General features: G+C 45.2%; 2 protein-coding genes across 2 annotated transcripts in view; both read right to left on the bottom strand.

Annotated features, from left to right (window-relative positions):
- LOC148529136 (carboxypeptidase A1-like) overlaps positions 1–3124 on the bottom strand; it is a 15022-nt gene extending 11898 nt beyond the window's left edge. The window contains exons 1-3 of the mRNA XM_088468885.1: positions 3060–3124; positions 1277–1358; positions 885–1019 (exon numbers count right to left, since the gene is read on the bottom strand). Coding sequence (XP_088325011.1) covers positions 885–1019; positions 1277–1358; positions 3060–3124 — 282 coding nt within the window. The remainder of the gene's footprint in view (positions 1–884; positions 1020–1276; positions 1359–3059) is intronic.
- Positions 3125–44879: 41755 nt separating this feature from the next.
- Positions 44880–88212, bottom strand: LOC148529135 (carboxypeptidase A1-like). Its single transcript, XM_088468884.1, has 11 exons — positions 88148–88212; positions 86429–86510; positions 83967–84101; positions 74560–74658; positions 73909–74010; positions 73019–73117; positions 72798–72908; positions 58957–59047; positions 48859–49058; positions 47580–47664; positions 44880–45067 (listed from the first exon to the last, which is right to left on the bottom strand). The coding sequence occupies exons 1-11, from the start codon at positions 88210–88212 to the stop codon at positions 44880–44882; spliced, it is 1257 nt and encodes a 418-aa protein (XP_088325010.1).
- Positions 88213–144179: the final 55967 nt, after the last annotated feature.

Below are 144179 nucleotides of genomic sequence, written 5' to 3'. Positions count from 1 at the left end.
CATAATGTGTTATAAGGGGCACTACTACAGTGTAGCATAATATGTATAAGGAGTACTACTGTGTGTGGCATAATGTGAATGGGCTCTGTGTGGCATAACGTACAAACTCTGGCGGCACCATATTCGCAAACTGTGCTCTTGTTCCCAATCCCTCTTAGTTTCCCAGAATACCAGTGGTGCATGATGTCGTCATGCATGGTATTTTGGGAGCGGCTATGGGAGAGGATGGAACAGCAGCTCATCGACATTTTGATGGGCATGCCCCCTACTGCGTTGAATAGAGGGCTTTTTCACAAAGCCACACCCCTTTTTGGGAGTGAGCATGCCTTAGCGCTCGCAGAAGAACGCCTTCTTTAATTTTTGCATGGGTTTGCATGGGTTTTTATTTGTTGTCGGGTGGGGGGCTGAGCCAAAGAGAATTTTTGCCCTGAGCTTCACAAGGTCTAGAACCGGCCCCGACTTTCTATTTTAGAAAATCGGGGCCGGTTTTATACTAAAAAAATTGAAAACAGAGCTATTGCCTAATGGAGCATACACACGGTCAGATTTGTCAGATCTTTCAGATGAACGATTGAACAGCTTGAACGATATTACCAAAGATTTGAACGATTTGAACAATTGAACGATTTTTGACTGCATTAAAATGAATGGAGTCATCCAAGTCTGACTGCAAACACATCAGATGTCAGATATCGTTATCTGACCATCGGGAACGCGCATCGTTCAAATCGTTCATCTGACAGATCTGACAGATATGTCAGATATGTCAGATTTTCCTTCAGATATGAACGATTGAACGATTTTTTAAATCGTTATCGTTCAGATCTGAAGAAAAATCTGACCGTGTGTATGCACCATTAGTCATGCTGGAAAGTGTAATTCACCTGCAAGTCATGGATCATGATGCTGTACTGGATGTTGTTGAACTCCAGATAGATTTTTACATCCTGAAGATTGAAGAATGGCACACGGATGTCAATGAATCTACCTGGTCTTGAGGGTTCCTGCCAGAAATCGAGCTGTAAAACATAAAACAAATTATAAGTCAACTAATTCTGAAGAAATAACAACAACATATGTGAAACCAACATTTCATAATTTCTTCTGAAAAAAAAATAAAAATTCTACAGTACATATTTGCGATAATCTTCATAGTGTTTTTTTCATGTTCTACAAATTCATATTTTTTTCTCAGCAATTTACAATTATAGAGTTGAAATTAAAGGTATATGAGAAAGATAACTGGATAAATGTATTGTACCCGGTGTCATCTTACCTGCAGATTCTCAAAGTTTTCCAGTTCTCGCACCAAGTTCACCTGCTCCTCATTAGTTGGGAGAATTCGCAGGACCTGTTGTCTGTAGAAGCATTAGGGATAATTGTACAATAAATGACCAGTTCATAGTAAGAGCAGCTCTATGCAAAAGACACAGATGGAATTTTATGCAGTTGGAAGTTGAATACTACAACACCTACTGTATATTAACCAGCTAACCACTGAACATCAGAACTATTATTCGTCATTACTGCTGACTAGGTGCCTTAAATCGGGATATCCGGAGGGATATGTGGAAGTGAAGCATTGTTTTCCTAAAAAGGTTCCATAAGTCTGGTGCTTAGTGTATTTGAATTGAAAAAATATTTATAAAAACGCTTTGCATTTGTCCAGCAAAATTACTGCGATTCATGAAAGGACTTCTGAGGACATAATATCATCCTTTAAAGGGAGGATTCCAGTGAGAATACACTAAAGGGGCCCATACATCTGTGATAGATTGCCACAATATCCTGTTCTGCTGACGTTGGGGTTGTGGAACTGGGATATTCAACATGTTGAAAAATCTTGATTCCCCAATCCCGATCCAAAAATTATCAGAATTGGTGAGTTGTGGAATTTTAACATGTTGAATTTTCATGTTCCGCTGATGGATCGCATATCATCCATGTCAGCGAATTGGCGGTTTTGACCAGTATATGGAGTCGACAGAAGGAGGAATCTCGGCTGAGGTGTATGCGGCTCTTAAATTAGTATATTTTATATAAAGTACATTTTGCAACATTGTTTATAATAAGTGTACCTTATACTAAGAATATATTTGATATATTTATTTGTTACAAGCGCAGGTTTTGTCATTTTTATGTAGACTATACAAAATACATTCTGATGCTCAAAGTTCTAGTTTCATAATATTATAACCAGTAATCAGATTCCACTTTTTAAAATTATCTTCAATTACATCCAGTTTCCCTTTTTCTGGCATGGTGACTGCAGTGACATATCATTTAAGTGTAGATTACAGATAAATCCTGTACTACAACAAAGTAATCCCTACAGCGTTTGCATGAAAAGTATACTTGCTATTCAATATGTACAATCACTTTAATTTATCAAGTATTTTCCCTCCTGTAGTTATATCAAGCATTAGGACTAGCAGACATTACGATACATGTTTCCTCAGAATTATATACTTGTGGCGAAAGAGCAAATTTAGGGGTCTATGTACTAAGCCATGGAGAGAGATGAAGTGGACAGAAAAAAAGTACCAACCAATCAGCTCCTGTAACTTTACAGACTGTGTTTGAAAAATGACAGGAACTGATTGGTTGGTACTTTATCTTCGTCCCCTTTTCTCTTTCCAAGGTCTTAGTACATAAACCCCTTAGTTGCGTTGGTGCTCGCCGGGTCTAAAGGCACAGTGGTCAGATAATAAAATATATGAAAGGGATTAGTTATGTGAATGGGAGGACAAACTAAGCAAGGGCAGCATGCATGAGTTATACAGTAATGTCACCCCGTCACCAGCATAACGACATGTCATACGATGTGTAGAGGGGAAGATTGGGAAGCCTCTTTATCATCTATTCGTTAAATAATTTTTTGTGTTCAGTGCGCTGGATTGATGCTCAGATGATGGAATAGCTTTATGGAAAATATATTAATTCATGGTTCAGGCTATTTTGTTAAAACATTAAACTAATATAGAGATTATTTGTAGAAATATTTTTCTTTTAATATAAGGCTTAAACATAAAGCTTTCCCATAAAGATTCAATACTTACCCTGTAAAATCCTTCAAACTGGTGACAGCTGCCACCAAGGCAAGTAATGCCAATACGCCCTTCATCTTGGAATTGGTAGCGTTTTGAACATTCAGGACAATGTGTATATATACTGTTCTGTGTTCAAAGAGTGCAGAATACAACACAGTGATTGGGCAATGCCTCAGGTACATCTGTCTTTCTTCTCATATACAATATACCTGATTAACATACCGGGAACAAACCAGCTGCTAGCCAGGTTACTATATTTAAATGTTGATTTTGTCAGCAGAAATCTTTCCTTGCTATTGTAACTCCATGCAATACTGTGGAGCAGTACTATGAAATTTGATGCTGTCATTTCATGTTTCAATATGGCAAATTACATCTTGACATAATCAACTTTGGCAAAAGTGTAATCCTTACAGAATTCACATAACATGCAACAAGCTGTAGTGAGCAGCAATGTTCCTTCTAATTATTTGTAGGGTGTGTGGGCAAATAAAATACATTTCTGCAGATTTTTGTAATCACAGTTAAAATGGGTGCTCCATGATTGAGCACAGAGTGTAAGTCAAATAATATATTAACAAGAAAAGTAATCATGATAATTATATCGAAACAGATATTCAATATATCTAAAATAGCGTAACTCCATAAAATGTAAACCAGCCAATTCAAACTTACGTCCTCCCTACAGCCATGTTAGGGAACATGAAAAGTTGAATTGGCTAGATTCCTGGCATGGGTGTGATCAGGAAACGTGGTTAGGTAGTGGGCAAAACCGCAATAAGGTTACAGCTATTTTGTTTGTCAAATTTGAAGCCATTTTCTTACCACTCTAATAAAGAGCCTCCCTCTTGTCCCATTAAATGGCATCCCAGGGCCTCCTCGTGCCCCTATATATGCCTCAGAGCCTCCTCATGCCCCTATATATGTCTCAGAGCAGCCTCATGCCCCAATGCCTGCCCAGAGCCCTCTCATGTCCTTATGTCTGCCCAGAGCCCCCTCATGCTCCCTCATGCTCTGTCTGCCCAGAGCCCCTCGTGCCTTTATTTCTGTCAATGCCCCCTCTTATCTTCAGCTTTAGCTGTCCAAGGGGAAACTAAGGTCAACTACACTTGTTTCCACCACCGGTGCCCAGAAGGACCATTAAGGGGTGGTAGCCCAGGGGCAGGCTGGAGGAAGAGCAGCAGAGTGGGCCAGTCCAGTTGGTGATACACTGGCAGTTATGTCACCAGTGCCGCATAGTGGGATTTCCTTTATACTGCCCGTCTGAGTTTCCCAAACCTGGGAATCCCAGACGGGAGGTCAGGGTGTCCCAGGCATTGAGTTTGATGTGTCTGGTGGTGTAAACAGTCTGGTGTTAGAATTTTTTTTCTAAAGCCAGTATTACTGCCAGTATGTGCATTTCCAGGGAGATTGGAAGACAATGCATCTACTAGGTGTATTAAAAGCAAATTGGAAACAAAATAGTGCAAGCTTATCTGTAATGGTGCATACACACACAACGATTTTTTGAACAATTATCGATAACGATATCGTTTATCGTACAATCGTTTGAAAAAATTGTTCACTTTCTGAGTTAAAACGATGAACGACTATCGTTCATGCACATTCACATTTGTAGTTTGTAGTTCAGTCAGACTGACCAACTTAAAGATTTTCGGTAAGGCAATATGCAAAAATCGTTTGTAGTTTAAAAAAATCGTTCATTATATTTAGTAAATGATAAATTTTAGTAAAAGATTTTCGTTTAGTTTTTCCTTTGAAAAAATTAACATAAATCGTTTACTAAAATCGTTCATTTACTAAATCGTTGTGTGTGTATGCAGCCTAATGCTGCATACACACGGTCAGATATGTCAGATGAACGATTGAACGATTTGCAAACGATTGAATGATTTTTGACTGTATTAAAATGAATGGAAATCGTCCAAAACTGACTGCAAACATACCAGATGTCAGATATCGTTATCTGACAATCGGAACGCACATCATTCATCGTTGCACAGATTTTTCTTTCAGATATGAACGTTCAATCGTGTGTATGCACCATAACAGTTTATAACCATGAAATGAGAACATTTTACAGAAATAGTGTATTAGGTAATTTATTTTGGACAAAACAGAAGGTTAAAATGAGTACATTAGAATGAAGATCTGAAAAAAAAACAACTAACAGGCACTCTTTTGAAACTACTTGGTCGAAGATCTCCAGCAATGCCTCAACGCATTTTCTCCTCAGCAGACTTTACCAGGGAAATGCTTTTCAGCACTATTTAATATATTCATTTTACAAATATAAACTGATAGTACTTAAAGTGACTTATGCACTATTTAAATTAAAGCAGGTGAACATTACTCTAAAGAAGTTTGTCACAAAAAAGTGTAGATTCACCCATATGCAGAGCTGATCGCATCTTGAGAAGCGGCAGCATGTATGTGTGTAGTGTATGTACCTAGTTTGCTATTAGTCAGTGTGCACGTGCCCTACAGTATATTAGGTGCAAAAGATCTGTCTCCAAAAAAGGCATATTTTCACATACCTCATAGCATGGAGCCATTTGCATTAAGATGCCCTGACTGAACTTTGCCTACATCAAAATGCTCTATCATAAGTTATAACCTTCCTCCTGGTAAATGTAAATGCAATTGAAATGCATATAACTCTACATTGCCACTACTTGCATACACTCATTCGCAGTGCAAAATTTACACAAGATATTATCCACAAATGGATGTACATTCAACATGTTTTGTATTTTACTAAAAGTGTTAAAAAGCATAAAAAATCATGGCTGTCCCCCACCTCTCCCATGTCACAAATACACAAACAACACACAGACACAAACACAAGCAAACACTTACACAACAGAAACTGAGAGTAACATCTACTATAGAGAAATCTGGCTTCTATTAGACACACATGGGACACACACACACACACACACACACACACACTTACACAACAGACACTGAGAGTTAAATCTACTATGCAGAAATACGGATTCTATTACTGACTCAGTTATACAAGAGCCAGCCATTTTTCTGGAGACCAAAATGAACTGAGACCTATATACTTGTAAATAACTTTGCCACTATTGCTTCAGTACTGGATAAATGTGATTGTGACAACTGGTCTCCAAGCAATGAGCTAGAGTGAGACAAGTTTTGGTACATAACACTCTATACCGACTCACTTAAACTATACATATTTGTGAGGAAATAGGTTACATCAGTGGCTCCTTCCTCAAGACTCCGCACAGGGCTCGTTTTCCAGGTCTCCTAGCAGGAACACATGTGTAATCATTACTCACTGACACATTTTAAAAGATCAACAGGTAAAGCTAATTATTTAATTTGTGATTCTGGGGCCTATTCATCAACACTAAAATAAAGTTTTTAAGGAGCTTTCCTTAAATAACGTTATTTTAGTATTCAAGAAGATACTTAGCACAGGAGATAACACTGATATCTCCTTTCTAAGTCCCCCTGCGTTAATTTCCACACTCTCCATACATTAGTATGGGGATATGGAAATTATGGTATTCATCAAATTCCGAAAATTATGTATTTTCGGAATTTGATGGAGTTACTATTCGCCACTGTGAGGTGGCGTATAGTAGGTAACACTTACCTGTGTCAGCATGGGCAGGTCCCCCGGCATCTCCCACCAGCGCTCTGGTCTCTCCTCTAGCTCCGTCTGCTATGCTGTCATGTGGTCTCCCCAACAGAACACAATAAAGTTTAGAAAAAAAGAAAAATTTTTTTTTTTCTAAACAGTACTGTGTGCTGCTGGGGATACCATATGACAGCATAGCAGACGGAGCCGGAGGTAAGTAAGTGCTGTAAGTAAGGGCAGGTAAGTGCTGGACGGGGGGGAGGTGAGCTGGGGTGGGGAGGAGGGGCAGGTGAGCGGAGGGGGTACACAAACTTACCGCATCTGTAGTCAGTGCTGCACATGCGCTGAATTTACAGATGTAACAGCGCATGCGCAGCACTGCTTCCAGCTGCGGTAAGTTAGAGCAGGCAGGGATAACTATCTATTTCATGAAAAGCTGTCATCGCAAAAATGACAGCTTTTCGGGATAGTTATAGGGAGGAGGAATGATGAATTCCTCCGTTAATTAGGTAGAACTCCATGCGAGTTGTAAACCTAATTACCTCCTGGGAAACTTTAGTTATGATGAATAGGCCCCTCTGTGAGAACTGGAAAAAAAATGTACTGTTTGGGGTCCTGAGGACTGAGGCGGCGACTCAGACCCACTCGCTAGGCTGCGTTTGCTCGCAACTGTCCGATTTTCGCTAACTGAGCATGCGTATGCATCGCAGTGTGCAAACCAGTTACTGCGGTCATGTAGCGATTGCACGCCAGCCTTATTCTGCGCGTTAGTTTGAGTCACAGCTGTTTGTGGGTGGTGACAGTGGCTGGTCCATGAAAATGAGGGAGTGGATGTGCGAACGCAGGCGTGCTTGTGCGTTCTAAGTCTAACGGTGTTTCTTGGGCGTGCATAATTAACATGTAGCGTCATTGTACACATCACCTGGTTGTATTTCACACTGCAGCGATCGCAGTGCTTGCGGGGGGGTAGGGTCAACCTCAAGGGCTGCGAGTAGCTCCAATGGCTCTCGATGTTACTGTTTTAACATACACTTCCTGTAGATGACGTGTGCTGCAAAGGGAAGGGGGCGTCTTTACACTGGCTTGCAATCGCACTGCCGTCGCACACTAAGACATGCCTTGCAATCGCAGCCTATGCATATATTAGCAGCTGAGCGGCTGCGTGCGAACGTATCTAGAGAGCAGGTCTGAATCGAGCCCCGAATTTGAGAACCTGTGTGTTAGATCAATGGAACAACAAGCTCACACTTACCTACAATATCTTGATAGTCCCTGTGAGTGAATGCAGCTAGATGACCTGATATGCAGTACACTCAATGAGCACAGTCAAACACATAGGTTTTGCAGTAGTGTACCTGAATGGTGTGTCTAGAGCACATCAAGATGCAAACCTTGCCTATGTACTTTTTTAGATATATCCACATTTTTTTTAGTGGTTGCTGTAAGACAGCCCTACATGCTCCAGCTCTGCTGGCCTCATTGGCTCTAGGCCACAAGTTCTCAAACTTGGTCCTCAGGACCCCAAACAATGTATGTTTTCCAGATCTCCTCACAGAATCACAAGTGAAATAATTAGCTCCACCAATGGAACTTTTAAAATGTGATAGTGAATAATGAATACACCTGTGCACCTGCTGGGTGACCTGGAAAACATGAACTGTGTGGGGTCCTGAGGATAGAGTTTGAGAACCTCTACTCTAGGCTATTGTCAGTGTTATGCTAATACTCTAGACCAGGCTTGCCTACCCTCCCGATTTGGTTGGGAGCCTCCCGAATATCGGGTGCTGCTCCCGACCCCTCGGAAAGGTAGGCAAGCCTCCCGCCTGCTGCCTACCTGCCGGACTGCCACTAAAAAACCCTGCAGCGGGAGGGCCCGATAACGCGATTCGCACTTAATTGCGTCATCGTGGCTCCGCCCCCTGCTTCACAATGCCCTTTTTCCAGCCCCAAAATGACATCATAGCCCGGCCACGCCCCCCCCCCACAGAATTCAGCTGAATGTCGGCAAGTATGCTCTAGACCCACTGCAATAAAAGAAAATGTAGAATCAGAGTTCCCCCTTTAAAACTTGAGGTATTATTATATCCAGATTTCCACAAAGGAGGAGCCACATCTGTCTCTGGATAAGATACACTAGTTTGCAGGAATCTATGATCTGCAAACTCTCTTAGTTCTAGGGAATGATTGCCACCTAGCAACAGCTTGTGGGTTAGGTGAAAAACCTCCCGACTACACTGAGAAGATAGAGTAAAAGAAAACTTTCACTTACCTTCTCACACATGCCGGTGGAATGTAGCAGCACCGGTACAGTTCGACACTAATGCGCATCACATGCACATGCATAGTAATATAGGCACTAGGCCCCGTCCCCTGAATTAGATTTTTCAGAAGCTTACAGATGGCAATTCTGAGTAGAAAAAGAAAAACCTGAGGTCAACTTAATCCTTTGTATCCTACCAAAAAGAAAGCAGGAAACCATGTAGAAGCATAAAATTAAGTTAACTTGAAACGTTTGTAAATGTAAACATGACATATTTAGGAGACCAACTGGAAATCAGTAGAAGGAGGGATTATAATGCTGCCTCAAACCAGGAACATAACTTAGGCTCCCACGAGCTTGCAGGAACTACCACAGAGAAGGAAAAAGTTATTTCTGTTCTTTAGGTGGTGGGACCTGCTGCTTTTTCTGTTCTCTTGAAGCGCCTGGAGTCAAGGATAGATCAGGTATAATAAATAATTCTGAAGCTTAGAGAACACAACTAACAGACCTAGCAATGTAAAGGGTGGGTGCTCTTGCTAGGTGGCAATCCTATTCCCTAGAACAAAGAGAGTTTGCAGATCATAGACTCCTGCAAACTAGTCTTTGTTCATCGGTAGGCTTGCCACCTAGAAGCTGGTGGGCAGACTACCACATACCTGGTGAGTGCTCTAAGAAATTCTATCATTTGAATGTCCGAAGGCATCCAATAATGTTTAACAACAGTACATCTGGATGACCGACGCACATCCTGCATTATGGACTGCAAAGGTAGACCTCTAGCAGCAGCCAAAGTAACGACTGATCCACGTAGGGGGTGACTCTTGAAGAGAGAAGTGTTTATCCCTGAGCTCTGCATGGCAGAAACTGATCGTAGAAGGCCTAGCCAAACGAAAGGGCTTACAACAAATGATGAAGAGGTTGGAAATGTCGCCTCTAATCGGTCCTGTGAATGTGATGTAAATTGATAGACATTCGACTATGCAGAGGTTAGGATCAGATTGATCTTTCACCAGGTCGAATTCCACAAGGGGGTTTCAAATAAAACTGGCCTTCGTGTGTCCTTTAAGAATGATATGAAAACCCTCCGGGTTGGGGGTCGTCCATGGTTCGGAAGTGTGGATAATTGGCAGCAAAGGCCAAAGCTAGTAGTGAAGCCAGCCTCTGTGAAAGGCAGAAAGAGGAAGGAATAGTAGCTAATAAGTTTAGGAAAGGATTAATGTCCCACATGGAAGAGTTTCAGGTTGCGGCCTAAGATCGACCATTACTCACCTCAGCGTCGGATTCCCCTGATCTCTAGAGCTGTCAGACACCAGATGCAGTGGCGAGTGACGTGCTGAGGATTATACCTGAGGTTGCTAGGACATCCATGTGCTCACTCCGTGATGTGGTTTCTGCGGTTACCACCATGGACGCAGCCATGACAGTCTGTTCTCACCTGACTTACCCTTTACCCAATGATAGTATTGGTTGCTATCAGCTGACAGCATCCACTGCTACCATAGGGTATATACCCAGGCTCTGGACAACAGGAAGTTGCCTGTACAACATCGTTACTTCCAGTGTAAACTTGCTGTTGCAGCGTTCCAGTTTCCAAGTTCCGTTCTCTCTAGTGACTTGTTCCTAGTGTTTTCCACAGTGTGCGTACTCAGAACGTCTTCTGAGTACAATCTGTTAGAGTCATCCTCTGTGCTAGTTCTGCGTCTGAAGCCACAGTGTGCATACTTTGTACATCATTCAAGTACCATCTCGTGATACCATTCTGTGTCAGTGCTGCATCTGAAGCCACAGTGTGCGTACTTAGGGGCTGATTCAGACCTGCTCGCAAGCGCTATGCCCTCGCAAGTGGGTCGATGTTTGCCCCCTGTGCATGCGCCGCCTCCGGCGCTCCATTGCTACTGGTCTTGCACCAAAACGGGACGGCTGTTGATTGTGGTTGACAGCTCGCCCCGTTTTGGAGGCAGGCAGGGGGGTGGCTGGACAAACGGAGGCATTCCTGAAGGAACGCATGCCGTTTGTAGGTGGCGTTACTGACATCATCAGTGATGTCAGTAGTGAGCTTCCGGCTCTATTAGAACCTGTGCTTTAACCTGTGATAGTGTTATTTCATTGTTTCCCACTGGTCCCGGATACCTGACCAAAGGGCTGCGACCTGCTTGCTGGGTGCAGCTTAAACCCAAATCCCGCTTGGAGGGGTCACTGGTGGACACCTCCCAGTAAGTTAGACTCCGCGCCTTTGGTCAGGTCTCACCAATAACCGGTACTGGTGGATGAGGAAGTCACTAATCCAGGCCCATCGCATCCTGTTCCCTCCTCAACCTGGGTCCATGTCTTCTAATCTCGTGGCAGAGAATCACCTTAGCGAGAACCCGACTAAGAGTAGCGTGGGTATGATGGCCTGGAGAAAAAATGCCCTTAAGCAACCTAAGATATAACTTTATATCTTTGTAAATCCAGGGATTAAGAGTGCCAGGGCTGAGCCATATGAGCGTATTGTGGCAGAGGCTAAGCCTGTTTCAACTTTAGTTTTAAGACATTCTATCGCTAAGTTCAGTTCAGAAGGGAAACTAGAGGTTAGTGCATATGAGTTCCGCCAGGAAATAAACTTGTCTATGATGGACGGTATCTAGACCTCATTCTGGGTCTGAGGGAAGCATTTATCAAATCTATTGAAGAGGCTTAGAGGCTCGTGTCAGCAAGCAGCAGAGTAATGTCACTCTCCACATGCATTGTGGAAGTCCTTGTAATAGATCTGAAGTCCTCTGGAAGCAGTCCCTGAACAGTCCTAGGGGAAGTTTGAGTCCTTTTCGAAACTGGGTTATCAAGGGCAACCAGATTCTGGAGGGCCGGACAGGGTATACCAGACTGAGGTGAGACACTTTGCCTTGACTTTGTGGAGCTCCTTCAGCAGCATGGTGGGAGGGGGAAAGGTATATGGAAGGAGAACATCGGACCATGGAAATGACATGGCATCCATATGAAGAGCGCCTTGGGTTCAGATTTTGGACACAAAGGCCCGTATTCAATTAGACGCGAAAAGCCGAGATCCGCTAAAAAGTTTTGCCGATCACAGCTTTTTGCGTGTCGGAAGCTTATCTCCGTATTCAATTCCAAATACTTTTCGCGTCCACGGAAAGTTAATGCAATGTTATAGGCTGAAAAGATTCGCCTCTGAATATCTGGAGAAAAGAAGTGCATTTTTTTTATTTTGGGGTGCAAAGGTGAGGAAAACACTCAGAACCCTTGGGACAGCCCCCCAAAGGACAACTGTGTCAAAAAATCCCTAAAAAAAAACACCCCAAAAAAGTACTTTCATTTTGGGGGTGCAAAAATACAAAGTGGTGGGACAAGCATAAAAACTAGCAAAATAGACTCTTGGGGGGTCTGCAAGGATGGGTCAGGTGTTTTTTTGATTGCAGGTGCTTGCTACAGGTGTGTTTTTCACGATTTTTTAAACTTCACTTTAGAGACTTTAAAATATGCAAGCACCCATTTTCAAGTACCCCAAATTTGACAAGACTACTTATTTTCACCAAAAATACTGCTTTATGCCATTCTTCACCACTTGTGCAAAGACGCTAACAAGAAGCTATTAAAACAACTTAAGTACCCCAAATAGCTTTATTAGGGCTATTCTTTGATATCTACATTGATCCCCAATGTTAGTTCAGGCTGATTTCCTCATTTCTGACAGCACTTTCCGGCTGTTCTGACATCGCGACTTGACGTTTTCACGTGGTTTGGAATTGAATACGGCGAATAACGGGGGCGCACACGATAAGTTTCCACATCCAAAACACGCAATATAGGTGGAAAGTCGGGCAGGCGAAACTTTATCGCTGGTACCTGCGCATTTGATGGAGTTGTAAACAGATCCACATCCGGTTGGCCGAAGGTCTTTACTATGGAAGGTTTCTAGCCTGAGAATTATGCAATCCAAGGCCGGATAGGGAGTCGGCCAGCTCGTTCAGCTCCCCTGGAACATATATGGCAGACAGGAGTATGGATCATTCCACCGCCCAGTTCCAGATGTTTACTGCCTCTTGACAGAGATTGAGAGATCCTTTGCCTTATAATCTGTTGAGGCAAGAGACAGCGCTCCTGTTGTCCAGGTAGAGCTGAACCGAGATCTCCTGAGAATTCAGGGAACTAGAGAGGCTAGTACTTATCTGAAGGCCCTTAACTCCAAGTGGTTGAGGTGGGCTGATGATTCCTGTGCATACCACTTTCCATTACCGTTTGTGTTTTGTGAATGCTCCAACAGCCTGCGAGTCGTCGGAGGTGATAACAATTTCCTGGGGAAGAGGTAAAAGGGGCCTGGGATGAGGTAGCGGAAGGGCTGTCCAGCTGAGAATCTTCCTGTGAACTGTGGGATGTCGTCTGACCAAAAAAAACCTTGTCATAGAAGAGATGAAGGAAGGTTTTGAGAGAAGCGTGGATAAAATCTGGATTCAAAGCACTTATTTTTCCTATGACCTTGGCTAAATCTGTCATGGATAGCTGGCGGTAAAGGAACTGGGATACAAAGTGTCAGGATTCTTCTTGGGATCGGCTGTTACTTACCGCAGAGCCGGCTTTCCCTCATCAGCGATAGCAGTGAGACATCAGATGCAGCGGTGAGTGACTTGCTGAGTATTCTTCCCGGGGCCCAGGTGACTGTCACGCAATTCTCCATATCGGAGATCCTGCTACAATGGTCATGGGCGCAGCCATCTTGGCTGAATCACCTGATAGATCCTTATCTAGTGACTTGCTCATACAATGGACAGCTACCTGGGGGTATAAACAGGACTCCATGTGAACAGGAAATTGCCTGATCAACTTATTATTCCCAGATGGTTGCTGTTTGCTTCGTCCAGGCTTCACATGCAATCTACCAGAGACTCTTCCCAGTGAAATTTCCAGTATATGCTCGGTACATCTCCTATGTACTGAGGGCCTGATTCATAGCCGAATGCTCTGACCAGAGCGCTCGGTCTGAATCAGGGCCCTCCTCCCTCAACTTGGAGCGGCCTCATGGACGCTCGCATAGCTGTGGGTTACCACCCACAGCTTATGCGAGCGTCCATGATGATGGTCGCGATGGTCAAGACCATCGCGACCATCGAACTTGCGACGAGACCCTGCAGTAGGGTCTCGCTGCCGCAAGCCCTGGATTGATTTTGGCTCTATCAGAGCCAAAATCACTCCCACTGACATCACTACTGATGTCAGTGAGGCCGGACTCAGACGGTAGCCGTTCCCATGGGAATGCCTCCGTCTGGCAGCCACGCCCCCGGCACGCCCACCAAAGGGGGCGTGCTGTCAGTCACCATCGACAGCACACCCCCTTTGGTGCGAGACCCCGAGCGACGTATTCCTCGTCGCTCACCGGGTCTCGCGCATGCGCACGACGGAGCTCCCTCCGTCGTGCGCATGCGCATTCGGCCAACATCGACCCGCTTGCGAGAGTCCTAGTATATTATTTACAAAGTGCCATATCCCTGTGCAGCAGTGTGATAGAATAGCTTTTTCCTGTTTGCTATTTACAAGAGCCATATTCTTTACAGCAGTGCTACAGAACACCTTGCCTGTGTGTGCTATTTCAAGTACTTTTGCCTGAGTAATATTTACAAGTGCCTTTGCCTGAGTAATATTTACAAGTATTATATCCTTGTCTTTGTCTGTGTACAACTCCAAGTGCCACCTTTTGATGCCACAGTGCACCAGAATACCTTTTGCCTGTGTACTCGGTACGCACAGTGGTGTACAAAGTACAGATCCTCCTTCTCCTTGAGTCAGCAGCATATACTCATTCTCCAGTGTTAGCTGCAGAACATACTATTCAGTGGATTTCCTTTCTCTGGTCTGCCACAGCACCTTTTCAGGAAACATCTCTATTGTGCTTCTCTGTACTAGTGGTACAGAGATTATATTTCCAGTGGGCCAAAGCGGTGTGTCTTTCCCTATTCACACTCAGATCGGATCCCTGACCTGGGGACCGCAACTTGCTTGCCGGGTGCAGCTGAAACCCATATCCCTCTTGGAGGGGTCACTGGTGAACGCCTTCCGGCAGGTTAGACTCCGCAACCTAGGTCAGGCCTCGCCAACATCCGATGCTTGTGTATGATGAGACTGAACATCCAGGCCCCTCGCTCCTGACTCCTGCATTGACCCGGGACCACAACTTCCAGCCCCTCAGTAGGAGACTCCAGGACGCTAAACGTGACACAAAGTTTGAACATCTCTCTATTTGTCTGGGGGGATGGAAATTGAGAAAGAAGGGGAATCTATGAGAAACCGAGGAAAATGATTTATTGGCAAGGTGTCAATGCAGAGTTGTCTAGGTTCATGGTGAAACCTAATTCTGGAGGAGAGACAAAATGAAGTCCCTGTGAAAAAGAAGGACTTGTCGATCTAAGTGGACAACAAGGAGATCATCCAAATAGATGACACAGCAGACTCTGATGGAGATGTGTCACTACAGCCTTCATGAGATATGTGAACGTGTAAGGGGCGTTGAACAGGCTAAACACCATAACCATCCATTGGTAGAGGACGTCGTTCTAGAGGAATATCAGAAGTCTCCTGTGATTCAGGTGGACTTGAATCATATGAAAGGCTTCTTTGAGATTTATTTCGATATATAAATCGTTCCTGACAAGCAGGAAAGGCACATCTGCTAGGACCTCCATACGGAAGGAACGAGGCTTTATATACTGTTTCAGGGATTTGACATTTAAAATAGGCCTGTAGGAACCGTCCTGTTTCTTCACAGGAAAAAGGTGGCTGACCCAGCCCTTTTTGGATGTGTCTGCTAGCTTGATTTTGCCCTGATGCAGAGCTAGGGATAGGACCCCATCTAGCAGAGTACTGGCATTCTTTGTTAAGGGAAATATTTGGTGTGGAAACCAGAAAAATGGTAGGGACAGACCTTTTTCTATTATCTTTAGCAACCACCTGTCTGTGGTATTCAGCGACTTACTGTATCCTCTGTCTTTCCTCGATGAGTTGGGATTGCCAGACACTGCACCTCTTGCCACTCGTGTCCAAGAGAAGCCTCTTCTTGGTGCTCTGGGGATGCCTTGCTGGTCTCAGGTTGAACTGCTGCCTCTGACAGAATGACAATCCTGACGCCATTTTGGAGGCTAGGTGCCCCGCAGATCTGCAAAGGATTTGCAGGATATATAGTGGACTTTCACCTCATCTATAAAGTCAAGGCCAAATAGTTCAGAGTTTGTGAGGTTGGTAACATGCATAGGCCTGGAAGCAAGATTAGCTAGACCAGCGCTAGCTAACCAGCGTGTTCTGCAGGTATTGAATATAAAATCAAAACTTTGGCCAATCATTAAAGTAACCCAGCTAATAACCTTTAAGAGGGACATTTTGGAAGCTATCAGGGAGTCTAGGAAGCCGCTAGAGACCACTTCTTTCTCCGACTTGTCTAGGACAAACAAAAGTGGGCCAGCGGTGTCTGAGACTTTAAACTGTATTTTTCTCAGCAACTTATCTATAGTGTCACTCTGGGCCTGATCCCGAAGGAGTGAAGCTAAATCCGGATAAATCTCTGGAGCAAACAGGGAAGAAATGTCCGGAATGTCAGTATGGTTATGGAGAACCATCTTGTGCTCTTTAATGAGGGCTGTTCTAATTGGGCAAATTGATACACCTGGGATCGCTCGTTCAGAGCCCAATGAGATGTATATATCTTAGAAGGTGGCATTCTGCCTGCTAAGGCTACCCAGGCTTTCTGCAGGTCACTAAATTAGCCTCTTCAAGAGGACGCACTAGTTCTAGTAACCTCCTCCGACTCCCAGTCCACAAAGGGGTAACTGTTATCCTTATATGAGGGAACTGGGGACAATGAACGCTGTTAACTTATGAGAGCACTGTTGCACATAAAGCCTGTCAGGGGCAGGAAAGGTGTGCCAGCCATGGATAGGAGAAGACAGTCTGCTACGGACCTTAGAGGTATTACATCTATGGGCAATACCTGGGAAAAAGATGTTTTTTCCTGAACAGGCATTTCTTGAAGAAACACCACTTTTGAGTTGCATTTTCTCACCACTCTGTGTAAAAAGGGGGCAGAGAAAGGAAACTCCACAACCTGACTGGCTCCCTCCTGCTCAGAGGTATTCCTGCTGTCCTCCGACCTGACAGGGTTTATTAACTTTCTTCTTTTAAATAAGATTTCCTCATCTGAAGAAGAATCTTCTGCAGCCTGAGACAAGCCCTGAGAGGGCTGTCTCACTCTCTTGCTGAGGGATGGGGACAACCTTAAAGTGTCTGTGTCAGACACAGACCATGTGTCCTCCATCTCCAGCGCTGAGTAAAAGTTTGACTCACGGGGGCGGGGCCTAGGTGCCTATATTACTATGGAAACAAGGTAATACGTGCACATGATGTGCATGTGATGCGTATGTGCGCGCTGGTGATGTGCACTGGTGCTTCCCCACTCCCCCGGCCTGTGTGAGAACAGGAAGGGAAGTGAACATTTTCTTTCAATCTACCATCTCAGTTTAGTCGGGAGGTTTGTACCTAACCCACCGGCTTTTGCTAGGTGGTAAACCTCCCGACGAACAAAAGTGAACTGCTGGGGAGAGGAGGGTTGACATAAAACCAATAAACCATGTGTTTGAATAGCAAACAGAACATGAGGTAGAGAACCAGAGAAGGGGAGAGAAGGTAGTAGAGGAGGAAAGAGAACCAGACAAAGAGGGAGAAGAGGTGGAACAGAGAGGGTGGATTGAGTCAACCAGAAGGGGGTAGGAAGAGAAAGAACAAGAAATAGGTATAACTGAGAGGGGGCGGATGCATCAAGGGGAGAAATACAGTCAAATAACATTTCTCATATTGACCAAGCCTCGGAATGCGATGCACTTGTGTTTGCAAAGCTCACAATAAACTGTTTTGGTACTCTGTGTTTAGGATCCTGGAGATGTACAGTAGTCCACTGCAGCAGCCAGCACTGGGATCAAGTGTTTGATCCCAGTGCCGAAAGTACATCAGCGGGCAGATGAGATGTGTCCCTAGTGCGACAGTGTGTCTGCAGCAGCAGCGCTGGGTAAAACTTGACTCCGGGTACGAGCTGATTGTAGATGATAACAGCAAATAAAAGCGGAAAAGAAGTGCTTAATGGGAAACATTGTTTGACTGGGGAAGGGAAATGTTTTACAAATTGTACAAATAATTTAGTGTCATCGTGGTTGAAAAAACATGGCCTGCAGCCCAGATATCTAGTGTAACCAAAACACAATATCCTGCATGTGGCTTATTTCAGGTGAAGATCTGCCTTTTCAGAGGGTGCCATCTTACATTAGAATTTTAAATAGTTTACTCCTAAACAAGAATAACTGAATAAAATCAACATTATCCAGTTTCAGACTGATATTAGTTCATTATTCATTCAGATGTAAGTTTTTTATTGATGTAAATATTCAATTCCTTGTCATAGTAGCAGTCCGGACATTCATACAATTGATGCTTAGGAGACAGGTGTATGATAAGGTTGCAGGGTGTCACAGTGGCGTAAGTTCATCCTAGATGTCCGGAGGCAAGTTAGATAGATGAAGGCGGCAGCTGATGGTCTGACACGGAGCTCTCCACTAGTGTATGGTGGCTTCTCCGGTGCCGGGAAGGGGTGCCATGTATTGGGTGGCCGTGACAGTACACTCTGGGTACATATTTACAGCAGGGCCGGACTGGGACTAAAATTAGGCCCTGGCATTTAAAGAGCACACAGGCCCACCTTGTGTCAGCATCTGGCTCCTGGCATAGATTCCTCCCCTAACTATTCCTGACCCTCCCACTTCTTAGTCTATGCTCTTACAAATATAATTAATATTAGAACAACAGACAAGTAAACATCGTAATAAATATTAGAACAAGAGACAAGTACACATCATTCTCTATTAAAATACATACAACAGAGCACATCCTGCTGGGAGTCAAACATTTGGTATTGTGTTGGTTCTGTTAAGTTGTGTAGACACCTATAGATCTAGGACAGAAAATCAGGGAATGTATGTGAGCAAGTAGCAATAGCAATTTACTTCAAGATGCTGGAAAATGGACCAGATTTTCTTTCCCACTAGACAGATTGGACATATATCTATAGGTAAAGCTGGCACTTCACTGGTATAGGTCATACACAAAGAAAGGGGAAGGCATTTTCCCAAGCCTAGTTTAGCAGTTGTAGAAGATTAGATAGTGGTCATTATAGGACTTTTTTTTAGGACAGGGGTGCTGAACGCAGAGGACACATCTGTGCACACCAAAGCAGAGCTGTAACTACACATTTTAACAAGAAGAAGGTGTGGTTTTGCTGGGAAGGGGCGTAGCCACCTAATTTTTCATGTTACGTCACACAGTAGTGTCTCTTTTTCACATTATGTCACACACTAGTGTCCCTTTTTTACATTACGTCACACGGTAGTGCCCCATAGTCACACTACAAACACAGTAGTGTCCCTTAATCACACTACACTCCACAGTTACAGTGTGGTGAATATGTTGTGGAAAATTGAGGAGGTGCCCCTTCAGATCTGGAGCCTGGCGGCAGGCGCCTCCATTGTCTCCCATAGTTCTGCCCCTGGGGTGTCAGCTAGGTTTGAAGAAAGCAAGAAAAAAATAGGTGAAAGGCAAAGTGTAAATCAAGACAGGTAAACAATAATAGAGGGGATGTAGCAAGGTGCAGCTCATCCAAACCACAAATTATAATGTCTTTTTGACTGGTTAAAGTTTTAAAACAATTTTAAAACAGTAAAAGCCACACATATTAAGCAGCATTTTTTTAAACAGGCAGATTGCAAACCACAATGCCAGTTTTGTGACCTGGAATTCATAGAAACAATGCAATGTATAAAGGTTTTTCTTTTACCAAAATTGCAAGGAAAACTGTACAGAAAGATGCTTAATTCAGATTTGTGATATCAAAGGAAATCTAATGCATTTTGTGTATTCTTGATTTACAGTAAATCCTTAAAATGCAGATATAAAGCAGCTGTCTGTTATGCATTTACACACAAATCTTATAATATGTACAGTTGCTAATATCAGCTGTGAAATGCAAATGAGTGCAATCTCATTGCGATCACAGCCTAACATAAGGAAACTAGGGGTGTGCACCGGCCACTTTTCGTGTTTTGTGTTTTGGTTTTGGATCTGGATCTTTCTTCGTGTTTTGGATCTGGATTGGTTTTGCCAAAACCACCCTTCCGTGTTTTGGGTTCTGGGTTTTGTGTTTTGGATCTGTATTTTTTTGAAAAAAAGCATAAAAACAGCTAAAATCACAGAATTTGTAGGTTTTTCTGCTCCTATGCTATTATTAACCTCAATAACCTTAATTTCCACTCATTTCCAGTCTATTCTGAACACCTCACACCTCACAATAGTGTTTTTATGTCCAAAAGGTTGCACCGAGGTAGCTGGATGACTATGCTAAGCGACACGAGTGGGCGGCACAAACACGTGACCCATCTAGGCGTGATACTGCAGTGGCAGACAGGATGGCAGTTTGAAAAACTAGGCCCCAAACTGTACATAATGCAAAGAAAACAAAGAGGTGCAAGATGGAATTGTCCTTGGGCCCTCCCACCCACCCTTATGTTGTATAAACAGGACATGCACACTTTAACAAACCAATCATTTCAGCGCCAGGGTCTGCCACACAACTGTGGCTGAAATGATTGGTTCGTTTGGGCCCCCACAAAACAAGCTGGCAATTAATCTGTCCCTGCACAAACTGGCTCTACGGAGGCAAGATGTCATCCTCATCCTCCTCATCCCCCAATTCCTCACCCTCTTCAGTGTGTACATCCTCATCCTCACAAAGTATTAACTCGTCCCCACTTGAATCCACCACCACAGGTCCCTCTGTACGTTCTGGAGGCTGGTCTCCCTGGAAGAGCTGATAATTCATTTTGATGAACATCATCTTCTCCACATTCTGTGGAAGCAACCTCCTACGCCTTTCGCTGACAAGGTTCCCGGCTGCACTAAACACTCTTTCGGAGTACACACTGGAGGGGGGGCAACTCAGGTAAAATAGAGCCAGTTTGTACAGGGGCCTCCAAATTGCCTCTTTTTCCTGCCAGTACAGGTATGGACTGTCTGACATGCCAACTTGGATGCTGTCACCGATGTAATCCTCCACCATTCTGTCAATGGTGACAGTATCATATGCAGTGACAGTAGACATGTCAGAAATTGTTGCCAGGTCCTTCAGTCCGGACCAGATGTCCAAACTTGGTCCTGCCTGTCCTGCATCACCGCCAGCGGGTTGCTTAGGATACCTAAGTTTTTTCCTGGCAGCCCCAGTTGCGGGAGAAAATGAAGAAGGAGCTGTTGACGTGTCACGTTCCGCTTCAGCTGACAGTGTGTTCACCAGCAGGTCTTTGCACCTCTGCAGGCTTGTGTCGGCCGGAAAGAGAGACACCACATAGGCTTTAAACCTAGGATCGAGCACGGTGGCCAAAATGTAGTGGTCTGATTTCAACAGATTGACCACCCTGGAATCCTGGCAAAGTGAATGAAGGGCTTCATCCACAAGTCCCACATGCCGAGCGGAATCGCTCTGTCTTAGCTCCTCCTTCACTTTCTCCAGCTGCTTCTGCAAAAGCCTGATGAGGGGAATGACCTGACTCAAGCTGGCAGTGTCTGAACTGACTTCACGTGTGGCAAGTTCGAAGGGCTGGAGAACCTTGCACAACATGGAAATCATTCTCCACTGCGCTTGAGTCAGGTGCATACCCCCTCCTTTGCCTATGTCATAGGTGGATGTATAGGCTTGAATGGCCTTTTGCTGCTCCTCCATCCTCTGAAGCATATAGAGGGTTGAGTTCCACCGCGTCACAACCTCTTGCATCAGGTGATGGCGGGTCAGGTTCAAGAGTGTTTGCTGGCGCTCCAGTCTTCGGCACGCAGTCGCTGAATGGCGAAAGTGGCCAGAAATTTTTCAGGCCACCCAAAGCGTCTCCTGCACGCCCCTGTCGCTTTTCAGAAAATTCTGCACCACCAAGTTTATTGTGTGAGCAAAACATGGGACGTGCTGTAATTTGCCCAGATGTAATGCCCGCACAATATTGGTGGCGTTGTCAGATATCACAAATCCCCAGGAGAGTCTAAGTGGGGTAAGCCACTGGGCGATGATTTCTCTCAGTTTCTCTAAGAGGTTGTCGGCGGTGTGCCTCTTACTGAAACCGGTGATAAACAGCGTAGCCTGCCTTGGAACGAGCTGGCGTTTCTGAGATGCTGCGACTGGTGATGCTGCTGCTGTTGCTGCGTAAGGTGATACATCTACCCAGTGGGCTGTCACAGTCATATAGTCCTTAGTCTGCCCTGTTCCACTTGTCCACATGTCCGTGGTTAAGTGGACATTGGGTACAACGGCATTTTTCAGGACACTGAGGACACTTTTTCTGACGTTTCTGTACAGTCTCGGTATCGCCTGCCTAGTGAAGTGGAATCTAGACGGGATTTGGAACCGGGGACACACTACCTCCATCAATTGTCTAAATCCCACTGCACTAATGGCGGATACCGGACGCACGTCTAACACCAACATAGCAGTCAAGGCCTCAGTTATACGTTTTGCTTCAGGATGACTGCTGTCGTACTTCATCCTCCTCGCTAAGGACTGTTGGAGGGTCAATTGTTTAGTAAAAGTAGTGGTGTTCCTCCTTCCTCTCTGGGATGATGAACGACTCCCAGCAGCAGCAACAGCAGCAGTGGCAGCAGGAGGCGTAGCAATGCAGGATCCTCCGGAGGAATCCCGGATAGGAGAGTCAGTCATGCCAGTGACATGGCCTGCAGGACTACTTCCGATCCTGACTAAGGAGGAAATTGATGAGGAGGGAGTTGACGGTGTGGTTTGCAGGCGCTTGGATACAACAGGACAACAGGATTTAGGTGTCCCTGGACTGCTTACGGTCTTAGCCAAAGTTTCTGAACTTGACAGTAACTTTTTATGAATGCGCTGCAGGTGCCGTATAAGGGAGGATGTTCCTAGGTGGTTGACGTACATATGGTACATATGGCAAGACAGTTGTTGTCCGGATTTGGATAGAAATATTGCCAGACCAAAGAGGTGGAATGTTTGGTCTTCTGCCCAGGCATGACCATGATGGGCTTTTTCATCCCACGGACAACAACTGTCTCCCCCGGAGCCTGATTTAAACAAACCACATCACCATCAGAATCCTCCTCGCCAACTTCCTCCTCAGCGCCAGCTACACCAGTATCCTCATCCTGTTGTACTTCAACAGTGACATCTTCAATTTGCATATTAGCAAGTGGACTGTGGGTGCTTCTTTCAGCACTTGCAGGGGGCGTGCAAATGGTGGAAAGAGCCACCTCTTCCCGTCCAGTGCTGGGAAGGTCAGGCATCGCAACCACCACCACACTTGGACTCTCCTTGGGGATTTGTGATATCTTCTTAGAAAGCACAGTTCTTCGCTGTGCTTTTGCCAGCTTAACTCTTTTGATTTTTTTAGTGGGAGGAGGGCTTCCATCGTCATGTGAAGCTGAACCACTAGTCATGAACATACTAGGGATCGACCTTAGCCGTTCCTTGCCACTCCGTGTCGTAAATGGCATATTGGCAAGTTTACGTTTCTCTTCAGCTGATTTAAATGTTTTTTTCAAGGTCATTTTCCTGAACTTTGTCATTTGGGATTGTATGTGCCCTCTATTATGACATTGGGCATCGGCCTTGGCAGACGACGTTGATGGCATGTTATCGTCTATGTCATGACTAGTGGCAGCAGCTTCAGCACTAGGAGGAAGTGGTTCTTGATCTTTCTCTATTTAATTTTTATCGGAGAAAGTTTGGTCCTCCATTTATGTTATATCGATTTGATATATACGTGCGGCTAAACACAGAAATTTTTTTTTTATTTTTGCTGGAGAGTAGTGCACTTTAAGGGTTACACCAGCCTTTAAGAAATGAGCCAGCTGGCTCTTTACTTATGGGACACAGGCGCACGCCTGGCACTACTTTGTTGATGCACGTGCGGCTACTGCGCACACAATTCACAAACACAGAAAATAATTTTTTTTTGGTTTGGACTGGAGTGTACTTTAGGGGTTACAGCACCCTTTAACGGTCAAGCCAGCCGGCCCTTTACTTATGACACAGGCGCACGCTTGGCACTACTTTGTTGATGCACGTGCGGCTACTGCGCACACAATTCACAAACACAGAAAATAATTTTTTTTTTGGTTTGGACTGGAGTGTACTTTGCGGGTTACAGCACCCTTTAATGGTCAAGCCAGCCGGCCCTTTACTTATGACACAGGCGCACGCTTGGCACTACTTTGTTGATGCACGTGCGGCTACTGCGCACACAATTCACAAACACAGAAAATAATTTTTTTTTGGTTTGGACTGGAGTGTACTTTGGGGGTTACAGCACCCTTTAACGGTCAAGCCAGCCAGCCCTTTACTTATGACACAGGCGCACGCTTGGCACTACTTTGTTGATGCACGTGCGGCTACTGCGCACACAATTCACAAACACAGAAAATATATATTTTTTTGGTTTGGACTGGAGTGTACTTTGGGGGTTACAGCACCCTTTAACGGTCAAGCCAGCCGGCCCTTTACTTATGACACAGGCGCACGCTTGGCACTACTTTGTTGATGCACGTGCGGCTACTGCGCACACAATTCACAAACACAGAAAATAATTTTTTTTTGGTTTGGACTGGAGTGTACTTTGGGGGTTACAGCACCCTTTAACGGTCAAGCCAGCCGGCCCTTTACTTATGACACAGGCGCACGCTTGGCACTACTTTGTTGATGCACGTGCGGCTACTGCGCACACAATTCACAAACACAGAAAATATATATTTTTTTGGTTTGGACTGGAGTGTACTTTGGGGGTTACAGCACCCTTTAACGGTCAAGCCAGCCGGCCCTTTACTTATGACACAGGCGCACGCCTGGCACTACTTTGTTGATGCACGTGCGGCTACTGCGCACACAATTCACAAACACACAAAAAATATTATTTTTTTAGCACTTGGGGGGAGCACCCCTGATGGACAGAGCACCCCCTGGACAACACTACAGCACCCCTTTAGGACTGGGCCACTGTACAGGACTTTGGAGTGGACACAGCCCCTATGGAGAACTGACTGCACAACACAGTCCAGCCAGCCCCTATGGACTTTGAAGTAGTGGACACAGCCCCTATTAGCAACAGCAGCACAGCACAACACAGCCAGCCCCTATGGACTTTGAAGTAGTGGACAACAGCAGCACAGCGCAGCACAGCACAGCACAGCACTACTCTGCACTACACTACACTACACTACACAGGCCTCAGGCTGCGTATGGCCATGAAGTGGATGGCCAGGCTGCGTATGTCCACGAAGTGGATAATTTATGTACGCCCCTTCAATGCCATTGCAAGGCACTGGCACGCCTGCGTTCGCCCGACCACCCCCATTCACCACTGACAAACGGCACTTCCTGTCAATCACTCTGCTCTGGGTCTGCATACCCTCTGCAATCACAGTTCGGGTCTCAAATGCTAGTTCACGCACGCGCACTGCAATGCATACGCATGCACAGTGCAAATTAATTGACCGATTGCATGCGTACTAGCAACTGCGTTCCTTGCTGAATCAGCCCTTAATGCGATCTACATCTTTGAATGCTGCAAAAAAACTTGGATACGTGTTTGTGAAAATTAATAAGTAACAATAATTGAAAGTGAAAAACAACCTATTAATGGCAGTTCCAAAATTGCATGCACTTCAAGGCACAACCCCTATAGTGACTGTATCATAAATTTATGAGAAAAAAAACAATATGTCCACTCTCTACCTATCTGAGTGCCAGTCAAGGCAGGAATGAGGAAAGGAATAAAAACATAAAATAGTAGTGATATATATATATATATATATATATATAATAATTATATATATATATATATATATATATTAGGGGTGAGCGGGTTCGGATTTCTGAAATCCGAACCCCCCCGAACCCCCCCGATCCGAGTCTGATCCGAGTCAGGCTCGACTTTTCCCGCCTGACTCGGATCTGAAATCGAGGCAAAACGTCATCATCCCGCCTTCCGAGTCTCGCGGGTTTTGGATCCTATATAAGGTACCCGCGTCGGCGCCATTTTCTCACTCGGCTGTGGACAGTGAAGAGGGAGGGTGGGAGTTAGGGCTGTGTAGGTGTAGTGTAGTGTAGTGCTGCTGTTGTCCACTACTTCAAAGTCCATAGGGGCTGGCTGTGTTGTGCTGTGCTGCTGTTGTTAATAGGGGCTGTGTCCACTACTTCAAAGTCCATAGGGGCTGGCTGGACTGTGTTGTGCAGTCAGTTCTCCATAGGGGCTGTGTCCACTCCAAAGTCCTGTGCAGTGTCCCAGTCCTAAAGGAGTGCTGTAGTGTTGTCCAGGGGGTGCTCTGTCCATCAGGGGTGCTCCCCCCAAGTGCTAAAAAAATAATATATTTTCTGTGTTTGTGAATTGTGTGCGCAGTAGCCGCACGTGCATCAACAAAGTAGTGCCAAGCGTGCGCCTGTGTCATAAGTAAAGGGCCGGCTGGCTTGACCGTTAAAGGGTGCTGTAACCCCCGAAAGTACACTCCAGTCCAAACCAAAAAAAAATTATTTTCTGTGTTTGTGAATTGTGTGCGCAGTAGCCGCACGTGCATCAACAAAGTAGTGCCAAGCGTGCGCCTGTGTCATAAGTAAAGGGCCGGCTGGCTTGACCGTTAAGGGTGCTGTAACCCCCGAAAGTACACTCCAGTCCAAACCAAAAAAAAAATTATTTTCTGTGTTTGTGAATTGTGTGCGCAGTAGCCGCACGTGCATCAACAAAGTAGTGCCAAGCGTGCGCCTGTGTCATAAGTAAAGGGCCGGCTGGCTTGACCGTTAAGGGTGCTGTAACCCCCGAAAGTACACTCCAGTCCAAACCAAAAAAAAAATTATTTTCTGTGTTTGTGAATTGTGTGCGCAGTAGCCGCACGTGCATCAACAAAGTAGTGCCAAGCGTGCGCCTGTGTCATAAGTAAAGGGCCGGCTGGCTTGACCGTTAAGGGTGCTGTAACCCCCGAAAGTACACTCCAGTCCAAACCAAAAAAAAAATTATTTTCTGTGTTTGTGAATTGTGTGCGCAGTAGCCGCACGTGCATCAACAAAGTAGTGCCAAGCGTGCGCCTGTGTCATAAGTAAAGGGCCGGCTGGCTTGACCGTTAAAGGGTGCTGTAACCCCCAAAGTACACTCCAGTCCAAACCAAAAAAAAAATTATTTTCTGTGTTTGTGAATTGTGTGCGCAGTAGCCGCACGTGCATCAACAAAGTAGTGCCAAGCGTGCGCCTGTGTCATAAGTAAAGGGCCGGCTGGCTTGACCGTTAAGGGTGCTGTAACCCCCGAAAGTACACTCCAGTCCAAACAAAAAAAAAAATTATTTTCTGTGTTTGTGAATTGTGTGCGCAGTAGCCGCACGTGCATCAACAAAGTAGTGCCAAGCGTGCGCCTGTGTCATAAGTAAAGGGCCGGCTGGCTTGACCGTTAAGGGTGCTGTAACCCCCGAAAGTACACTCCAGTCCAAACCAAAAAAAAAATTATTTTCTGTGTTTGTGAATTGTGTGCGCAGTAGCCGCACGTGCATCAACAAAGTAGTGCCAAGCGTGCGCCTGTGTCATAAGTAAAGGGCCGGCTGGCTTGACCGTTAAAGGGTGCTGTAACCCCCAAAGTACACTCCAGTCCAAACCAAAAAAAAAATTATTTTCTGTGTTTGTGAATTGTGTGCGCAGTAGCCGCACGTGCATCAACAAAGTAGTGCCAAGCGTGCGCCTGTGTCATAAGTAAAGGGCCGGCTGGCTTGACCGTTAAGGGTGCTGTAACCCCCGAAAGTACACTCCAGTCCAAACCAAAAAAAAAATTATTTTCTGTGTTTGTGAATTGTGTGCGCAGTAGCCGCACGTGCATCAACAAAGTAGTGCCAAGAGTGCGCCTGTGTCATAAGTAAAGGGCCGGCTGGCTTGACCGTTAAAGGGTGCTGTAACCCCCAAAGTACACTCCAGTCCAAACCAAAAAAAAAATTATTTTCTGTGTTTGTGAATTGTGTGCGCAGTAGCCGCACGTGCATCAACAAAGTAGTGCCAAGCGTGCGCCTGTGTCATAAGTAAAGGGCCGGCTGGCTTGACCGTTAAAGGGTGCTGTAACCCCCGAAAGTACACTCCAGTCCAAACCAAAAAAAAAATTATTTTCTGTGTTTGTGAATTGTGTGCGCAGTAGCCGCACGTGCATCAACAAAGTAGTGCCAAGAGTGCGTCTGTGTCATAAGTAAAGGGCCGGCTGGCTTGACCGTTAAAGGGTGCTGTAACCCCCAAAGTACACTCCAGTCCAAACCAAAAAAAAAATTATTTTCTGTGTTTGTGAATTGTGTGCGCAGTAGCCGCACGTGCATCAACAAAGTAGTGCCAAGCGTGCGCCTGTGTCATAAGTAAAGGGCCGGCTGGCTTGACCGTTAAAGGGTGCTGTAACCCCTGAAAGTACACTCCAGTCCAAACCAAAAAAAAAATTATTTTCTGGGTTTAGCCGCACGTATATATCAAATCGATATAACATAAATGGAGGACCAAACTTTCTCCGATAAAAATAAAATAGAGAAAGATCAAGAACCACTTCCTCCTAGTGCTGAAGCTGCTGCCACTAGTCATGACATAGACGATAACATGCCATCAACGTCGTCTGCCAAGGCCGATGCCCAATGTCATAGTAGAGGGCACATACAATCCCAAATGGCAAAGTTCAGGAAAATGACCTTGAAAAAGACATTTAAATCAGCTGAAGAGAAACGTAAACTTGCCAATATGCCATTTACGACACGGAGTGGCAAGGAACGGTTAAGGTCGATCCCTAGTATGTTCATGACTAGTGGTTCAGCTTCACATGACGATGGAAGCCCTCCTCCCACTAAAAAAATCAAAAGAGTTAAGCTGGCAAAAGCACAGCGAAGAACTGTGCTTTCTAAGAAGATATCACAAATCCCCAAGGAGAGTCCAAGTGTGGTGGTGGTTGCGATGCCTGACCTTCCCAGCACTGGACGGGAAGAGGTGGCTCTTTCCACCATTTGCACGCCCCCTGCAAGTGCTGAAAGGAGCACCCACAGTCCACTTGCTGATATGCAAATTGAAGATGTCACTGTTGAAGTACAACAGGATGAGGATACTGGTGTAGCTGGCGCTGAGGAGGAAGTTGGCGAGGAGGATTCTGATGGTGATGTGGTTTGTTTAAATCAGGCTCCGGGGGAGACAGTTGTTGTCCGTGGGATGAAAAAGCCCATCACGGTCATGCCTGGGCAGAAGACCAAACATTCCACCTCTTTGGTCTGGCAATATTTCTATCCAAATCCGGACAACAACTGTCTTGCCATATGTACCATATGTAAAGGTGAAATAAGTAGGGGTAGGGACGTCAACCACCTAGGAACATCCTCCCTTATACGGCACCTGCAGCGCGTTCATAAAAAGTTACTGTCAAGTTCAGAAACTTTGGCTAAGACCGTAAGCAGTCCAGGGACACCTAAATCCCGTTGTCCTGTTGTATCCAAGCGCCTGCAAACCACACCGTCAACTCCCTCCTCGTCAATTTCCTCCTTAGTCAGGATCGGAAGTAGTCCTGCAGGCCATGTCACTGGCATGACTGACTCTCCTATCCGGGATTCCTCTGGAGGATCCTGCATTGCTACGCCTACTGCTGCCGCTGCTGCTGTTGCTGCTGCTGGGAGTCGTTCATCATCCCAGAGAGGAAGTAGGAACACCACTACTTTTACTAAACAATTGACCCTCCAACAGTCCTTAGCGAGGAGGATGAAGTACGACAGCAGTCATCCTGAAGCAAAACGTATAACTGAGGCCTTGACTGCTATGTTGGTGTTAGACGTGCGTCCGGTATCCGCCATTAGTGCAGTGGGATTTAGACAATTGATGGAGGTAGTGTGTCCCCGGTTCCAAATCCCGTCTAGATTCCACTTCACTAGGCAGGCGATACCGAGACTGTACAGAAACGTCAGAAAAAGTGTCCTCAGTGTCCTGAAAAATGCCGTTGTACACAATGTCCACTTAACCACGGACATGTGGACAAGTGGAACAGGGCAGACTAAGGACTATATGACTGTGACAGCCCACTGGGTAGATGTATCACCTTACGCAGCAACAGCAGCAGCGTCACCAGTAGCAGCATCTCAGAAACGCCAGCTCGTTACAAGGCAGGCTACGCTGTGTATCACCGGTTTCAGTAAGAGGCACACCGCCGACAACCTCTTAGAGAAACTGAGGGAAATCATCGCCCAGTGGCTTACCCCACTTAGACTCTCCTGGGGATTTGTGATATCTGACAACGCCACCAATATTGTGCGGGCATTACATCTGGGCAAATTCCAGCACGTCCCATGTTTTGCTCACACAATAAACTTGGTGGTGCAGAATTTTCTGAAAAGCGACAGGGGCGTGCAGGAGACGCTTTGGGTGGCCCGAAAAATTTCTGGCCACTTTCGCCATTCAGCGACTGCGTGCCGAAGACTGGAGCGCCAGCAAACACTCTTGAACCTACCCCGCCATCACCTGAAGCAAGAGGTTGTGACGCGGTGGAACTCAACCCTCTATATGCTTCAGAGGATGGAGGAGCAGCAAAAGGCCATACAAGCCTATACATCCACCTATGACATAGGCAAAGGAGGGGGTATGCACCTGACTCAAGCACAGTGGAGAATGATTTCCGTGTTGTGCAAGGTTCTCCAGCCCTTCGAACTTGCCACACGTGAAGTCAGTTCAGACACAGCCAGCTTGAGTCAGGTCATTCCCCTCATCAGGCTTTTGCAGAAGCAGCTGGAGAAAGTGAAGGAGGAGCTAAGACGGAGCGATTCCGCTCGGCATGTGGGACTTGTGGATGAAGCCCTTCATTCGCTTTGCCAGGATTCCAGGGTGGTCAATCTGTTGAAATCAGACCACTACATTTTGGCCACCGTGCTTGATCCTAGGTTTAAAGCCTATGTGGTGTCTCTCTTTCCGGCCGACACAAGCCTGCAGAGGTGCAAAGACCTGCTGGTGAACACACTGTCAGCTGAAGCGGAACGTGACACGTCAACGGCTCCTTCTTCATTTTCTCCTGCAACTGGGGCTGCCAGGAAAAAACTTAGGTATCCTAAGCAACCCGCTGGCGGTGATGCAGGGCAGGCAGGACCAAGTTTGGACATCTGGTCCGGACTGAAGGACCTGGCAACAATTTCTGACATGTCTACTGTCACTGCATATGATACTGTCACCATTGACAGAATGGTGGAGGATTACATCGGTGACAGCATCCAAGTAGGCATGTCAGACAGTCCATACCTGTACTGGCAGGAAAAAGAGGCAATTTGGAGGCCCCTGTACAAGCTGGCTCTATTTTACCTGAGTTGCCCCCCCTCCAGTGTGTATTCCGAAAGAGTGTTTAGTGCAGCCGGGAACCTTGTCAGCGAAAGGCGTAGGAGGTTGCTTCCACAGAATGTGGAGAAGATGATGTTCATCAAAATGAATTATCAGCCCTTCCAGGGAGACCAGCCTCCAGAAGGTACAGAGGGACCTGTGGTGGTGGATTCAAGTGGGGACGAGTTAATACTTTGTGAGGATGAGGATGTACACACTGAAGAGGGTGAGGAATCGGTGGATGAGGAGGATGAGGATGACATCTTGCCTCCGTAGAGCCAGTTTGTGCAGGGACACATTAATTGCCAGCTTGTTTTGTGGGGGCCCAAACGAACCAATCATTTCAGCCACAGTTGTGTGGCAGACCCTGGCGCTGAAATGATTGATTTGTTAAAGTGTGCATGTCCTGTTTATACAACATAAGGGTGGGTGGGAGGGCCCAAGGACAATTCCATCTTGCACTTCTTTTTTTTCTTTGCATTATGTACAGTTTGGGGCCTAGTTTTTCTAACTGCCATCCTGTCTGCCACTGCAGTGTCACTCCTAGATGGGTCACGTGTTTGTGCCGCCCACTCGTGTCGCTTAGCATAGTCATCCAGCTACCTCGGTGCAACCTTTTGGACATGAAAACACTATTGTGAGGTGTGAGGTGTTCAGAATAGACTGGAAATGAGTGGAAATTAAGGTTATTGAGGTTAATAATAGCATAGGAGCAGAGAAACCAACAAATTCTGTGATTTTAGCTGTTTTTATGCTTTTTAAAAAAAAAATACAGATCCAAAACACAAAACCCAGAACCCAAAACACGGAAGGGTGGTTTTGGCAAAACCAATCCAGATCCAAAACACGAAGAAAGATCCAGATCCAAAACCAAAACACAAAACACGAAAAGTGGCCGGTGCACACCCCTAATATATATATATATACACAGTATATATACCAGCTGTAGTCCCTGGCATCGCCTGTGGATTCTTTCACTCTCACCCTGATTCTGACTTTAAAGTAGGGATGTTCCTACCCTGGACAAAAGTCCATGAAAGATGAAGTTTGTCCATGAAAGATGAAGTTTGTCCATGAAAGATGACGTTTTGCCTCTTTCTGAGACCCGATTTTTGGCAGGAGAAATCCGAACTTGGCGGGTAAATTCAAACCTATCCGAGCCTGCACATCCCTACTTTAAAGTAAAGCAAACAAGAGCAAGTATCTGTGTATCTGTGTTCCTGGACAGACCATGTTACAATGCAAGGGGTGCAAATACATGTATTGGGCGGATTGGCCGTATATTTTACCGGGACGTTTCCCGCTGGGCTGAGGGGACTGTGGGGCCGGTCTGACTGTTGCATGGCCCCACCCCCAGTAGCGCATCACCTGTATGTCACGCGGCCGGCCATCCCATGTCAGCGGCCCGACTCGGCCGGCCATTCCGGGTCCTCGGCTCTGAGGCACTTGTGGGTGGCGCTGGAGGAGCCAAAGATACGCTGCGCACCTGTAGTCCCCAGTCCCAGATCACGGAATACGGAAGCAGCAGTGTCCGCAGCTAGCTCAGAGCAGCGATGAAAACTTAGGAGCTGCTCAGGAGGCTGTGGTGGGTGTGCTGGTCCAGGCATGCTGTCGACTCGAACAGGAACAAGTCAAGGTAAGTGCTATCATCCCCCCAAACCCTGTGATCCCCTCTCCCCCAGCCCAGGAAATAATACAGACCCAAGTACGGTTATACATACGCTGCGCCTCTGGACCCAGAGATAGACTTCTGACTAGATATCCTCAGTTCACCCAAAATTCAGCATGAACTGGCAAACCAGTGTTCGGACACATGTATTTATTCCCCCCCAGACTGAAACAGGACAAAGGGAGAACTTCCTGCTGATCTCATTGGTTCCCAGAGGAGAAGCATATGTAACGACACATTTAACAGGTTGTTTCAAATAGACTTTCCCTGCCTCTAACAGCCGGAGTCTTTCTGGTAACGCCTTCTTTAGCATCCTAACAGTTGAATCTAAAATATACATTTTGGTTGCTTGTAGGTTCTGCGGTCCATAACTCGAGAATGCATAATGCGATCTCCTCACCGATAGCACCGGGAAACTGTGGAAAGAGTATGCATCAGAACAACTCCAAGAATGACATGTTTATCTTGTATAATTCCTTAGTTAACAAATATCTTTATTTCTTAGCATTTAAACTAACTGAACCTTCTTGAATCATACATTTTGATGCTTATGGAACCTTATGTGCGAATATGTAGTGTGTGGGTATTCGGGGTTTGGTATAAGGACGCTAGTTATTAATGGGTGAGATTTAAGTGCATAATCTCTCATACACGAAGTGAACATCCAGCAGTGTGGATGGCTGAGGGTTGTAGTTCTACATGCCCTCTGTCAGCAGGCCCCCACCTGTTGTGTGTTCAAAGGAAAACAAAACCTCTTTTGTTCTCACAGACTCTTGTGTGAAATGCAAATGTATTATCACCTCAAACTGTGGGATTTGGGGCCATCCTGTCTAGGATTCAGGCAAATCCAATTGTGTAGATATTATACTACAATTGCCACAACTATACTTTATCTGCATCCAGGGATTCCCAATTTGTATGTAAAAATACCCATTGTCTCTTCTTATTTACTTTTACTCAGAAAGCTGGTTTTTCCCGTTGCCCTTGGTAGGTTAACAAAAACATTGACATCTGTTCTTAGCTCCTGAGTTATAACTTGAATTGGCTGACCACAAAAATGGTGTCTTGCGATCTCATTTCCAAAATGGAGTCTTGCGGCCATTTGCAAGATGGCGTCGCTGCGATTAAATTTTAAACTGAACTTGTCTCACTCAATTATTCAGCTTCGACAACCCCTTCATCTCTGTGTCTCCCACACAGCCAGCTCAGTGTCTCCCCCTTCTCTCCCTAACCAGCCCACTGCCCCCCACATAGGACCACCCCGCCACCCTAGGCACAGTGTCCACCAGTTCAGCTGAGAATCTCCCCCCCTCTCAACCCCATCTCATTGCCCTCCTTTCCATTCAGCCCTCTGCCGGAATTGCACTTTCCTCTCATTCAGCCCAGTATTCCTCTCATATATCACCCCCCCCCATCCTGCTTTCCCACCTCATTCAGCATGCAGTCCAGTATCCACCTTCCCATGTCACTACATCCCTAACTGTGAACAGTGCAGCCACCACTTAACATCCCACATCATCATTAGGGTAGCCCCCACCACTGATAACTTTGGGGGGTGGGCACAGAGGAGAAGTAGATGGGTTCACAGAGGAGATGGCATTGGGGAACACAAGGAAGATGGCACTGGAGAGACACACAGGGGGACTGGGGGCATGGCTATCAGCATGACGAAAATGTGGGGCAGTGGCTTGCGGATATGACATTTGACACGAAGGCCCGCCACTTGCAACAAGGCCACACCCACTTTTTTGCGCACATAGGGCAATTTTTGTGATTTTTTTTCCAGGGCCGCTTTAAATTCCCAATCCGCCCCTGACATGTATTATTTTTGCATGCAGAGTAAATACTGGCTGCTTCTGCATGTGCTGGACAGCTTTATTTTTATGCTGCAATTTAGATTTAAGTTTGGGCACACCCCTCACATATTGCAATTTCTCTGCACATTTTACATCTGCCCCACCTGCAGCACAGCAGAATATAATCCTTTGCAGTCTACTAAACAGACTGCTTATCTATTTAGGGCTTGTTTTCTTGACTCATGCAACAACAAGGACACATGAATAAATGAGCCAAGTGCAAAAATTGTATTTATCAATCTAGTTCCAAAAACGGAAAAATCGCAATGTGCTAGTTTCCCACACTTCAGAGCCTATTCTTGTCTTCACCTGTGGTTATTATAGAACAGTTCTGCCTTCCATAAAAATGAAGCAATGGTATATTTACATTAGAGTTATAGAAGTACAATTTATTTATGCTATAAGTAATAAGTTGTTTCTAACACCTTCACTTGACATCCTGTTCACTAATCCAATACTGTAAAAGAAAAAATTAATTGCTTATACATCCCAGGTGCAGCAGGCAAAAGAGTGCCATGAAAATATTGAGGTAGAGATTTTGGAAGGTGCGCTCGCCCTATGGGTGCGATGATAATGTGGTTATGTGTGGTGATCTGTGTGTGGTTGATGTCGAGTAGGGAGTAATGGAGTGTGGAGGGGGGGTGGGTCGGGTGGAATGGAGGTGTGGGATGAGAAAATGAAGACAGACTGCAAAATGTGTGGCCAAACGGTTTATTGGAATAGTCACAATGCTAATCCTGTTCGGTCCCAGGCAACATAGAGAGGGTTTGCGATGTGGTGGAGGGTGTGGATGGAGACTGGGGAGGTGGGTGGATCCTTTTAGGGGGCTCCTTTCCGTGCAGTTCAGTTGACCAGCACGTTACCCCTGCTGGACCTTTGGTCAACAGTCTAGGACGTCTCGGGTAGTGTGGAGGTGGTAAAGGGGTGGTGATTGGGTCGGCAGCAGGTGTGGCGGTTGTGGATGTGCACCCTGGCGGCGTCCCACGCAGGGGTCAGAGTCTTGAAGTCACTTACCTACCGGTAGGATTTGAGTGGTTGTTTGATGCCTAGGATGCTGGTAGACGGTGCTTGAAGTTTTCTGTTGCAGGGTCGGCAGTGCTTTGAGTTAACTGCTGCAGTGTCAGCGGTAGGTAGATGCTGGTTAAGTGGGATAGCAGGTCTGTTTGGGTTGGCTGCTTGCTGGTGCACTGTGGAGCTCTGTGCACTGTGGTGGTGAGGTTTGCTGCTGCTGCCTGGTGGGTGCCTGCTGGTGGGGAATGTCGCTGGGGGACCCGCTGAGGGTCGAGCGGGTGGTGGTCACTCGCAGGCGGCGGGGGGTGGTTGCCTGGAACCGGCAGGTGGAGCAGCACTCTGGGGGGCTGTGCAGGGCCTTGCCAGGTGTGGTGCCTAGCGCGTCCCTGCGAGTGGTGGGGGGAGATGGGACTGGAGGCAGCAAGGCCCAACAAAAGTCTCCGTGGAAATGAGGAGCTTTGGTGGAGGCAAGCTGTGATGCAGGGATGTAGGGGGTCTCCAACGCGTTGTCGGCAGGGGCTCTGCCTTCTTCAAGGAGGTAAGAAGTGTGGCTCTGCATGTGTGGGGTTTACATGCGGTGTTTCTGGGTTCCACGGTGGTCAGGTGGTTGGAATGGCCAATCATGGCTGGGAAGGGGTGTGGTCCGTGTATGTGATTGGTTGCTTAGTGGTTGTGTCATTGTGTGCCTGTGGGGATTGGTTGTGGGGGAGGTCTTGCAGTGTTGATTGCGGGCCTGCTGTGTTGTGTCGGTGGCGGTCATGTGTTTTGGGCAGCCAATAGTGTGCTGCGCTGGGATGGGTGTGTGTGCTGGGGCTGGTGCGGTGGGTTGTGTTAGCGGCTGCTATTGTGATCGTGTGCGGCCGTGTAGTGTCGGCGGCGGTCACGTGATGCGGGCAGCCAATCTTGTGCTGCGCTGGGATGGGTGTGCGTGCTGGGGTTGATGTGATTGGTGGCACTGGCGGTTGCTATGGTGACCGTGGACGGCCGGGAGAATTGCTGGGTGTCCCTGCGGGGATGTGGAATTGGTGATCGGGCAGGGGCAACGGGGTCAGTGTGTGCGGACACACTGCGTTGTTTGTGGGAATGTTGTTGTGCACACTCGTGGTATGCATGTGAATGTATGTGAGTGGGGAGTGTGTTTGTGTGGTGTTTGTGGTGGTCGCGCGTGTCGGAAGGATTGGTGTTGTGGCTGAAAATGTATTTTAGTATACTTTCATTTTCAGTATCCTGTGTCTCAGGGCTTGATTCAGTAGCGCACGCAAGTGCACAGGAACCATTCTGCGAGTGTACAGACTGGGTCTTGCTCAATCGCACGCAAGCCCTTGAATGCCTCTGCCTAATTGACAGGCAGAGCCATTTAAGGGGTGGCGTGGGGTCGGCCGGCGTTCCCGTAAACGGGGCGTGTCCGCCCATTTTCCAGGAATGGCCAAATGGCCAGCCCACAAACTGCGTAGACGTATGCAGTCTTCTGGGCTCGCAAGCCGGCCAGCCTGAGTAAGCTGAGGCTTAATCAACTGTCTGGCCGCCCGGTGCCATCCACCATCGTGACCACCAATGGTCGCGATGGTGATCCCAGCCTGTGATCACCGTCGCAGTGCTGGGATCGCAAATGCAGCAGGGGGTGCTGCATTTGCATTATTGCAAGGATCGTAATTGCAAAGATGCCTGTGTGCATCTTTGCAATTGCGATCCTTGCTGAATCAGGCCCTTAGTCCTCTGCCTCCTCTATGATGTCAAATGTTTTCACACCCTTTTCACATTATTTTAGTATCACCTAAATGTTCTAAAGGGCAATTGGAGTAGAATTTGAAAATTCTACTCCAAGCTCTAATCATCACATTCTTTTAGTAAGCAGATCACATGTGCTTTTTTTTGTGCAAATAGGATTCTTCTACTTATGTGAAAGCCTGAGAGTAGATGAAGCAAGGAGGAGTGGTAACTCTTTAGCCAACAGTTACATTCTACAGAGTACTGATGTGATAATGCGATTGCTACTGACATATGATATGATGATACAATATGAATGAAATATGAGGTTATTTTAACTGCAGAGTAATTTACTGCATGCAATCAGGTAATTTGTGCTGGGTTAGAGATAGATAGGAGATTAAAAAATAATTCTATCATTTATTTATCCACTTTGTGTTCATAATTTCATCTGAGGTAACTAACTATACATCGCTACAAGTGCTGTATCTGCACTACCCTTATTAACAAACACACGTGCACAGACACTTGTTTGCTCATCTTTAGTGGTACTTAGAAAAAACTGAGGAGAATGAGGGGCCTATTCATCATAACTTAAAATTCGATGGAGGTAATTAGGTTTAGAACTCGCATGGAGTTCTACCTAATTACCGGAGGAATTCATCATTCCTCCTCTTCATAACTATCTATTTAGAAAAGCTGTTATTTTTGCAATGACAGCTTTTCGGGAAATAGATAGTTTTCCCCGTCTACACTAACTTACCGCAGCTGGAATCCATGCTGCGCATGTGCTGTTACATTCGTAAACCAACACATGCGCAGCACTGCCTACAGCTGCGGTAATTTTGTGTGTCCCCCCCAACCCACACCCCCTCTCTGCATACCTCCCCCCTGTTACCTGCCCGCAGCAGCGCCTCCAGCTCCGGTGTCTGCTCTGACACGTGTTCTCCCAACAGACCACAGTACAGATTAGAAAAAAAAAAAGAGGGACCAAAGCGCTGGAGGAAGACCCCGGGGGATCTGCACATGCTGATACAGGTAAGTCTCACCTGCTATTCACCACCTCATGGTGGCGGATAGTAACTCCATCAAATTCCGAAAATACATAATTTTTGGAATTTGATTAATAGCATAATTTCCATATCCCCATACTAATGTATGGGGAGTGTGGAAATGAATGCAGGGGGACTTAACCAGGAGATATCAGTGATATCTCCTGTGTTAAGTCTCTTAATAAATACTAAAACAACGGTAATTAAGGAAAATGTCCTTAAAAACGTTAAGTGTTGATGAATAGGCCCCTGAGACTGTGAAGTAACAGGTGCAGAAGGTTAGGGGTATTGGGCAGAAAGGATGAAAAAGAGGGGGGATAAGAGCGTTGTAGTAGGATAAGGGGGAGAAGAGGAGGGAGGACAGAGGGGCAAGATGTGAGGCCTTGTATTATATATGCAGACATGGGACATATTTAGAGAATGCAAGGAGTTTACAGTACATCTCCTCGCTGTGCATACATGCTGGGCACTAGGACCCAGAGTCTGCAGTGAGGTCCTCCAATCTGCTGTGCTATTGCACGTGACTGCAGCCATCTTTACTGTGTGAGTGTCGCAACTCACGGATGGATAATGGATGCTAACCTGTATTTTGGGATTTGCGAGACCTATTACTGAGTCACAGAGTCTAACGTGCCAGTGGTATTCACCAGGGACCCCCGCAAGGAGGTTTGGACTTAGCAGCGTCCAACATGCAGGTTGCGGCCCCCGGATTAGGTACCCTAATACAGATGCTGGTGTACTCTGGATGGAGCGGAGTATGATGAAGATGTATAGCGTAGTCTTCAAGCCGGGACAGAACCAGACAAGATAATACCAGGGAGCAGACTTCCATATGCATGTCACAGAGGATAGCCAAGGGTCAAAACTGGAATACCAAGTGTGGTACCTGGGAGCAGATGAAGTCACGAACAAGCCAAAGTCAGGAACAAGCAGTAGAATCACAGACAGGAATTCTTGTGTAAGGTTTGGGAGCCTATACTCTGGCACAGGAGTGAGTGCTCCAGGTACTTCTTATATAGGCAGGGCTTTGAATTAGGAACCTCCTGTGACGTCACAATACAAAGTGGTCTGGCTCTTTAAATCTGTTTCAGGTCGATGTGCGTGCCCCCAGGGGAGCCACGACCGCCCGCACCATGCCACAGAGAAGAGGAGGATTACATAGCAGCAGACGCTAGGGACTCCTCCTGAACAGCGCCGCTGGACCCGGTAAGTACATGCCGGTGTCCAGCGCGCTGTGACAGTGAGAGTTACCTAGTGGGAGACAGAAGTCTACTACTTAGCTCTTAAAGAGAACCCTTCAGAACCCTGTACCGCTACCCATTTTCAGCATACACTCACCGCTAAAACTCTGCTCGATCACCAGTGTACATGTAACAGTGAATACAGCTGTACCTGTTATCTATCAATAAATCAACACCACTGGTTAAGTAACTGGGCTGTTCGTAGTTTGAGTCATCTGCTGATGTGTGCCTACATAACTGCAATATCAATATCAACACCTGCACACACATAATTTCTAACAAGGAGGGCATGACCTGAGAGGCGGGCTTGACCTGAAGCAGAATCAAAAAAGTCGGACATTACCTTGTGGTCATTACCACCAGCTCCAAGCAACATGAATACTGCGCAAGTAGTCCTATGCGCAGTATTACTTTGGAGCAGATTGAATCTTCTAAAACACTAGTTACATCCCTCTATGACCTGGTCATGACCCCTCCACCTAAGAAAAAAGAGGATAGTATGCCATTTTATATTCCCATGAACAATGTTCTGCAGAGTATAGTCAGAATAATATGAGATTTCTATATGCTAACAATATCAGTGCAAAAAAGTAAGTAAGGAAGCTCACCCCCACTGTGGTGACAGGGTGCAGCATCCCACTGTCCAGTTGTAGCATTGACTAGATAGCAGGCTGTGGACTTCTCGCTCCTAAATCTTCAGAGCTGATGTCACTTCCATAATCACTGGCAGAGCCTGACCTCCCTGCGATGTGCTGCCTTATTACAGTTACCGGACCTGCCCACTGAGATACAGAGGCTGCAGCCCGGCACTAGATTTGAGATGCACTGTTCTTCCCTCTTATTGTCAATAATCGGACACCGCAGAACAGAGCAAATGTAGCTCAATGTAATGAATAATTAAAAAAAGGTTCACAATGAGTAATTAATCTGGGTAGCAGACTGGCCCCATAGGGGTTGACAGGCTGAGCAAAGTGGTGCTCCCCCCACTCGACCAGCGCTCCTTGGCAAGTGCCATCCTGGCCAACTTATAGTTACGGTCCTGGGTAGAGGTAAAGCCTGACACATGACCACAACCCATTTGAGAAAGCAGGGGATATGAATATTAGTAGTAATTAAAGAACTATATGATCCTATAAATGCACAGAGCTATAGATCAATTACTTTTGCTTAGGTCACACAAATCCGAGGTGACATATAATGATCATAATAATTTACAGTGGGGGAGTGTTTTGCGACACTTATCAGTATAACAAATTCCAAAATGCTGGTCTGCTGGATTGCCCACAAAACACAACAACCTCCTTCTAAATAGCATTGGATCATCAGTTTTGGTCCCCTATGCCATCCTATTCCGTTCCTATACTAACAAGCACCCTTCCTTCCCATAACTTTGAAACATTGAGTACAAAGGTACTGTATTATTATATGTATAATGAGAACAAATATTATGTAATGTAATTAGAAATACTCTTGGTTTACTCTTGCTATATATGGCGATGTTGTTAGATTGCATGCTCATGTAAATTATTCTTGCTAGTTCCCCACCCCAGTCTACACCTTTATCCCATCTGTACCCGGCTTTCCATTATTCATGTGAACATCAATAACATTTATCCACACTTATAACAAAGTTGTAATGGTTGTGTTTGTACATAGAATTTTTTTTGCAGAATTGTACTCCTTGGGACTGTGTATGAACTATGGAGACAAAAATAAATAAAAACAGATTTTTTTATTTCTCTCTGTTCGTTCTGGCATCACGCAAAAACTATGACATGAATTTGGATTGTGTTTTCAATATTGTATAGCTTAGTCACCTAGAAAGAAATTGAGGTATGTATTATCTCTATGTGACATCAGGGAGAGGAGCAATAAAGGAAAAATAAGATGCTTGACACTCAGCGTGTGCAGTGTGCAGGCTCCTCAAGCCAAAAATTACTAGATGTATATAAATATTATTTTTTTGGGACAAATTTTAGGGACTGTTTCAAGAACTATGGAGACAAAAATTTTGTTTATCGGAATAAATACATAGATATATATCTTAAGATATATTTCACAGGAAAATCCAACTGTATATTAAGCACTAATCAGGCAGCTTATCTTAACTCATGAACTTGTGGTATACAATGCAATCCAGTAGATGCCTCACCAAGACAAATACTACATATCATAAAGTCGCTGCTCATGTTACTGCAACCTTTCAGTGATACTGTAGGTTAAGTGGCTTGCTCACGAGTTACTAGCCCCAAGCATCCTTTTGTGTTAGTCCCAGAAGTAGAAACTGCAAATATTGTCTACAATCAGAGGAGTAGTGTGAAGCCATGGCTCCTGGAGCAAATGCATGCCATGGGACTTCCCCACTGGGGGTATCCCCAAAAGTCTCCACGGGATGTATGTACAGGGGACCATAGCAGATATGCAGTTCCCAGTTTTCAATTGCAAGTTTCTATGGGGGATGCTTTACTGACGAATTTACCAAGCTCCAGGATGCAAAACATTCAGGAGTTTGTCCCTGGTAACTAACGCAATTTCCAGATGGCTATTGTACACAGCATTACGGATCACTCCTCGGCATTCTACTCTCGCATATGCGCAGTCAACAGCCAGTGAATTCCCAGAATGGCATTCAGGTCCTGAAGGAGAAATGAAGTGATAGCAGTAGCGATCACTTCACTTCTAAACACACTGCAGGGATGGAGTCCTATTGCAGTCCCTATGCCTGTGTATGATTATTAATACACTTGGCTGTTACTTAATTTATTATTGCCGCAATAACAAGTTATAATTACAGGGTCTAGAACCTGATAAAAAATAAATATGCCCCTATGTCACTGTCTCTCCCTAATCCACCACACTATAGAGCCTATGTACTAATAATTTTGAAACTGCCGCGATTATTAAGGATGCATTTCACAGCGCATATTTTAATTTTTAATGAAAATATCCTCTCTATGTACTAAGGAAAACTTGCAGGGACAGCGATTGCAGTAACCACTGTCCCTGCGAGTTATATACCCGGCATTTTGTAGAAGTTCTCCAGGGAACCTGACACTGTGCATGCGCACATGGTCAGTTTCTGCCGCCATCCAGAGACAGCGGGCCTGAGATCGGAAGATCTCTCTCCTGCTTCTAAGCCTCCATAGGCTTAAAGCAGTTCACACCATCTGAAGATGGTGTAAATTAACGGGGCCAAAAGGGTATTTCGGGGTCAGATCTTAGTTCCCATTGATATTAATGGGAACTGCAATCTGCAGCGCTAATTAGCACTTTGTCAGACATTTCTATGAAATCTCCTTCATTAGGCTATTCGTACATAGTAATAATTCATAAAATTATGCAGAAGCTGCAGTTTCTATGTAATTTTATGAAAAAAAGCTTTATAAATATGCCCCTATAATTATCTCTCTTACAGTTTTTAACCCAAAATTATCTGTCTCCTAATATTATTAACCCATAATACTATGTAATGGTCTTTTTTTTTAGCCTCTTCCTCCAAAATACTATCTGCCTCCTAATACTAACCCACCACTATTACAGTATCTAATGGTCTGTTTCACATCCTCCAAATAACATTTTGTGGTAATGCCTGGTACTACCTCCTTACTTTAAATAGCAAAGTACTAAAACATTTTGTAATCTCATACTTTATAATTGAAGTTACATATAGTTTAAAACTTTACCTCAGATGAGTCACATGTCCATTGAAGCACAATGAATGAATAGAGAAGGCAGAAGGTAAGAATATCACAGAGAAGAGGGGAGAGGTTAGAGCCGATGAGAGAGGGGAGCCTGGGAGGTGAATAAAGCCAACAAAAACGGAGATAGGACAAAGAGCCGATCACAGGATAGAGGGTAGAATCTTAAGAGGAGAGAAATGTATGGAACCAATCCGGGAGGAAACGGGAGGTGAAAGGAGATGATCACAGAGGAGGGCTGGAGTGGAGGCAATCTGGGAAGCTAGAGGGAGCCTGGAAGGTAGAAAGAAACGTATCTCTGATTCTTTATGTAGGATATAGAGCAAACCGTTAAACCAATGGTGCGTACACACGGTATGATACAAATGCACGATATGAACAATGTCGATCATATCGTTATCGTTCATATTGTGCATTTTTCGGTGCCTCCAACCCACCACGCACGGGCATGTATGGGCAATAATGATATATTCTTACCACCGTGCTCACAGGCCAACCTGGCTGATATCGACCAGGTTACTATAGGGACCCGTGATCGTTGGTAGTGTGCTGGATGATCGATAGTGATCACCAGCACTCAGGGAAGGTGAAGGACAATCAGTCAGCAACATCGTTATCGCTGACTGATCGTACCGTGTGTACGCACCTTAAGAGGTGGCCACCATTCAGCACAGCGCCTCACAAATTCCGGCACCCTGGATGGCGCCCCCTGTCCACTCTGGCGCCCGGAGCATATGCTCCACCAGAACCGCCCTCACTACACCCCTCTCTACAATATAAAATATACATCATAATATTAGATGCCACTACTGTCTTGTTCTGTTGAGCAATAACAGACATCCACGCGAGCGAGCTGCGGGCAAACGCTAGTATGAAATAAAACAGATCATTCAGATTGCCTATATTAATGTTAAGGATATATTTCATTGAAGTGTTGTAAAAGCAGGAACAACTGGAATTCATGTGATGGCTTTTATTAATTAACCGAATAGATTATTTAAATTGCGATCTTAAAAATATATGTAACTTGTCTTGAAGGCTTGCAGTTCAAATATATATAGTTAGCCAATAAACACCACTTTCTCCTGGTTTAAATATGAGGTGGACATTTATTTATAGCAATTTAACAATATGTAAATTTCCAAGTTTTGTTATCCGTGTAAGTGGCAAAACATGAATTTCCAATCAATAATACAAAGAAAGACCAATGCAGCATTATACAGTGACAACAAAGCATTTATTTATTTCACTACCAAGGTTTTCTCAAACTGCACATTGTTTGCTTCAATGGAACAAAAGGTTCCCTATAGACTCTCAGTATGGGTTGTCCCTGACATGTTCCATGATTGCCATGAGTGCCAGCCATGTCTCCTCTGCCGTGGGAATGATCTGCTCAGCAGGAAGGATGAAGCCATATTTCCCAGTGTCTCTTAACTCAAAGGTATAGGAAATTTTGATGCCATTATTATAGCCCCAGTCAGTGGTTGTACCATCTGCTTGATCTGCAGTACAGAGCAAACAGTAAGTTAGAAGTATTACTTACAAGTATGCAGATCTATGACCTATGTCAATAAGAATATATGTAAAGTTCAGACACTGCATAAGCACATACAGCCACTTGTTCATTTAGTACAACATCAAAATATATAATGGGGCTCATGTAGGTTTGGATATATTTCTGTTCTTTTGTTCTCTTTTGTGAGAGATGCATATTTCCATTCTGCACATAATGGGCCTGATTCAGACTTGGGAATAGAGAGAGATATCTATCTCAACTGTGAACCTGAACAAACCATATTGCAATGCAATGGGTGTAAATACATACATTTTTTACATGTAGGGTAAATACTGGCTGCTTTTGCATGTAGCCCACAAATACTGCACAGCTTTATTATTACTCTCTAATTTAGATGTCAGTTTGGAAACACTCCTCCAAAATCTAAATCTCCCTGCACATTTTATATCTGCCCCACCTGCAGTGCAGTATGGTTTCACCAAGATGATCAGTTGAGAGAGATATCTTACTCTATTCCCAACTCTGGATCAGGACCAATGTGTACGTTTAGGCCCATATTAAAATGTGGTCAATAGGATAAAGTACTATGGGATATCAAGAGAACAGTAGGGAGTGGAGTTGTGAACCCTACACTACAGAAAATAATTATTATTTTAAAGGGGGCAATATTAATCAAAATAGATATAGATGACACAGTTTATATTTATAAATTATATTTAAGGAGACCTTTTGTTTATTATTATATTGATGGGGACACACATTTAAAAATTAAAAGGGGTACAGCCTATTACACTGTAATGTGAAGTGTGGTGTTTTTTTTATATAAATGTGTGGGAATAATTTAGAAAACAGTATATAGTGTAATATATGACACTGAATAAAAATATTTTTTTTCTTTTACACTCCTCCTACCCCATTACCTTAAATATATTTAATAAATATGTTATCCCTAACCCTTTATATCTGTATTTAATGATTTTGTGCTGTGATGTGAGTAGTGGAGAGAATGTGGGTGAAGCAAAGCCACAGTTTGGAGTTCACAAGTTAGAAGATGACTTCTCCATTGATCTATGATACATTTGTCAACATCCAAAAGAAGGTAAAAATAATAAGAAATAACTCCCCCCACACTATACATTTGTTTTAAATTAAATGGGTATGGGATGACAGCGCTCGGGATCCTAGCAATCAAAATTCTGATGCCGACACCCCAACAGGGTTAGGATACCGACACCTGTCGGTAGGTATCCTAACCCTCCTCTACCCAAACCTTCCCTCCACGGTGCCTGAACCTGACCCCCTCCCTAGTGCCTAAACCTAACCATCCCTGCCCGGACCCTCAATCTAACCCTCCTTCCCTAGTGCCTAACCTAAACATTCCCCCTAATGTCTAACCCTAATGTTCCCCTTCGAGATGCTGGCGGTCGGAATGCTGGCGCCAGGATTGTGACAAGTGTCGGGATCAGGGCCGTAGCTAGGGTAGTGCGGGCGGTGCCATCGCACAGGGCACCACAGGTCAGGGGGCGCTGTTTGGGCCTGTCATATTTCCTGTTTATTATCATTCTTGCTTGTAGCTTCCTCTTATTTCATCCCCAGCATCTCCTGGCCTCCCCTATCTCTTACCTGGTCCTTCCCCATGAAGCCATGGCCCTTTTTTGGGTGCATTATGTCCCTTTGAAAAATGAGGGGGGTGCCAATGCTCTTTCTGGCACAGGGCACCAAAAAGTCTAGTTACGGCTCTGGTCGGGATTCTGGCTCCGGTATTCAAAGCGGCAACATCAACTATGTCGGGATACTGAAGTATCCCGTTTTAAATGAGAAACTTTAAAGCGCTGGCATTTTTTACTGTAAAATGAAATAATGAGCATGAACATATAAAATGTATATTCAATAATACTGCTAGAACTTTTAAAGGTATTATTGGGGAGGGGGTTTGCACTGAAATTATTTTTTTGTCCTAGGCTCCATTTGGTCTAGAACCAGCTCTGATTCTGAGTAAAGAAAGGAATGTTCATGTAACTGAAATTCAAGTGAACGCTGATGCAGATACACCTGTCAGAAATGGGTATCTTCCAGGTGTAGACCCCAGCACCGAAACTAGCGCTCTGGCTCCCTGGTGCCAGACCCACCCCTTTGTGCATGATGTCATGACGTCGTGCATAGGGAGCGGAGCCCCACTGGCACACAGATTTCCAGCAGCAGTGAACAGAGAGCCTTCAAGACTCTCCGGGCAGCGAACAAGGCAGGGTGCCTGTCTATAGCGTCCAAGCCATAAGCAAAGGTTGTGGGGCAGCGACGGTGCCGCCAACAGAGCCATAGCTAGTTATGGCCCAGTACAATAAGATCATAATGACTAATAGATAATGACTAATAGCAGCACTATGTAGCTGATTTTAACATCGCCAATAGTACACAAATATTCAAAAGTATGTGATGTGTGTGCACATTTGTGTATTACACCTGTGCTTACAAATGATTTCATGTAATTTCTTACTTACAGATGGTAGCTATGGTTGATCCATAAGTATACTGCGTTCCATGCAAAGATGATAAAGCTGTTGTAGCTAATTTAGCCAGTTCAGTCTGAAAATATAATAAAAAAATTCTATTTCAGTTATTGTCCTAGACAGATCAACAGTATGTTGAGCTGAAAACACAATTTTCAATTCCTGAACCCCAAAATCTTTTATATTAGTCTTTATCACATTCCCAATTCATATTAATGTTGTTATTTCTATATTTCATTCACTATACAAATATACTAGGGGGCCTATTCATCATCACTTAATTTTTACAAAAGCAGGTGAAATTTACAATTTTCACCTGCAATTGTAAAAATTAACTTATCGGGCCATTCATCAAGAAGGTAAAGCAGGAGATATCACAGATATCTCCTGCTTACCTTCCTCTGGCGGAATGGCCCGCTGTCCCCATACACTAGTATTGGGACAGAATTCATCAAGCTCCAAAAATATTATATTTTCGGAGCTTATGTGCGGCAGCATTCGCCATCTTCAGATGGTGAGTGCTGCCACTGCCTGCTCCTTACCTATGGGAAGGAGTACAAGTTGGAAGCTGCTCAATCACTTCAGTAATATCACTCAGGTGCATGTAAGGGATGGGTTAGTCTATACAAGAAACAACAAAAAGTATTCCTCCAGCACTCAGAATGAAATCAGCAATAAGATTTCAAAAACTACATGGTGGTAGATAATTCAGAGATCTCAGTTGCATATATTTACAAAGATATGGCTAAGCCTCCAGGCCGCGTCACGGCGTCTCTGATACCGGAAGTCCATATCACTTGGTCAGAATCTGGGGTGCAGAACCCCAAAAAAGCCAGCGATAGCCAGCCACCCCAGTGAAGCACACCAGTGAGAGACTAAAGTGTTAGTACAAGATTAAAGCAAAATCTATGTGTTAATAAGTGAAAGGTGTAATTAAAATGAAAGGAAAAGAAAAAAAAAAAATATATATAATATATACAGTTTTTTATTGTGTATATATATATATATATATATATATTTTTTTTTTTCTTAGCATTTTAATTACTTTCGGATCCCTCTGCCCCTCTCCGGCTCCTTCCGCCAGACATCGGGCTCTTGTGCGCATACGTGACCTGTAGGAGCAGTGAAGCGAATCAGGGAGACAGCTGATTTTCGGAAAGGCTGTCTCTGCGACGGTGCTTGCGTCGAGATGGATTGTTAATTATCGGGCGCTGTTCGGACCCCCATAATTAACATAATAAATAGATCCCTAGCTGTTGTTCATTCTTACCAGTTCCTGATGGTCAGGTGCCAGATTACTAGTGTAGCCATACGGAAAGAGGAGCATCTGAGAGTAGCTGTGTATGGTCAGCAGTGCCTTCACATTACCGTGAGCCAGTATAAAGTCCACAACTGAGCTCACTTCCGGCTCAGAGTGGGGATATGCTCCGTGGTATGTCTCATCACATGGATTACTGCTGGAGCCAGGTCCTGCAATGACACAACAACACTGAGAAATATATGTAGACCACACCACTAGAATGAGCCATACTCACTACAGACGCACAGTACAGTATCCAAAGGAGTTACATTTGTATTCCATGTGTGTATTCCAATGACCGTGCCGTATATCAGCAGCAGTGTCTACACACCCAGCAACACACCAGCAATGTACAGCCGCACAATACACACAGAGTATATAATATAATGCAGTGGCTCTCAAACACGGTCCTCACGTTTTCCAGGTCACCACCTAGCAGGTGCACAGGTGTATTCATTACTCACTGACACATTGTTGGCGCCTTATTGCCTGCTTTCTGCTATCCCCTGCTGCTGTGTCTCATCGGTGCAGCCCACTGCTCCAGAAGTCCTGGAGGTGTAGTACTGGTCATTTCCCCCTGTCCTCCACCCAGTGACATATTCTGGACAGGTCTCCTCTTACTGACTCGGTGTGTCCTCTTGTGAAGGGGTGAGTCAGTGTGACAGCGTGGGGTGGTGGGGCTGTTGGAGGGTGAGGCCACTCTGCTGCTGAGCCTTGTACTGTTATATATACAGTATATATATCTATCTTGTAGCCTACACCAATACATACACTATATAAATGTGAGCGGGGTCACCAGTGTAGGGCCTGGTCCGGCCCGAAATCCAGTGCCCACTGGACCGGCAGGCGTCGGCGGTTCGGGCATCGCGGTGCGGCGGCGGGAGACGGGGCTGGACGAGCTTGCATCTGAAAAGATTCAGGCTCGTCCAACCACCAGCGCGGATTTTGAATTTGGCGCCGCTTGCGAGCCAGTAATGGCTCGCAGGCGGACAGCCAATCCGAGTCTGGCATGGCGAGCCAATTGTGGCTCGCAGCGTCATGGCTCCGCCCCCTCGTGGCTCCATATATTAGGCGCTGCTGAGCGGGGCGGGGCGGGTCAGTCCGTCGGCGGAGAGCAAGCCAGGAAGACTGTCTGCGGAGAGGAAGAGTTCCAGAGGCGCCGGAAGACGCCGCGCTCGACCCCAGAAGACGGAAGCGCTGTTGCTGGAGCAGGAAGACGGCGGCGGGCGGCGGGCAGCGGAGCCGAAGCTGAGGACTAGAGAGCTCTGCAGTGGAGGGAAGTTAAAGAGCTTATCGAAGTTCCCCACTGCAGGCTCTCCCAACGGATAGGGTAGGCGGCTGTGGGCCACCTTTACTTATGTTTAAAATAAATCAGGTCATCTGTTGTCGGGCTTAAGGCCCGTGGGTATAATCAGGCACTAGGCCTGTGGCCACGTAGGAGGGGCACAAGGCCCCGGGAATAGCAGGGGGCATTAGGCCCTATAGGGACTCCTTCGCCACCATTGTCAGCAACTTCGGCACTAGGCCCAGGTTGTTTGGGGCTCAAGTAGGCGGGCACCAGGCTTGTGCCACCAGCTAGGCCTAAGGCCTGCATATAAAGTGGTCTGGGCATTAGGCCCAGATCACTAAACGACCCTCAGGCAGCCCTGCATATAAAGTGGTCTGGGCATTAGGCCCAGATCACTAAACCACCCTCAGAGGCAGCCCTGAATATAAAGTGGTCTGGGCATTAGGCCCAGATCACCAAATGACCCTCAGGCAGCCCTGCATATAAAGTGGTCTGGGCATTAGGCCCAGATCACTAAACGACCCCCAGAGGCGGCCCTTATTCAGGTGGTTTAGGCATCAGGCCTAGACCACTAGACTCACCAGAGGCGGCCCAGCTTCATAGGGATTGGCCGCAGGAAGGTGGGTCTGAATTGAAAGGTGTTCTGGCAACCAGCCAGTACAGGAGCGATCATCCTCAGGTCGGTGGGCCTGCGCAGCAACTGGGCATAGGATATTGAGTAAGTTCCCCTCGGGAGTCAGTGCAAGGGGCTGTGCGGCTCCGGTGCTGAACTCTTGTAGAGGGAACTCCGAAGATTCAGCCTAGTGGATCAAGGCAGCGGTGTTTTCATAGAAGGGCACAGACAGGGCCAGCCGGCCGGCCGGCCGGGAAGAGAAAGAGAGGGACAGCCATAACGAGAGTATTTCCGCTAGATGTGTATTGTTCCCAAGCCTAGTTCATTTAGTGTGTAAGAAAATGTTTATTTGTTGGTTGCCCTGAATCTTCTCGTTATTATAGCGGAGAGTTTACGGAGGAAGTTTCTGGAAGTGAAGTTCAGGCTTCCGGGCATACGATCAGGTAACCCAGTTGGTACAACATTGTATGCGTAATTTGTCCGTGGAGGAAGGGGGATTGTTTTGTTTGATTTTCAGGGGCGGCGGACGACTCATCAAGGTGACAAGGGGTCTAATGTGAGTATCTCTCAGTGTCTGTTTGCCTTTCATTTGAGCGTCAGATAGGGGATCTCTTACAACGGTGAGAGATCCAAACATTCTATACTTTCTCTTCCTCTGTCTGTTCTTCCCTTGAGCACCGGTTAGGGGATCTCGCACAACGGTGGGAGATCCAAATTACACCTGAGTGTGTGAGCACTGTATAGGTGAAAACTGGGTAGCTGAGGCCCCGTGCCAATTATGACCATTCACCCAACCGGTGAAGGTCGCGATCATCCCTAGCGGTTATTGTGTCACCAAGCATAGGAGGATTGTTATTGAATGCCCCATTCTCTTACAGCTTCAGGCTGGTTTGAACCTGATACTTAATCGGTGAAGAGGATCCGGATCGTAGCCCAGCTGGCAATTTGGGAACGAAGGCTCTAAGACTCTGCCGCGGGAGAGTGGTGAGTGTTGGATAACGAGTTTTCGCTACTCCTCACATATACACCATATACATCTAATATATACATTGTACACCTAATAAAAACAGGATGCATGGGGGGGCGTGTCCTGACTGAGAAGCGGAGAGGACGTGCTTCACCTCAGCTCCTGAAGGCTACCTATTTTGGGGGTATATCTTGGGGGTTCCCCACACTCAATCCCTGTATAGGGGCCCATAATAGAAGGCTCCCCTTCGTCCACATATACCCACAGGCTCCTAATCAAGGTCAACCGTTTTTTTTTTAGAGGGTTCTGGACAAGGTGGATCTGCTTCAACAGGGAACTCTGGTAGTAGGTGGGGATTTCAACTGGACCTTGGACCACCTCCAGGATACTTCCTCAGGCTCCTCAACGACTCCTGGCTGTATGTCAAGACGGGTGAGACGTTTGCTTCATACTCATCAGCTGTCCGATGTTTGGTGCATATTTCACCCCACAGAGAGAGACTATACCCATTACTCTAGTCCCCATAAATCATATTACAGAATAGACTATATATTGTTAGGACACAGACATCAACACCTAGACCGGGCATCTTCTATAGGATTGACAACTTGGTCAGACCATGCACCTGTTAGTATAGACCTGTCACTTGGGCCTTCTGATCCCACTTATAGAACATGGCGTTTTAATGAGTCCCTATTATCCGACCCTTTCTGTAAATCTCAGGTGGCGGAGGCTCTTGATGTTTACCTAGACTGTAATGTTATTCTTGACGTCTCAAGCCTTTCTGTTTGGTAAGCTCACAAATGCGTTATAAGGGGCAAATGCATCCAATTAGGCTCCTATTTAAAAAAACATAGGGTGAGCCAAATAGAGGGGCTACTGCAGCAGATACAGACCTTGGAGATGGCACACAAATCTTGACTCTCATCTGCTGTCTACGTTGACCTAGTCAAAACTCGAATGACACTAAATAAGCTTCTTTTGGAGAAAGTTAAACACTCATTTAGGAAGTGCCGTAGTCAGTACTATAGGTGGGGTAACAAACCCGGCAAAATGCTGGCTAGATCCCTAAGGATTCACAGAGCTCGTTCTTTTATCTCCTCTATTAAGGATGGGGGGGGGGGGGGTCAGGTCTTCCACGAAACTGATCAGATTGCAGGAGCTTTCTGCTCTTATTACTCCTCACTGTATAATCTTCCATCCCCCTTGACCTCCCCTGACATTAATGAGAAGCAACGAGCCATCGAGGTGTACCTTTCTAGAATCGGGTTCCCTAAACTTGCTGACCTTGCCAGGGAAGAACTAGAAAAGCCTTTCATTCTACTTGAATTGGAGGAGGTAATAAAATCCACCCCATCAGGAAAAAGCCCGGGCCCAGATGGCTTTACTATTAATTATTATTAGGTCTTCAGAGATAAAATAGCTCCTATACTTCTGCAGGCCTTCAATACTGTCTCATCTGAGATCCCCTTTTCTCACCAATCCCTAGAGGCTCACATAAGGGTTATCCCTAAAGATGACAAGGACCCCTCCCTATGCCCCAGCTACCGCCCAATCTCCCTGCTTAACGTCGATGTTAAATTATTTGCCAAGCTTATTGCCAATAGATTGAAACATTTCCTACCTTCTCTAATTCATGATGACCAAGTAGGATTTGGTCCTGGCCATGAAGCTAGGGACAATACCTCCAAAATTATAGCGCTAATTCACCACATCTCAAACACGAATGCCCCAGCTATTTTGCTGTCTACAGATGCTGAGAAGGCGTTTGACAGAATAGACTGGGGCTTCATGACCGGAGTGTTGGGCCATCTGGGACTGGGTACTGTCTGCTTTCAGCGCATTCTTGCCCTATACCACTTCCCCTCTGCTCGGGTCAGAGTCAATGGCTATCTTTCCGACTCTTTTTCTATTAATAATGGAACTAGACAGGGCTGTCCTCTTTCTCCCCTAATTTTCATTCTCTGTATAGTAGCCCTGGCAAGGTCAATCAGGTTGAATCCAGATATATCAGGTTTTCGACTAAGTAATGGCAAATATAAACTAGCTCTCTTCGCCGATGATTTATTGGCCACAATTACAAATCCTGTTATCTCGCTACCAAACTTAGTTGATGAATTTAAGATTTTTGGAAACCTCTCTAATTTTAAGGTCAACTACTCTAAGTCGGTTGCCTTGAATATTACGGCACCCCCTTAGATGGTAGCAGGCCTTAAATCGGCGTTTCCATTTGCCTGGCATACTTCTCAATTGAAATATCTAGGTGTCGTCATTACTAGGGACTTTTCTTGCTTATTTGAGACCAACTTCACTCCCCTTTTAAATAAAATACGTTCTGATCTATATTCGTGGAGGTCCAGGCCCTTCTCGTGGTTCGGGAGGTTAGGGGTTCTAAAAATGAACTCTCTCCCCAGGATTCTGTACCTGTTGCAGACCCTACCTATTAAGCTACCATCTAGTTGGTTTCTAGAGGTCTAAACGCTGATTAGGCAATTTGTTTGGGGAGGTAGTAGGCCTCGTTTGAAATTGGACATCCTGTTCCGTCATTAAGACAGAGGAGGTCTACGTCTCCCTAATATTCGAGGTTACTACCGGGCCTGTCTTCTGCATAGAATTTTGGAGTGGTCCAGGACAGACTCCACTAAGCAATGTGTGCAAATGCGTTAGGGGTTCCTATATCAATAGCTCCATTGCTTCCCTCCCACCCCAGTTCTTCCCATCCTACTATTGGTCCCACTCTAAATTGCTGGAAAACTTTGAGACGTTCTCCCTCGATTTCATCACCTCATTCTCCATTCATGTCATTTCTATTTAACGAACAATTCCCCCCTGGTACTGATGGTAAAACCTTTCATTTATGGTTTGAGGTGGGACTCTTTAGATTCGGACAGCTGATGAGGGGTGGCAGTTTTATTCCCTTTGATGAAATACGGGAGAAATGGAACCTCCCATTACGGGAACATTGGCGCTATCTTCAGGCGCACCATTTTATAGGCTCGCTTGCTCCTTTTTCAGTTTTTCGCCTACCTCTTACTCCCTTTGAACGGCTTTGTGCTGGCTCAGCCCCCCCAACACATACTATTTCTCTAATATATAACTTTCTATCAGCAGACTCTAGTTTGCCCTTACCTAATTTCACAAAAGTCTGGGACCGTGAAATTGGAGAGGATGTAGGCGAAGCTAAATGGGAACAAATATTTAAATTAGCCCATGCATGTTCTCCCAATGTTAGTGTTGTAGAGACCCAATACAAGCTTCTTTCCCATTGGTACAGATGTCCGGACACACTCTCTAAGATGGGAATAGGTGTGCCTAATGTCTGTTGGAGGTGCTCCGGTGCCCCAGGCAACCCTCTCCATATTTGGTGGCAATGCCCCACTCTACAACCTTCAACCTTTTTGGAAGGATGTTCTTACTCTTTCTGCCAAAATTTTGGAAGAAGCAGTCCCTACAGACCCCTTGTTTTGGTTGTTCCATTTGTCGTCCAGACCCCTCTCAAGATATAAGAAATCTCTGCTGTGTCATTTGAATAATGCTGCGAAAGCAGTTATCCCAGTAAGATGGCGTTCCTCCTCTCCTCCAGCGGTGATGGATTGGTTCAACAGGATAGATTTCTATATGGATATGGATGACATTTTGATGTCTGCTGACGGGGGTTATGAGTCCTTTAGAGACACCTGGTGTCGTTGGTTAGATTTTAAGGATTCTGCAACCTTTAAGGCTATTCTTTCCTGTTCTCCCTCCTAGATTTTATGGATATATTTTTCAGTGTGTCGGATTATGGCCTTTGATGGCTACTCTTTTGGCTGTTCTGTAATTTCACTCTATATCTATTTGAGGTTTAATAGGTTTATGTAAATATGAATTTACACCATTGGATCGAAAGTGAGTACTTATCCCCTCTTCTTTTCTTCCCCTTCCCTTAACTTTGCTTCCTTTCTTCCTATGTCCTGATGTCTTTGTGTCTTTTTGTTTGTTTTTTTATTTTCCTCATAATGAGTTGGAAAGTACTATTGTTTTTGTATGTATGTTTTTTGTGGTCTATCATCTACCGAAAATAGGTAATATGTTAGATCGTTTGCAGATCCACTGGAAAAAACGTCTGAGTTTCTCCCCTCTTTCTTATCTAGTGATAGATTTGCCACTTTTTTGAAAGTCTGTATTATCTATATTTTGTTGAATTTAATAAAAACAATTTGCACTAAAAACAGGCAAAAAGGCAGCCATGTTTGTTCACCCAAGTGAAGCCACTGTACACCTACTGAGCATGCGCAGCAAGTTGAAGTACCCTATCTTTAGAAAGGGGCATATTTTGGCCAATTGTTAAAAAACTGTAACTTTCACAATTAACCTGAACCACAAAAGCCCCTAAACTGGAACAAGAGCTACCTAACAAAATAAACATCAGTTCTACCCGTCCATGCCAAATTTTAGCTCAGTCCAATAGCTTTTGAGATGTAGCCCCTCAAACACTATGCCCGCATCTCAGGAATTCCATTTATTCGATTGAGCCTTAATATAAGGGCACGATCATGCCCTTATAATAAAGCACTTTTCAATTTTCTGTTGACTTTCCTCCTCTGAATAAATTAGTGACGTCATGATCACGTGCTGTATCAGACTCCTCTGGCACCGCTCGAATCAAAGGATTAAACTCATTAATGTGAGCAGTGCCAGGGCTTATTACTGTGATAATGTGCCCACACCAAACCCAAAACACCCCCTTCCCCACAACAATGTATGTTATTCCCCTCCAGTTTACCTAATAAAAACGGGATGTGGGCTAAAAGGCAGCCATGTTTGTGCACCCAAGTGAAGCCACTGTACACCCCGTGCAGGAGGCCACCAACTGACATTGCTCAGCAAGTTGAAACTCCCTATCTGTATAAAGGGGCATTTGTGAGGTAATAGTTTTAATAAAACAAACCCCAAGTATAAATTTGGCCCCTACCCTGAGTTATGCCTTCCCAAATATCCCCCATAGAGAACAGCAGAAAAGTGTCAGAAAAAACTGACAGTTCAAACATTAGATTACTCCCAAATCCTCATTTTTTATTTTTTTGCCCTGAAATTTGGAATGCAACACCGAGCGACAGTTCTACTTACCCATGCCACATTTCAGCTTTGTACCTCTAATAGATTTTCAGGTGTAGCCCCTTAAACACCATGCCCCCTCCCCTCATGAATTCTTTATGGGAAAATTCCATTTCTTTCGATTCAGCCTGAATATAAGGGCATGACTGTGCCCTTATAATAATTAATGTGACACAATGCCCACTGCCAACATGTGGAGTTAGCATACTGCTGTGATACCCCACCAAAGGATCATCTACATTTATATAAATGGTGGTATCATACTCAGACTGTGAAGGAACTCATGTGGCTCCGCTGTGTTTATACATCTTCTGTTTTGGGCAAACTGTTGTGTGTGGGCTGCATTGGGGACATGGTGCTGTGAGATACTCTGCAGGGATTTCCCCCCCTTCTCCCCTGACACACCGCAGCTGGAGCTGTTGACAGTTGGGCTGAGAAAGAATTTAAAGCTGCATGTGCTGCAGGCGGGAAACATCCTGGCACCTAGCCAGAGGCTACATATAGCAGCTCCCTCTGACCCAGAGGAGAGTTCTGAGGTGACCGCTGAGGGAGAGCTGACTGCGCTGCTGAAGGGACTTATGGCGGTGCATGTCTGTGAAATCTGCATCCTGGCAGGCAGCAGTTCTGTGGGGGTGAATCAGAGGCAGTGCCCTTAGTAAGAGGAGGCGGTTTGGAGGCGTAGCTGTCACTGAATAGACAGCTCCAGGCTCTCTTTCCCAGAGTGCGACAGCCATCAAGGTGGGCCTGGAGAAGCAGCTGTCAGTGCCCAGCTGATCTGAGGCACCAGAGGAAGAGAGACCTGATCACAGCCTCTGAATAAAGGAGATGAATTGTCAGCATCATCTGGAACAGGTCTGTGTAATCATGAGCACCTCTCTACACCAGTGATTGGCAGTCTGCTGCCGTTCCTGGGCGGGGAGGGGGTGGCAAAGAAACGTAGGCATGTCCTGAGGTGGCCCAGGCCCCATAGCAGCCGCACCCCCTGCACCTACGATACTTACGCCAGTGCCCATATTGTATACTGCTCAGAGATACTGCTCAGAGATCACTCTGCATTTACCAGCCAAATATTACACAGAGATTACCCTGTAATTATCAGCCATATATTACAGAGATCACCCTGCAAATGCCAGCCATACATTAATATACAGAGAACACCATGCAATTACCAGTCATACATAACACTGCTCAGAGATCACCCTGGTAGCACAGATAATGTAATGGTTAGCAATACTGCATCAAAGCATTAAGGTCTTTCTGTGGAGTTTGTATATTCTTTCCATGCTTGTGTGGGTGTTATCTGGTTTCCTCCCAAACTCAAAAAATATACTAGTATGATAAATGGCTCCAAACAAAAATGAACCCTAGTGTCTATGTATGGGTACATGTGGTAGGGAATATAGGCCCTCATTCAGAGCCGCTCGCTATTTGCGGTCGTTCGTTCTAAAACAAGGGGTGGCTATTCAAATGAACCGTTTGCTAATTGCGGTCTGTTCACGCCTCTAAGTCTGAACGAGCGAGCAAAACTTGCGGTTGTAATTTTGAAAAATACGCCCCCTTGCCGCTTGCACCATACGTCATGTCCGCTATTTATTAGATTAATCGAGTACATCGAACAGTGTATGAACTGCTCGCTATTCTTGTGGCTGGTTTTTTCTTGTGGCTATTTTGCGAGCAGTTCTGAGTAAAAAAAAAACAAGTGACGTGGTCAATGACGCTGCTGTATTAATTATGCACTCCCTTAAAATGCCCGTTTTGACCTTTAAGCACGCCTGCGTTCGAATTCCACACCCCCGTTTTCAAGCACCTTCCCCTGTTACCACCCACATACGCCTCCTTCTGTCACTCAAAATAGCAGGCATTCGCTATATAGCGAACAAACGATTTTCGGCCACACTGACTGGTTCGCGCATGCGTATTAAAATCCATACGCATGCGCAGATGTGCGAACATCGGTCAGAACGAACGAGCGGCCGCTTACGAGCGGCTCTGAATCAGGGCCATAGAGTGTAAGCTCCCCTGAGGCAGGGACTAATGTGAATGGCCAATATTCTCTGTAAAGCGCTACAAATATGTGTGTGATATATAAATAGTCCATCTTTATACCTCCAAAACCAGCATCCCAGTTCCTGTTGGGGTCCACACCAATGCAGGAAGAACCAACATTAACAGACCTCGTCTTTCTCCACATGCGATTCTAAAAAATAGTAACACAAAACAGACATGCAATTAAAGCAGCAAACCTGCATAGAATATATTTTTTTCTTTAAATAGCAAATTAAGTGCCTCTTAAACATGCATCTGGTAGCCATTTGTCTTAGCTATTCTTCTACAAATCAATGTCTCCATTTCAAATCTCTCTGGAGGGAAAACAAGTATGGATGCCAGGATGCCAGATACATTCAGCTGTAGAGCTTGGTGTAAAGCTTGATTATATAGTGTGCATTACACATGTAAATATGTAATACTAGCTGGGAGTACTAGACCCTGAAGTACACCTGCAGCCCTTATTTGTTTACATTGTTCTATAACCCCATTCCATTGATCCTGAAAATGACCCAACTGTTTGGTAAAATGCATGCAAACAATGGCATAACTACCCTCCTCCTCAATGCTAGCGGGCACGCCTCTGTTTCGGGGAACGGAGGGCATCGCTGCCCCCTCCCTGCCCACAAATGGCAGCAGACTGTCAATCACTGACAGTCTGCTGCTAGTCTGCGAACAGAATCGCATACCCGTTCTCCACATGCGCAGAACGGGTCATGCGCCTGCGCAGATTCCCGAACATTGGGGTGGTAATGGGAAGTGGTCACAAATACGCAGGCGTGCCTGTCCATTTAAACGCTATTACATGGGCGTGCATAAATTAGACACTACGATTGCATACGCAGCCCTGCATGTCAGAAGAGGTCCCATGGCTGCAGCAGGTCAGGCCTACTGCAAGGGTAAGATGGGTGCCAATGTACTTGGATGTTACCGATGTTTACGTAGGTATGCGTGCTCACACGCAGGTGAGAAGGCAGCAGTAGGCATCTTGATGCTTAGGTGATCTTTGCTGACATTAGCATATATTTTCGGAACTATGTTGCATTACGGGAAAGCAGTTGCGTTCACATTAGCGTCCAGCTCTTAATCAGGCCCATGATGCCCTAACTCTGGATTTAATATGAACTTGCATGAGTCATAAAGTTTGAGACCTGCTCAGTCTGTAAGGTTAAAAGGATGCTTTTGTAGCTTTCACATAGGTTTTTGGCAGACTGGCAATTTACCATTTGAGCCCGACCTGGGGGTATATTTACTATTGGTTGCTATGGGCAATATCTCCACTTCTAAAAACCTGCACTTTAGTAAATATACCCCCTGGAATCTGTAATTTAAGAGTGTCCTCATTTTTTTTAGAGATTGTGTGACGAAGTTCAAACCTAGGTAAAAACCTAATCCTGGTCAAACTATACCACCATGCCAAATTTGGTGGAGCTATATCCAACACTCTGGCCATGCATAAAGGAGAAACAGACAGACATACAGACACGCTTTCTTGCTTATTATATAGTATCAGATTTCATTATTATATTCTTGTTCAGTGTGGTTTTTATTGATTGATATACAACAAAGCTCAAGTAATTTAAAATATATGGTTTAAAAACAGATGGAATTAATTGGTGATTAATATCAATTAATGAGCAGGAGTGTACAGAGAGCCGGATTCAGCAAGGAATGCACAGGAGAGAACGCATGCACTTGGCCGATGGTTTTGTACTGCTCATGCGTTTGCTTCGCACTGCGCATGTGTGAACTAGCCAGTGCGATGGGGTCAGCGTACGCAGATTACACACAGCGTGTACGCAGACCCCTTCAGATAATGATTGATAGGAAGTGCCGTTTGTGGGTGGTGACAGGGAGTGGTCGGGCAAATGCAGGCGTGCCTGTGCGTTGGAACACTGTTTTAGGGGCGTCCATAATTAAGCCAGTGCGGCGACGGATGCAGTGATGAGACTCCGTGCACACAGGAAGTTGCCAAGATCCTGCCCTCACTGACAGTATGCTCACCATGTCCAAACCCGGAAGTGATGTGATAGTGGCAACTTCCAAGCATTTGCCGTGACATGTTTTTTTCTGAAGCTCTGCCCAGCCATATTTAATGCATGTCGTAATTATCATTACTACATTGCAAGATATGGAGTAATTATCTTGTCACACCCGATTGGAGATAACTATGGCCCTCATTCAGACCCACTCGCAAGCGGGCGCACGTACGTTAGGCGTACGTACAAAAATATTTAAATTCAATGGCTCGCTCGTATTTTCGTTCGCATCTAAAATTCCTCCCAAAACTCTGACGACCCCTCCTCTAACTAACGAGCGTACGAAATAGCGAGCGTACATCCCCGAAATGGCTTGAAAGGAACGCACGCACAAGTATAAACAGGAAGTGGCCTTGTCAGATGTCGATTACCTGCTCCTTTATTCTGCCTACCTCCATCAATCGTATCATGCCAATCAATGTATCAATTAGCTTAATTGTTTGTTTTTTTCAACACAATGCAAGAAACTTTACTCTTGTCCGTGTTTGTGTTTACCCGCAGAATACGTACGGATGAAACATTCGCTTTTATTGTTCAAAAAACATGTGAACCACAATTAAACAATTGTACTATTGCTGTGGATCCCCGCATGTTTCCCTGGGTTCATTTCTTTATTTAAATTTGCTTACGCATGTCACTGCATCAAGCCTATCATAACTCTCCAGAGATTTCTGGCCCTGTCGAACACATGACTCATACACTAACCAATAAAATTGCTCCTGTTAATTTCCAAAATACATTAGCCAATCAGAAAATTTTTACACACTTTATCAAAAATGATTTTTAAGAAAAACACCATTGCCATCATGAGAGCCTCCGCATTCACCAGGCGCGAGCTGCTGGTGCTTACGGAGGTCATGGATCGCCGGATCACCAGCCAACCTCAACCCATGACCAACCGGCAGAAGCGCTCCGCGTATGCGGAGGCACGGTCCCGCCTGCGGTCCTTCGGCTCACGCCGCAACATCGGGCAGCTGGAGCGCAGGTGGTCCGACCTGCAACGGCGAACGCCCCGCTTGCTGGCATGCTTTCGCATGCAGATCCTGGCAAGTAAGTGTTATGTATTGTGGTTTTAATGTTTGTGTTTGTGGGGCAAACTGCGTGTGCATGTTTTCCTGTCTGTTCTATTTATTATTTGTACTCATATCTGCGTGTGCATGTTTTCCTGTCTGTTCTATTTATTATTTGTACTCATATCTGCGTGTGCATGTTTTCCTGTCTGTTCTATTTATTATTTGTACTCATATCTGCGTGTGCATGTTTTCCTGTCTGTTCTATTTATTATTTGTACTCATATCTGCGTGTGCATGTTTTCCTGTCTGTCCTATTTATTATTTGTACTCATATCTGCGTGTGCATGTTTTCCTGTCTGTCCTATTTATTATTTGTACTCATATCTGCGTGTGCATGTTTCCCCTCTATTTCTGATTTATTCATTCTACTGCTATTTGGCTTATTTGTTGTTTTTTTTTTTTTTTTTAGTTTGGTTGCCCGGATTTGTCCATAAACTAACCGCAATTTCTTTGTCATATTTTAGGGGGACAGCCAAGACTCCGCCGTCACCGTCCGTCCAGACGGCGTTCCCGGCCACTATCCCCAACCCCCAGCCAACACTCCACCCCAAATCTTTCCCCTATTCCCCACTCCTCCCCATCCTTCCCAGACCCTCTCCCGGAAATGTCGGGCCTCCTTCCCCTCCGTCCCACTTCCCCCTCTCCTCCACCCACCCCTCTTCCAATTACCCCCTCCCCGGAGTCCATCATAACTCCTCCCCATTCTTTGGGTAATGACGGATCCTCCGAGGAGGATCATGGAGGTATTTCCGGAGCTCCCGTTTTGTCTCCCGGTATGTTTTTTTTTTTTTAAAGCACAAACTGTTTGTATGTAATCATGTGTCGTGCCTTTCTTCGTGTTTTTGTGGCTTGACTTTTGGTGATTTTGAAGGTTTGCCTTTACCTCTTCCTGGTGATTTCAACATACACATATCATACCTGTGGGAATTTGTACCTAGGCCTTGTATTTTTGCCAGCCCCCCCTTTTTTTTTTTTGGTTTGGGTTTAGGAGTGATTTGGTTGTGTTTTTTTTTTTTAATGTGGATTCCCTATTGTTGTATTAACCCACACACTTTTCTCACCCACAGAGGTACAGAGGCGTCGGCAAGAGGTGGCGGATTGTGTGGGGCAGATGCGCCAACATGTCATCGGCATTCTGGTGGCCCTCGACCGGCTGTCTGGCCTCCTTCGGCAGTAGTTTTTTTATTTTTGTTATATTTTCAAAATAAATTTATTAAGACAAATATACGTTGTGGCTCATTTTTAAAAACCAAAACCAAGATAGTTTAGCATGACATAAGTAGACTGTTCCTGCAAGGATTTCCCTTTTTTAAAAGTTAGATTGTGTTTTGTCTTTGTATGTCAAACAGACACAAGAAACACATAACAGTAACAATGTCATTTCCCTTTTTGGGTGTAGTGTCAATTACATATTTCTACATTTTCCAGGTTCCTACTTGGTGCGCAAGCTGCTTAGGCCAATCTTACAAATCCCAAGGTTGGGCCAGGCTTCCTTTTGGTGTGGATTGGGAAGCTGAAAACATATTTCAGTTTAGCTCAACTGGCGTCAGTACTGGTTTACCCCTTAGTCAAATGTAACTTGTGTTAACCTGGTTACACTTGCTGTTAACGTCCCAAAAAAGGAAGACCATTTCACTCTCCAAACATTTATTCACAACATAACAGAGAAAACAAAGTGGTCACTCCCAAAAAAAGAACACAGTGATAAATTCAAATACAACACATACCAAGAAATAATTAAATAAAAACAAAAAATCAAGAACTGGTTGACGAAGGACCATGCCAACATGATTCCACAAACATGGCGTTGCGATATGGGTTCCAGAATATATGCCCAAAAGGACCAGATCCAGGTTTGGTAAGGGTAGCAGGAAGTAGTGAGCGTTGGAGTGGCAAAGATTATGTGAACAAACAGAAGATGGTGAGAAAAAAAAAAAAAAATTAGATGTTCGCAAACAAACACAAACACATTAGGTATAAACACTGGAGTTTTGTTCAAACTTACCTAAAAAATCTGGCCACCACATCATCGCGTATGGCCCCCCCACATACTGACCTTCGACCAACCTCGGGGGGGCCATCCTCAGGTAAGGCATCCTCTGGCTGCATTGGGACACCACTCCTTATGGCAATGTTGTGAAATATCCCACACAGGACCACAATTTTAGACACCATATCCGGCACATACATGAGCTCGCCACCAGAGCGGTGGAGGCATCTGAATCGGCCTTTTAAAAGGCCGATACAGCGCTCCACCACTTGCCTGGTGGCTGTAAGTGCGGAATTATACGCACTTTGTGGCCCTGGTGTGGGAGCCAAATAAGGAGTGAGCAGCCAGGACATGCAAGGGTATCCACTGTCTCCTGTGAACAAAAATAGACCACATCAGGGACACTGTGTATCAAGCTTAACATTGTTATGTACTAAAGGTCTCCACTTACCCAGAAGCCACGCATCACCAGCTTGTAGGTTGGTTAATTTCTGCCATATCCCTGATTGCCGGATGACGAAGGAGTCATGAGCACTTCCGGGTAATTTAGCATTCAGGGACAGGATCTGGAGGGAGGCATCACATACCACCATTACATTCAGGGAGTGATAGTGTTTATGGTTTCTAAATATTGCCTCCAGCCGTGCTGGAGGCTGAAGTGGTATGTGAGTACCATCCACAACCCCTATGATGTGTGGGAAGCCAGCTATTTGGTAAAAATTGGCCTTGGCCACACTAAGGGCACCCATATCCAAAGGCATTTTAATAAAATGATGGAGGTGCTTGAAAAGTGCCTCCATCACTGCCCTCAGGATCCGGGAAAAGGAGGATTGGGAGATGCCCGCCACTATTCCCACCGTTGTTTGAAACGATCCTGAGGCACAGAAATGTAACACCGCCATAAATTGCGTCAGTGGTGGTATTGCTGTTGGACTGTCAATTTGCCGCTCAAGATCACTTTCTATTAATGAGAGAGTGTCTATGATGATTTTGGGAGGTAGACGGTAGCGTCTTAAAACCTCATCATCGGGCATTCCAAAAAGGGTGACACGTGTTCGAAATATCTGGGGCCTTGCATGCCTACGATGCCTACGCCTGGGACGAGTTTGAGGTTGGTCGTCTTCCAGGAGCAGGGCCAGAACAATTCGCCCCAGATCTACCTGAAATTCAAAGTTTACAATGTAAGGCTTTTGAGCCACCCCAAAAGTAACAAAAAACAACTTAGCTTTCTGATACCATCCATAGCTGCTTACATGCCGGGGTATTGTCATGATATGTATAAACTGTAAAAAAGCCAAAAATGAGACATCAAAAATTTAGAGGGTGAATTTTTGTTTTTCAAATTGTTGCAAGCCAACACATAAAATAGGCGAAACACACATTTGGCCATCGATGAAAACGACATTGCACACCGTACGTCAAATAGGGTTCAAATGGACCCCAAAAATGGAAAAGGGAAAAGCAAAACTGGTTTACATGATGAATAAGCCGCCAAAAATGCGTTAATTAGTTCGCAAATGCAAGTCACTACACCAACAGTCAAAAATGCGTTAATTAGTTCGCAAATGCAAGTCACTACACCAACAGTAAAAAATGCGGTAATTAATTCGCAAATGCAAGTCACTACACCAACAGTCAAAAATGCGGTAATTAGTTCGCAAATGCAAGAAAAAAAATGGACTTACCCAACTCGAATATATAAGATTTCCAAAAAAAAGGTCTTTGGGTCCGAAAGCCAAAACAAACTAAAAAAGATGAAATTAGTGTTAAAAAAAAATAGCTAACCAAAAAACAGAAGTAGACACCAATTGGCCACAAATTAGACTGCACAAAACTTACCAAATCAGGAAAGGATGTGGAAAAAAGCAAAAAAATGCGAACGGAAAACCAAAACAACTGTAGCAAAACCAAACAAAAAACCAACTCTGCCAAATCCTCCAACCGCAAACAACCAAATCCAAACAACTTAACCGCCAACAATCCAACAACCCAACCTCGACTCCACACACACCAAGCCATAAATAGTGTTTATTTTCCCGCACAAATTAAGGATGAATCATAGGGACGCACAATCAATGATGCGGCCGCAAACAAAGGACGCATGTATAAATACGTCACGAAATCACATTGAATTTCTGGTTGATTTCATTCTGGAAGCAGAGACATGGCTTCAGACCAGGGAAACAATGGGCAAAAATCCGGCGGTAAGGCCTTCATGCATTTTGTCTCAATTATTATTTAAAAACAAATATATTGGTCAAGTTGTGAAGTGGCTAAATCTGCATATTTACCCAAATAGGTGAGGAGGATGACATGGAAAAGACTGCTGGCCCCAGTCAACCCGCCAAAGCTGCCAAAAAAAAAAGGCAGCCACATTTCACAAGCAAGGAGATGGAGGTTTTGATCCAGAAGTGCGTTGACATCCTGCCCCAGGCAGCCAGGAATATGAGCCAAAGCCAGAAGTGGAGAATGTGGGAGGAGGTCGCCGTTGCTGTCAATAGGGTGGGTGATTATGTCCGTCTAGCCCGGGATGTCAAACGGCGGTAAGTAAACACTTTCCCATCCTATAAACAAACCCCATTGTAAAAAAAAGGATAATGGGTCCAATTTCATTCCACAGATGGGCAGACTTCAAATATCGTCTCAAGCAAAAACTTGCCGACAGGGCTAGGCATGCAAGGGGGACAGGTGGGGGTCCCACACCTGTGTCATTGGAGTTGACAGACTTAGAAGAGCTGGCACAGGGGTGTGTGCAGGCTGTGGAGGTGTTTGGCGTGTCCAACATGGATACGGACATGCCAGACTTTGCGGCTCCTCATGTTGGCCAAGGTAAGTCTTGTGATGTCACCAACTCTGAAATGCTATTGTGCCAATATGTAGATTCTAATGTGAGTCTTTTCGCAATTTTCCTAACAGAGACAGAGGCGGATGAGTCTGCTCCAGAGGGGAGCCTTGGCCGCAGAATTTCTGCTGGCTCTGCAGGGGAGGAACCAGTACATCCGGCTGAGGACCCTGCAGAAGCCAGTCCAGGGCGTGCCCCCTCGCAGGCAGTGGGCCTCCTCACAGAACTCAATTTTAAATCGGATTGCCATACGGAGATTCTGCAGAGGATGGACGCCAGTCTGATACGGGTGGCTGAGGCCCTGGAGCAAAATGCTGCGGCCAACGTGACCATTGGTCAGGCCCTGGCGGAAAATACCAGGGCCAACATCCGCATCGCCGATGCCCTGGAGCAGCTCGTTCGCCAGCACATGGTGGAGCCGACCTCCCTTCCTGCCGGAACATCCGGATCCTACACCTCTGGCGCACATCAGCCAATCCTCCAAATGTGCCTAGCCCTGTGCCTAGTCCAGAGGCCACAACATCTGCCTCTGGACAGGCCAGCCCGATGGCATCCCGGACCCGGTCTGGCGCCCACCCTCACCCAGCCAAACGGGCGAGAAAACGGTGACAGCAATGGCGACTTTTCCCACACTCCTTCTGTGCTTGGCTCATATTCCTTTCTGGTCAAAACTTCCCTCTCCTTTCTTGTGAAATGTTTTTAAATTTTGTATTTACGCTTATGTTAGCAGTTATGGTTTTATTTTTTTTTTTAACAAATATCTTTGCCACAAAAAAAGGCAACAAAATATTAGGGCAATTTGTTTGTGTTTAAACAATAAATTTAAAACAAAAAAATGAGATTGTATTGTGACATTATTGTACAAATGGGTTACATTTAATCCTGGCCCTAAAGGCAAAAACTGACCCTCTTAAAAAAAAAAAAAGGCCTCTTTAAGGAACGTTTAAAAAATCACATAGCGATGCAAATTCCACAGTAAACCAAAAAAAAGGGGAGCTAATTAAAACATGATGACATTATTGTTACAATAGGCCATAACCAACAAATTGTGGCCAAAATAAAACACCAAAAATGTACGCTAATTGATTGTGTAATCATGACATTAGCAGCTCTGATTTCCACCTGCGTACGCTTTTGTGCTATCCCAATAAACTGCTTTCCAAACACATACCAAGCCGGTTTTCAATCCAACACTAATTACTTTACTGACCAGCCGCGATTAATCGCAGCACCATCGTTGAGTCCCGGGACGGAGGAGAAGGCCATCGCCAATGTGGTCGAGTAATCCTGACCCTAAGCTGTGCGAGCATTTTGAAGGGAAAGCGGATGTTCCAGTGACGTATGAGACGGTCCGAACACATTTGACATTCGCATCTGCTAATGTATGTACGCCCCAAAAACGCCTCGCCACGCCTGCGTTTTTTCATCTCCACGGCCGTCAACACCCAAAAACGCCCTGTTCTGTCAATCACATTTGACATGTCACTTCCTGTACGCTATTTTAGGAACGAGAGAAAAAAAACTCGCAATCTGCCGTACGCACATGCGCAGTGTAACACCGACGCATGCGCGGTTAGTCAACATCGGAACGCAACGAGCGTACTGTTGTTAACGTGCGGCTCTGAATGAGGGCCTATGACCCTAAATATTTTAATACATTGATAAGGTTTGAACTGCACTATATTGCTACTCAGTGTGAAATACCTGAGATCTACGGTACTTTGGTATCTTAGGGCCTGATTCAGCACAGGATGGAATTGCATAGCCTCATACAAGCAGCTTTGCAATTCCGTCCTCCTGCATGCATTAATGATCTGAGCTGTGTCCATGGACGCTGCATCACATCATCTGTGTGATCCTCGGCCGGCTGAGTGACCATGGGGTCACGCAGGCCGACCACTGCAGTTCAGGAAAAGAGGCCAAGAAATCTCCATCAGCCGACGGAGATCCTGTCCTCCTCCCACCCCCCAACGGAGGGGACACGCCTCTGTTTTAGGAAACAGAGGCCGTCGCCACCCCCTCCCCGTCCAGAAATGGCAGCAGACTGTCAACCACTGACAGCCTGCTGCCGAACTGTGTACGATCACACAGACCCGTACTGCACAATCACCTACACAGTACGGGGGGGGGCGCATGTGCAGATTCCTGACCATCGAGAATCTGCGATCAGCAGCTGCACCTGCGTGCGCTGCTGAATCAGCCCCTTAATCTGTTCCTTTAACATAGGATCCCTTATTATTAACCAGCTAGTTCTTTTTTTTTGTCATCGGGACAATTTATGTAATTGAAATCTGGTTGCCCCACGTCGAAGCACTCTCTTCAGACAGCAACTGTGAAATGGCTTCTCTTTATTGCAATGTATGTGCATAGTATGAGTGTCGTAAAAGGCTTACAAGACTGTCACATTCACAGAATATATATATATATACACTGCTAAATACGTCATGACAGTACAATACGGGCCAAATGTAATAGGGTGAGAGGTTAGAAAATGTGAGAGTTTAGCAGTAATCTGTCACACTTTTTAAACTCGGCCAATGTAATAGAGTCCGAGAACATATAAACTTGCATGTTTTTAAACTAAAAAAACTCATGATTAAAACTCTCATCCAGATGTTTTCCCATTTTGAAGTTAAAACTCAACCTATGTGAGAGATTACTGCTAAACTCTCACATTTTCTAAATTCTCACCCTTTTATATTTGGCCCCACGTCTTTGAAAATATACCGAATGACATGAATATAAATAACAAATTTAAAAACACAAGAAAGGGGACTGATTGTTTTAAATACTTGGGTGTCTGGGTATCGTGTACGCTCAAAACTATGGGCCAGATTCAGAGATGTACGCTAATGCAACGTCAACTGTGTCGCCTTACGCAACGCAGTTGCAATAATATGCTAATGTTAGCAAAGATAACCCGCGCATAAAGACATCTCAGATGGCATCTCACCTGCGTACAACAACGCATACCTACTTAAGCATCAGTACCATCGAAGTACATCGGCGGGCATTTTATCCTTGCAGAAGGTCTGACCACGGGCAGGCCAAGGAGCTCTTCTGCCACGCAGAGCTGTGTATGCAACTGTAGTGGCTAATTTATGCACGCCCACGTAAAGGCGTTCAAACGGCCAGGCACGCCTGCATTTCGCAAACCACCCCATGTCTCCTCCCCCAAGCGGTCACTTCCTGTCAATCAATCTGCAATGGGCCTCCGTGGTCTGCGTGAAACGTACAGCGGATGCACTGCTGCCTTCGCGCACTGCGATGCATACGCAATGGCAAATAATCGCTCGGTCTGCGGGCAAATTGCAAATCAAACATTCCCTAATATATATCCCCAAAACACGTGTTTCAGGTAATTAATGCCCTTTTCTCTTCCTTTGTTTCGGGTGACAGGAGGGCTAGAATTAAACTCTCTACTCTATGTAGGCCCAATGGAAGTGGCGGTCTGGCCTTGCCTGATCTCCGCTTGTACTATCTGGTGGCTCAGCTGGCCCATTTAGTCGCATGGGTTAACTATATCAGTGGGGGGTCTCTCCCGGGTTTCCTGAGTGAGCAAACTGCGACTGCACTAACCCTGTTACAGTTTCTCCTGGTTGGGAAATGTAAAAGGACATATGCCCCTATTCTTAAGCAGGCGATTGAGGTTTGGAGGGCTGCAAATATGTTGTTTGGTCCTCAGGCGTGCCTTCCCTAGGTCACATATATCAAGATGCCTTGCTTAAAACCCTTGATCAGATTAAATCTGAATTTTGTGTGCCTAATTCTGCACTTTTTCATTACCTGCAGTTACATCATGCCTTGGGTGCCCAGTTCGGGGACTCCCCTCCGTCCATTCTAGGTTGTCCTGTTAAAAAATACTGCTCTCTGTGGTTGCCTGTAGTGTGGTATCTGCTATTTACTCTACTTTAAATGCACATTCTACTAATGGCCTTGAGCAGTCTCTAAGACCTAGGTGGAAAGCTGACTTGAGGACTCTTTCAGACGAACAGTGGACACTTATGCTTGGTGGTACTCGGGATGCTACTGCCTGTGTTCGCTACCAGCAGATACATTTTTTATTTTTCACAGAATATACTTTACTCCGTTTAGTCTCTTTAATATGGGAATTCGGGCAGATTCCAGATGTTGTAGATGTGGGTCAGCTGAGGTGACTTTTTGGCACCTCCTTTGGCAGTGCCAGGCTGTGCACCTTTTTTGGAACCAGGTGTGGGACTGCATCCATACTACTTTATCTGCTTTGCCTCTCCTTGACCCACTTATATGTCTTTTTTCGTTTCTCCCTTGGAGAATTGTTTAATGTCATAATCTATAAGTATGTTTTTAAGTTGTTATCCCTGGCCAAGGTTATTATAGCACAGGCATGGCTCGGGGTTGATCCTCCTCTTTTTCACAGTTGGGTCTCCTTAGTTAATAAAACTGTTAACCACGAAAGATTTTTGTATACAGCTAGAGGAACTTTTCCCAAATTTCCTAAATTATGGTCACCATGGTACACATCTCACTATGGTCTAAGGGGTAGCGCCTTCTCCCCGCCTGACACTGGTTGATTTGGGGGGGCTGCCAGCACTTGCTGTTGTACTACTTTATTTGCTGCCACACAGTTTTAATATTTTGTTTAATACAATGTTCTGCACATATATTTATATATGCTGCATAATCGCATGTTAATGTGATTCTTTTTATTGTTCATTCTGTGACCGTTTGAACAATACTCTTTGTACTGCTATTTTTTGTTTTCTATAGTTTGTTTTTGTTTTATTGAAAATCAATAAAATACACTTAAATAAAAAAAAAAGACAAGGAAGGAGTCCTAGCTCCTAAAGTCAAACTTGTCATTTTATCACATAAGGGGAAGAAGGAAGTCACAGTATAAACACAGCTCAGATGGGTATTCCAAAGCCTTCTTGATTACCATAACAAGTGTCATGTGACTGTGGTTGCCATGGAAGTGCATGACATTGTATAGAATTATAAGTCATTAATAACAACCTGAATATAAACATTTTTTCATGGGATTGTTGCCTTAAACGGAGTATATTTTGACCATTTAAAAGACATAATTAATTTCTTAATATGCCAACCCTTTTTGTCCTGCCCCTACCATATAACTGAGTCACTGCATAGAATAAAGCAGGCACATGGGTGGATGGGGAGAATTTTATCTTCTGACTTGCAGCTGTCATAGGCAAGTAATTGTGATTTTGTCATTGGGACCCAAATCAAGTAGAGTTTGCTCCAATAACCATAGGTGGATTTTAAAGTCTAACATGAGCAAGATAATTAGATTTTAGGCTTAATCCATTTCCTGCGTTTACGAGACTGTGAGATAAGAAACTGTCATTATCTGACTTTACTGATATCTATACTGGTATTGCTCAGTAGACATGAAGACAGTGAGTGTACATCCTGCATACAAGTAAAAATGTGCATTTACAAAGGGTCCCACTTAGCTACACCCATGGTACTGATGATCATATACATTTCATAGTTTTTTTTTTCTTGTTGAAATTGGCCAGTAGAAGAAATCTACGCTTCCCATGATGTCATGGTATGGCCTCACCAACAAGTGCTTCACATCATTTTTAACAGGCAGCTATTAAATGTGTTCTTTGGTCACAAATACCATCAGATTTCTGTATAAATTAAATTTACAGTATTTAACTGTCACACATCAATGGACAGCATTACTGTGTGGACATTCCTTCTTTTCTACCTGTACCTGATGCATCTGAATACAATGGCCACCCCTGTAAAGGCAGCAGTAATATACCACCCAAATCTGAGTGCAAGAGTTTTCAGTCACATGATCCTGATGGACCCAAAATTTCCAGGGAGAGGTATCTGAGCAGATACTGTATATCATTACAAGTAGAGAAGCTGAACTAGTTTGTCACGGTTATGCATGCTACAAGGTTCTTTGTATCAACTGTGCTTGTCGGAGACAGTCTTACCGTACTATGGGTGTATGCATAACCATCTGGGTTGGTGACAATTTCCAGGAAGATGTCCATTTTGTCCAGAAGACCAGTAAGTGATGCATCAACCCCATAATTGCTTGCAATCTATAAATACAAGGAGATAACAACAATATACAGAAGCTAACATATAAATGGACATGGTAATTAAAGTATATCAGATATGTAGCACTGAAGGTATGCTCGTTGACTATAACCTTTTTAGCAGTCCATACACCGGTGGCCTGGGTAATCCACTCTCGAGAATGAATTCCAGTGTCAATCCAGATTGCTGGTTTGTTGCCCCCAGTACTGAACTGCAACAGATACAAAGAGGATTCAGTCAATTCCTGCTCCATTCCTGTACATTTCATTTTACATAAATTGAAACTGTGGTGAGCAATAAATACACTTCCTGATGCATTCCCTAACATATGACAATGCAAAAGTCTCCATGCATATATAAACTTCATATCATGTTTATAATGTAGTCACCGTTCTACATCCCAGTAACCGCATGCGCCATGACAGCTGACATATCTTCATATTATGGGTAAGACTGCGTCCTAAATCCTACTATTTTCCTAGGGCAAGATACATTTGCTGTCATATAACAGTATACATTTCTGGTGTAAATCTATTTGTAATGAACATAATTGCCATATTTGGTAAAGAATGGAAATTTGTTCTATTTAATAAAAATATATTTTAACAGCAACATTATTTACTCTCACTTTGCATTTTTTAACAAATATAGTCAAAGTATTGAGCACCATATTACATCTTACTAAATAAGTATCAGAGAGCTCACCGGCTGCTAATTGTTTTCCTAAATGTTAAATAAGGACATACAAGGGAACACAATACAACATTAAAATCACAACTGGCTACACATGCTTTGAGATTGCCAATATTGTCAGAAAGCTCCCCATAATGACCCATGCATGGCCGCATTAGAAACTGCGGCTGCTGCGTCCTTGGCGTAAGTGGCAGAATCGTCCATTGTATATACAATATAAAGCTGTCCATTTTCTGTGCATACATATTGCTATTAGTGTTTTACTAGAAAGAGGCAAGTAAGATGGTATTAATGTCCTTGTGCCTTCACCTTTAAAGCATATATTGGAAGACCTTCATAGCTCTGACCAATATCAATTTTGCTGACCAGTTTTGGGTATTCCATCACCAGACTGTCAATCCAGCTGTAAATCTGAAAGTAAATAAATAAATAAACCACTATAGTTATGCTCTGTTCTTCATATGCCTTTAGTAGAAAGGTTTTAACAGTGGGCTGTGTGTGCAGAAGTATTTGTCCTGCATGCCACGACGTTTGCATGTTCACTAATGTAAAGAAAATTAGATTTTTAGTCTGTTTACTTGCAAAATGATGTGCTTGCCATTATAACCATTTTCCATAGGTTCTCCACTGCTCTTTCCCAATATCATGCCATTAAATGGAAAAGTCACAAGATTTTAATGTTGAAAATGCAACGTACTGTATGGAAAGCACTTGGAAGAAAAGTTAAATACTCATCAGTGAAATGTGTTGAAATTGTCAGTTTTTATGTACTTCTACCAATGTTCCTAATGCATATGTATATGTTACACTGACTGGGCTCAGGTATGAGCTGAAGCTCTGGCATAACAGCTACTTTAGTTTATTCACCATTGTTGTGTTTCACTCTATTGTGTACTTCCAGCACCAAATGTTTGTGTGATATTATTTTCTACAATGTTAATTATAAAAATGTGCATTGACCTCGTCTAGTGTGTGGTATGTGGAATAGCTGAAGCTGTTAATGCTTCTCTCACGGAACGTTGAAGCCTCCATTTTCTGCTGCTCCTGGTCCAGCAATTCCTTAAGAGAAAGAGAAAAAAGTGGATCAGGTTAAGGCACAGCCTATTACATGATACATGAAGGAATTGTATTCTCAGCGCCATTTGCTTTAATTGAACGATATTAGATTACCATGTATGGTGTATGCAAGTGTAAAATATACAGTCATTACATTTAGTTTTATGAGATTGCATTTATGTATACCCAGTGTGCATATACTGTAGAAGCACATTCCACTTTTGGGCACTACCCCAGAAATTGGGGACTTTGCAATATTATATATCCACACGAAAAGGACGTACATGCAAAAAAGTCGTTTCAGGGTCCTACGCACTACTACTTTATTAAATTAAACTTATATTTTTCGTTTAAGTTATTGCTTACATTTTTTCAGTATAATTTGTCCTAAATAAATCATGAAGGTGAGGGGGAACTGTTATGTCCTTGCAGTTATTAGGGGGCCACAATTGTGCTCTAAAATGCAGGCCCAATTTGCCTTTGCTAATAAAGCCATATATGCAGAAAGTAGGGATGTGCAGGCTCGGATAGGTTCGAGTTTGCACGTGGAGTTCGGATTTTTCCCTCCAAAAAAACGGAACTCAGAAAGAGGCAAAACGTCATCTTGCACGGACGAACATCATCATTCCTGGACTTTTGTCCAGGAATGATGATGTTCGTCCATGCAAGATGACGTTTTGCCTCTTTCTGAGTTCCGTTTTTTTGGAGGGAAAAATCCGAACTCCATGTGCAAACTCGAACCTATCCGAGCCTGCACATCCCTAGCAGAAAGTCAAGTAGTGCAAAATGTGTAAGGACGAGCAAGAAAAACATATGTATCTGACACTTATTCAGGCCCGCATTTATAACCATTTCTTTCATTGTGCAATAAAAGTATATTTTAATTAGATTTCAATTAGTTTTAGTTACTACAGAAACAATTTGCTTAGGAACGCACCTCAAAGCATAACACACCCTTACTGTACTTGTCTTACATCAGAACGCTTCCATCCTTTCTAGATGCCACAAGTGGCAGAATCAGGCATATTTGTATGGGCGAATGAGCATGACCTACAATTCTGGATATAAGCAAAGTCTTTTCATGCTATTCCAACTAGTGTAGTACTCTCTGTCAGGAAGCGGCCTGGGTTCAGCCGTTACTCACCTCCGCGCCGGCGTCCTTGGGCTTAGGTGTTCAGTCACTGGCAGTGGAGGTGAGTGGTGACTGAGTATTCTCCCAGGGGTCTGCTAGGGCTTCCGTGCGTGCATCCAGGTTCCCGTGGTAGCGTGCATGGGTGCAGCCATGTTGGTCCATATCACCTGACTTGTCTCTCCCAATGATAGTCCTGCAGTCACTCAGCTGATCCTCTGATCCAATGGCCAACTGCCTAGGGGTATTTAGGTCTGACTCCAGGAATATTGCCTGATCAACTTAATTTCCTCATTTACTTCAAGTCTTCAGTGTTCCAGTGACTGATTAATTTTACTTCACTCCAGACTCCCTGTTGTTTTTCAACTTCCAGTGAATTCCAGTGATTCTCTCTCCAGTGTGCAGTTCAGTTTTTCTTGCTGAATCCCAGTGTAAACTGGATTTGCTCTCATGCTAAAATCAGGTGTGCTGTCCAGCTCTCTAACTATTACATGTTTCAGCTGTTAAGCTGATTACCAGTGTTCTGAGTTTCCCTTCTCATGCTGATTTTGTTGTGTTACATGTCCAGCTCTTTTCCTGTGTTTCTCATACCCCTTTTACACCAGAGCTAAAACCCGGGTTTTTGAAGGGTTAACCCGGGCAGCTCCCTGGTGTAAAAGGACAGAGGGTTGGATCGCCGGGTCGAGTGACCCGGCAATCCAACCCAGGTAACTAGCAGGGTTTAACACGGGCGTAGCCCGTGAAACCCTGCTATGGGAACAGCGCACTCCGGGTCACGATGACCTGGAGTGCGCTGCTAGCCGGCCGATTGGTCCGGCTTCAGTGGCGCTTGGAGATGACGTCATCTCCAAGCGTCCACTTTCACTCCGCAAAAGCCGGGTCTATGCAGACCCGACTGCGGTGTGAGCGGCGCTGACTCGGGAATATAACTTTGTTCCAACTCCGGGTCAGACCCGGAATTTAGGTGGAAAAGGGGTATTAGAGTAAGTCAGCATTTGGATCTCTAGCAATCCTCAGTATACTCCTGTGTCCACATCTATGTTCTTCTTTAGAGTAATTCAGCGTTTAGATTCTCAGTGCAGGTACTCGTGACGGAACAATATCTGGATCCCCGATGTTGCTTTCAGCATTCAGTGTTTTTACATACTTTGCATTCATCATTACAGCAAGTCAGTCTCAGAATCTCCCGTGTCTCCCAGAGCAAGCCTGCGTCTGGTTCATTTCCAGCATTTCCAGTACCACTCCATTTCCAGTATTTCCCAGTGCCATCCCATTTCTATTAATTCCAAGTTTTTTCTCATTGCCAGTAATCTCCAGTGTTACAACAGCTTTTAGTAACTTTCAATGTTATTACATTTTCCAATAATTCACAGTGTTATTTTCTAGTATTATATCCCTGTCTTCTGCCACCCCCAGGTACCTGTCCAGAGGGCCGCGTCCTGCTAACTGGGTGCGGCGAAACCCAAAACCCAATAGGAGGGGTCACTGGTGAAGATCACCACGCCTCTGGGCAGGTCTAGCCAAACCTGGGTTTGGCCGCAATAAGAAGACATTTTCAATGTTACTCCCATCTGCTGCTGCTCTACCACCCTAACCCCCTGGTTCTTGGCCTCAACAGAGGTGTCCCTAGTGCTCAGTTGTGACACTCTCTCTGCATCAGTACCTATATGTATTACATTGTATATTTCAAAGTGAATATAAGTTGTGTACAGAGCCATCAAAAGGGGGCGTTACCTAATATGGGAGGCTTGGCCATGCCACTCCCAAAAAAAGTACGAAAGTACTATGTGCCAAATGCTCAGCACAGGGGGGCAGCTCCAGTGGAGGGAGGTGATCAGTGCAATTGTCCCCACCTCTAACATTTCTCCTCTCTGTCCACTACTTCTGGCCACGCAGCAGTCCCCTCTCTCTTATTGCCCGATGTGCCACTGCAGCTTTGCTAATATACAGCCATGGCCCAGTAGTGGGCATAGCGTTGGTGGCGATCGCTGACCCAGGCCCCTCCAACTAGCCCAGACTTGGGCAAATAGTACCTGCTCCTTCCTTTTGATGCTCCTGGCTGTGTATTTGTAAAAATATAAATGAGCCGTCAAAATAAAAATGAGTTCTGTATACTTGTATCTCCTGAGTAACCAGGACAAAATTGTCTTTTTGTAGTTTGAACTATCTTGCCTGCTAGAACTGAACTTCCCAATTATTTAAAAAAGGAAAAAGAGGCCCCTGCCTTACATTTTGAAAGTTGAGCTTACTAGCTTACTCGGGCCAGGTACTCCAGGGCAGGGGTGTTTTAAGAGAGGAGGGGGCCCGTGTGCAGCCTCCGTTTGGGCCCCCTCCTCTCTGTTAGCAGCTCAGTGGCACTGAGCGCTGTAGATTCTGACTTTATGCCAGAATCTACAGCGCATGCGCGAGTCTCCGGGAAAATGGTGCTCGCGCCTACTTTCCTGGGTATATCTTTTCTGCGCATGCGCAGATCACTGGGAAAATGGCTGCCACCATTTTCCCAGGGAGTGTTTGCTGCTCTGCAGCAGAGAGGTAAGAAAGAGATCGGCAGAGAGGTAAGTATAATAACCTGTGGGTGCAGGGTGTGCGGTGTGCACCACACACCTTGCACCCATTTAAAGATGCCTATGCTCCAGGGCAAGGCCAAAAAAAGCTCTATCACTGGCCATCAGGTACAGATGTAATAAAGAATTTATGTTTGCATAACGAAGTGCTCCCATATTTACTAAGAAAATAGTGCACTCGTCATGAATAACGAAAAACCCTCAAATTAAATATTTAATAGCACCATAATTCATATTTGTTACCCCATAAATATTTGCTAAATGCTGCCCCCATACTAAGCACATACTGTACCTAAAATAAGGCCACGGTCCACCATTCTCCGGCCACAATGCAAAAACATACTGGTAGGTTAACTGACTTCCGACAAAAATTAAAACTAGAGTTTGTGTCTGTTCATGTGGTAGGGAATAAAGATTATAAACTCCAATGGGGCAGGGACTTCTGTAAATAACTACATTTAATCTGTGAAGGGGTGTGTAAAATGTGTGCACTATATATATGTTAATACAGAGGTTCCCAAACGCGGTCCTCAAGACTCTCCAACAGTTCATATTTTTGAGATATCCTGTCAGAACTGCGACTATTTTTGTACATAAAGATAGACTACTTTTACCAAAGTTCCATTGTGGTCATTGGAGGAGCTATCCTGCTGGCATGCTTCTCATTCAGGGGATAGAGTGTTAAAGTGATCATCTGTTTCCCAAGGATCATCAGGTTGTGGGATTCTTAATCAATTTCATGACAGCTTGCCTAAAGTACTACCCATAACAACTGCTCGAGGTGTGGAGTTTGAGATCGATAAGATTCTGGATTCACGTAAGCATCAAAATCAATTGCAATATCTTGTAGACTGGAAGGGTTATGGCCTGGAGGAGAGATCTTGGATTAAAGACACCGATGTCCATGCTCCTAAGTTGATACGTAATTTTCATGCTAAATTCCCTTTAAAACCTGGTGGGTGTTCGGAGACCACCCAAAAAGGGGGGGTACTGTCAGGACTGTGACTATTTCAGTAGATAAAGGTAGACTACTTTTACCAAATTCCATTGTGGTCATTGGAGGAGCTATCCTGCTTGCTGGCATTCTTCTCATTCAGGGGATAGAGTGTTAAAGTGATCATCTGTTTCCCAGGTGTCATCAGGTTGTGGGATTCCTAGATTGCTCATTATTTCAAGCCTGATTCCATTTGGGTCACATGTTCTGAAACTTCCTATGGATCACAGACTTCTAGTATAAGCCTGTTACTAACTGTGTCTCAGTGTCTGTGCAACGTTGCTTTCAGGTCTTTTCTTGGACTCCTGCCAAATCCCCGCTGTGCCTGTGGATTGCTGTGGACTTTGTTATATTCCAGATGAACTTCTGATGCCAGTTATCTGCTGCACTATAGAGCCCAGCATTCCTATTGTCTAAGTATTGCTTTTGCTCCATCATTGTGCCTTCATCATTTTGCTGCACTTTACCTGTTGTCTTTTCATTCCTGTGGATATGGAACTCATCCATGTTACAGTTGTCAACTGCACCATTATAGTGTCATCGCCGCATCACGGGGCTCAACCCCGCTCCATACTCTAGCCACACCACAGGGCTCAACCCTGCTACAATCTTCTCCGCATCTCGGGGCTCAATCCCGCTCCGAACCCTAGTCACACCATAGAGCTCAACTCTGCTACAATCTTCTCCGCATCACGGGGCTCAACCCCGCTCAGTACTCTAGCCACACCACAGGGCTCAACCCTGCTACAATCTTCTCCGCATCTCAGGGCTCAACCCCGCTCCAAACCCTAACCACACCACAGTGCTCAACTCTGTTACAATCTTCTCCGCATCACGGGGCTCAACCCCGCTTCGTACTCTAGCGACGTTGCAGGGCTCAAACCTGTTCCAGAATCCTATCGCATCACAGGGTTCAACCCTGCTTCAATCTTCTCTGCATTACGGGGCTCAACCCCGCTATGAACTGTAGCCACGCCACAGGGCTCAACCCTGTTCTGGAATCTCATCACCTTACAGGACTTAACCCTGCTCCGTCTTCACTATACCACAAGGCTCAAGTTTGCTTCATCTCTCACTGCACTATAGGGCTCGGCCCTTTCCTGGAACTATACTATTCTGCAGGGTCCGTTCTGCTTCGGATTTCCATTACTACAGGGTTCTACCCTGGCAAAGGTCCTTAATGTCATACTGAGGTTTTAGCCTCATTCTGGACTCGGGGTTCCCTACCACATTAGTTCTTATATGCTAAAGACTGCTTATATATATTTGGGGATTCTCTCCTATACTTATTGTTGCATATATGAATCTCTGTGCTGTTTGAGACTTTATATGAGACCTTCCTGATTATAATTCTTTTGTGAATAAATTCTATTTTACTTTTATCCTGTGCTACTGAGTTTCATGGAAAGGTCATTCCCACAGACCATCCCAGTTCATTGTGCCTAGTAGGCCTGCCTCCCTCCAGGAGTCTCAAGTGTTGGCAGCCGTGTGTCAGGGCTCAGATGGGAATCGGCCCTCACTTACCGTCCCGCCGGCTTCCTCTGACATCCTGGGCGGTCGAGTGACTGGCGCAGCGGCGGGGGAGAAGCTGAGTATTCTCCCCGCATACAGTGGTCTGCGGGTGGTTTGGTGTCGGGGATCGCAATTCCTGACATGGGCGCCGCCATGACAGTCGGCCCATGTGACAGCATCTTCGTCCCTGGATAGGTGAATGGTCAGCTGATGCTGTGCACCTATCACAGGGATCCCCTGGGTATATAATTATCCCACAGGTTACAGGAAGTTGCCTGAACAACGGTAGTCTCCTAGTGCCTTAGTTGAGTTCCTGGTCCAGGTTCTTGATCCATCGTGTCAGCAGCAGCAGTGTGTTACCATCTCTACCTGTGTGCCTCCCGTCTCTGGTGATTCTCCGTGCAGCAGTGTGTTACCACCTCCACCTGTGTGCCGAACGACTCTGGTGAATTCTCTGTGCAGCAGTGTGTTACCACCTCCACCTGTGTGCTCGAACGTCTCTGGTGAACCACCGTGCAACCGTGAGTTACATCTCTACCTGTGTGTCACGATTGGTCTCAGCGAGTTACCTGTCTCAGGTGGTGATCGGGATTCAACGGAGACCGACATGACTGGAACCACAGATGACGTAAATAGCTCTATGTGCAAGATTTGTGTAGCAGTGAAAACTGCCTTTGATGATAGATGACAGGAACGTGGAGGAACTGGACTGGGACCGGCAGGAGGACTTGTTGAGTTGAACTGATGAACTAGGAACTTTACTCTGGACTGGAACTACATGGCTTGAACTGATGAGCTTGGAACTTGACTCTGGACTGGAACAACGTGGATAAAACTGATATGACAGGAACTTGACTCTGGACTGGAATAATGTGACAGTGGCTGAAGGGAAATCGGGTAATGCTGAGACGAGGGTTAAACAGGGTGATCCGGAAATGCTGTGACAAAGGCTGGAATTCAGGTGCAGGCTGGATTGGGTAATTGGGAATAACAGGTTCAGGAAGGAATGGGTAGGTCTGGGAATTTTAAGGGCTAAACAGGGTAAACCGGAAATGCTGTGACAAAGGCTGGAACTCAGGTGCAGGCTGGATTGGGTTCAGGAAGGAATGGGTAGGTCTGGGAATTTTAGGTTCAGGGAGGGAGTAGGTAGGTAAAAAGAGCAGGAGTTGATCCACAGCAGGAAGCAAGGCAGGGTGACACAATGCAGGTTTACAGGGTGCCAGGGACCAACCAGGAGTAGAGCTAGCAGCAGAGCACAGGCCAGGTATTGCTTGAACAGGGCATCTGGATGCCAGGTATTGCTGTAGCAGGTTTTCGGGATGCACCAGGGGTTGCTGTCAGCAGGTTTACTGGATTGCCAGCTATAGCTGTAGCAGGTTTTCTGGATGCACCGGGGGGTTGCTGCCAGCAGGTTTTACTGGCTTGTCAGGTATAGCTGTAACAGGTTTTCTGGATGCGCCAGGGGTTGCTGTCAGCAGGAATCAGGGATATATTTGTATACCGAAGCAGCATGAACCATACACCACGGAAGTAACGAGATGTTCAGGTCCAGAATGCTATCAGGAGAGGATATATATACCCTGGGTCTGGCTGCATTTGGTGGATATGGACAGGTGGTCTGGTAGTAGCATTCTGAGTGGTGGAAGGCACAACATGCAGAGGCAGTATTCATCTCTGCAGCACTGGTCAAAGGACCGTGACCTGCTCACAGGGTGCAGCTAAGCCCAAATCCCGCATGGAGGGGTCACTGGCGAACACCATCCTGTGGGTTAGACTCCGCACCTTTGCCCAGGTCTCGCCAACACCCAAGATCTGTGGATGAGGAGAACATATATCCAGGTCCCCCGACTCCGCTTCTTTCCACAACTAAGACCCACAGCGTCCCATACATCAGCTACAGACGTGACACCGTGACATATCCATGGTTGAGCACAGGTGACTTAATTAGTACCTCAGTCAATTTGATTTAACCACCTGTACTCAACCATGGATATCTCTAAAACCTGAACTATTGGGGAGTCTTGAGGACCGTGTTTAGGAACCTCGGTGTTAATAAATGTATATCTGTTAGAAATTGCTTTCTAAGGCCCTCATTCAGAGCCGTACGCTCTGAGCAGAGCGCACGCTCTGAATGAGGGCCGGGCTCCATTTTCATGGAGCGTCCTCCTGGACGCTCGTATAGCTGTGGGTCACCACCCACAGGCTATACGAGCGTGCTTTGTGATGGCCGCGATGGTCGAGACCATCGCGACCATCGAAATTGCGAGCCGGAGCCTGCGGTTGAGGTTTTCAACCGCAAGCTCCGGAGTGATTTTGGCTCTATCAGAGCCAAAATCACTCCCACTGACATCACTAGTGATGTCAGTGGGCCGGCTTCTGACGGGAGGCGTTCCCGTGGGAACGCCCCCGTCAGGGAGGCACGCCCCCGGCACGCCCACCAAAGGGGGCGTGCTGTCAATCAACATTGACAGCACGCCCCCTTTGATCGGACACAACGAGCGAAGGACTTTCCTTCGCTCGTCGCGTCTGGCGCATGCGCACGACAGAGCTCCCTCCGTCGTGCGCATGCTCAGTGCATAACATCGACCCACTTGCGAGCGGACAGCCGCTCGCGAGTGGGTCTGAATCAGGCCCTAAGTTTCTTAACCACAAACTATAAGAAAGACCAAAACTAACATAACCCAGGCAGAACCTAGACTAATTGTATATGATATAACTTATAATTGGGTACAAAAATACCTCCAGATTAAAGGCATAAAGGCAACAATGTTCAAAATCATGCTTTTAGTAGTATTTTTAAATATTATATTTTCATTGGGGGGAGGGGGAATGGGGAGAGGTGTGAGCTCATTTGTTTGGGTAACTTATTTTTTTTAGTTTGTATTTCCGCTCATATCTCCACTAAACCCTGTTTCTTGTAAATAATGCTTGTTTACATTGGTTAGGTACACTGTAGTAGTATGTGAGTGTCCTAGTATGTGTGAGATGCTGCAAGTGTATTGCATAATGGTAAATAAATCAAGGGCAATATTAGTTATATAGCCACATTCTTAAAGATAATTAATTAAAAAGATAAAATAACATATATTTCAAAGATATATACATCTGGTACCTGGACGTCTTCTATCATTACAGAATAGTCTATGTTGTTAGATTCCAAAAACACTTTCAAACGCTGTAAAGTGGTGAATGGGACTCTCATGTCCACAGGAAGCTCTGGCCTAGCAGGACTGCGCCAGAAATCAATCTGAATGATAAGAGTTATACACTGGGATTACTTTATGTCAGTGTCATTAAAGCATTTATTTACATAATTAATTGAGTTCAGGTATATAGTTTACCCATTGGCTAATTAATCTTTCTCTTTAATTTTCTTTTTTTTGTATTCTTCCTGTTACCAACCTTGTTACCCATTAAAGGTTACGGTGCGTACACACGGTACGATAAAAATGCACGATATGAACGATAACGATATCGACCATGTCGTTATCGTTCATATTGTGCATTTTATGGTGCCTACCAATCCACCAATGCTCTCTGATGCGCGCTCACGTATGGATGATAACAATATCTTCCATTGGCCGTGCATGCAGGCCAACCTGGTCGATATCGACCAGCTCACTATAGGGACCCGCGATCAGTGATCGCAGGTAGCTGGCCCATTGTTGATGGGTTGGTAGTGTGCTGGATGATCGATATTGATCATCAAGCACACCGGGAAGGTACAGGGAGATCGTTCAGCGATATCGCTATCGCTGATGATCGTCCCTTGTGTATGCACCATTAGAGTCAGCAACACTGTTTGTAATTCCAGGTGGAGCAAAATTAAGTCATACTTTTAACTGTTATGTTTTGCTCTTACATTTTTTACCCCTCCTGTCCAAATTAAAATGTTGCTTTGGTAGACTTCCGATTGCTATAACTAATTTTTGTTGTATAGTACAATGCTAAATTGAACTGTATTTAATGACTGAAACCTGAAATATTGGCATCATCCAACCATGATTACCATGATTATCCCATCATCAGGCTTCCTCCTGAGCAGGACAAATGGGGATTATTCATGTTATTGGCATACCACATCCCCTGAGGGGTGCTTAGTGATGCAAAAGCAGTGCAGACCATGGTGAGCGGGCACATACCTACTAACTTCTTGAGATTTAGGACAAATATGCCAACTGTTAGACTATCTCCTCAAATCAGGTAGGAGATATGCTTTAATTATAGAATTGTAATAGGGAGTAAATATTCTACAATGACATTGAAAGAATTGTTACAAACCGCTATTAAAATCCCAATGACCCTGGCATTAAGTTCAGATTGTTTACTTACAGGAGAGGGAAACTTTGCCAGCAGAGTTCTGTGTGACTATAAATAGTCATAATTTTATTATTTGTAACCATAAGGTTTTGATGTATAAGGATTGTGTTACTAAATTGCAAACAAACACAACATTATCCTTATACCAGCATACAATATTTCCCTATAGATTGTAATCTTGCAAGCAGGGCCCTCTTACCTCTATGTTTGTCTGTTATTACCCTGTTTTGTTCTATAAATGTTTCCAATTGTAAAGCGCAATGGAATATGCTGCACTATATAAGAAACTGTTAATAAATAAAATAAATAATAAACAATAGCGCAATTGCAGAGCTCTGAACTGCCATCTGCTGACCACAATCGGTATTGCAGCAGAAGCGCATATACCAACATCCCAGACAGTTCATATTTGCTGGGAGGGGCTTTGTATAACCATGTATATGTTATTAGATACAAAATTTTTTTACATCGCCTGAATTTACCTGAATGTCATGGTACACATAAATCATAATGTATCTCCATATGCCATTTTTCCTGATCAAATCATTATATTTCTCTACATGTTATAGGGGAAGTAGTAATGAGAACGGCGGCCGCATGGCCGCCAGTCTCAATCCCGACAGTGTCATCCCGGCAAGGTATTTAGCATAGGTGTCGAAATACCGACGCCTATGTTAATCCCAACGCCAGAACGCCGAAGGACACCAAACCAATCGTCCTCCTGCCGGGTAAGTATGCATTTAGCCCGGGGATGGGGGGGTTAGGTTTAGGGAACCCCGGGGGGACTTAGGGATAGACACCCCCCTGGGGAAAGTTAGGGTTATGCTAGGGAAAGGGTGGGTTAGGGTTAGGCACTAGGGGGGAGGTTAGGGTGCGGGGAGGGGGGGTTAGGTTTAGCCACCCCTGGGGGGAGGTTAGGGTTAGGCATCCCTAAGGGAGGGTTTAGTGTTAGAGGGGGAGAGGGGAGGGTTAGTATACTTATGGGCGCCCGTTGGGATCTTCTGCCGTCGGTCTTTCACTGTCGGGATTAGAACCGCCGGCTATTAAGCCGTCGGTATTTCAATCCCATTCCATGTTATACTGCAGAATTAGCCCGGACACAGTATTTTGGACTGGTAAAGTAATGTACAGTTGTATGTACTGTATGTGCTAGTGCATGCCTGCCAATAGTCTTAATTCCAAAAAATTAAATGAGGGTTTTATTGTATGTAAGCATTGATTAGAATGATTACAGCACATCAGGTTGTTATATACCTGTAAATGTTTCATGGCTTCCAGCTCTCTCAGTATGTCCAGCTGTGCAACGCCTTTGGCCTGAACTCGCAGAACCTGATCTCTACAAAAAGAAAAACTTACGTTACATTATATATTTTTTTTATTGAAGATAGACACAGTATTGAATAGATAGATAGATAGATAGATAGATAGATAGATAGATATAGATAATTACCAATTTGTTTTGCTTTCCGGATCATTGTAAAGTTGGGTCATTCAGAATATAATGTCTTATGGTTATAAACACATGTTGTGAAATGGCCAACAATTACCCATCTAAAGAGTATGGCTGACAACTGGCATAATTACATCCTCTACTCAGGGGGTGATGAAGAACCTAAAGTCATAGCTTGTCCTTCCCACATGTTCAAAAATTGTGTAGAGAAAAGTTTTTTCCACTTATGTTAATCAGGTACAGTGTATGCATGACACAACTGTTCTTCAACACAATCTACCCGAACATCAGACCGGAGCGGACCGGTAACCAGGGGAGTGGGTCCTTCCCGTGGGTGGGGGTGTCATTCGGGAGGCAAACCCATTGGGGGGGGTTCCAGTTGCCTGCAAACCCCTCTTTCCAGCCCACACCATGACCACAATAGAAATAGTAATATAATAGAATTTTAGTAATTCTGCATGTTCTTCTCAGTATCACAAATGAAATAATTAGCACCACCTGTGGATCTTTTAACATGTGTCAACCTGTAGTAAATACACCTGTGCATCAATTAAGAGATCTGGAAAATATGCACTGTTAGGGGTGCGCTGCTACAGACCATCAATAGGGTTAATTATTAATACCATATAATAATACACTATCCAGTGCATAACGAGACCAATATGTACTTATATGTTCAGGGAAGTGCTAGGTTCTTCTGCTGCTCCCCCAGACTCCTGGACTTGCTCCCATACTCTGAAATGGTGCCCACATCTGAAACAAAAACATTCAGCTCAGGCAGGATGGCCCTACTGATGCATCTAATGGTTTTGTGTGATCACTGATCCTGTATATGCTGGATTTATGACACTCAAAAGTTCAATACACTTTGTGTGATGCATATTAAAGCTGGATAAATGCTAATTATGCCCTCTTCATGGACTAGCCACACACGTAAAATCAAGCATTTGGAAACCCCTCTCTAGAAATCCTGCGTTTGCCACTAGTCACCAGGGAGGGAGAGATTACAGCCTCCCCGTATGAAGCGGTCTGTAAAATTTATATCTATAATCTCTCCCTCCCTGGTGACAGTTGTCACAGATAGCTTCTGGCTGACACACAATCACCCTGCTGGAAACAGAAAGACCCGGGTTACCCGTTTACACTGAGCCTGACCAGGGTTTTACCCGGGTTGACATGGCAAAAACCTGGTTATTTTGGTCAGTGGAAAAGGGGTATGAGTTCCAAAAATGTATCTCACAGCTCAGGACAACCAAAATAGGCAATATGTTAAAGAAATCTAAGAAATTGCAATATTCTGGTAAAAATATATATATATATATTTTCCCATTGTACATAGTGTACATATGAAAAAAACTTATATAAAGCATGTATCTATCCAATAATTAATATAATTTTTTTGAGACAATAAAGTCAGCCCTAAGCATCCAAAAGTATTGTAATAAAAATTATTCTACTGGGTTACATGATACTATTATTGTTATTATACACTTCTCTCAGGTGCTAAATGAATGGCCACTCACCCAATAAAAGTCTTTCGGCTACACACAGCCACTGAGAAAATGCTGAAAACAAGCAGGATCCTCATTTCTGCTATTGTCTGACTATAGTGAACTTGGTGATACAGTTGCTATTTATTTATAATGGTTCATTTGAACCTCTATCAAGGTCTTTTTATATCAGAGTCCATTACTCATTTTCAGATAACAGTCTTACTACACATGATAGATAATGCTCAAAAAAGTTTTTTCTTTCCATATGAATTGTAATTGGTATTACAGGTTGAGTCTCCGATATCCAAATATTTCGAAATACAGATTTTTTTGGCCTGATTGAGATAATGAAACCTTTGATTTTTGATGGTTCAATGTACACAAACTTTGTCTAAGGCACAAATTATTAAAATATTGTATAAAATTGCCTTCAGGCTGTGTGTATAATGTGTATATGATGAAACATAACTGAATTTTATGTATGTACACAAACTTTGTTTGAGCCACAAAATTATTGAAAATATTGTATAAAATTACCTGCAGGCTGTGTGTATAAGGTGTATATAACAATTAAATGTATTCTGTGTGTATATTTGGGTCCCATTCCCAAGATATTTCATTATGATATGCAAATATTCCAAAATACGGAATATTCCGTTATCCAAAATACCCCTGGTCTCAAGCATTCTGGATATCGGAGACTCAACCTGTATTCATATATTTCTTTAATTATAATTGTTGTTTTGGTCCTATGATTAATAAATCAAGTACAATTAGTTAGCCCCCACTGGTTTGTACCTTGACAGTGGTTGTTCATTTCAGTTATAAACCGATATACAATAGTCCCAGATTTGGAGAAAGGCCAGATACGGTCGGAACTAGTGTGGCCATGGCACGGCAGGTTGTCTCTTGTTTCATCATGTTCCCCTATTTGTGTCTTATGTAAGGCTAATGTGTGGTACACACTTTGCCGATGGCGCCACCAACTATGTGAACGATTTTGGTAAGCATATACACTTACCAATCGGCCGCATCATAACTAGGAAGCCATTTAAATTTGAGATGAGTGGTTCCGTTTCCCTAGAAATCAAAGACACCTGACCGTAACAGTTTCAAGTCCCAGTTTCGAATCACTCTGGGTATCTGAGTAGAACAGAGTCCTGACTCGGGTCTTGCAATTCGGAGCTCAGATTTAAAAAACGGATCTAATGTGTTTTGGATTGCATTTAAGTCCCACACTCCTGATCTCAGGTGCAGTGATGAATATTATTTATGTTAATAATACTAAACGAACAAAATACGTCCAATTTAAATGACTTTAGTTGTTTTTATAAAATTTTCAAAGATCCAATACCAAAACCAGATCTGAACCAAACACTTGAGGGTTGTTTTGCCAAAACCAATATACGATGATGATTTACAATCAAAACCAAAACTCAGGGGTCTGTGCACATCTCTAAATTAAATATACGTGCCCAGCTATGCTGTCACTGGTTCCTATGGCCAGTATATGGATCGGTCTGTCATGTGTACACACACGCAGATATGAACGATATATCTTTCAGATATATTGCATCTGCCACACAGCACGATCAACACAATATATCTGTGGATGACAGTTTTCACAGATACAGTATACGTATATATCATTCATTGACTGTACAAATGGTATATCTTTCAGTGTGTACCTAGCAAAAGAGCTCCTAAAGGTTTTATTGATGCATCTAAATCTAATGCTGTTTATTTAATTTACTCCTACTCCCAGGAGATTATATATTTCTCTTATTATAATTGTTCTTATTTTCTTTTATGTACAGTATTTTCCGTATTTTTATTAAATTCTATATCATACATACAGGTCTTTTATACCTTACACCTTGATATGGGCAATATCTCCACTTCTAAAAACTCTCAAATTCACCCCAAAGCATTGAAAAGCTATCATATCAATGAACCTTTACAGAAAATAATGTTGATTTTGAAATGTATAAATGCTTTATAAGGTTAGAGGATATGATGAAGTGAGTCTTGCCATTGATATGACCACCTTTCAGAAAAAACATTGAACAAGGTCTTATGTCTAGAGGACAGTCTTTAAGGCATTTACATTTGGTGATAACAATGGTGTCCCTCCCCACGATGTCACCCGGGGCGGGGAGGGACGCTGTGCATGTTGCTTAGCCGCGCAATGCCGAATATGGGGCGTGGTCTAATGGAAAGGCGTGGCCCCACATGACTGGGGCGTGGCCTCGCGTCCCGAACCCCCGTGGTCCCATTGTTCTTACTGGTGGGGGAAGTCAGGGGTGCAGGTGGGCAGGTGCGGACTGCCTTGTGGTTGCAGTGCAGGCTCCCTCACAATATCAGGAGCCGAGTGCTGCACTTAATACTACAGTGCAGCTCCTGTCACCTTGGTGTCAACCTTTGGTGGGTGACAACCGAGTGCGGGTTGCACCCCCCGCACACCCCTTGTGACACCATTGGGTGATAACGCTATACTTTTAGAGAAATAGAATAAGATACTTGACCAATGTTCATTTTTACTCAAGCAACTGTTGATTTATTAAAGAGAGACAAAGGTGAAAGCATTGAAAGCAGAAATTACTTAACAAACTCAAATAGAGAAATACAAATTAGATGAACCCCAAAAAGAAAGAGAATCATTAACTAATAAACGTAGGAAACAATATGAACAAGAGATTATTAAAACTAAAGAAAGGAGATTTCTAAAGGGATCTTGATGACTATAATGGTGACAAAGTTAGAACATATAAGCATCATAGAATTAGACAACATACAGAGGATGTGAATGAAACGTTTTCTAACGCTGCACGTAGCACCTTCCGCACAATAGGTTCTACTAGTAACTAATCGTTTAGAAAATACAACATACAAAAATGCTGAGGTTTATATTACATCTAACCAAATGAAATTAGGAGCTATCCCTAACATAATATACATAAATCCACACAAAAAGATTTGGCTCAAAAAATAATTTTTCTCTTCACCCATTAATAAAAGATAGATACCTCCCTCCTCTTTTTTAGGGAGAGGAAGGTCTCAGAGAAGGGAAGGGGCTGGAGCAGAGATCGACTGAATCCCTACCACATACACAATGCATATGCTCCACTATACCAAAACTCATCAAAAGGGCCAGAGACTATGAGTCAGAGATAGAAGAGGAGAAAGAAATAAGAAAAGGGAAAATTCAAGACTTTACTAAAACTAAAAGGAGTATTAAACTTCTCGACAAAACGGCTAACTGTTTCCCAAATGAAATTACTTTCAAAAGGTCATAACTTTGCTCCCTCTTCAAAATCTAACCATTTTGAGCTACTGATTACATTGAACCACTATATAAGAGCTCTGTGCAGGAAATGCTACTTTTGCTAGGAAATTAATAAAAATATGTTATATTAATGGTGAGATCATAATGTCAGATAACAAGAACCAAGTTGGCTTAGACTGTTTAACCATTCAAAAGGCTAATATTTTTTTCCAAAACTATCCCCATAATTGTCTAATTTTTTAAATTATCAAATTCTGTAAATAATAACTATTTAAATCTGATCCAGTATAATTTTTCTTTTAAAACAATCAACAAATATTTTATACAGTTAAAAAGCTTTACTGTTTTACATATATGTCGGGAAGCTGAAGCTTACATTACTGGCACCAGCATCCCGACCGCCGGGATGCCGAAGATAAGTATGAGGGTTAGGGTTAGAGGTTAAGGTTAGGCACTAGGGGTGGGTTAGGTTTAGGGTGTGGGGAGGTTAGGTTCAGGCACTAGGGAGGGTTAGGGTTAGGCACCAAAGAGGGAGGGTTAAGGTTATGGTAGGGAGCGGAGGAGGGTTAGCATACCGAACAACAAGTGTCGATATGTTAACCCTGTCGGGATCCCGTCATCCGGATTCTGACCGCCAGGGGCGTATCTATAATGGCCCCACACCGCGCACCCGTAGCATACTTACCTCTATGGAGTCCCACGTCGGAGCTGGGGTCCGGCGCTCTAAAAACGACTGGAAATGGCCGCTCGCCCATTTTCCAGGTGACCCGTGCATACTCTATAGACTCTGGGTGCACTCTAGACTCTGGGCAATAGAGTGCGCCCAGAGGCTATAATTCCGGCGCTGGCCGCGCACAGCTCAGTGCGCTGCCGGCCACCGGACAGAGAGCAGGGGGCCTGTGTCGGAGACTGCACACGGGCCCCCTCCTCTGTAAAAAACGCCCATGCTGACTGCCATCAGTAAAGTGGCCTGACAGCTGTATCGGTGCCCGCAGGCATAACCTCTGGAGGGCCGTGCAGCCTATTGCTATAAAGCACAGCCCCTGATCATCAGAGGCGCCTTTTAAATGTTTGGGGGGGAGCTGCCCCTCTATTCTGACGCCATGCATCGATATGACACAATATATAGTGATATTTTTCAATAGCCAGTTCATGTTTGTACAGTAGTAGATCTACTCTTATGTTCGGCAACTATGCAACCATTCGACGCACAATCTGTGGGACTTGCACAACCAGCCTAGCTGCAACACGTTATCCAACAGCGGTTATACACTCCTGACTTCAGCTCCACCGCCCCAGTCTATCTACTGACTAAAATACATGGGGTCGGAAGATCAGCGAGACCTGTCCAAGCACAGTCAGTGGGACTTCCACAATCAGCCCTTTGGCAATACACTATCCAACAGTGGTGATACACTCCTGGCTTTAGCTCCACCAGCCTGTTAATCTAGCAGTTTAAAGTTGTGGGCTCAGTATATCAGCATGCACATACTACTAAAAGCAGCGAGAAAAATTTGCTTACAATAGCAGTGAAAATATTCACACTTTTGAACATTCGCATTTCTATTACCCGTCTGTCTTTGACTTAATTCAGGAGGGTTTATAGTCCCCTATTATACTGGAACTGGCAATATGACTATTACATTTTGGGAATATTGTATTATTATTTTTTTCTTTGCTATTACAGATGCAATTTAAGGCTAAGAGCTCCTTAAGGTTTTTATTGATATGTTATTGTAATGCTGTTTAATTTACTCCTATTCCCAGGAGATTGTAATAATTTTCTCTTTATTTATTATAGTTCTTATGTATTTTTTAAATTCTTTATTATACATACTGTTTTATACCTTTATTTTTTTCCTCCTTTAAGCTGTATACACATGGTACGATCTGTACCACCACTTACTTGAAATATCTCTTTCAAAGATCTCTTTCAGTGAAATCATTCTGCCACATCTCTTAACAGGCAAAGGCCCTCATTCAGAGCCACTCGCTAGCGGCAGTACGCTCGTTCCGAGCGATGTTCGCACATCTGCGCATGCGTACGGTTTTTAGTACGCATGCGCGAACCAGTCAGTGCGGCCGAAAATCGTTGGTACGCAATATAGCGAGGGCCTGCTATTTTGAGTGACAGAATGAGGCGTATGTGGGCGGTAACAGGGGAAGGTGCTTGAAAACGGGGAGTGGAGATCCGAACGCAGGCGTGCTTAAAGGTCAAAACGGGCGTTTTAAGGGAGTGCATAATTAATACAGCAGCGTCATTGACCACGTCACTTGGTTTTTTTTAACTCAGAACTGCTCGCAAAATAGCGGTTGAAAACACCAACCACAAGAATAGCGAGCAGTTCATATGCTGTACGATGTACTCGATTAATCTAATAAATAGCGGACATGACGTATGGTGCGTGCGGCCAGGGGGCGTTATTATCAAATAAACGAGCGTATGTTTTGCTCGCTCGTTCAGACTTAGAGGTGGGAACAGACTGCAATTTGCGAACGGATCATTTGAATAGCCACCCCTTGTTTTTGAACGAACGACCACAAATAGCGAACGGCTCTGAATCAGGCCCAAAGTTGACAATATTGTGCAAGTTGGCTTGCATGTATGGACGATCATAGATATCATTATCGTTCATGCGGGAACGCGCATCGTTTGTCATCCACTGCATAAAAATGAACGATATATTGTTGAACAATATCATTATCGTTCATATCATTCATAGACATCGTACCGCTTGTACGCACCTATACACTTATGTACAGCTACTTAATAAAGCTGCATTTTTCTTCTCTGTACTTGTGGGGTTTTTTTGGGAAGTGCACAACACTTCTGCTAGCTGCTTTTTGTGGTAATATTTTGCTAGTGCTCAAATATATTTGTTTACTAACTGTGGGCCTGATTCAGAGCCGGACGCTCTGAACGAGCGCCCACTCTGAATCAGGGCGTGTTTTTTTTTTTAACAAAGCAGCCTTTTGGACGCTCGCATAGCTGTGGGTTACCACCCACAGCTTATGCGAGCGTCCATGATGATGGTTGCGATGGTCAAGACCATCGCGACCATCGGGCTTGCGACGAGACCCTGCGGTAGGGTCTCGCTGCCGCAAGCCCAAGAGTGCTTTTGGCTCTATCAGAGCGCTCAGCGCTCGCGAGCAGGTCAGAATCAGGCCCTGTGTCCTTTTGTATGTCAGAATGAACAGAATGATATACAGGGGGTCATTCAGACCCGGTCGTTAGCGCCGATGCACTCGGACCGGGTCGATGGCCCCCCACAGAGCATGCGCACGACGGCGCCGGCGCCGTCGTGCGCATGCGTGAGACCCGCTACGACCGACAGCGCTGGTCGTATCGGGTTTCGATCCAAAGGGGGTGAGCTGTCGATGTTGATTGACAGCTTGCCCCGTTTGGAAGGCGGGCCGGTGGGGTGGCAGCCCAAACAGAGGCGTTCCCATGGGAACGCCTACCATTTGGGGGTGGCCCCACTGACATCACTAGTGATGTCAGTGGAGAGCTTCCGGCTCTGACAGAGCCAGAAGCTCTCCGGGGCTTACGACAAGGGAGACCCTACCCTAGGGTCTCGTCATAAGCCCCGATGGTCGCGATGGTCTCATCACCGGAGCGGTCATTAGAGCTGTAGGTGTTAACCCACAGCCTAACGACCGCAACAGAGGCGGGCGGTCAGAATGCAAGTGGCCGCCCAGTTTCTGAGCGACCGCTTGCATCCTCCGACCGCCTCTGAATGAGGCCCACAGTACTATAATAACATGCTTCATAATTGGGCTATATATATATATATATATATATATATATATATATATATATTTATTAGGGATGTGCGCTAGACCATTTTTGCCAGATTTGGATTTGGTTCTAATTCGTCGTCCGGCTTTAGATTTGGATTTGCCAAACTGCGGTGACTGGATTTGGATTTGGATTTTTTTACAAAAATTAACAAAAAAAAGGCTAAAATCACATAAATTGGGCTTTTTTTTCTTCCTAGAGTATTATTAACCTCAATAACCTTAATTTACAGTCATTTACAATCAATTTAGACCACCTCACAGTTTAATTATAGTTTTCACCATTATTGGCCAAAGGTTGGAGTGAGCTGACTGGTTACCAAGCAACAAAGCAGCGTCACAGACACCACAGTTTAAAGCACATCAATGACACATTGCCACACAGCAGTGGCAGAAATTGAAAGTAGTGCACCCACCCAGTGGGGTACGGCCAGCAGAATCACAGTACTTGTTTACAAAGTGGGCTACCGCCCTAGGAGTCACAGCGCACAATCTTATTTACATAGCACATAGTGTCCCTGATTCACATTATACCATAAAGTAGTGTCTCTTATTTATGTTACGACACACAGTAGCGCCCCTTTTAAACAATGCCCACAGTAGTGCCCCTTTTACACAATGCCCACAGTAGTGACCCTTATGCACAAAGCCTACAGTAGTAATGCCCCTTATACAATGCCCACAGTAGTAGTGTTACTTATACAATGCCCCCAGTAGTGGTGCCCCCTATGCAGTCCCCTTAGTAGTAGGGCCCCCTATGCAGTGCCCCCAGTAGTAGTATGCCACCCCAGTGGTATGCCCCCAGTAGCAGTGCCCCCATTAGCATGCCCCCCAGTAGCAGTGACCCCCAGTAGTAGTGCCCCCACTAGCATGCCCCCAGTAGCAATGCCCCCAGTAGTAGTGCCCCCCAGTAGCAGTGCCCCCAGTAGCAGTGCCCCCATTAGTATGCCCCGCAGTCAGGGCTGCCATCAGAAATTGTGGGCCCGGGACAGAAGAAACAGGCAGGCCCCCTGAGGAGGGGGGGAGGGGGGGCAAAGGTACACATGACGAGGCCGAGGGATACTTGGGGAGGGGGAGGGGGGGCAAAGGCAACTTGAGGAAGGATGCAGTGGTACACTTTGTAGAAGCCCCGTGTGAGGTCGTGGGAAGCTGTGTAGAGGCACTATGTGGAATCACCTCATTACAATAGGTGGTATCCAGGTACCATTGGGCACAGTGGCTTAATAGGAACATAGCATTTAGGGGCTCTCCTTTGTATCACTAGTAAGGGTAATTAGGGCCTCCTCTCAGGGTAAGTTTGTGGTTATATCCTGTTATCCATTTATATACAGTGTCTGTGTGCAACTGCTCAGTGCTTGACGCTGCTATTACACAAAGCCCCGCCCCCTACACACACAGCGCTGTGTAGTAGTATATAGTAATATATAGAGTCCCCTCCCTGCCATATTTTAGTAATAAGCTGCGTGTACAGGCTCAGTTAGTGATACACACTGAGGGTTGATCCAGAGCGACAGGTGTCTGACAGTTGTAGGTCTGTCTCAGGTGTCCCTCTCCCCTCCATGTTCCCTGCTGGGAGGAGCTGCACACACTGAGGACCTCATTTAGAGGCGGTCGCATAGAGCGTGCGGTCGGTCTGAATGAGGGGAGGACGTCTTCAATTTTCAAGACGTCCTCCTTTGCGGTGGTAAGGCTGTGGGTTAACACCCACAGCCTTACGAACGCCTAAGGTGATGGTCACGATGGTCAAGACCATCACGACCATTGGGGCTTACGACGAGACCCTAGAGTAGGGTCTCCCTTGTCATAAGCCCCGGAGAGCTTTCGGCTCTGTCTGAGCCGGAAGCTCTCCACTGACATCACTAGTGATGTCAGTGGGGCCGCCCCAAAATGGTAGGCATTCCCATGGGAACGCCTCCGTTTGGGCTGCCACCCCCCCGGCCCACCTTCCAAATGGGGCAAGCTGTCAATCAACATTGACAGCTCGCCCCCTTTGGATCGAGACCCGCTACGACCGGCGCCATCGTGCGCATGCTCTGTGGGGGGCCATCGACCCGGTCCGAGCTCATCGGCGCTAACGACCGGGTCTGAATGACCCCCTGAGACCCTGCTCCCTCCTAACGTCTGTACAATGTGCATTGATGGATGAGAAGTGGGTGTTATAGTTGTGAGGAGTGGGTAAGTAACAACACTTACTGAAACCGCGGAGACCGGACCCGAGCTTCCCATAGAACGGGGAGGAGGAGAGTTTGGTGTGGGGGAATAGGAGGAGTCTGCCATAACGTCAGCCAAGCCGAGATAACAGCCTATTGGTGGTTACTTAGAGTCGCCCAGGCACGCAACTCCTGTGCTCCAATATAAGCTGGGTAAGCCATTTCTGCCCTGAGCGTCTGAGTAACAAGGGGCCCGCAGCGCTGCTTATGCAGGAAAGTTGTTCTTACCCAGGAGTTTGCAGTATAGTCATAAAGTTTGCGCTGTGCGGGCCCCCCTTGAGCCCGGTACATTAGTACCTACTGTCCCCCCCTGTTGACGGCCCTGCCCGCAGTAGTATGCCCCCCAGTAGCAGTGCCCCCAGTAGTATGTCCCCCAGTAGCAGTGCCCCCATTAGCATGCGCCCAGTAGTATGCCCCCCAGTAGTAGTGCCCCTATTAGCATGCCCCCATTAGCATGCCCCCCAGTGGCAGTGCCCCCATTAGCATGCCCCCCAGTAGCAGTGCCCCCATTAGCATGCGCCCCAGTAGTATGGCTCCCAATAGCAGTGTCCCCATTAGCATGCACCCTTTAGTATGCCCCCCAGTAGTAGTGCCCCCATTAGCAAGCCCCCAGTAGCAGTGCCCCCATTAGCATGCCCCCCAGTAGTATGCCCCTCGGTAGCAGTGCCCCCATTAGTATGCCCCCCAGTAGCAGTGCCCCATTAGCATGCCCCCCATTAGTATGCCCCCAAGTAGCAGTGCCCCCATTAGCATGCCCCCCAGTAGTGCCCCCTTAAAAACACACACACATACATAAAGAAAAAAAAAACTTACCTGAATCCCCGCTCCTATCACCCTCCGTCCCGCTCTGCTGCTCAATTACGCGCGGAGGGAGCCGGAAGACGGAGCTCATGAGTGAACTCCAACTGGCTCCCTCCATGCAGCAGCCAATTCTGCCCTACACTAGAGGAGCCCTGACATCGGATTCTCTCGCGAGAATCCGACATCAGGAGGCTGCCGTTCGGCCCCGAACGGGGATCCGAGTCAGGCGGGGAACACCCGAATCCCCTATGTTTGGAGCGGTTCGGATTCCACAGAATCCAAACCGCTCATCTCTTAAGGTGCATACACACTAGACGATATGCTCCCTGAGCGATATCGTCTAGTGTGTCCCCGGCAGGCTGTGCTCAATGTCGTTTATGACATTGAGCACAGCCGCTGAACGATATCATTTACGATATCGTTCAGAGCCGGGCTCTCTCCCCCATTCTCTGACATGCAGCAACCTGACGAGATCGTCAGGTTGGCCAGCATGTCAGCCCGATGAACGATGATGACGAACGACCCGCGGGAACGCGCGTCGTCGTTATCGTTCATCTTTTTGGGCTTAAAAATGGACGATAAAGTGGACGACTGAACGATAACGATATCGTTATCGTTCAGTCGTCCACTTTATCGCCCAGTGTGTACGCACCTTAAGATATATATACAGTATATATATATATATATCTTACCCATTTGTTGTATTACTTCCCTTTGCTACATTACCTTAAAACTAAACCTAGAAATAAACACTCGGAGATATATATGGAATTAAAAGAGGTCACAGACAGAATTTATTAATCAAATTGAAATCTATGAACTGGTGGCAGGAAGAAAGCAGCGCTACGAGGCCACAGCCCGATGACCACTAATAGCTTGAAATAATAGGGGGCGGGTCCTCGCTCTATGCAGATCAACCTGAGGCAGTACTATCCCCTCTTAATTGGCACAACCTTGGCCCCTCTCCAAGATGGAGACCAGATCCCACCCTTAGGCTGGACCTCTACCTGTCAGAAGGAAAAACATGTAAAAATTGTCAATCCAACGAAATTAAAAAATTATACAAACCACCTTAGTCGGGTTGGTGGATGGGATTGAATAAACTGGAAAGAGGAAGATGGCTCCTCTCACCAGGCTATTTATGTGACTTCCCTATTTGGCTATGATAGGCTGCAACAAACATAACCTCGCCCCCTCAGCCCTTAATGAATCTAACAAAACTCCATAAACAAACAGAGTGCTTATCTACCCTCAAATTTATTCAAGTATTTAGTTGCTTTTATATATATATATATATATATATATATATATATATATATATATATATATATGTGTGTGTGTGTTTAGGATATAGCAATCATCATTTAATACATCTTAATAATTCTGTCTACTATACTAGGTAACATAACTACTAATCACATATTCCAGATTAGTGGTTTCTGCACACACCATAATCACAGTTGGGTGAACAATGGACGATATATTGGTCGATTTGTCATTTTGAGGAAAATCGGAATGACTATCGTCCACATCGTCAAGTGTTTGTGCACTATTGCACACTCCTGTGCAGGGGCGGATTGGGCCGCCGGGACGTATCACGCTGAGCCGGACCCTTTTTATGCCTTTTAGGGGCCGGCGGTCGCCCTTCCCTCACCCACCCTACTGCCGGCCCAGCTGAGCATTGTCGGCAGCCGCCCTTCCCTCAACCACCCCTCAGCTTGCCTACCGCTGAGCTCCGATCGGGCAGTGTTTGACCTTAACAAAAATGGCCGACGGAAGAGATCCCCCATAAGCCTTTGCGGAGCCTGTCAGTAATTACTGGCAGCTCCACCCACAGCCTGTCTGCGGCCCGCCTGGGCGCCTCCAGGACCATCGTGCGCGGGCAGCACTGAACGCTGTCTGCATCAAGCAGCAGACATATAGTACTCTACACAGAGGTACAGCAGCAGCCAGCACAGAGGAGCCGGCAGCCTACAAACTCTGGTAGTCAGTAAGTAAACTATATTATAATTTATTTGTACCCAACGTATGTCTGCCTGCCTGAGTGTATATATATATATATATATATATATATATACACTGTGCATGTATATATACTGTATCTATCTATATTTCTATATATCTTTATATACATACACTGTGTGTATATATATGTATATATATATATATATATATACTATGTATGTGTATAATATATATGTACAGATACAGTACATCTAAAGTCCCGTCCATCCACTTGCTATACAGTACATATACTCTGTGTGTATGTATGTGTATGTTTTATATATATATATATATATACTGTGTGTGTATATATATATATATATACACACATACATACATACATACATATGATGTGTGTGTATGTATATATATATATATATAAATACATATATCTATATATACATACTGTATGTGTGTGTGTGTGTATATGTATATATGTATATATACTGTGTGTACATGAGATATATATATATATATTAGGGGTGAGTGGGTTCGGATTTCTGAAATCCGAACCCCCCTGAGCCCCCCCGATCCGAGTCAGGCTCGACTTTTCCCGCCTGACTCGGATCTGAAATCGAGGCAAAACATCATCATCCCGCCTTCCGGGTCACGCGGGTTTTGGATTCTATATAAGGTACCCGCGTCGGCGCCATTTTCTCACTCGGCTGTGGACAGTGAAGAGGGAGGGTGGGAGTTAGGGCTGGCTGGGCTGTGTAGTGTAGTGTAGTGCAGTGTAGTGTCGTGCTGTGCTGTGCTGCTGTTGTCCATAGGGGCTGTGTCCACTCCTCCAAAGTCCATAGGGGCTGGCTGTGTTGTGCTGTGCTGCTGTTGTCCATAGGGGCTGTGTCCACTCCTCCAAAGTCCATAGGGGCTGGCTGTGTTGTGCTGTGCTGCTGTTGTCCATAGGGGCTGTGTCCACTCCTCCAAAGTCCATAGGGGCAGGGTGTGTTGTGCTGTGCTGCTGTTGTCCATAGGGGCTGTGTCCACTCCTCCAAAGTCCATAGGGGCTGGCTGGACTGTGTTGTGCAGTCAGTTGTCCATAGGGGCTTTGTCCACTCCGAAGTCCTGTGCAGTGTCCCAGTTCTAAAGGGGTGCTGTAGTGTTGTCCAGGGGGTGCTCTGTCCATCAGGGGTGCTCCCCCAAGTGCAAAAAAATAAATATTTTTTTTGTGTTTGTGAATTGTGTGCGCAGTAGCCGCACGTGCATCAACGAAGTAGCGTCAAGCATGCGCCTGTGTCATAAGTAAAGGGCCGGCTGGCTTGACCGTTAAAAGGTGCTGTAACCCCCAAAGTGCACTCCAAACAAAATAAAAAATTATTTTCTGTATTTGTGAATTGTGTGCACTGTGGCCGCACAGTTAACAACAAAGTAGCGCCAAACATGCGCCTGTGTCATACGTAAAGGGCCGGCTGGCTTGACCGTTAAAGGGTGCTGTAACCCCCAAAGTGCACTCCAAACAAAAAAAATATACATTTTTATTTTTATATTTCTGAAATCCGAACCCCCCTGAGCCCCCCCGATCCGAGTCAGGCTCGACTTTTCCCGCCTGACTCGGATCTGAAGTGGAGGCAAAACGTCATCATCCCGCCTTCCGGGTCTCGCGGGTTTTGGATTCTATATAAGGTACCCGCGTCGGCGCCATTTTCTCACTCGGCTGTGGACAGTGAAGAGGGAGGGTGGGAGTTAGGGCTGGCTGGGCTGTGTAGTGTAGTGTAGTGTAGTGCAGTGTAGTGTCGTGCTGTGCTGTGCTGCTGTTGTCCATAGGGGCTGTGTCCACTCCTCCAAAGTCCATAGGGGCTGGCTGTGTTGTGCTGTGCTGCTGTTGTCCATAGGGGCTGTGTCCACTCCTCCAAAGTCCATAGGGGCTGGCTGTGTTGTGCTGTGCTGCTGTTGTCCATAGGGGCTGTGTCCACTCCTCCAAAGTCCATAGGGGCTGGGTGTGTTGTGCTGTGCTGCTGTTGTCCATAGGGGCTGTGTCCACTCCTCCAAAGTCCATAGGGGCTGGCTGGACTGTGTTGTGCAGTCAGTTGTCCATAGGGGCTTTGTCCACTCCAAAGTCCTGTGCAGTGTCCCAGTCCTAAAGGGGTGCTGTAGTGTTGTCCAGGGGGTGCTCTGTCCATCAGGGGTGCTCCCCCAAGTGCAAAAAAATAAATATTTATTTTGTGTTTGTGAATTGTGTGTGCAGTAGCCGCACGTGCATCAACGAAGTAGCGTCAAGCATGCGCCTGTGTCATAAGTAAAGGGCCGGCTGGCTTGACCGTTAAAAGGTGCTGTAACCCCCAAAGTGCACTCCAAACAAAATAAAAATTTATTTTCTGTATTTGTGAATTGTGTGCACTGTGGCCGCACAGTTATCAACAAAGTAGCACCAAGCATGCGCCTGTGTCATACGTAAAGGGCCGGCTGGCTTGACCGTTAAAGGGTGCTGTAACCCCCAAAGTGCACTCCAAACAAAAAAAATATATATTTTCTGTGTTTGTGAATTGTGTGCACTGTGGCTGCACGGTGCATCAACAAAGGAGCAGCGCCAAGTGTGCGCCTGTGTCCCATAAGTAAAGGGCCGGCTGGCTTGTCCATTAAAGGGTGCTGTAACCCCCAAAGTGCACTCCAAAAAAAATAAAAAAAAATTTGTGTTTGTGAATTGTGTGCGCAGAAGCCGCACGTGCATCAACAAAGTAGCGCCAAGCGTGCGCCTGTGTCATAAGTAAAGGGCCGGCTGGCTCGTCTGTTAAATGGTGGTGTAACTCCCAAAGTGCACTCCAAACAAAATAAAAAAATATTTTCTGTGTTTGAGAATTGTGTGCACTGTACGGACATCCTCAAAGCAGCAGCGCCAAGCGTGCGTCTGTCTGTTAAAGGGTGGTGTTACCCCCAAAGTGCACTCCAACAAAAATAAAACATTTTCTTCTGTGTTTGTGAATTGTGTGCACTGTACGTGCATCCTCAAAGCAGCAGCGCCAAGCGTGCGTCTGTGTGTTAAAGGGTGGTGTAACCCTCAAAGTGCGCTCCACAAAAAATAAAAAATTCTTCTTTTTTTCTGTCTTTGTGAATTGTGTGCACTGTAGCTGCACGTGCATCAACAAAGGAGCAGCGCCAAGCGTGCGCGGTGTCCCATAAGTAAAGAGCCGGCTGGCTCATTTCTTAAAGGGTGGTGTAACCCACAAAGTGCACTAGTCTCCAACAAAAATAAAAAATAATTTTCTATGTTTGTGTGCACCTTAGCCGCATGTATATATCAATATAACATAAATGGAGGACCAAACTTTCTCCGATAAAAATAAAATAGGGGAAGATCAAGAACCTCTTCCTCCTAGTGCTGAAGCTGCTGCCACTAGTCATGACATAGACGATAACATGCCATCAACGTTGTCTGCCAAGGCCGATGCCCAATGTCATAGTAGAGGGCACATACAATCCCAAATGACAAAGTTCAGGAAAATGACCTTAAAAAAAACATTTAAATCATCTGAGGAGAAACGTAAACTTGCCAATATGCCATTTACGACACGGAGTGGCAAGGAACGGCTAAGGTCTTTCCCTATGTTCATGACTAGTGGTTCAGCTTCACATGACGATGGAAGCCCTCCTCCCACTAAAAAAATCAAATGAGTTAAGCTGGCAAAAGCACAGCGAAGAACTGTGCTTTCTAAGAAGATATCACAAATCCCCAAGGAGAGTCCAAGTGTGGTGGCGGTTGCGATGCCTGACCTTCCCAGCACTGGACGGGAAGAGGTGGCTCTTTCCACCATTTGCACGCCCCCTGCAAGTGCTGAAAGGAGCATCCACAGTCCACTTGCTGATATGCAAATTGAAGATGTCACTGTTGAAGTACAACAGGATGAGGATACTGGTGTAGCTGGCGCTGAGGAGGAAGTTGGTGAGGAGGATTCTGATGGTGATGTGGTTTGTTTAAATCAGGCCCCGGGGGAGACAGTTGTTGTCCATGGGATGAAAAAGCCCATCATGGTCATGCCTGGGCAGAAGACCAAACATTCCACCTCTTTGGTCTGGCAATATTTCTATCCAAATCCGGACAACAACTGTCTTGCCATATGCACCATATGTAAAGGTGAAATAAGTAGGGGTAGGGACGTTAACCACCTAGGAACATCCTCCCTTATACGGCACCTGCAGCGCGTTCATAAAAAGTTACTGTCAAGTTCAGAAACTTTGGCTAAGACCGTAAGCAGTCCAGGGACACCTAAATCCCGTTGTCCTGTTGTATCCAAGCGCCTGCAAACCACACCGTCAACTCCCTCCTCATCAATTTCCTCCTTAGTCAGGACCAGAAGTAGTCCTGCAGGCTATGTCACTGGCATGACTGACTCTCCTATCCGGGATTCCTCCGGAGGATCCTGCATTGCTACGCCTACTGCTGCCGCTGCTGCTGTTACTGCTGCTGGGAGTCATTCATCATCCCAGAGAGGAAGTAGGAACACCACTACTTTTACTAAACAATTGACCCTCCAACAGTCCTTAGCGAGGAGGATGGAGTATGACAGCAGTCATCCCGAAGCAAAACGTATAACTCAGGCCTTGACTGCTATGTTGGTGTTAGACATGCGTCCGGTATCTGCCATTAGTGCAGTGGGTTTTAGACAATTGATGGAGGTAGTGTGTCCCCGGTTCCAAATCCCATCTAGATTCCACTTCACTAGGCAGGCGATACCGAGACTGTACAGAAACGTCAGAAAAAGTGTCCTCAGTGTCCTGAAAAATGCCGTTGTACCCAATGTCCACTTAACCACGGACATGTGGACAAGTGGAACAGGGCAGACTAAGGACTATATGACTGTGACAGCCCACTGGGTAGATGTATCACCTTACGCAGCAACAACAGCAGCGTCACCAGTAGCAGCATCTCAGAAACGCCAGCTCATTCCAAGGCAGGCTACGCTTTGTGTATCACTGGTTTCAGTAAGAGGCACACCGCCGACAACCTCTTAGAGAAACTGAGGGAAATCATCGCCCAGTGGCTTACCCCACTTAGACTCTCCTGGGGATTTGTGATATCTAACAACGCCAACAATATTGTGCAGGCATTACATCTGGGAAAATTCCAGCATGTCCCATGTTTTGCTCACACAATAAACTTGGTGGTGCAGAATTTTCTGAAAAGCGACAGGAGCGTGCAGGAAACACTTTGGGTGACCTGAAAAATTTCTGGCCACTTTCGCCATTCAGCGACTGCGTGCCGAAGACTGGAGCACCAGCAAACACTCTTGAACCTGCCCCGCCATCACCTGAAGCAAGAGGTTGTGACGCGGTGGAACTCAACCCTCTATATGCTTCAGAGGATGGAGGAGCAGCAAAAGGCCATTCAAGCCTATACATCCACCTATGACATAGGCAAAAGAGGGTGTATGCACCTGACTCAAGCGCAGTGGAGAATGATTTCCGTGTTGTGCAAAGTTCTCCAGCCCTTCGAACTTGCCACACGTGAAGTCAGTTCAGACACTGCCAGTTTGAGTCAGGTCATTCCCCTCATCAGGCTTTTGCAGAAGCAGCTGGAGAAAGTGAAGGAGGAGCTAAGACGGAGCGATTCCGCTCGGCATGTGGGACTTGTGGATGAAGCCCTTCATTCGCTTTGCCAGGATTCCAGGGTGGTTAATCTGTTAAAATCAGACCACTATATTTTGGCCACCGTGCTCGATCCTAGGTTTAAAGCCTATGTGGTGTCTCTCTTTCCGGCTGACACAAGCCTGCAGAGGTGCAAAGACCGGCTGGTGAAAACACTGTCAGCTGAAGCGGAACGTGACACGTCAACAGCTCCTTCTTCATTTTCTCCCGCAACTGGGGCTGCCAGGAAAAAACTTAGGTATCCTAAGCAACTCGCTGGCGGTGATGCAGGGCAGGCAGGACCAAGTTTGGACATCTGGTCCGGACTGAAGGACCTGGCAACAATTTCTGACATGTCTACTGTCACTGCATATGATACTGTCACCATTGACAGAATGGTGGAGGATTACATCTGTGACAGCATCCAAGTAGGCATGTCAGACAGTCCGTACCTGTACTGGCAGGAAAAAGAGGCAATTTGGAGACCCCTGTACAAACTGGCTCTATTTTACCTGAGTTGCCCGCCCTCCAGTGTGTACTCCGAAAGAGTGTTTAGTGCAGTCGGGAACCTTGTCAGCGAAAGGCGTAGGAGGTTGCTTCCACAAAATGTGGAGAAGATGATGTTCATAAAAATGAATTATCAACTCTTCCAGGGAGACCAGCCTCCAGAACGTACAGAGGGACCTATGGTGGTGGATTCCAGCGGGGACGAATTAATACTCTGTGAGGATGAGGATGTACACAACACTGAAGAGGGTGAGGAATCAGTGGATGAGGAGGATGAGGACGACATCTTGCCTCCGTAGAGCCAGTTTGTGCAGGGACAGATTAATTGCCAGCTTGTTTTGTGGGGGCCCAAACGAAGCAATCATTTCAGCCACAGTCGTGTGGCAGACCCTGGCGTTGAAATGATTGGTTTGTTAAAGTGTACATGTCCTGTTTATTCAACATAAGGGTGAGTGGGAGGGCCCAAGGACAATTCCATCTTGCACCTCTATTTTTTCTTTGCATTATGTACTGTTTGGGGCCTAGTTTTTCAAACTGCCATCCTGTCTGCCACTGCAGTGTCACTCCTAGATGGGCCATGTGTTTGTGCCGCCCACTCGAGTTGCTTAGCATAGTCATCCAGCTACCTCGGTGCAACCTTTTGGACATAAAAACACTATTGTGAGGTGTGAGGAGTTCAGAATAGACTGGAAATGAGTGGAAATTAAGGTTATTGAGGTTAATAAAAGCATAGGAGCAGAAAAACCCACAAATTCTGTGATTTTAGCTGTTTTTATGCTTTTTTTCAAAAAAATACAGATCCAAAACACAAAACCCAGAACCCAAAACACGGAAGGGTGGTTTTGGCAAAACCAATCCAGATCCAAAACACGAAGAAAGATCCAGATCCAAAACCAAAACACAAAACACGAAAAGTGGTTGGTGCACACCCCTAATACATATATATATATATATATATATATATATACAGATACATACACGAATGTGCACCTTGCAATGGGTTAGTAGTAGCCGCGACTGCGTGCAACTTAGGGGGGTATTCAGTTAGGCGGCGAAAAGTCGGAATCGTCATTTTTGCCTATTTTAATTATCCCCGTATTCAATTTCAAAGACTTGTCGCAAGTTCGAAAAGTCTTTGAAAAAAAATAGGGATAACTTTTCACCTTGTGGAGTTTAGGGGTGCAGGCTTTAAAAAAATAGCCTGCACCCTTGAGAATATCCCCTAAAAACGAACTGTGTCAAAAAAGTAAAAAAAAAAAATAGGGACACCCCAAAAAAATTATTTAAGTTTGGGGTAAAAAAAAAATGGGGAACAGTGTTTAAAATAGTGAAATAGGTTCAGGGGTATTCTGTAAATATACGGCAGGTGTTTTCTAGAATAGGCTATTAGCTGCAGGTGGATTTTTGCTGAATTTTGTAAAAATTAGTTTAGGGACTTAAAAATATGCTAGTACCCATTTTCATGTACCCCAAATTTGATGGGACCACTTAAAAAAACGAAAAAATAAGCCTAAGTGCTCTTCTGCATCACTTGTTCTAATGTGGGGAAAAAACACCTGCCGTGGCTATTTAAAAATGCAGAACACATTCTGCAGGGCTAAACGGGAGTACCCAGAGTGAACCCCCATGTCTGGACATCTTTAGGGGGGTCTTAGGAACAAAACCTAAAAATTCCCTAATTTTTTGCGATACTTACCTTTCCGCAGGCTCCCGTTTTTCGCTGCATCCTAATGGAATACGGGGATAAACTGGGCTCGCGCCCGATACTTTATGCCCGGAAAGCTGCGATGTGGAGCGAAAAGTCCAGCACAGACTTTTCGCTCCCTTATTGACTACGGCTTTTAGAATCAGGCTCTATAAGGAGGGAGTATCCCATTCCCTCAGCAGGACCCCGCCCTCTCAACAGGGCACGCCCCCATCAGGGCTGCTTTAAAAAATTTCCCGGGCTGGTTTTCGATCCCAATCCGCCCCTGTTCCTGTGCATCGTTTGTCGCAACTTTAGGTCTGCATGGAGTGCTGGTCAATCTGAAAATTCGGCTACAGACACCATGCGTCTGTGACAGGGGAATGACATATCAGGCAGTCATATACCAGATCGTGCAGTGTATATTGACCATCCAATATATCGTGCTGTCGCATTTGCCATCGCTGGGTACATACATTGTCTAGTGTGGGAGGCCAAACTTATGATCGAGATCAGCGGGATCCTGGGATTCTGGCCTAAAATTGGCAGGATTTTAATCCCGGGATTGGTGCCTCCATACCTGGGATTTTAGGACTAGTGATCGCATTCATTGTTTAGTTGTTTTTTTTTTATGCCAGGCAGCGCTGAGCACCTGCAGCACTTGCTCAGGCGCTGCTGGGCTGCCCCGGCTCCAATCTGTGCGCAGCGTGCTGTGATGTTAGAGCAGTGGCTTAACTCCCGGAGACAATGGAGTCATTTGCCGCCGGGCACCAGCCCTGAAGGGGGCACCTGGCTCCATTGTCCCCCCAGCCATTCCGGGCACTGCATGGAGAAGGAGCGCCGCTGATCAGCGCTCCACCTCCAGTGGCATAACTACGGGCGGTGCAGGGGGTGCGATCGCACCATCCATTTGCCGGGTGCCTGCTGAGTGTGTTACCAGTGGGCGCCCGCTCATTCTTCCCTCCCTCCCCCTGGCGCCAGCGGCAACCGAAGCTCACTCCTGAGCTCCGGCTTCCGGGCCCCGCAATACACTATGGGAGTGACATTATGACGTCAGTCCCATAGTTTCGAGGACCGAGCGCCAGGGCGGACGGCAGCAGCACTGGAGCGAGGATTAAGGTAAGTGTTTTGTTTTTATTTTTTTTTGTGTGTGTGTGCACGCGCGCGGGGGGTGCTCACTACTGGGGTCCTACAGGGGGCATTACGGTTGTCACTTCAGGGGGCTTACTACTGGGGGCCTACAAGGAGCTTACTACAGGGGGCATTACTGGGGTCACTACAGGGGGATTACTACAGGGGCATTACTGGGGTCACTACAGGGGCTTACTACTGGGGGCATTACAGGGGGCTTACTACTGGGGGCATTACAGGGGGCTTACTACTGGAGTAACTACAGGGGCTCACTACTGGGGGCATTACAGGGGGCTTACTACTGAGGGCATTACAGGGGGCTTACTACAGGGGGCATTACTGGGTCACTACAGGGGGTTTACTACTGGGGGCCTACAGGGGGCTTACTACAGGGGGCATTACTGGGGTCACTACATAGGGCTTACTACTGGGGGCCTACAGGGGGCATTACTGGGGTCACTACAGGGGGCTTACTACTGGGGGCCTACAGGGGGATTACTACAGGGGGCATTACTGGGGTCACTACAGGGGGCTTACTACTGCGGGCACAACGGGGGCTTGCTACTGGGGGCATTACAGGGGGCTTACTACTGGGGGCATTACAGGGGGCTTACTACTGGGGCACTGCAGGGGGCTTACTACTGGGGGCTTACTACTGGGGGCACACATTCTTGGGGTCACTACAGGGGCTTACTACTGGGGGCACTACAGGGGGCTTACTACTGGGGGCATTACAGGGGGCTTTCTACTGTGGGAATTACTGGGGGCACTGCAGGGGCCTTACTACTGGGGGCACTGTTGGGAGCACTACAACTAGGGGCACTACAGGGTCCCTTACTACTGTAGGCACTTCAAGGGGCATTACAACTGGGGGCACTACAGGGGCCCTTACTACCGGGGGCACTGCATAGGGGGACAACTACTGGGGGTCCTGCATAGGGGGACCATTATTGGGGGGCACTACATAGGCGGGCACTGCATAGGGGGACCTCTACAGAGGGCACTGCACAGGGGGACCACTACTGGGGGAACTGCATTGGGAGCGGCGGCAGCTGGGGCTGGCATAGGTGCTGGGAGGGTGGTTAATTTTAATTTGGGGGATGCACCAACATTTATCTTGCCTCCGGGCACCTGGGATAAAGTTACGCCACGGTGTCAGATGTCATGCTGCGCAGCCCCACGTTGGCCCACCCCTTCAGACGCGCCTGCCCGTCCTATTGACTAACTCAATCCCGGGTGTCCCGGGATCGAGCTTTTTTTAATACTGAATCACGGGATTGGAAAAACGAACCGGGATTGGCCTCCCTAGTACCCAGCTTAACTAATTTGCCCTATTTTGTTATGCATCACCATTATTTATCCAAGATCATCTATGTGTGAATGATTTATCTGACTACAGTTTGACTGACATGATTGAATACTGGATCATTTACAGATGGTGCATTATTCACTGTTTCCTATTTCTTTCTGAGAAGCTGTAAAATCTCCAACAGCTGTTCACTTCAAACACAAAGATAATACTGTACTTTTTGTATTCACTTGTGGGAACCTGACTTCATAATGTGTTTGCTATTAAAGGATACTAATAATAAAGATTAAATAAATAATATATTGAAGTTAACTAGCTGCAAAAAAGCTAGTTGAGAGCAAGGGGTAAATTTACTAAAGTGAGAGTTTTTAGAAGTGGAGATGTTGCCCATAGCAACCAATCAGATTCTAGCTATTATCTTCTAGAAGGTAATCTTCTATCTTCTAGAAGGAGCTAATTAATTAATTCATTCATTGATGTTAAGTAGAATCTGATTGGTTGCTATGGGCAACATCTCGACTTCTAAAAACTCTCACTTTAATAAATATACTCCCAAGACTCTTATAAGAAGGCTGGCTTAAATAGCCAACCTTATATTTTACAGTATTACAATTAACACTTTGGAAACCATATCTATGTATAATTCTTAAGATGATAGGCCAAATGTAATGGGGTTCGAATTTTTTGTGCAAAACAAACTTGCACATTTAGAATGTGTGAGTTTGTCCCTCAACCCGCAAATATAATAGGGTGCAAGTTTTAAGGTTCCATTTTGACTCGCATGCTAGTGCATGCTAGATAATACTGAAGGAACACTCGCACCTTGTAATGCGACTTTCATTACAAGGTAAGAATTACACATCCGCAAGATCAATGCATGCTTCTGTGTTAATAAACTTAATGAAATTGTAAAGTAAAAAAAAAGAAAATTATGTGGGGTATCCCCCTAAAGCACAACCAGCACCGGGCTTCTCTGAGCCAGTCCTGGTTGTGGAATTACGGGGGGGAAAAGACGTAGGGTTCCCCCATAATTTTATCAACCACCACCAGGCACAGTGAGCCAGTCCTGGTTGTAGAAATTCGGAGGACAAAATGAGTAGGGGTCCCCCATATTATACACAACCAGCACCAAACTCTTTCTAGCGGGGGTGTAATGCCACAGCTATGGGACCCGCTTCACAGGGTCCCATAGCCAAAGCATTATCACCCCACATTAGTCAGCCTAGGCCAGGGAATCAGGTGTCCCCTCCCTCCAGGGCACCCCAGCCCTGGGGTGATAGTCTGGGGCTATTCCGAGAACACCTGGGTGGTGGGCGCTGGGCTGATTGTGTCAATAAATAGATAAAATATAGTCTTTTACAGGAGAACTAGAGGTCCCAGCAAGCCTCCCCCACATGCTGGTACTTGGTAAACAAGTACCAGCATGTGGGGCATTAAGGGCCCACTGGTACCTCTAGTTCCCCTGTAAAATAAATATTAGATATATTAAATATACCACAGGACACACACCAAAGGTTTAAATATTTATTACACATATACTCACTCATTCATTCACTCACTCAAACTCGAAAGAACAGAAAAATTTCAGGCGCATGAAAAGAAAAAGAATAAATCTAAATATAGTGTCTATACATAAGCTGCTCCTAAAAGGTAGTACCTGTAAACACACCTATAACCAGCCAGAAAATGTAAATCTGGATAGCGTCACTAGATAAATGTTGAATAATAAACCTAATGGTGTAATATGACTGTGATTGAATCCAGACAAAGAGCGCTAAATATACAATTTATTACATAATGCATAAAAGACAAAAATATAAAATATCTAAAAATCACACACAATACAAAACAATAACATACAGACTGGTTCAGTGTAATTATAAAAAAAAGGCACAACAGATAACCCCTGCAGAAGGTATCTCTGGTGTCTTGTATTGAATGTAACACTTTTCCAATATAATTATCGGCCTCCAAACAAATAGTTAATACAAATCGCCCGTTGTTTCAAGACTCCTTAGCACATGTATATGCAGGTTTATATCAATCCCCGCTCCATTTGACCAAAGATGGTCTCCACTCTTATTTTAGCTCAGAGTCACACACTGACGTAATCTCACCAAAATGAGTAGTTTGTGCTGATATACTCAATTAGCACCGGATGGAGAAGCACTGGTATGTTGAATACATTTGAAAGTATTTTGAACACTGGTTCATTAATAAGGACTCACAGTCCTAATAATAGCAACAGAACTGTCCATGTACACAAAGGTGGGAGAATGATAGAGACTACCTGACATAAGTAGATCTCAATAATGATACATTACCACCGGCCGGCTTGTGATGGTAAATATACTGATCTGTCAGGTATAAAGAAATGTCCCGGACCTTACTCCCACAGGTGTTTTGGCTCTGCTGGCTGATATTGATCTCATGCATGCACTCCCGATGCTGTAACTGAACCGCTCATCAGTCTTAAGGTCGTTCGTTCTTTCAGTCTTTTAAGAACCAGCTGATGGTGAATAGGGGATCCCTTACGCGTTTCTCCGCTGTAAGTCCTTGCAGTTTCGTCAGACGAAACCGCAAGGACTTACAGCGGAGAAACGCGTAAGGGATCCCCTATTCACCATCAGCTGGTTATTAAAAAACTGAAAGAACGAACGGCCTTAAGACTGATGAGCGGTTCAGTTACAGCATCGGGAGTGCATGCATGAGATCAATATCAGCCAGCAGAGCCAAAACACCTGTGGGAGTAAGGTCCGGGACATTTCTTTATACCTGACAGATCAGTATATTTACCATCACAAGCCGGCCGGCGGTAATGTATCATTATTGAGATCTACTTATGTCAGTTAGTCTCTATCATTCTCCCACCTTTGTGTACATGGACAGTGCTGTTGCTATTATTAGGACTGTGAGTCCTTATTAATGAACCAGTGTCCAAAAGACTTTCAAATGTATTCAACATACCAGTGCTTCTCCATCCAGTGCTAATTGAGTATATCAGCACAAAATACTCATTTTGGTGAGATTACGTCAGTGTGTGACTCTGAGCTAAAATAAGAGTGGAGACCATCTTTGGTCAAATGGAGCGGGGATTGATATAAACCTGCATATACATGTGCTAAGGAGTCTTGAAACAACGGGCGATTTGTATTAACTATTTGTTTGGAGGCCGATAATTATATTGGAAAAGTGTTACATTCAACACAAGACACCAGAGATACCTTCTGCAGGGGTTATCTGTTGTGCCTTTTTTTTATAATTACACTGAACCAGTCTGTATGTTATTGTTTTGTATTGTGTGTGATTTTTAGATATTTTATATTTTTGTCTTTTATGCATTATGTAATAAATTGTATATTTAGCGCTCTTTGTCTGGATTCAGTCACAGTCATATTACACCATTAGGTTTATTATTCAACATTTATCTAGTGACGCTATCCAGATTTACATTTTCTCACTCAAACTCACCTGCATTCACACTACATACTTACATTGTCCCTAGCACTGATCTGTCTCCCTCTCCAGTAGAATCCTGTGATCAGGACTTGTAAATAAAAAAATAATCCATACTTGCCTACCCCTGTGTCGTGTCCTCTTCTTTTCATGTAGGCTTCCACCAACTTCTGGAATCAAAAAAACAAAGACTCGGACCCACAGACATAAGTACCATCCTCTAAGGATGGTGCTTCCCGAATGATGGATTAGCCACTGCATTTCACATAGAAATGCATTGGCTGAACGTTCATTGGCTGAGAGAGGCGAGCCTCCACCTCTCTCAGCCCATTAACAGTTCCCACTATTGACTTCAATGGTGGGAACCGTTAGGTTATTAAACGTTACCTAGCAGTTCCCACCATTGAAATCAATTGTCCCTATTCTTGGGTTAACTTTGGAAAACATTAGCATATTTTTGCTAATGCGATCCATTGGAGAATCAGCTGTAAGTGTAATAGGAGCTCACCCTGACACATACCATCAACCGATATCAACCTGTGAACTTCCATATTCAACAGATTAAAGCAAATAGCTAGAGGTATTGTATAACTTAACGGCCTGCAAGTAAATAGATAAAACCCGTCTGGCAGAACAATTATCAGCACAGAGTAGGATCCAGCTTCTGGTAAACAGGTGAATGAAACGTCGGGTGACAGACCATTGAACAGCACACAAGTGAGTGCAAGTTAAAAGTCTCACCTCCCTCTATATGTTAGGATACATCTGAATCAATTACATAAACCCTCTAGACCACAACACAGAGGTCTTCTGCCTATAACAACTGCCTTTTTCTATAGAGAGAGATGGGTTTTGGATTGTATAAAAGTCCCTCTCGCACGGTAATCACTGCCATTTGCTTGCTGAGTCCCGGGCTGTCAGGGCTGTGCTTCATCCAAGTAGGGCTGCTGTGTCCATCCAGGGGTTGCTGTTGCTGTGTCCATCCAGGGGCAGTGGCTGTTGTGTCCATCCATGGGTTGCTGTTGCTGTGTCCATCCAGGGGCAGTGGCTGATGTGTCCACCCAGGGGTTGCTGTTGCTGTGTCCATCCAGGGGCAGTAGCTACTTTGTACATCCAGGGGCTACTGTGTCCATCCATGGGTTGTTGTGTCCATTTAGGGCAGGGACTTCTGTCTACCCTGGGTCTGCTTTGTCCATATCTCCTGTGGCCATCCATGGGTTGCTGTTGCTGTGTCCATTCAGGGGCAGTGGCTGCTGTGTACATCCAGGAACTGCTGTGTCTATACGGGGGTTGTGTCCATCAGGGGCTGCTGTGTCTATCCTGGGTCTGCTGTGTCCATCTCTGCTGTGTCCATCCAGGGGTTGCTGTTGTTGTGTCCATCCAGGGGCAGTGGCTGCTGTGTCCATTCAGGGGCTGCTGTGTCCATCCAGGGGTTGTTGTGTCCGTCTAGGGCAGGGGCTGCTGTGTCCATCCAGGGGTTTCTGACTGTGTCCATCCAGGGGTGTATTTGTAAAAATTATTGACACTGTTAGTGGAAATGCATTGTATTCATACAAATATTGTCACACTGTAAGTGGAAAAGGCAGTGTATTTGTAAAAATGATTGTCACACTGTAAGTGGAAAACGCAGTGTATTCGTAAAAAATATCGACACTGTTAGTGGAAACGCATTGTATTTGTAAAAAATATTGTCACACTAAGTGGAAAAGGCAGTGTATTCATAAAAAATATTGTCACACTGTAAGTGGAAAACGCAGTGTATTCGTAAAAAATATCGACACTGTTAGTGGAAACGCATTGTATTTGTAAAAAATATTGTCACACTAAGTGGAAAAGGCAGTGTATTCATAAAAAATATTGTCACACTGTAAGTGGAAACAGCAGTGTAGTCATAAAAAAAATTGTCACACTGTAAGTGGAAAAGGCAGTGTATTCGTAAAAAATCTTGACACTATCAGTGGAAACGCAGTGTGTTCGTAAAATTTTTTGTCACACTGTTAGTGGAAACGCAGTGTATTCGTTAAAAAAAATATTGTCACACTGCTAGTGCAAACGCAGTGTATTTGGAAAAACTATTGTCACACTGTAAGTGGAAAACACAGTGTATTTATAAAAAATATTGTCACAATGTAAGTGGAAAACGCAGTGTATTCGTAAAAAATATTGTCACACTGTAAGTGGAAAACGCAGTGTATTCGTAAAAACCATTGTCACATTGTAAGTGGAAAAGGCAGGGTATTCATAAAAAATATTGACACACTGTAAGTGGAAAACGCAGTGTATTCGTAAAAAATATTGTCACACTGTTAGTGGAAAACACAGTGTATTCATAAAAAATATTGTCACACTGTAAGTGAAAAAGGCAGTGTAATCGTTAAAAATATTGTCACACTATAAGTAATGGAAACGGCAGTGTATTCATAAAAACAATTGTCACAATGTAAGTGGAAAAGGCAGTGTATTCGTAAAAAACATTGTCACACTGTAAGTGGAAAACGCAGTGTATTCGTAAAAAATATGGACACAGTGGAAACGCAGTGTATTCTTAAAAATATTGTCACACTGTAAGGGGAAAACGCAGTGTATTCGTAAAAAATATTGACACTGTTAGTGGAAACGCAGTGTATTTGTAAAAAATATTGTCACACTAAGTGGAAAAGGCAGTGTATTCGTAAAAAAATTATCACACTGTAAGTGGAAAAGGCAGTGTATTCATAAAAAATATTGTCACACTGTAAGTGGAAAATGCAGCGTATTCATAAAAAATATTGTCACACTGTAAGTGGAAAAGGCAGTGTATTCATAAAAAATATTGTCACACTGTAAGTCATTGATACCGCAGTGTAATATTTAAAATTGGCACAATTTGACATGTGTGCCATTCCCCACTTCATTCGTGTTTGTTAATATGGAGAACGATCAGTTGAGACTGAAGGAACCACATACTAGTGGAGGAGCTGCTGCCAGTGCCAACAGTCATGACGATACTAGTCCATTTACATCATCTACTAAAGCCGATGCCCAAGGGCATACAGGGCTTAAGTCAAGGCATCTAAAATCAAGCAAGCAAAGTTTTAAAGTGTTAAAGAAAAAAAAAATTAAAAGCTAAGTTAGCTGCAGAGAAACTAAAAAGTGGCAATATGCCATTTACTACACAAAATGGCATGCAAAGGATAATTTTTGACTGGTGGTTCTGCATCTAATGATGATGTAAGCCCTCTACCTGTAGAAGATTTTTAAAAAAATTTAATCGCTAAGGTACATGAACAAACTGTGTGCTCAGAAAAGTCACAGATCCCGAGGAGAGTCCAATTGTTTCTGCGGTTACCATGTGTGAGTCCGACCTTTCTAATTCTGTACTTGAATAGGATCCTCCTTTCACCATTTGTGTGCCCTCTGCAAATGTGGGGACACATGCTGACGTAAAAATCAAGGATGCTTCTGTGGAATTGCACTAGGTGGATGAGGAGGATATTTCTGTAGTTGGCGCTAACAAGGATGATGAGGATGTTGATGATGATGAGGATGTTGATGTCGAGGATGTTTGTGTAAAAAATTTAAATCAGGTAACAGTTGTTGCCCATGGTAGGAAAAAGGCGATTGTTGTCATGCATGGGCAAAGGACCAAAAAATTCACTTGTGTGGAATCATTTCTACCCAAATCTGGACAACAGTTGTCAAGCCATCTGTAACATGTGTAATGTGAGTAGAGGTAAGGACCTTAACCATCTAGGAACCTCCTCCCTGTTACGTCACTTGCAGCGCATTCAACAATTTGATAAGAGTTTTACAAATTTAGAAACTTTGGCTAAAAAAAAGTAACAACAATCAGTCCAGTGTCACCTAGCTGCTCCTTTCTGTCTGGATCCAAGTGCCTGCACTCTCCACCACCAACACCTGCATCATCATCAACATCCTCAATCGTGATCGGAAGTAGTCATGCATCCAATTTCATAAGAATGACTGACTTCTCTCCTACCCGTGGTTCCTTAGAAGGATCCTTGAGTGCTACGCAATGCTGCTGCTGCTGCTGTGAGTGGATCTTCAACCCAGAAGGTCACCAGGAAGAAGACTACTTTTAGTAGTTTAACCAAACAATTGACTGTCAAACAATCCTTTGCAATGGAAAACAAGTATGACAGCAGACACCCAGTTGCACAGTGGATTACTGATGCCATAACAGCTATGCTGGTATTAGATGTGCGTCCAGTATCTGCCATTAATGCCGTGGGTTTTAGACAGTTAATTGAGGTCCTGTGTCCCCGCTAGATTTTACTTCTCTAGAATAGAAATTACCAGTCTGTACAAGGACATTAAAAAAAACCTTATTAATGTCCTCAGAAATGCCATTGTGCCCACTGTCCACTTAACCACAGATATATGGACAAGTGGGACAGGGCAAACTAAAGATTACATGACTGTGACAGCCAACTTGGTAGGTGTATTGCCTCCAACAGACCAAACAGCAGCAGCAGCATCTAACAAATGCCAGCTCATTCAGAGGCAGGCTACTCTGTGTAACACCAGTTTCACTAAGAGGCATACCGCTGAGAACCTCTTAGAAAAACTCATGGAAATCATTACAAAATGGCTTATCCCACTTGGACTCCCCTCGGGATTTGTGATTTCTGACAATGCCACCCATATTGTGCGAGCATTACATTTGTGCGAATTCGAACACATCCCATGTTCTGTTCACACAATTAATTTGGTGGTGCAACATTTATTAAAAAATTACAGGGCATGCAGGAGATGTTCTCGGTGTCCCGAAAGATTTCAGGACATTTTCGATATTCAGCAACTGCGTGTCGAAGATTGCAGAACCAGCAAATACTATTGAATTTGCCCTGCCATCAGGTAGTAACTAGGTGGAATTCTATCCTCTATAACAGTGATTCCCAACCTCGGTCCTGAAGGCACTCCAACAGTCCTGGTTTTAGTGATATCCATGCTTAAGCACAAATGGTTAATTCAAAATAACAAAATAACTGACGTACAAATCAAGTCACCTGCACTCAAGTATGGCTATCCTTTAAACCTGGACTGTTAGTGTGCCTTGAGGACCGTGGTTGGGAACGCCTGCTCTATATGCTTCAATGGATGGAGGAGCAGAAAAAGGCCATCCAAGGCTATACTATGGCCTATGACGTAGGGAAAGGAGCGGGAATGCACCTCAGACAAGAGCAGTGGAGAATAATTTCTGTGTTGTGCAAGGTTCTCAAATCCTTTGAAATTTCCACATGTTAAGTTAGTTAAGACACTGCCAGCTTGAGTCAGGTCATTCCCCTAATCAGACTTTTGAAAAAGCAGCTGGAGAAACTGAAGGAGCAGCTGAAATGGAGTGATTCTGCTAAGTATGTCAAACTTGTAGATCAAGCCTTTCATTCGCTGCACCAGGATCCAAGAGTCGTCAATATCTTGAAATCATATCGCTATATTTTGGGGATCATACTTGTTCCTAGGTTTAAGTCATACCTTGTGTCTTTCTTTCCGATGAACATACTGTAAATCTGAAAAGATGCAAAAAGCTGTCGGTGAAGAAATTGTCAGCTCAAGCGTCACGTGACACGGCAGCATCTCTTCCTTCAGCTTCTGTGGCTGCCAGGAAAAAACTAATTTTCCTAAGAGACCCACTGCTGGTGGTAATGCAGATCAGTCAGCAAAACTTAATGACATCTGGCTGGGTCTGAAAGAACTGCCTACAATGAGTGACATGTCTACTGTGACGTTTTCTGATATGGTCACCATTCAGAGTATGGTGGATAATTATTTTAGGGATAGCATCCAAATAGGCATGTCACACAGTAGTTTCACTACTGGCAGGAAAAAGAGGCAATTTGGAGTCCCTTACACAAACTGGCTTTGCTTTACTTAAGTTGCCCCCCCTCCAGTGTGTACTCTGAAAGAGTTTTCAGCGCAGTCAGGAACCTTGGTAGTGATCGTCGTAGGAGGTTACTTCCCCAAAATGTGGAAAAGATTATGTTCAGCAAAATAAATTACAAATTCCACGAGGAAAACCTTTACCAGCAATTAAGTAAAGAATATACAGAGACGCCTGTAATGGTGGATTCCATCGGGGACAAATCAATATTGTGTGAAGAAGAGGATGTACACACTGATGGGGATGATGATGATGATGATGATGATGACATTTAATCTAATGTATTGTAAAGCCAGTTTGTGTCTGGAATCATTGCCACAATGTCCACTGCGCATTGGCAGCTTTTTGGGGGGGTCCAAACAAACCAATAATTTCAGCCACAAGTGGCAGTCCCTGTCACTGAAGTGATTGGTTTGTTAATCTGTGAATGTCAATACAACATAAGAGTGGGTGGGAGGGCCCAAGGACAATTCCATCTTGCACATCTTTTCTTTGCATTATGTGCTGTTTGGGGCATTGCTGCCTGACATTTTTTATGTTATGGTTTATGAATGTCCAGAAATTGTAATGGCCACAGACTGCATCTCTTGCATGCCCTTTTCATTTTTTGAAAGAAAATTTGGAATCACCAAATTGATGGGGTGGGCAAATATGAGCAGCAGCTGCACATAGCATCTTCCTGCCAGGATGTGTGCAATAAAGTGCAAATACGATTAATACAAAAATTAGTTGTGTATATTGGTCACATACAAACATATTTACATGGTACATACAGTGTGTAAAGCAAGCTGAGGTAACCTGATGCACGCCACCTGTTGTTGACAAATAACTTCCAGTAGGCCCAGCAAACATCACAGATGCTGGGAGTTCTAATTCAGCCTGAGAACTACAGGTTGCTTTTCTCTAATGTAAACAGCAAGTCTTTGTCCCATTATCCCTAACAACCTCCCTGAGTACAAACTAGTAAATGTCTGTTAGTGTTTATAGTTTGTTCTAGCAGCACCTCCGCAAGCAAGGCCACCTCATTTTTTTTTTATTAGATAATGTTTAGAAAATTAAAAAACCTCCTCCAGATCAAAGATGTCTTTTAGGAACTGAAGAACTTGATCCTAGATTGATCTTCCTCATAATTTTTTTTAAGAATCAAAATATTAAATTAAACAGATTAAAAACGAATTAATCCTTCCATTCTTTCCCTGTCTTCAATCCATAAACATTCCAACTCCGTTGGGCCTCTGACCTAGTTAAGGAAAACATTCTTGGTTTTTAAAATTCCTAGGGGTCGTATAGTTTATTAAACTGCCATCCTGTCTACCACTGCAATGCCACTATGTGCCATGTTCGAAGCTGAACTGCCACATGTTAGTGCCGCCCACTGCTGTTGCTTAGCTTAGTCAGCCAGCTAGCTGGATGTAACCTTTGCGCCCTTAACTAGATTTAAAAAAAATCAATATTGCGAGCTGTGAGGTGGTCAAAATTGACTGGAAATGAGTGGAAATAAATGTTATTGAGGTTAATAATACTGTAGGAACAAAAACAGGCCCAAATTATGTGATTTTAGCTGTTTTTAGGATCTCTTTATAAAAAATAGAGAAGCAAAAAATAAAACATGCAAGGGCGGTTTTGGCAAAACCAATCCAGATCCAAAACAAGAGGAGATACAGGGCCCAATTCAGACCCACTCGCTAAGCTGTGTTCGCACACAGCCGTCAGGGGCCGAGTATGCAAATCCCGCGGTCATACAGCAAAACAACAGGACGCCCACTATGTCTTAGCATGCAGCGGCAATGCGATCGCAAGCCAATCTAATGATGACCACTTGCCCTTTGCAGCAAAAGTCATCTCCAGGAAATGTATTTAACGATCGGTAACATCAAGAACCATCGGAGGCATATGCAGTGCTTGTGGTTGACCTTACCGTACCGCAAGCACTGCGAGTGCTGCTGTGTTTAAACATGCCAGGTGACGTGTACAATGACACTCCACTTTAATTATGCACGCCCAAAGAATGCCATTTTAATGCTCAGGCACGCCTGCGTTCGCACCACAACTCCTCCGTTTTCAAGGATCTTCCCCTGTCACCACCCACAAATGGCACATTCTGTCACTCAAACTAGTGGGCCGTCTGTGTGTTCTGGGCGATCACTTCCCGATCGCAATAACTGGCTCGCGCACGTGCACTGCGATGCATACACATGTGCAGATAGCGAAAATCGACCAGCAGCATGTGAACGCTGCCTTGCGAACGGGTCTGAATTGACCCCACAGGGCCTGATTCCAACCCACTCACTAAGCTAAGTTTGCACGCAGCCATCAGAGGGCCGAGAATGCAAATCCTGCAATTGCACAGCAAACAACAGGACGCCCACTATGTCTTAGCGTGCGGCGGCAATGTGATCGCAAGCCAGTCTAATGATGTCCACTTGCCCTTCGCAGCACACGTCATCTCCAGGAAGTGTATTTAACAATTGGTAACATCGAGAACCATCGGAGGCATATGCAGCGCTTGTGGTTGACCATACCCTACCGCAAGCACTACGAGTGCTGCTGTGTTTGTATATGCAGGTGACATGTACAATGACGCTCCACTTTGATTAATGTGCCCAAAGAACACCGTTTTAACACTCAGGCACGCCTGCTTTCGCACCACCACTCCCCCATTTTCAAGGACCTTCCCCTGTCACCAACTATAAACGGCACATTCTATTACTCAAAGTAGCGGGCCGTCTGTGTGTTCTGGGTGATCGCTTCCCGATCGCAATGACTGGCTCGCACACGCACACTGCGATGCATGCGCAGATAGCAAAAATCTATCAGCAGCGTGCGAACGCAACCTTGCGAACGGGTCTGAATTGGGCCCACAGATCCAAAACCAAAACACAGGGGTCATTGCACATCTCTAGTTATACAATAATTATGTAATCACAGGGTTAATGTTGGATTAGTAGAATAATATATGTGATTACAATGAGACTACAATAAAAGTTGTGGTTTTTGACAATAACAGCAGCAGTTGTAACAACAGGTAGATTGATAATGGTTACTGCAAACAAATGGCACTTTTTCAATATTAAGTAAAATGATACTAAACAACAGGTGAAGCAGGGAGCAGGAAATGATGGAACAAACTGGGAAGCACACAGAGATTCAGGATACCAGCAGTACAGAGTATTCACCAGGCACTCAGATCATTATTGTCACAACTCTTGGGTGGATAGTGGATGCTAGCCTGTACTTCAAGATTGGCGAGACCCAGTACTGAGGCGTGGAGTCTAAAGTGCCGGCGGTATTCACCAGGGACCCCGCAAGGACGTTTAAACTTAGTTGTGTCGCAGGTCACGGCCCTCAGACTAGGTTCCCTAGTACAAGTGCTGGTGTACCCTGGATTGGGACGGAGAACTATGAAGGGGCACAAACGTGGTCGACAAGCCATGTCAAAACCAAACGTACAAGATGGTACCAGGGATCAGGCAATATTGGGTCAGGAACAGAGCCAAGATCAAACTGGAATATCAAGCACAGTACCAGGGAGAAGACAGAATCAAGTCACAAACAAGCCAAAGGTTAGAAATGAGCAGACTGAATCACCGAGGTATGAATGCTGGAGAAAGATTTGGGAGCCTACATGAGTGCTCCCAGGGACCTCCTTATATAGGTAGGGTTTGAATTGTGCACTTACAGTGACGTCACACTGGGTGAGGTCTGGACCTTTAAATTTCATTTAGGTAAGCGCACGTGCCCTATGGGGATGCCATTCAGTGCAGTGAGATGGCTGGGGACAGCCCAGCTGCCAATGGAGTGCTGGGCTCACCCCAGCCTGATGTAGAACAAGGGTGTGTCATATGGGCACGCCCCAAATAATGTAATCTAGGTAGGTCTATGGAAGTTAGACCACGCCCCCTTTCGGACGTGATCTCTGAGATGGTTTTAGCACTGCTACACCTGTCCCCCCCCCAATTAGGATCACTTAACAATATATGTGGATAGTACTGACTACTTTCAGGTAGATTGCTGGCGGGATGCATCAATAAGTAATATACCTGATGTATTGGTTGTTTTAAGATCTCATGAGCAGGACCTTCTCTCATTTTGTTTTGCCTGCGTAATTATGTAATTTGCAGGTTATAATTATGTAATCATGTATATAGGTTTATTAGTAAATCTGTAACTGTCTAGATTGTTCCCTTGTATCTCTGTAATCTTCTATTCTTATGTACTGCCTATAAGACCTTTGTGGCACATATTTTTTAATTGTTAAAATAAAGATCCAATTCTGAGATTTGTAATTTCAACCATAAGTGAGCCACAGACAAAACTGGTGCTACTATTAGGTAAACCTAAGCATTTGACTAAGACGCCAATGGTTGGAAGTCGCCTGAAATACTGTACATGGAGCCCTGGAGGAGAAGCAGTTTGTAGTTTCTTACCTGTAAAGCTGCCAGCTGCTGCTCCTAAATGTCTGATATGGGCTGGGGGTGTGGTGTTTGCATATGATGTCAAGCCAGGTAAATTTACTAAGAATCATGTCTGGCCAAGATTGCATCCCCTTGATTGAGTTTTTCCTTGATTTTGCAAATCGGTGTTAGGAGGAGAAGGCAAGTCAGGCAGGCAAAAGTCTGATGACAGCCTTGAGGGCTGATTTGCATTGACTAGTTGTGGCCAACAGGTTAAGGGTGTGATGCAGCCTTTTGGCTGTTGAGGCAGCCTCGGGGGATGGTTTGCCTTTACTAGTTGTGGAATGTGGGCTGAAAGTAAGATGCAGCCTTTGGGCTGGTGAAACAGCCTTGAGGGCTGGTTGGCCTTGGCTAGTTGTGGCCTGAGGGCCGGAGGTGAGATGCATCCTTTAGGCTGGTGAAGCAGCCTTGAAGGCTGGTTGGCCTTGGCTAGTTGTGGCCTGAGGACCGAAGGTGAGATGCAGCCTTTGGGCTTCTGAAGCAGCCTTGAGGGCTGATGAGTCTCTGGTGGAGTGTGCACAAAGACATGGAGTTGTTACCAATGTCGCTGGGTTGACACTGGCGGTGGTGCGTCAGATGATGCACTTTGGACGCTGAGTAGCTACCAGTGCTGCCGGGTTGACACTAGCGGTGGTGCGCCGGATGACGCACTTAGGACGCTGAGTTGCTACCAGTGCCGCCGGGTTGACACTAGCGGTGGTGCACCAGATGACGCACTTAGGACCCTGAGTTGCTACCAGTGCCGCCGGGTTGACGCTGGCATAGGTGCACCAAATTGCGCACTAGAGACGATGGGATGCGACTAGTGCTGCCGGGTTGACACTGGCATTGATGAGCTGGGTTGCACACTGGGGATGCAGGAATGCAACCAATGTTGCTGGGTTGACCCAAGCCTCCATACGCTGACCTGCACTCGGGATGGTAGTGCACTCCGAACCGCTGAGATGACACATGGCTGCAGCTGGGATGCACACTGTGCTGCCTCAATGTCTCAAGCCGCACACGGCAGATGGAATGCGGACCGTGCCGCCTGGATGGAGCAAATAGAGAAATAACAGAACTTTGGAACTCGAATGAACAACAGGAGACTGGAACAACCGGAAGCACGAGAAACTTATGAATAGTCTTAAATTGCTAGAGAGAAATAATTGCTGTCCAGACAATAATTGTGTTTCCAACGCACAAAAAGTTCTTATTGTAATAAAAGAAAGTTACATGCTTTCATCTAGTACAATTAGCACAAAGACAATGAAATACAGAATACGATACAGCCCAATACATACGCGTGCGCAATGGTCCCAGCATACAGTCATCAGTCCAGAAGCCTGTGGTCATCCAACAAAGAATGGATGTATACTAGAACCAGCATGTAAGCTATATACCCTCCCAGAACAAAGAAACTAGTTAACGGGTTTCCATTGGATCTTGCTCGTGGACATTCTGGTACGATGCAGGTCATTGGACAGTTCATATAGCATCACTAGGGATATGTCCCAGTTCCTCAGATGTTGCTTTGTGTGGTTTTCCCGCCGAAGAACTGGTTTAAACTAGTAAAAAACACCATACATTTTCACATTCTAACCACTATTTTCATATTGTTCATATCTTGCGAACGCATGATGTGAACCGGAAATCTGCAAAGAAACAGTGATTTAGAATGGTACCAAACATGATATGTCTACTAGCTTAAGTACCTTAAATATCGTATACATTACATTTCACAACATAAGTATTCGCTAATAAAACCTCTAATATAAAGCTTTTAATGCGGAGGAACCTATTTATAAGTTTGGTATGTGTAAGTGTGGGAATATTGCATACGGTCGATAATATACGTGGTGCATTTATGTGTTTAGTGCTCTGATAAACAGCGCAACTGTGCGCTGTGCATTCTTATTATGTTATATGTTTTATTTAATGTGCGTATGGGTTTTGGTAGGACTTTCAACAATATGCGGTAGCAATGCAGACGCACGATGCTAATAATCGCACCACAAGATGGCGTCATCAGGGGCGACATAAAATGTCGTCGCCCGATATTAATTTTAAGATTTAGTCTCAGCCAATCATCCCGATTCGACAGTCTACCCTTTCATAGCAACCAAAACGCTATCACACTCTGGTCTTAACCTTTTCTAGTCATGCATAATAATGTATTATTCAAGGTTATAAACGGTGCGACACAAGTAGGTCACTGAACTGTTAATAATGCATTTCAAGAGGGTAGAACAACCCTTATACGCCATCTGCGGAGGGATCATTGGTGGGATGTGGGATCTCATCGAACCAATAAAGGAAGTTTGGGGGCTTAAGACTACATTATCTAGGATGTTTAAATATAACATTAGTAATACATCTGTGCATGACCACATAATTCTATATTCCATCATCTGATGGTACACTCTAATTCAGGGTTGTAATACAGGATCTCATTCAGACCCGGTCGCAAGCACTGCGCGCTCACAACCAGGTCGATGTTTTGGTCCTGCGCAGCGGCCACACTGCATGTGCACAAGCCCAAGAGCGAGAGAGAAACTCTCTCGCTCCGGAGCTCACTACAAAAAGGCCGGTTGTCGATGTTGATCGACAGCTCGGCCCGTTTTGTAGGCGGGGTGGGGGGATGGTTTCACAAATGGAGGTGTTCCTTAAGGAACACCTACCGTTTTGTTGGCGGCCGCACTGACATCAGCAGTGATGTCAGTGGGGAGCTTCCTGCTCGATCAGAGCAGGAAGCTCCCTGGGGCTTGCGGTTGCCGAGACCCAACCTTAGGGTCTCGTCGCAAGCCCTGATGGACCATCAACCTAGTTGGTCGCTAAGCTGTGGGTGGTAACCCACAGCTAAGCTAGCGACCAGGAGGCCGCACTAGAAAAAGCAAGTGACCGCCCTCATTCAGAGCGAGCGGTCGCTTCTTTGCAGCCGCCTCTGAATGAGGGCCACAGTTCTTCCTTGACCTTGGTATCCATAATATCATTGCTTACCACCATCTCTGTTTCTCTGTTCGCCCTTGTACCTTTTCCGCACTTCAATACATTAGGAACACACCTGACACATAAGCCAATTACTAAGATGACAATAAGTATGAGGATCAGGAGCTTACCCACAATAGCAACCAGTTCCTGCACCCACTCTTCTAGACCGGAGAACCATTTCACAGGGTTCAACCAAGAGAACCACTCTTCTACCTTTTCCTCTACTTCAGTCGATGAAGCATTATGGTCCTTTCGAAATTCCCATTTCAGCTGCAGAATTTCATCCATCTTCCAGTCTATCACCTCCTTGGGGTCACTAGTGTTATTGGTGATGTACGTGCAGCACTTGACACCAAATTGGGTGGCTAGAGTCACACAGTACCCGCCAGTGACAGCTGTTAAATAATTTAACACTAGTCAATGTTGCACAAGTTCTTTCTTATAAGCCTGTAGCTCTTCACCTGTATATCTGAATGTGTCATCATACATCTCGGTGATATTATCTATTAATTTAGCTAGGTCTTGGATGTATCTAAAATTTAAAGTACCCCGAGCGATCCTGGTGGGATCTAGTGCTACCAAAATTTGGATACCAGTTGTTTCACTAATCAACTGTGTAGCTGCATGTATGTCACCAGGTATCATGTTTCTTTTGTCATGGTGTTCATAATGCGTATGAAGATATGATTTCATCATGTGTAAGGGTCATAACCTCTGGAAGTACCCTTCCCAGATAACATAAACCTTCAGAATTCGGAGAGAGCCACTTATATGCTTTCCTTCCACATATAAAATACACATCGTCTGGGAGTACATAAGGAATAGAATGCATCATTATCATTGGGCACAATTCTCTGACAAATAATCCTACACCAGATTTTCCCATGTGAGTGATACATGTTTTAGGTTGTACAATAACTGCACAGTACCCTTCTGCCAACCATTACCTTGGTGGAACTAAGTGTATATTTATACCGGAAGTGTCTTCCACTGGTAATGTTGCGTATAAGTCCACCATCTACTGGTGCATTATCAGCTCTGTGTGAGAAGGTCATTGTCTGATTATTCCCGGACACCTCCCAATTTCCTGGTTTATTGGAATTGGTGATGTTTATACATAACAGGGATCTATCCACCTGGTACTGATGGAGCTTAAAATTTGGAGGCTTGGACATAATACATTTACCGTCCAGCATCTTCCCCTTATGTAATTCAAAGACCTCAGAGACATTTAATGGGAGTGGTACTAATTCTTCATTATGTTGTCCCTGAGGCACTTGTGAGCATACCCAACTTCAGTCTGGTTTAAGACTTTGCCCACCAAGGCATGATAACCCTCTAAAGGATACCCACCCCAATACTGGTTATACTTGGGCTGGCATCGTTGGAGGCATCTCTCATTGATTAGGGACCCACAATACTCACAAATACAGTATTCCTCAGACAATTACCCTTCACACTGTCTCCGAGTCTCTAAAATAACAGATCTCCTAGCAATTACAGTACTGAGTTTGTTCAGATACTGCCATAATGGAAAAGTTGCTCCTCCTCCTGATCCCATTCCATCGACATCGCCATCAGCTCCCCTCTCCATCATCTGTCCTCTGTGACAGAAACCAGAAATCTCGAAACAAACTAGGATGATGAAAACTCTGGAAGAAGACACAAATGTAACCCCAGCACACCACTCCATTGCTGGAACGGTGATCTACAAATTTCTCTAGTTCAGGTGTCTTACTGCAACCTTTAACTCTCCTGAAACAAGCTTGCAATTGACAGGTCTACGTTATCTGCCTCGACTCCGCCTTGTATCTCCACTGGTTGGTTGACCTTTCTGCAGTAAGTGGAATGGACCCAGGTATCTCTCTCTGCCATTTTCAAAGATGTTGTACTTGTCAGCAACACTTGATACGGACCTTCCCACTGATCTGTCAGACAACCTGAATGTAAGAAATTTCTGATCATAACAAATTCTACAGGTTCAACATCATGACAGTTTGTTTCTGGCATATCAGGTGGCAACAATTTCAATTTCTGCTGCTGGTGTTTCAACTGTTTACTCATTGTTATAAGATACTTTACAGTAACCTCGTTGTTACTATTCAAATCTTCCTGTGGACTTACAATCAGATGAGGTTGTCTCCCAAACAGTATCTCAAAAGGGAACAAATTAAGAGGGGGTCTAGGAGTTGTCCTGATGCTACGAAGGAGTAGCGGTAAAGCTTCTGGCCATCCTAATCCAGTTTCAGCCATGATCTTACTTTATTCTTAGTAGCACCATTTACCCTTTCCACCTTGGCGCTGGCTTGCAGTTAGTAAGGGGTGTGAAGTCTACTATTAATACCCATCAACTTACACATGTTCTGCAAGACATCACCTGTGAAATGAGTACCCCTATCACTTTCTATAATTCTAGGGATACCGTACCTGCATACAAACTCGTGAACAATCTTTTTAGCAGTAAACACAGCAGTATTAGTGGCAGCTGGATATGCCTCAACCCAATTAGAAAACACATCTGTACAAACTAATACATACTTGAGATTCCTGCAGGGTGGTAAATGGATTAAATCAATTTGTATTACCTGAAAGGGTCCATCTGTCGGAGGGATGTGGGGTGGCTCGGTTGTTATTGTTTTTCCAACGTTCTTCCTCAAGCATGTTCAAGCAGAACATTGCCCTCTTTTCGGCTTGGGAAGAGAAACCTGCTGCACACCAATATGCCCTGACCAACTTGCACATACCTTGATTTCCCAGGTGAGTCAGACCGTGCGCTGCCTCAGCCAAGCTTGGGTAGTATGCCTTGGGTGACACCGGCTTACCTTGTCCATCTTTCCAGAGTCCAGAGGACTTCTGTCCACATCCCTTTGATCTCCAGACTGCCTTTTCCTGAATGGAACACAAATTTTGCATCTCAATTAACTTCTGCGTATCAATTGCCTGAAAAACCATCATTTGACTAACCGGCATGTCAATTCTTAACCCTGCTGCCCATTTGGCAGCTTCGTCTGCTCTGTTATTGTCCAGTGACACCGGGTCTTCTTCACATGTATGGGCTTTACATTTGATGACGGCTACTTCTTTTGGTAGCTGAATTGCTGTCAACAGTCCTTTTATGTGGTGTGAGTGTGCAACTGGTGTGCCTGCTGCTGTCATAAAATTTTGAAGACGCCAAAGAGCACCAAAATCGTGGACTATCCCGAAGGCATACCTAGAGTCAATGTAGATATTTGATGACTTACCTTCTGCCAGTTCACACGCTCTCCTTAATGCCACCAGTTCAGCCACCTGTGCTGAATGAGGTGGACCAAGTGGTTCGGCTTCTACAACATCATACTCATTTACAACGGCATAACCTGTGCATAATTCTCCAGTGTCAGTTTGTCTATGACAACTCCCATCCATGTAAAATGTCACATCTACATTTTCTAAAGGTGTATCCCGTATGTCAGGTAGTCTTGCAGTAAAGGTTTGATTCAGATATTCCATACAATCATGTGCATCAATATACCTGCAGAACTCAGCTTTCACCAGCGACTCACTTCTCTCCACCCTTTGTGCATCATGTTGCACATATGGTAAATCTGTTGCTGGATTTAACGTACTGCACCATTTGATGGTGATGTTTGCAGGTGCTATTAGGGCTAGTTCCCATTTTGTGAATCTAGCTGAGGAGACATGTCTGGTTTGGGCAGAGTTTAGCAAATCAGATACAGCATGGGGAGTATAGACAATCATATCATGGCCTAATACCACATCCTCACTCTTACTGACCAATAGAGCAGTTGCTGCTACACTTCTTGCCACAGTGTCCAATTGTGCACGGTAGTATGCTACGGGTCTACTGGCATCACCATGTTTTTGTGTGAGGACACCTGCTGCGCAACCATTAGCCTCCGTACAATATAACTCAAAAGATTTTTCATAATCTGGAATCCCCAGGGCAGGTGCTCTTGTCAGACTATCCTTAAGGTTAAGGAAAGCCTGCTCTGTTTTCTCAGTATGTGTGACATGGTCAGGTTTTAAGGATGACACCAATTCCTGCAATGGTAATGCCAAAATAGAAAAACCTGGGATCCATGATCTACAGTATCCACACATGCCCAAGAAGGTATGGATTTGCCGCTGGTTCTGCGGCAGTGTCATGGTCTGTATGGCTTGGATTCTGTCAGGAGTCAGATGTTGTAGCTCCTGGGTTAGGCAGTGTCCCAAGTATTTAACCTTAGTCTGGCATGGCTGTAATTTGTCCTTAGCAACCTTGTGTCCTGTCTGTGAGAGATGAAGCAACAGTAGTTTAGTATCATTCAAACATCACATACCACATATTCAGCAAACCTTCAAATCATACATGCAAACAGGGCCGGATTAAGGTCTGTGGGGGCCCCTGGGCAACAAACATGTGGGGGCCCCAATTAAATGTGACAAACTGGGGGTATGCACAATGGGGACCTTTTGCAGAGCCCCCAGTAGTGTCAGTGTCCACAGTGGTAGTGCCCCGTATGCAGTGCACCCAGTAGTAGTGCCCCTTATGCAGTGCCCCCTATGCAATACTCCCATTAGTAGTGCCCTCTGTATAAATGCCCCCAGTAGTAATACCCCCGTAGTTGTGTCCCAAATAGTAAAGCCCCCCCAGTAGTATTTGGGCCTGTGCCCAATAGTAATGCCCTAGTAGTAATGCCCCCTGTATAAATCCCCCAGTAGTAATACCCATGTAGTTGTGCCCCCAATAGTAATGCCCCCAGTAGTCATTCCCCCTTTAGTAGAGCCCTCTGTAGAAATGCCCCCAGTAGTAATGCCCCTCTATTAGTGCCCCCAATACTAATGCTCCCTCTCTAGTAGAGCCCCCAATAGTAATGCCCCCTGATTAATGCCCCCAGTAGCAATGCCTCCCCCTCTGAGTAATGCCTCCCCCAGAGTAATGCCCCCAGTAGTAATTCCCCCCCAGTAATGCCCTCAGTAGTAATGCCCCCAGTAGTAATGCCTCCCCCCTCCCCGAGTAATGCCCCCTGTAGTAATGCCCCCCGCCAGTAATGCCCCCAGTAGGTCGCTTGCACTAAAAAAAATAAAATAAAGCTCATACTTACCGTAAGCTAAGCCCCGCGCCCGCTGCAGTCTGCTCGGCTGCTCCTCTGCACTATGGCAGAGACGTCATGACGTCTCTGCCATAGTGCACTGCGTGAGCTGGAAGCTAGAGCTCACGTGAGCTCAAGCCTCCGACTCCGACTCAAGCTGCCGCTGCGGGGAGGAAGCCGGGCACCTGCTGGTTACAGCGGGCACCTGGTAAATGGAGCCTCCCTGCGGCGCCGGGGTTAGGTTGGCCAGAGGAGGCGGAACTGGTTCCGTCTCCTCCGGTCCACTTTAACCCCGATGGGTGTGGGGGCCCTTAAGGTGTGGGGGCCCAGTTACGATGGCCCCTGTCGCCCCCCCCCGTTAATCCGGCCCTGCATGCAAAACTCCAGACAGAAAATTCTCATATGCAGTATGTACAAACTTATACATAGAGAATCTTCATATTTGGGTTTGCTGTGATTAATTATGAATTTTCCAGTGCTTTAAAAATATGCCCTGTATAGTTTCACTGCAGATATACTGCAGGGGTTAGTGTGCTTCAGTTCTAAATCTCATTGTTTACTGTAAACAAGGACACTTGATTTTACCAAAATGCACAATGACTTAAGGCTTAAGATTTAAGGCTTACACACACTTATTACATTTCCTTAGAAGTGCAATGTCCTAGAGGTGATTATTTTTTTTATTGCTGGACTTACTCTTTCACGCTCTCCACTACTCTCACCAGTTTTTAACTGCTGCCCCTGCTGGTTGCAAATTAACAGCTTGGGCAATGGCTGAATTTATGGTGGATTCATCATCATCTATAATTAAATTTTCCTGTAGGTGACTTAAATCAGGGTATAAGTTACTTGTTACATTTTTATCATTTTTGGTATGGGCTGTATCTTCACCTCCCAATGCGTAGGGCAGTGGAGGTGCACCTGCGCTACTAAATGTACTTTCGTCAATGCTACCATGCCGTACGTACGCACTCCCTTGTGGTGCGCGCACAACGCTATTTTTCGCTGCGCGCACAACGCTACGCTACATGTTTCCCTCATGCTGCCACAGTTTCAAGCAATCGTTATATTCTACTCTTTTCTTCAGAGATTTCACCACACAGAAGCTATCTCTAACATTGTTCAATATTTCCTCATCAAAACTGCCAATCTTTGGAAAAGGTTTCATACACTTCCTCGTCATTCTAATCCATACATTACAGTGCGTAGTTGCGTACGCTCCGTACTTCGTATGCATTATATGCCATGCCGATCCTGTCGGCCCTTCCAAAAACAGCACATCGTCCACCATAACCAGCGTTAGCCTGGCACCCATCTGGGAAAATGCTAAGCACTTTTCTCTAGTATGTGGACTGGTGGACGAATTCACAAGCTGTGTCTACTCACCTTTACCCGCTGTGTACAACCAACTCGCTAATCATTACAGTCAACCTACACAACAAGCAGCAGAATGCCGCCTATACAATATCCTGCCTTTCAGATAGGGAACACACAGTACCCCTAACCAGTGGGAACACACAGTCCCCACACCAACGGGAACACACAGTACCCTGTACGAACACAGAAAAAGCAAATCCCTTTTCGAGTACTCTCCACTGCTATCAGTGATTTCCTCTACCACAACTCAGTTCACAATCACGGTCTGTCCCAACTGTGTGGTTCAATCACAATGCCCAAAGAACCTAACTGATCGATCACACTGAGAGCCGATTTTGCCTCTAGGGAACACACAGTACCCCTATCAGTAGGAAACACACAGTACTCCTTTATGCAATACACCTGCTTTTGTGTACCCTAGGAAACACACGGTACTCCTAGGTCTAGGGAACACACAGTACCCCTAGTAAATAGGGAACACACAGTACCCCTATTCTCACCATACATATATGTCTATCATGCACCTTTTCTGCGCAGAAAAGAAATTAAACTTTTTCTCAGATATGGCAGTATGAGTAAGAGACTTAAAACAATGTAATCATGCTATCAATACAACAGTGCAATCTTAAACAATTTGTTTGAACACGTGGCAGCAATACCGGAAACACGTATATGCTATTGTGCGCTTAGTCGCATACACAATAATGCGACTGATACACAAAAGCGCGGAAATAAAAATTACACTATTTTGCGACTAGTCGCATACACAATAATGTGACTAACACACAAAACACGGACAGACAATAAAAGAAATAAACCTTTCTCTCTTGTCCCCAAGTTCCTAATCAGCGCCCCTTAAGATCACACAATAAAGTACATCGATTCCACAACACTGAATGGTAGCAGGGTTTCAAACACTGGGGGTCATTCAGACCCCCTCGCGAGCAAAGGTCACTCGCTAGCGGGTCGATGTTACCCCAATGCGCATGCGCACGATGGAGGGAGCTCCGTCGTGCGCATGTGCAAGTCCCGGACTGCGACAGCCAAGCTGTCGCTCCGGGTCTCACACCAAAGGGGGCGTGCTGTGTGTGGATGGTGACTGACAGCACGCCCCCTTTGGTGGGCGTGCCGGGACGTGGCTGCCAGACGGAGGCATTCCCATGGTCTTTGACCATCGCGACCATCTTTTTGGCCGCTTGCATATGCTGTGGGTGGTCACCCACAGCTATGCGAGCGGCCAGGAGGCCGCTCCATTTTCAGGTAGGAGGGCACTGATTCAGAGCGAGCGCTCTGGTCAGAGCGTTCAGCTCTGAATCAGGCCCACAGTGCGTTCTTGCCTGCTTATGGCTTCTTCCACCCGGTGTTGTGGAATTGAGGTACGTTTGCTATTGTGTGAACCACGGTGGTGTGATTTCAACTCCAAGCCCCCATCTATGAATACCCTTAAATTGCTAGAGAGAAATAATCGCTGTGCAGACAATAATTGTGTTTCCAACGCACAAAAAGTTCTTATTGTAATAAAAGGAAGTTACACGCTTTCATCTAGCACAATTAGCGCAAAGACAATGAAATACAGAATACGATACAGCCCAATACATACGCGTGCGCACTGGTCCCAGCATACAGTCATCAGTCCAGAAGCCTGTGGTCATCCAAGAAAGAATGGCTGTATACTAGAACCAGCATGCAAGCTATATACCCTCCCAGAACAAAGAAACTAGTTAACGGGTTTCCATTGAATCTTGCTCGTGGACATTCTGGTGCGATGCAGGTCATTGGACAGTTCATATAGCATCACTAGGGGTTAGGGATGTGCAGGCTCGGTTTTACTCGGATTTACTCAGTTCCTCAGATGTTGCTTTGTGTGGTTTTCCTGCCGAAGAACTGGTTTAAAAAACTAGTAAAAAACACTTCATACATTTTCACATTCTAAGTTTCTAACCACTATTTTCATATTGTTCATATCTTGCGAACGCATGATGCGATTTCCTTGCGGGTCGAACCGGAAATCTGTAAAGAAACAATGATGAATGGTACCAAACATGATATGTCTACTAGCTTAAGTACCTTAAATTTCGTATACATTACATTTCACAACATAAGTATTCGCTAATAAAACCTCTAATATAAAGCTTTGTGGGCCTGATTCAGAGCTGAATGCTCTGACCAGAGCACTCGCTCTGAATCAGGGCCCTCCTCCCTGAAAATGGAGCATCCTCTTGGACGCTCGCATAGCTGTGGGTGACCACCCACAGCATATGCGAGCGTCCATGATGATGGTCGCGATGGTCTTGACCATCGCGACCATCGGGCTTGCGACAAAGACCCTGCGGTAGGGTCTCGCTGCCGCAAGCCCAGGAGCCAAAATCACTCCCATTGACATCACTAGTGATGTCAGTGGGGCCGGCTCCAGACGGTAGGCGTTCCCATGGGAACGCCTCCGTCTGGCAGGCACGCCCCCGGCACGCCCACCAAAGGGGGCGTGCTGTCAATCAACATCGACAGCACGCCCCCTTTGGTGCGAGACCCGGAGCGACAGCTTGGCTGTCGCAGTCCGGGTCTCACGCATGCGCACGACGGAGCTCCCTCCGTCGTGCGCATGCGCAGTGGGGGAACATCGACCCGTTTGCGAGCGTCCTTTGCTCGTGAACAGGTCTGAATGACCCCCTTAATGCGGAGGAACCTATTTATAAGTTTGGTATGTGTAAGTGTGGGAATATTGCATAAGGTCGCTAATATACATGGTGCATTTATGTGTTTAGTGCTCTGATAAACAGCGCAACTTATTATTTTATATGTTTTATTTAATGTGCGTATGGGTTATGGTAGGACTTTCAACAATATGCAGTAGCAAAGCAGACGCACGACGCTAATAATCGCAGCAACAAGATGGCATCGTCAGGGGCGACACAGAATGGCGTCGCCCGATATTAATTTTAAGATTTGGTCTCAGCCAATCATCCGGCTTCAACAAACTCAACATCAACATCAGAGCAGCGCTGACAGCAGCAGGATATGGATTCCAGAGCAAATCCAGAGCAGCCCCAGAATGACAGACGGGAGGTAGGAGGACACTCAATGAGCACTAGCCCGGTGTTCGGCTTGCACAGCATTGTCCATGCGGCGGCTTGTGACACACGAGTGCAAAAGCACGATCCTGCACAGAAATTGACGACCAAACACGCAAATAGAAAAAAAGACCATCGAACCAACACGCAAATCTTTCAATAGACAGGAATACAACTAACTGATTTACTAAGAATCATGCTTCAAAACACGATAGAACATGGAGCAGAATAGAACAAAGACTTAGAAGTGCCTGTGAGTTGCATGTTCTGCCGCAACACTGCATAGATCAGTCAGATGTGTGCAGTGTTTTTGTGTATGATTGTTTGAAAGGATAACATTTTAAAAATAATCGGCATGAGATCCCCCCCACCAAAAGCATGACCAGCCCTTGACGTCTGAACCAGTTATGGTTCTGGAAATTCAGGGGAAAAATTAAACTCTCCAGTTCAAACAGCGGGTTTGAACTGTCCACGGACAATGAAAGTGGGCGTCTCAGGGCTTGCAATGTCTGGTGCTAAAGGGAAGGTTTGTAGTCAAAAGGTCAACAATCACAATGTTGACTCATAATGTTGACACCACATTGTCGACTGTTATGTCAACACTTTAACAATGTGTCAAAATTCTCAGAATGTCAACATGTGAAATATCGACATTGTCAGAATGTTGACATTAGGGATAAGCTACTGGCGGGAGGGTTAAGCTGTGTACACACTTAGACGATGTCGGCATGATATGTAGTTTATGGCCGAATCGGAATGACATATTAGCCGCAACTCTCAGTGTGTACAGCCAATATGCACGCTTTCGCGGCTGCTTGCGATATCGTCAGGTCGGCCATGCTGCACGTCCAACCGGATGATATCGCAAGCGGCCCCATTACAGGTAACGAAGGACGGGATGAGGTATAATTCAGTCGTTCCTTACCTGGTTTGATGTGTACTCAGAATCCGATTTGTCGGCCCGCTCAGAATGAACCCAGCTTAAGGGTTGGGCTGCAGGAGGGGGTTATGGTTAGGCTGTCAGGAAGGTTATAGTTAAGCTGTGGGAGGATGGAGGATAGGGTTAGGCTGTGGGGGCGGTTAGGTTTAGGCTGTGGGCGGAGGTTAGAGTTAGGCTACAGGAGGGGGGAGGTTAGGTTAGGCTGTGGGGGGAGGTTAGGTTTAGGCTGCGAGGGTGAAGGAGGTCAGGGTAAGACACTAGAGAAAGGGTTAGGACTCGGAGTAGGGATTAGGGATAGGGGGAGAATTACTTACTGGAATGCCAGAGGAACACACAGTTACATGAGCTGCTGCATCCGACATGAGAAGGTAGATCACCACTGGGCTACCGGGTATTATATATGGACAATCTAACATGTTGACTAGGAATCAGTATGACATACCGCCGGACCTAAGCCCAGCGGATGAAATACCGACTCCGGCAGTCCGGCAGATGAAGATCCCGACGGCGCCTGGTAAGTATGCTAATCCTCCCCTCTCCTCCCCCTAACCCTCCCTTAGGGGTGCCTAACCCTATTCCCCTCTAGTGCCTAACCCTAACTTCCCCCCAGGGGTGCCTAAACCTAACCCCCCCCCTCCGCACTCTAAACCTAACCCTCCCTGGGGGGTGCCTAACCTCCCTGGGGGTGCCTGACCTTAACCCCCCTTCCCCTAGCCTAACCCTAACCCTCCCAGGGGGGATGTCTGACCCTAAGTCCCACCGATAGTCCCTAAACCTAACCCCCTCCCCCTCCGCGCAGCTAACAGGTCCCGACGCCTGGCTTACCAATGTTCTGTATGCCGTGCGTCGGGATTTCGGCATGGGGCTGATGAGAGGCGTCAGTATTTAGACTCCTATCATTAGTCCCATGTTGTGATTTCACAGTCGGGAAGCCAGCAGTCGGCATTTCGACCACCGGCTTCCTGACTACATACCATTGACTGTCAACATGATGAATGTGCATGTTATCTACAGCAGCCTAAGGGCTGCAGTGCTGACTTGCCGGATTTCACAGGTCATTGCCAGTACACTTGCCCTACGTTCTTCGCTTTGGGGGCTATAGATTGTAAGGACTTAACTGCTGTGTTTATGTATTGTGGTAAGTACAGTATTCTCGTGTATTGTGCTGTGCCAATAAAACCTGTTTTAATTTATTCAGTAACTATATATGCCATAATTCTTATCTGTGGCGGAATCAGTTGATATTGAGAATGGTTTTAAGTGTGTAGCGGGACGGCCATTGAAAGTCACACAATTAGTGGTCTCCATCTATGGGTCATCAGAACTGTACATCGAAGGCAAAAAATGAATGGCACAAAACAGTCGATTGTTTGAATCATTGTTGAGCATTGAAACTGTGGATCTTGTGAATGTGGCTGGTTTTAAAACCAGCACTGGACTCAAACTACTACAACCAGGGGATCCTTTCACTGGGTCACCCGGGTGAAATCATTAACACCCCAAGCTAGTCAGTCTTGGCCTGGGGCTCTTCCCTGCACCCCTGGCTGGTGGGTGCAGGGGTAATCGTGGGAATTTAGATGTCTACTATTGTTTTTTACAGTAGGACTACAGGAACCAGCGTGACTGCTTTTTGGCACTTGTGGACTTACAAGTGCCAGCAGGCGGATGGCACCTGTACCCCCACTGTAAAGAAAATAGTAAAAAAAACACCATACACACCAGTAATGTGCGGTGAGGTCAATGGCTGGGGAGGCACACATGGAGATGGGTCTGAGTGCTGGGAGCCTGTATCACCCCCTACTCACTGTAACTCTCCCCTCACTACACTAAGCTTCAGTGTCCATTGATTCTCCTACTTGCATCCCTATGTCTTTTCTAGCTGCTGATCTCCGATCTCTAAACACTGCAGTGCACTACCTGGTCACATGATACATCCAAAGTGTTTATCAGTGCTCAAGGCATACCCCCCATATTCAGAGGCATTCCTCTATTAGCTCTTTACTGCCCGTTGTGTGGCCCCGCCTCCAGCTCTGCAAGCAGTGTCTGACTATACAGAAGCGAGGCTGAGCTGTTGCTGCCTCATTTCTCATTTCCCTGCAGTCCCAGGGAGCTCCACAAAGCTAGTGAATGTTAACTATAAAAATGTTTACAATACACAAAGATGTTTATAAGTTATAAATATTTATTTGTATTGTCTAATAATTTTTATATCAAATCTCAGGAGTATGACAGGGGGTTGGGTATGAAATCCTGGCTGATGGGTTGGGTATGAAATCCTGGCTGTTGGGATGCCGCTGGTCAGAATACCGACAGCGGTATCCCGACATCCAGATTCCCGACACCCATAGAGAAGAGCAGTAAGTATTTTTCTATCCCCTTCCCTAACCCTCCCTCGGCAGTGCCTAAATCGAGCCCCTCCTCCCTAGTGCCTAAACCTAACCTCCCCCTCCCGGCACCCTAAACCTAATACTCCCTCCCCGGTGCCTATCCCTAACCCTCCCCCTAATGCCTAACGCTAACCTCCCCCTAGCACCCTGATGCTTACTTTCGGGATGCCGGCGGTCAGGATTCTGGTTCCGGGATCCCGACCTGTCGGGATTTCGGCTCCGGTATTTAGACCGACAACATCCTGCACGCCGGGATGTCGACTACATCCCACCCTGACTGCACGTCCTTGGTACACACACACCGTAGATAGTAAAATTTTATTACGCTTTGGGGGGAGAAACCCCACATTGTTTTTTATTTTATTTTTTTTATTTAACCATTTTTTTGGCTAATTACAGGCAGAAACATACACAGATCACACTGATCTGTGTATGTTTCTGCCAGATACACAGCTCAGGAGGTAGTTTATTTGAAGTTCTATTTAGAAGTTCTTGGTAAATTCCCGAGTTGTATTCCTGGCTATGAAAAGTACCTGCGACTTTGGCCGATGGTATATTTATTTCTATTTGTGTTTTCACCCATGTTTTAAAGAGAGTTTAATGATTTCTCACCCAAGTTTGTCTTTAGTAAAATTCTGAGGGGACGATTCAGACCCGGCTGGTAAGCTGCGCTCTATTTCTGTCAAAAGGGACCGGGTATGCAAATTCCACGATCGCACAGCGTGGTGTAAGGACGCCCTCTATGTTTTAGAGAGCGACTGCAGAGTGAGCGAATAAAGACGCCCACTTTTCTTTCTTAACACACCATCTCCAGGAAGTGTATGATTAATCAGAACCATAGAGAGCCATCGGAGCTGCACGCAGCGCATGAGGTAGACCCTACTCCACCGCTAGCACTGTGATCACTGCAAGCTGAAATACAACCAAGTGACGTGTACAATGACACTTCCATGCTAATTATGCGCACCCATAAAACTTAGCTTTGACGCCCAGATAAACCTGCTTTCACAGCACCACTCCCCCGTTCACAAGCACCTTCCCCTGTTACCACCCACAAACGGCACTATCTGCCACTCAAAACAGCGCTCAGTCTTCCTGATCGCAGTGACTGGTTTGCGCACGCGCACTGCGATGCATAGGCATGTGCAGACGGGCGACAATCGCCCATAGTGTGCATCCGTGCCTTAGCGTCTGAATCGGGCCCAGAGTTCTAAAAAATGGCAAAACACATTGACTGCAATCTCGACCAGACAACATTGATTGCAATCTCGACCACACAACATTGATTGCAATCTCGACCACACACGAATCTTAGTAAATTTACCTCTATGGGGCATATTATAATGGGGACGAGAATAACAAAAATCCTGCACCTGCAAGGTAAACTCACTACACTAACATGTATTTTTCGTGTACCCTTATAATACCTTATAATTAATGCAACTTAACTATTAAAATAAATACACAGACAACAGTGTAGGCATTTTAAATGTTTGTCAATTTTATTTTTGACAAACACTAGAATTTTGATTAGAAGTTAGACTAATATTGGTGACGGCACAAAAAGAACGCACGTGACAATAACAACAAACAGATCAAATAAACACACACACACATTGCATTGGTGATCAACTCTCCTTTTTTCTCTTATAGTCATTTCCCGTCCAGGACAATTGGCTGGCACCTTACTCCACTTTCAAGGAGAGCGCAACCACTAAGCATAACTTTTAATATAACTAGTCAAGTGCCGTTCTTTTCCGCAACATACAATAAACCTCAAACATGCAATCAAACAACAAAGAGGGAGGGAGGGTGGGAAAAAATGGAAGAGACAGATTTACATGAAGCTCTCCCTTAAAGACCCCCAGGCCACCCCCACATGAGCATTCATTGGCTGCCTAAGACCATCTAAACAAAAAAGGGCACTTGTCACAAGAGAGTAAGTACTTGTGGAGATGAACCCAGGGTGGATTCAGGAGAGTTTATAGGAGCAGACGTCTGATATTGAAAAGACGCTGGTTTGAGATGTGTGTTGCTCATGAATGTACCACTGATGAAGAATAGATGCTGGTGACGAGATACACCCGGAGCGGACTGCAGATGCACCTAACAGGTAACTGGGACGTCCAGGAGGATCACAGACTGTCAGGATAGCTTAAGCAGGGCTCCCCCTGGGGGTGGTATTAGGGAGTAGCACCGCTGGTATGCAGAGTGTCTGGGAGGCTGAAACCTGGAGAAGTATACATATATGTGAGACTACGTAGGAACAAGGAATAGCAGGGAGCTCAGAGAACTAACACCCAGCTAGGCTGGGAGCAACGTTGCACTGGCACAGAAGAACTGCAGTTCAGCCCTTAAGTACTCAGTTACAATGGTTGCTAGGTGCTCCCAGAAATGCTCTGACTGGATTGTCTGAAAGGAGTCACCTGACCACATCCAAGATGGCGGCGCCCATGTCGTGCTGCAGCGCTGCCAAGGTGTGCAATACTCACCCTAGCGGCCAGGACACTATGCCTCCAGACCCCTGTAGCATGCAGTTCGGACCTCCATGTGCCTGCACCCCCGCCAGAAGGACCCCGCCAAAGCGTCTGAACAGGTAAGTACTGCTGACCCCGACCCCTCACAGCCCTGGTCGTGACAGCATTGACCAATACCATATTAAACTGGCAACACTCAAAACACTCGTGGTTTAATATCCCTCATGCCTAACTGTCAGCCTTCGGGCTTACTTTTTCCTGTAGGTGTGGGATTTCTGCTATTCAATCAGCTGCAGGGTTTTTTAGATTTTGAGCGCTGGGTTTTTTTTTCCTCGCACCAAGTCTGATTTTTCCTAAAATCGTTAATTTTATGAAAAACCGGCGGAACTTGCTCTGGGACCCTGGCGGCACCCCCCATGAGGACTAATTAAGCAATTGGAAGTTTCCAATTAGCTTAATTAGTCCTTATTTACATACCTTCCGCAGCGCTGTCTTCTTCCTCCTGTCGGGACCCGGTCTCCTGCAACAGCGGTGTGAGGTTCTGGTTTTGTTGTGGATCCGGGGTGGTAATAGGAGCAGACACAGAAGCAGATTTAAAAATAAACGTGGAGTTTTTAATGAGTGGCTTAACAGACATGAATGTGGCAAAACAGAAAGTGCACTAAAGTGCACTTGGGGACTGTAGTGATGCAATGGGAAGAAGTCCAGGTAGTGATAACAGAAAGACAGTCCAGTATTCCAGGTTTTGTGAGGCTGAAATGAATTGCAGGCTGAAGTGAATAATGTCCAGGGGAAATGTAAGTGGAGGCAGGGTGCAGGGTAACAGCTGACACAGGTACTCAGGCAAGGGAGAGGCAATAGGAGGAGGCAGGGGATTCTAGCAGGGTGTGGAGCAGGTCGGTAAAGCAGACTTAGGCAGAGATCCAACAGGCAGGCGGACAAGCTCAGGAACTCTCTCTCAGCTTGCGCTGAGAAACACGTTGCACTGGCAATGTTAGGGCGCTCTGAACTCCCCTAAATACCCAGTGCTAAGCCGTGACTGGTCAGAGAGTGAGCATGTGACACACCAGGATTGGCCAACTAGGTCACATGGCTGAAATCAAGATGGCAGCGCCCATGCCGGAGTGGAACGGAAGCACCACCAGGCCTACCCAGCACAGAGTGACAATATGCCCAAACAGGTCCACGCACAGCCAATGCTCCCAGCCAGGTACCAGCACCACCGCCAGACGCCCCCCCCGCAACAGCATCCTCACAGGTAACACCCGCCGACCAACATGCCGAGAAACTCTGGTCGTGACAGTACCCCCCCCACCCTTATGGGTGGCCTCAGGCTTTTCAGGATGGGCAGTATGAAACTTCCTGACAAGTGCGGGAGCATGGATGTCTCGGGCATCGGTCCAGCAGCATTCTTTCAGGCAGTAACCCCTCCAATCCAGGAGATACTGTAAACGACCCCTGCGGACACAGGAATCCAGGACCTGGGAGACTTCGAATTCCACACCTCTTTCTGTCTGAACACGAGGAGGAACAGGAAGAACCTTGCGGAATTTGTTCAGGATCAGAGATTTGAGTAGGGAAATGTGGAAGGAGTTTGGGATTTTCAAATATGAAGGGAGTTGAAGGCGATAGGCCACAGGATTAGTTATTTCAATGATGGAGAAGGGTCCGATAAAACGTGGAGCAAACTT

Source organism: Taudactylus pleione, unplaced genomic scaffold (genome assembly GCF_031769625.1).
Source record: "Taudactylus pleione unplaced genomic scaffold, aTauple2 ptg000086l, whole genome shotgun sequence".
In the NCBI taxonomy this organism is placed as follows: Eukaryota; Metazoa; Chordata; class Amphibia; order Anura; family Myobatrachidae; genus Taudactylus; species Taudactylus pleione.
This window is presented reverse-complemented; position numbering and strand designations above follow the sequence as displayed.

Bases quoted from the DNA above. Each gene is read 5' to 3' on its own strand.
- LOC148529135 (XM_088468884.1), bottom strand. From the start codon at position 88,212: ATGAGGATCCTGCTTGTTTTCAGCATTTTCTCAGTGGCTGTGTGTAGC. The intron at 86,511-88,147 runs GTGAGTGGCCAT...TTCTTTTTGTAG, and splicing joins AGCCGAAAGACTTTTATTGG to AGATCAGGTTCTGCGAGTTC. The intron at 45,068-47,579 runs GTAAGTAAGAAA...TCTGTACTGCAG, and splicing joins ATCAACCATAGCTACCATCT to ATCAAGCAGATGGTACAACC.